Genomic DNA, 144179 nt, shown 5'->3' with positions numbered 1-144179 from the left:
AGGTGTCCTGCCGAGGCGGGACACTCACCATGTCCACTTCCTTCTTCAGCTCGTCCATATCCTTCTCCTTCTTCTTCCCTTTTCCTTTCTTCTTGCCGGCCTGCTCCGAGGTGGCGGCCAGCTCATACTGCTCTCGTCCTTCCTGGAGACACGGAAAAGAAAGATCAATCAGGTGGGGGTCATACCTGGTTCTGTCCAGGATGCGCATCACGGCATTGAGTACAAACAAGTGCAGCCACTACTGAGTGACCTGCAGCAGCAGAGATGGACTTCCGCCTCAGGTTTCAGCTGGGACTCTGGTGGGGCTTTGGAAACTCACAGGGTTTTACTAAATATTTGAAAAAATGTGATTATAGATATTGGTCTGAACAATCCTCAGCTGTTGTGAAATTTCCCCCGTCACGTCATCATTCTGTAATCTGTGGAGCTTTAAACTAAACCGTATCCCTTCAACGCTGAAAACTTCCGGCTGGTTTGCGACTATCTGAGCACTTGATGTCCACAATCAGCTGCAGCACAAAGCAACACTCTGCCTCTTGTCTGTCCCTGACTTCCCTGCTGTCTCCCTGTAGACGTCCTTCCTTATCACCCGCCGTCCCTGCAGCTGACAAAGCAACAAAGCCTCCAACACAGATCCTCCTTCCAAGCAGCTGTGAGGAAGAAAAAGAAACATTTTTAGTGAACTTTGCTTTGACGGCTTGAAACTGACCCCTGGCCTATTTAAAAGAACCTTTATTTCTCCAGCATGAGACGATTAGCTCGCTCTGTTTGTCTTAACACCTCCAGCCTATCTCTTACACGGCTGCAATAAGACCACTATGAGCTTAGAGTTGCTTTTAAGGCAGCAGCAGACGGTCGGCCGATACCTCACCTGCTTTAAGTACCACAACAATCTTTAGAGGTCTACACGCCTCGTGTTGTCGCATCTAAAACTGGAAAGCTGATGGAGTCGAGTTTTCTCCCGGTTTTAGCAACAAGGTGAGGAAATGATTGGGATATCAGCATCCAAATGGGAGGGGGCATCTCTAGAAATAAAGGCAATCATTTCAAATGAATGGTGAATAATAGTGGCTTCCATTAGAAGTGGACAAACGGCATCATTGAGGCAGTTTGTGGTCATGATCTGGTTTAAGTGGCTTATGGCTCAGAGTCACGTTGTACCCCTTGGTTGAACCCAACACTTCCCTCACTCCTGAGATCTTTATTATACAATCATCTAAGCAGCTGGTGGAAATGGATGCATGGTTAGCATTTGCGCTGGTCAGGTCCTACAGTTTTTTTTATAAAAAACAATAAAATAATCACCCAAAAATCAACAGATTCCTGCCTTTTTTTTAATACTAATGTATAATAGAATTTACTGCAAAATGTTCACAAAAATGCTCAAAACTATTTTGTTTAAGCTATGCTAACTCCCACCTGCAGGGGGCAGTGTTTCCTATTTCTACTACCCAACTGACTCAGCCCGAATTGAACTCAGCTACATCTATGACTGTTACAGCGAGGAACTAAAATCGGGTTTTTTAACTTCTTTGAAGAATAAAAATGTTTGTGTTCAATTACACTACAATCAGAATCTGGGATTTTGATTGCAAAAAAAACAAAACAAAAAAAAGTCGCAAAAACAATTGTGAAATCCTGGAGGGCAAGTCCACTGGAGTAGAAACCACAAGATTCGCTATAGATCTGGACTGGACTGAACTGTGATCGTTGATGTGGATTTACAAAAATATAAGACTGCAATATTATAACAGCTTGGGTCATAAATAATCTGCATTTTTATCTCTACTGTCCTTCTACAATACAAATAGCCCACCCGTCTCACTGAGCTTCCTAAATTCCATCACTAAGGTCACCATCTATTATAGATTATATTAATTGCATAAGGCTGAAAAAGATCATTTTCAAAGCAAAATCCAGACAGATTTCCAGACTTTTCAGCATTTTTACAATTCATCTTGTATCGTCTGAAAAGCAGTCCTGTGTTTTCATCCGTTGGTTCCACCATGCTGTAACAGGGTTCAGCTTCTACAGGTCTCGTACAGGACCAGTGTTTCCACCCGGACCAACTTAAATCAGCTCCGTTATGGAACAGAGTATTCTATTGCAGATTCAGTTTAGTTCGTAAAAATGACTAAATCCAGCAGATTTAGGGCTTTGTTTGGGATTTCAGACTAAATTCAGGAAGCAAACATCCGATTAATCTACGTTTAGTTTACAGACCAAAGGGAAGTGAAGTCGTTCTCATGTTAGTTTGAGTTTGAGAGTGAAACATCAGATACTGAGGAGGAAATGTTAAATCAACTAAGAAAATATAAGAAATTAGAAAAAAAAAATATCCCCATTTTATACTTTTTTTCATACTTCTGTTGACTTGGAGATGATAAAAGCAAATATACTTTTAATGACTGCATTGGGACCCTACATATTACAATACTGTCTCATGTATTGCCAACACCAAGAATTCTGATCCAAAAACACAATTCGTTACAAAATCCTGACCTCCGAGTTCTTGTCTAATCATCACCTTTTACCTTTGACTTCTGCAGTCGCATCAAACGTCTACGATGAATACCTGACAACAAGACAAGAGGCGGACTGCTAACCTCAGAGTTTGATGCTATAAAGATGGAGTGAAAACGCTCTAGAACTTTCTCTGTGAACCCGTCTCTATTGGTGTCGGGGTCTGGGTCCGAGCAGAGCCAGTGTAGCCAGAGGCTGATGGGAGCCAGAAGCAGCAGATGCTAACATTGATCAAGAGTTAAGGCTCATCAATAAATCAGCGGCTAACGGGGAGCTGAGGTGTGAGGCTAGTAGCGTGGGGACAGGGCTAGCGGAACGCCAGTGGACTGCTAATGAGGCAGCTGGGCTCCTGCAACCATGTTCTTCTCTAATACTTATTTGGGCGACAAAATGACCAAATATGGACATCCTGTCCTCGGCCCAGTCATGGAAAATGCTAACTAATATTGTTTTTCTAGGGCTTCAGATGACAGAGTTTCCCAGAGCGCCGTGTGTGATCCAAGCTCACTCACATATACACATACAAACACCCCGGCAGGCCAAGCTGGGAAAACACTGTGGCTTGGGACCGCTGTGTGCCCCTGGGGCCCATCAGTTGGGGCCAATCATCCACATGTTGACTGGACCAAACCTGACTCTTCACATTCAGATGATTCTACATCTGTTGCAGTGCTCTCTGGTTCACACCCTGCTGTCCACTTTAGGACCTTCTGTCCCTTAAAAGGTTTAATAATTCATATTTATGCCCAGATGGCTGATGGGAAAACTATGGACAAGCACAGTGATGGTGGACACACCAATAAGATGGATGGATATTTGATAAGGAATGGATGGACGGACAGATGGATATATAATCTTGTTAAAACTTGTATTATTTCTCAGTTATTTCTGAAATGCAATCAGTCCAGTCATGTTACTGATTAGCTCTGAAAACTTCAGTAAAATCTCTCAAACACATAAAGCAACAGTTTGGTTTTTCAAGCAGGCTGCAAAATCACAAAACCTTACCAAGTCATTTTACTCCAGTTTCTACTGCAAATATCTTAGTACACTTGAAATAAGATACAACTAACTTACAAATAACATTTCATCAGGATATAAGAGCTTGTTTTGAGTCAATTCTTTAATATTGACGTGTTTTTGAGTTACAAAATGTTCAAAGATGGCAGGAAATTTGAAAATATCACTTGATAATTATGTGTTATTCAAAGGTTGAAGATTAATACTTGAACACCAACTATAAAGTCTTAAAAAATGCAAACATTTAAAAAAAGACTTAAATAAACAAGAAATGCTTAGCTTATAATATACTAAGAGAACCCCTGTTGAGGAATTATTAACTTAAAGCCAGCTCCTATGTCTTGCTGAAATGTTATTTGTAAGCTAGTACAGTTGAAAAAAGGTCAAACAAAGATATTTGCACTAGAAAGTGGACCAAATATTCTTGGTAAGATTTTGTGTTTCTGCAGTGAAAAAGTCACCGTCCTCCAGCTTTCCCATAAGGAGGCAAGAGCTGGCTTTTGAACCAATCAGAGCCTCCGTCACTAAAACAGTTGTAAACAGTGAAAAGCGGCTGAGCTCCACATTCAACCAGCAGAAGCAGAAGCAGGCGTGCTTTCTGCTCAGCGGCCTCCATCATGGAAACATTGCATCATCACTCCTTAGATAAAGACCCACCAAACTACAGTCAGAATAAAACTCATATTTATGTTAACCAATCACCTTCCAGGAACCAAGACCACAGAAATCCCCTCAAATCCTGAGTGTAATGCAGACATGTACCATGTGAAGCAGTCCTAGTTACAGGGACAGTCCCTGTGAGTAAGATAAAAGGTGCATGTTGGTGTTGAAATGCATGAATACAAATTTAGACCAAAAGGTGCAAACAGCCAACAGCAGATTTTCCATAATCTTCACATCATAAACCATTTAAACATGGACCAATCACAGCTTAATTACACCGACTACACTACATAGGAAACACTTTTCCTCTAATTTCATAAACCTGCACAACCTGAAGTTGGTCTGTTACAATAAAGCACAGCAGCAGTCATGGTAGTAATGTGAAAAGATGAAAGTTGAATAATTTAGTAATGCACTATACACTGGAGACGTTTTTTTCCTCCACACACCAATTTATAACAGAACAATTTGTCTTATGTTTTTACAGGAATCTAATTTCTATTCTGAACTTCATTTTATTAGAAAAGAGAAAATTAAGCTAAAAATTCAGCTGTTGGAGCACAACAGAACAAGCTCTCTTCTGATTGGGTGGTTTTAGGAATGAAAACTGGGCCAAAGTTTGCATTTGGTTAATGTTGATCAAAAAAGGATTTTGAATTTAAAATGGATAAAAAAAAAAAAAAAATTAAATTACTACATTTTAAATAACTGGAACAAAGCCATATAAAAAAGGTCATCAGCAGTGATGTCAGTAACGCATTACTGACGTCGGACCACTTTTTTCAGTAACGAGTAATCTAACGCGTTGCCATTTCAAATACAGTAGTTAGACTACAGTAACTTATCGAAATCACTCTGCGTTACTGTTTTCTTCTGTAATTTAATTTTATTTCCTATACGCGTCTTGGGGAGTGGCCACCGTTTCCATGCGACAAACAAACGCCCTAAAATCCTGTTTATAGTTTTCCAGACAATACTGGAACACACAAAAACGCGCACAAATTATTTTATTTTTGTACTGTTTCAACCATCAAACAATCTTTCCTTCTTATAAGTGGAGATACATTGTTGACGTTACCATTTTAAAATAAGTTGCAATTAAGTTTTGGCAAAGATCAATGTAATTTTCACAGGTGGTGGAGGGTTGTTGTTAGCAGCTGCTGAAAGTAACTAAAAAAAGTTACTTTTAATGTAACTTAGTTTCTTTCCAAATCAAGTAATCAGTAGTCTAACTAACTTGCTTTTTCAAGGAGTAATCAGTAATCCAATTAAAGTTACTATTTAAAAGTAACTATGCCATCACTGGTCATCAGTAGAGTTTATTCTCTAAAACCTTCCAAAATGTACATACATTTTCTGCTTAAGCCCAGAATAATTTTGACACATATGTGTTGCCAAAACTTATGGAGCAACAGTTTCTTGCCTGTTTTTGTACAATCACCAGGTGGGAATAAAATTCAGACAAATGTACCCAATTCAATTTTTTTTGTCTGTTATTATAGTCCAATACAAATGTTTTCTTCATGCAGCGCTTCCATTGAAATAAGAGACAACATGGCCTCCTTAGGAGAGAGTCGAGGAAAAGTCAGGATGTTATGAGGACGTTGAGATGACAAGAAGATGAAAGGGAAAGAAAAAAGCATTTAAAAAGTGTTGTATCTTCTGGTGAAGCCTACTGTACACCCAACAATGGCTCTTTGTCTAGCTTCCACCGTCCTGCAGTTACAGCACAGGCACCGGGCTCAGAACCCAGTCCATGTGACCGTTGAGACCCCAGGCATGTGGGCCCGCTTCATCCAAACACCAACAAGCCATTTATTACTCGAGATCTGCCATTTCCAGCCACTCCGGTCTCATGATGCAGTTTGTGGAGATTACAGTCAGAAATCCTTCATAATAATGTTAACTTCTCCAATAACCGGGTCGTGTTGCAAAAAAAAAAAACTAAACGGCTTTGGACAGAAAGACAGGAACGATTCAGGTCTGGAAGATCAACCAGCTGAACGCCGAGAGTCAGAAGAAAGAATCTGCTTGGTGTTTTCAAAGCGCCTCACGTTTTCCAGGCAGGATTCCTGTTAGCGGGCCTTTCTGGTGCCAGGGTGTTCAGCCAGATACACAAGCTGCTCATTGAACTGTATCCCGCTCACTTCCAACACACACCAACTCTGGGACTTCACCCGGTTGCTACCAACAACAATTACCCCTCCTCTGTGGATACATGAATGGACAGAATTCTCCACCTCATCCTCTTCTTTCTTCCCAAGTCCACTCTCCCACATCTATCCCTCCATTATTCTCCCACTTCCTCCAACAAATCTTTCCTGTTCCAACTGTGAAAAAGGAGTGTGTTCATTTACACTGTTTAGAACTCTTTTCACGTCCTCTGCAACTTCCAATTTTCCCAGAGCGGAACTAAAGTGAATGAATGAATGAATGAATGAATGAATGAATGAATGAATGAATTGTTGGGAAACTAAACTCCTACAAATCGCCAAGAACCCAAACTCACTCTACCTTTATATGACTTGACTGTTCTACAAGTCTTTAAAAAGAAACTTTGTCACAATATTTGTCGAGTTTTCCATGTCAACTTGTCCTTTTCCATTCCAATTTTTAAATCTACTATTTCCAAGTTTTCCTCCAAGAGTTGAAAGCTTTGAATTTGACAACCAAATATCCAAAAACAGAAAGAGAAATGCAGACTAATCAAGTTCTTGACCTCAAAGTCTTAAACCGCCTCCTACATTTTCAGGACGTGTGGAGAGATCAATGGATGAATTTGGTCTTTGAAGAATGAACCATTGTCTCTTTGTATTGCTAAAAGTGTAGGTAGTGAAGGATTCATTCTGAGGGGGATTCCTGTTGAGGTTTTCTATAGAAATCCCAACGAGGCAAAGCAAAGAAGCAAAACAAGCTGTTTTCTAGAAAATCCAGAATGGGAAGACCATTAGGACTGCAAAAAAAGAATCTTCAAAACTTTGCTTGTGCTGAAAAACATGAGGTACTGAGAGTAAGCACTTTCCAAATAAACTTTAAAGTACGGATAGTCCTCCCGAACTGGGTTTCTTGTTGTGGGTTTCTAGGCAAAATCAGTCAGGTGAAAACATCCAGAAGAATAACCAGGGATGCACTAACAAATCAGCTCCTTAATTTCGGAAGATTATCAATTGTTCTATACTTAGGCATGAAATCAATCTTATCAACTAATCTCATCTACCCCCACAAAGGTCCTAACATAAGACATTCCGTCTTTTTGCTCTGCCATGAGAGAGGGCCGACTGACCTAGTCAACAGGTCACATCTGACCAAAAGGCCGGTCTGATTTTTTTTTTAATACATCGGTGATTGGCCGGAAAACTGCAATTGGTGCACCCCTAGGTATAACTGACTACTGGCCGTCTCGCCGATCCAAACTGAAAACACCGTACAAATTACCAAAAAAGGAGTTACAAAGTTAGATCGGTTGGAATATGAAGTTCTTAATGTAAACCAGCCACTTTGCTTTTAAGAACGAATGAACTTACAGAGACTCCTCCTGAGGCGGGAGTCCCGTTGAGATTTCCTTGACAACTCCAGTTAGAAAAAAAGAGGCAGACCAACTGGATGCCTACTCAATCTGGACCAAGATTTAGGAAGCTTTGATTGGAAGTACTGAAGAATGAATGGCTGAACGATGGTAGCTAGACTTGAAAGGGAAATTCAAGAGTCACCATTAGTGGGCAACCAATGTAATCTGGGAATATCATCAGCTCTGCCAAGAAGCTTGAAAGTTTTGATTGCTAGAATGTTTCCAGAAAGTCAGAGTGCTATCTACAAAACAAACAGATTGACGCAAGGAGGGACAGACTGGCAGTCACTGAAAGAGATTTCTGTTGAGGTTCCCTGGTCAAGTTCATCTTGGAAAAGGTCAAGAAGCAGATCTAGCAACAGCTAGGAATACAGTCAAAAACATCTGAACAGCTTTGATTTAGAGAAAGATGCATACACTTGTCGAAATACCCCATCTCCAAACCAATCTGGGAGATTTCTTGGTAAATTTATATGTGGAGAGGGTGCACAAGTGGATCTAAAGGTCAAATTTCCCAAAGAGGAGCCGAAAACATTGGCAGACTGAATTCACCTGGATGGATGACTGGATTTAACATAGTAATTCCTACACTCTAAATCTAAATGCAAGCACTCTGAATTTAAAAGTAAATTTCAAATACATTTTATATTTAAAAACCAAATTAAAGAAAGACAACATGTTAAAGGCATTTAAATTGGAAATATCTATAACAAACAGTTTTTTTCTACCTCTTCTAGTTGTCCTACTGGCATTACTGGAGTTAGACACTATAGCTGAGTAGGAGTTATGGTTAGCATCTCGTACTCTACGTCACTCTGCCATAACGGCTCAAGCATTTAGGAGCTGGATTTTATCACCTCTTGGATTCGTCATGGAACATTTTGAGCTTTTCATTCAGCAGAAGAGTAGAGGAAGAGGAAGCATGTAGTTCGGACATTCTGAAAGGAAATGTTCCACTGCTGAGCAACAGGCTTGTGGAAAAAAAAACAAGCTCAACAAAAGCAAAAACTTTCGACTCCGATTATGTGAGAAAAGGGGCAGAGATTAGGAAAAGGAGGAAGCGACGACTAGCGACGCAATAATCAGATGAATGAAAACGCAACAGTAAGGCAGCGGGAGCTACAGATGAAGGTGGGAGAAAAAGGAAAGAAGTACACTGTGTTCTGAAACAGACAAGGGGCAGTGTGCGACGAAATCCTGTTAATACACGATGACTGCCAAGCGGAAAGAATGTTAAATCCTTTAGAAAGGGGAAGGAAAACAGGTAGAGAGAGAACAAGAGGGGAAATGGACTGAAAACAAATAAATGTGAAGGTCTAGTCCGAAACCCCTTTGGCTGAGATTAGAGGTGGCCAGGGGGCTGACGGTCTGTCAGTTTACGCTGGGAAAAAAAACCCCAGAAAAATAAGCAGCTGAAGGGCTTTAATCTGGAACGTGTTGTTGTTCTAAAGTTCCCTTTCTCTGTTTATTTAGCAGATTGTTCTACTGTGGATTTATTTGTTCTCAGTCAACTCTGGAACTCAGAAACTACACACAAGGACATTTCTCATCAGCTTTCAAATGCACAAAAATACAACTTTATGAAGAAACCAAGGACATCTCTGCATAGTTTTCTAAATCCAGACTGAATCATGAAAAATACTACAGAGATCAGGGCCCTGTAAAAATAACACTATGTGGTTCAGAGTTCCCATATAGCCAAGATACCAGTTCCATTATCTTTAACTAGTCCGGAGCAGCTCAATCAACTTTCATAACAGGCTCCTAGAGCAAACATCTCAAAGTACAAGGCGCCATCAAAGAGCATCTCAATGAGCATAACTCTAGATTATAAAAGGAAATAAAATTAGAATCATGCCAAGCTTTTTGCTTTAGTTTATCAGGTTTTCCCACCTGATAGTCCACTAGACTTGGTTTTATTATGAACCAAAGTTGCAACATTTGTTCTATTTCCAGCTGCTGTGGTTCTCTTACACACCACACAAACCCTTTGAAAAAGCTTTTCTACCCCTTTCCTGTGGGGGCGCTGCACCAAGAACCACATGTAAACCTCAGAAGAAGTCACTGAGCGCTACTTCCTTTTTCTTAAAATGTAAACAAAAATAGAGTGGCATAACATTTTTGGGGTTGTAGGATTTGTCTTTTATCTTTATTAAAAGACCACGAGTCATTTCTCCCGCTTGTACTGGACTCTTGTGTTTGCTTTGGTTGTATTTACTCAGAATGCCCTGCGCTATAGTCCGCTTCCTGCTTTTGGAGCGGTCTCTGGTCCACTTGCCATTCACAAATGCATTCGAACAGCACCAGATTTCATCTAAACCGAACCAAGACCAAGGTTTGTAGGTGGACCAGAGTTCGCTTTTTTTGGTCTGCATTAGAGTACGATTAAAGATTCACACTTCCCCAAACAAATGAGACTTTCTAGGCAAGTGAGCTAAAGTTGGATTAGAACAGACTAAGCAAGGCTGATGGGAATGCAGGTTTGGAGTACGAGCATCAGTACTTTGTTTTGGTAGCTCAATCAGGTGACTGATTAGTACCAACGCATTTCCATCCTCCATAGCAGTCTTTTCCACTGAAGCCAAATCTAACCTTGTCTAAAGTGCGACTTTGAATTCCCAGGTTGGCTAAATTTAGCACATACTGTAGGAAAAACAACAAACTTCACAAAAAGAGTAGAACGGACTGAAAAATCCATGCGATTTAAGCTCATTTGAATTAAGTTGTGATGTATGAATTATTCAGTAAACCCCCTCCAAACCTCCCTTCCCTTACGACTGCTGAGCACTAGGTCTGCAGCTTGTGCCACCCTGCCCTCATTTTGTTTCAGATCTCATCAGCGATCCGCTTCACATCTTTCCAACTAAAAAACGCAGTTGATTAACCGAGACGTCCGGCTGGTTGGGTTTTAAAAAAAAGAAAATATTACGTTTAATCAGCATCTTGGGCGGGTTGAACTATCCGCCTTTTCCCCTTATACCCATCTGCAGTCAAGTTCCTCAACAGTGGCAATGCGGCAACTGGTGCCTTATGTCTCAACCCCCTCCACCCATCTGCTTCACACCTCCCTTTCTAGAGCCCCCTCCTAGCTCACTTGGTTTAGTGTTTTTATCGCCCAGTGTTGTGGGGAGGTTGAGGAAACTGCTAAAAAGGCAGCGAAGAGGGAAATCTCATATTTAAAACAAGGCAGAAGTCCGAAAAAACAAGGAGGTGGGGGTTGGGGCACATCGGGAGTCTCGTCATACATGTGCACCCAATAGCCCAGATCTCCTTAATTATAGCCAGACCAGTTCTGGCAACAAGACGACCACCTCGTTCACATTTGGCTGTATTTACCAGAGAAGAAAAGGAGGGGAAGCAGAGAAGAAGAAGAAGAAGAAGGGGTTGCTGTGGGGAAGAGGGTGGACGTTGGATGGGGGCAGGGCATGGCTTTGATCTCATTTGGGAGCAAGCAGCAGAAGCCAAAAAAACTCAGGACGAGAAAGCCTGAAGATGTAGCCCAGAACGAGGAATTCCGTCTTCACATCTCCCGCCAGACCGGCTGGATCCCGTCTCCCACCACCACCACCCGCTTCTCTGTCTCTTCATCCCCACTGGGGGGTAAATCTGAAATCCGCAGAATGGCAGGGTGTGGCGGCAAAGATCAGTTTCATCCTATGGGCGATTCAAGTTGATGGAAAACGGACAGGAGGCGGTTTTGATGTAGCAGGATGGTCACAGAACCCATCTAAAGGATGGAAATTACACCTAAAAACAAATTCAAGTTTAGGAGAAACACTAAACTGCTGGTGGGAAATCTCAGTAAAATAAAATTAAATAACGTTTTTATGACTGTTTTTTTCTCTCTATATGCTGTAAAGAATCAATACTATAGAAAAGCAGCCATATTCCGCCTCCTTACAAGGAGGGGACTCCAGACAAGCCTGACATAAAGCAGAACAGTCACACAAAAAAAGCTGCAACCGGAATACACAAACTAAATCACCTCAATGTTTCAGAGAAGCAAAACAAAAAAGAAAAAAAACTTCTTATGAGACTTCCTACATGTCAGGCATCATTTTCCAAGTTTGGCAGCCACTTGAAATAACATTTTTCGCCTGAAAGGAGAACTAAAAGTTCTGCCCTCCACGCTTTGACGCCCGTTATTTTCTCCATTCTAGCAGCTTTTATTTCCACTAAAGCGGGCAAACTTTGACAGCCAAAGGCGGCGGAGAACATCCCGTTATGTAACCCGACACCGAGCAGCAGTTTTCCGAAGGGACCCCATCTCTCTTCCTTTTCGGGAAAGCACGAAAACTTCTCAAACACCTCCAGCAGGCATCGCCTCAGACAGCCCCAAAATGTGCTCAGTTTGAGGGGCTTTCTGCTCAGCGAGGTTTAAAACAGCGGGCATTTTGACACGAAAGTGCGGCTTATCTCTCCGCACGTTGGTCTCCACCTCCTTTTCGACCAACATCGATTTGCAGACACTTGTTAGAATGTCGTCTAAACTTTTAAACAGCGAACGGAACAGGAAAAATATAAATATATTTATATATACTCACCCCTCTTCCCATGGTTGCAAAGATTAATTTTCCCCTCTTCAAGTAAAATTGGTCAAATTAAACTCTGCCTTAAAAAAATATATACAATAATAAAAAAAATCTATCAAAATAAAATTAACTCCTGGATGCGCTCGGTATTTATTTTTTTTATTAATATTTTTTTATTTTTTTATCTTCAGCACGTGTCACTCCTTCTGAGCGCACATCCGAGCTCGCGAACCGCCGCGGCAGAACCTCTTATAGCTGGTGTTCCTTCCTTTATGACGTCGACACCATTTGCCATGGTAACCCCCACGGAAAGAGGCGGGGCTTCCTCCATTTTTTTCATTTTTTCCCCCCCATTAAAACCATGCGCCACATACACATGGTACGCATAACATCATACCATGTGCTACTGCGAATTTCAGAAGAAAATACAGGTCCGGGGTTTTTCTTTCAATATTTGTCACACCTTGAGCGATATTCCAGTTATTTATTTTGTTCAAAGGGCTAATTCAAAGGTTGAATAAATACAAAATCTATAATAAAAAAAAAATTCAGTACAGAGAATTCAATATCAAAGAAGGCAAACTGACTTGGAATGTTATTTCAAGAGTTATTTCTATTTCATAGCTGAAATAGCATATTGTTCAGAGATCTGAATCCAAATATGTGCATGGAAAGTTGAGTGGAAGGAAAAACTGGGTTAGACAAAGCTGTTCAAAAGACGAGGGTAATCACAGACACGAGAAGAAGCAAATCCTGTCCAAGATTCAAGGGAAGGTCTGACCAAAAGGAGTAGAAGACTGTTCTACGGGTCCAAACTCTTCCTATGAGATTTTCTGTATTTGTGACAATTTATTTTTTACAGCGTTTTCAAGCAAAGAACAGAGAACAAAGTGATTTGAAGCCAAAGTGACTACATTAATTTGAAAAAAAGAGACCCTTTTACCATCTGATCACCTCAAATAACCCGTAGATTGCTTTTGGGTGTATGCATGTTTTGCTAATTAGTTGTAAAAAAAAAAAAAAACAACTAAAACCTTCAAACTGAAGTGTTTAGTTGATGTGTTTTAAAGTGACAATAAATCTTAAATTTAGACATGAGATGTAAATGGATGAGGAAAACAAAATTTGACTAGATTTTTCTTTAAATGTCACACTTTTTAATAATAAAAAAAAGGAAAGTATCATACTATCACATCCTCCGAACACCAACTTGTACTACAGTATTCATGACATCATTATATGGAAGACATTGTAGATAAATGACGAAAACTGCACCTTTAGTTACATTCTAAGACGGTCACAGAATGAGGTAGATGTCTAGGAACAAAATAACTGACAGATGTCTTGCTGGTGGCTTTGTTTTTATTATTTTACCCATAAAAAGTAAATGAAACCATTTTTATATATCCATATTTATACCAATGACTTTCATGACAAACATGTAAAGCAATGGCCTGCATTTCAATTTAATACGTAACTTTTGAAACATGCAAACGTTTTCAAAAAGTTTGATTTAGGTCTGTAGTTTTAAATAAGAAGGGTCAAGTAGTCAGCATGCACTACGGATGGAAACACTATTCATGTAATTTAATTTTTAAAAAAATAAATGGACCTAGCTTTGTGCATTGGTGCTCAGACATCTTGGAACAGGAAGTGGCCATCTCCAAACTGTTTACACAAAGATGGGAGCATGAACTTGCCCAAAAGTGTTGCACGAAAAACAGCGGCATTTCTTTAATAGTGAAGACATTCTAAATATTTTAAGCGTATCTAAGGAGGTTAAACATTCATTGTTGTTTTGCTTTGTTTTACGGAGCAGACAATGAGAGGGTTTTTTGCTAACCTTATTGGTCTGGTCATAAGATGTTGCAGAAACCCAAATTTCAAGTCTAATTCAAGTATTTTTTTGAATGCCAAAGCCTGTCTGAGTGTAGTTGCTGCATATACCCATCCTCTTAATGTGTGATCATCTCAAACTGTTTGCAGTAAATCTTGGCAATGTGGAGGAATGGGAAACAGAGAGAATTATGAATATGTAGCTGAAAGAGCTGTTATTATGGCGATAAGGACAGGAATCTCTGAGGAATTCTTCAGAGGCCATGCAGAAACAAAGCCACAAAGACATTTCTGAATGGCCAATGAATGCGACTGGTCTAAAGGTGGGTTACGGTTGCCGTTTCTCAAAGAGAACAACTGGTTGTCTTCTGCTGACAACAAAATGCGCTCAGGACTATATTTAAACTGGAATAGGTTTAAAAAAAACCTGCCAGGAAGACAGTACAGCCAACACACTGTCGCTATGCATCTACACCTCTCCCGGCCGAACAGCTGGGTGCGCAGACACCTCCTTCCCCCTGCTGCTTTGACAAGGTTGTCGTGTGCCGATAGCGGGCAACTAACTTCTGCAACCTCTCAGCCTCTAAATCCAGAGCGGGTAAGGCAGACTTAGCCTTGAAACGCAGAAGACGCACCACTCTGTGTTTCTTAGCCAGTAGGTAATATTGCTTTTTATAGGCTCCTAGTAGCTCTGGAGTCCCCTGAAAGTTTCCTTCTCTTTGTGTTCCTTTAACACAATGCAAATAGCTCTAGTCTACTCCCTGACCCGAGGACCATCTCTACAGTGGTTAAAGGATCCATGCTGAGGGGCCACATTGTTAATCAACTGGTTTGTTCTGTAGTACGGCACAGCAAGGCAGCAGCAATGCCCTTGTGGCTATTTGCATGTGTTCCAGGAGCTCTTAAACCCTTTGATTCCTCAGTACAAATGAGAGATTTAGGCTTTCATCCCCGGATCTGCTGTAAGCCTGAAACAAGACGCATTATTCTGTCACTTGTTGCGTTTTGCACGGCCAGCGGCGAACTTCTTGAACTCTATGGTTATTTTTTGAAATCGCCAAGGAAATCTTGCATCGTCATCCACTCCTGCCTGCTGCTTCTGACAAGTGACCTTCTTGTACAGGCCGAGCCCACTGCCACAGCGCTATTGTCTTCTGATGGGTAGACGGGCCACTCGGCATCAGCCTTTCTCGCATGTAATCAGGTAGCCTTGAAGAGCCTGACAAGATCAACCCAAGATAGACCAAACGAGCAAAGGAAGACTTCACTGCGTCTGTTTTCTGAGACGCCGACGCATGATTTCCTTGGTTCTGCGCAGAAAAAGCAAGAATAAAAACATAAAAACAGCAGGCGGGCCTGAAAGACAGATGGACACGCGGCAGAGATGCGACTGCATTGTGTGCACAGGCTCATCTGCATGCAGACGCAAGGAAACCTTTCTGTTTATGGGTAGTCAAGCATGTGCCGTAACTGTAGCTCACGTGTCGCCGGCGTTCTTCTATAAATGGCCCAGATTTTATTTAGATGCTCAAGAGAGGAGAGAGAGAGCGAACTCTCAAATAGGGTTGCGATGGCAACAAGCACGTTCGGTGGGGGGAGGGGAGGATTATGAGGAGCGGGGAGCGGTGGTGGTGGGGTGGAGGCATGATAATGTTGGCGTCTCTTTGCAATCGTTTCCCTTCAAAATGAGAGAAGATGAATCCAAGAGCCGCGTTTCGTGATTTCACTACGCATTGAGAAAATTAATTGAGGAAACTGGAGAAGCCAATAAATCTGCTGATCTTCCTGCTCCCACTTCTTCCCGTCCTCTTTATCACATCAACTTGCTTCCTTCACCATCCATCAACCTCATTCTCTCCCTTCCGTCTGTTTCCCTCCGCATCCCTCCATCCTTTTGTCTGCAGATTCCTCTTGCCCGTCTCGCAGCCGCTCGCTCGCCAGCGAGGGAGAGAAACCCGATTGGCTGCTGGGAGTCCTCCGTCTTCCGCAAATGGAGATCTGAACGGTTTCGAGGGATAATCATCGTAATGGCTCGAGTGTTTCCCCCTCGAGTATGTGTGAACAGTGAGGCCAGCCATCTGCTGGCAGGTTGGCACGACGATGGAGTACTATATGTGTAGGCGAAGAGGAGGAGAGGGGCATTCAGGATGAGCATGGTAAACACACAGGAGATAGCCAACAGCGGGCTCACTTCATTTTCACCCAGGGTCCTCTTTGCATTCGCGGTCAAATGAGCAATCCATTGCAAACACTATCGTGGCACACTGGCCCTTCAGATAATGGACACAAACAGGCACGCAGTCTCTGCCGACAGGCGGCGGAGGAGAAAGATAAATGGGCAGAAGAAAGTTCACTGTGAACACATTCATGAAAAGAATCTGTTCCAGACTCAAATATGCAAACTTTGAAACTTTTAAAAGACAAATGTGGACAGATGGATAAATGAATGGATTGATGGATGGAGCAAAAAAGACGAGTGTCTTCAGAGAGAATGTTAAGGACACGTTTTATTGGAACAACAAATAAATTAAGAGGCTCTTAATTTATCCATGCTTGGTTTTTCTCTTTGTGCTTGTTGGCTGTGGCATTTCAAACAAATATGTAACATGGCAGCAAATAAATGATGAAATATGAGTCTTCTTTTGCTTCTGGCCCGACTCAGTAGTATGTCTCCAGTTCCACCCAACCTACAAATAGAGTAAACACAATTAACTAAACGTTGTTTGGCCTTTACATCGTACAAGTTTTACAGTCAGAGGCTGACCAACAGGGCCGGTCTAAAATCCTGGATGTGGGATGTCAGTGAGTTAGAGAATAAAAAAAAACCTTACTAGGAAGAAAAATGTGTCCTAAATTAGAGGCAATGTAGTGAGAATTTTATGAGGAAGATATCCTTGAGGGACAGGAGACCCTGTGGCCTCTGTCACGATACAGCAAGTCAAATATTCATCATTATTTAGGAAGGACATGACTAGATGGGCTGACCCTATATAGGTACATAACGGAAAAGAGGAAGACATTTTTAGAGATTAGAATACAACCTAAGGTCACATTTTATCCTAATTTGTTCCTTAGGTTATAATGATTTGTGTGTATATGAGAGCAACAACTGTTCCATCATGTACAAAGATGCTTTAAAATAATATCAACTTCACATCGGTGTAACTTTTCCAGATCCAGTCATGCCGCAACGACAAATCTCAGGCCGATTCCTTTACAGTACGACTCGCACGCAAAATTACTGCATTCCAATTGAGAACAAGTGACTACTTAAAGGAACCCCAAGTTGTTAACCCAGTAACGCAAAGCTATTGGGACACAGGGCCAGAGGCGGTGTGAAGGGGCGGGATCAGGGGTGGACATAGTTGCATGGGTGGGGCTTGGGACCCGTTGACACCTGCTTGTATTTCTAGTTTCTTTTGACTTTTTGTGATAGATCCAAACAATAGAACCTATTAGATCCTATCCATGCTGAGGAAAAGCATGGACAGGAAGCTGGTCAGAGCTAAACGTCCTGCAGGACTAAACAGCCACAGCTGCAGCAGGAAGCTCCGTCGGCTGGACTTATTTTGATGTGCCGATGCGAGAGGCCAGCGGCGCTCAGCGATCAGAGCCGTGGGGCTCAGATGTAGCGCCTCCGTCAAACAAACAAAGGAAGCAGTAAAAGAAGCAGCTGAATCAGAACCAGGCCCCTGCATACAGTCCCTGCCGAGCCTTGTGGGTGGAAGAGGGCACCAACAATGGCCGGGTTGGAGGGTTCTACTCCCACAGGGGGGGCTGTCGCCATCTGCTGCAGTTTTACTTGTGTGTTTGCCATTATGGCTGCAATATTAGACACAACTAGAGCCAGGACTAGAAGGTAGCCAGTTTCTCCTCATGCTGAGTGTTTGTGAAGGTATGAAAACTAAAAGTCTTACCTCCTGGGCTGCGTCTGAGGATATATCTTCTAACTTCATCGTAGAGGAAGATGAGGAAGGAGTATGGGAAGGCACAGAACCACCAAGAAGGCCTGAGGTGTTAGACAGACGGCGAGAGAGAATTAAAACCAGAATGTGACAAAAACAAACAACACAGATCAGAGTTTGTTCCAGCAGAAAGATAAGAGGAAGGAAGAAAGATGCTAAATAATATGAAGGAGTCATGAGTTGCTGAGTCTGATGTGTTCTCCCTGCTTTCTGATTTTCCTCAAAGAATCTCATAGAACTAAAGCTCTTCATCCTGCCTCAGAAGTGGAAATTACTGGAGCCAAGACATAATAGCCACTATTCTTTATGGAACATATCAAAGAGAAAAAAAGCATAACTACTCTTAGTTAAAAGCCAGCCCCGGAAAACAAGCATCTGGAAGGGCTTTCAGAGTGGATTAGAGAATAAGAAAACCTCTGAAAGCAGAAATGAGCAGAAAAACAGCATTATTAGGGATTACACTTCATGACAAATTGCAATTAAGAAAAGGGAAATGGTTGAAGCCATAAAGACAGAAGAAGGCTTGATCGAAACAAAGTGTGGGTGTGTGTTTTTCTCACTTAAGAGGGTACATTCTGAGGGCCACATCCATGCCTGGACAGTATGACAGGAAAGCAGCCAGAGCTGTCTCCTCAAAGAGTCCGAAGATCAGGATGCGGTTCCTGTTGGGAGAAAAACGGCGTATCCAAAGGTTTTCTTCCATTTTTAAGTTTTAAAAGAATCAGTTTCTGGTCTTTGGTATGACCTGAGGACAGGGTGTCTCCTAGTGTATTATAGGCCTGGCGGCCCGCCATGCTTCACTAGCGCCACCGCCAGGCTAAGCCTTTCTTGTTTATGATTTTAGAAAAATAATAATATATATATATATTTTTTTTAAAGCCGGATTGCAAGCGTCTCTGTTGCTCTGAGCGTTTCACTGGCGGAGCGGATTTATTCCTAAAAGATATGTTTAGAGAAAATAGGTTTATAGTTTATGTATTTAAAGACGGACCAATCACACAGCGGTGTGATTGGTCCGTCTCATATCTGTGTTGCCGGTTGCTCGGAGCGTTAGCAGTTCACGAACCAGCGCTAACCTCATCATGCAGGTTCTTTCGCCCTCTCCTCGCAGTCACGCATCACGCTGATTTTATATTCTTATTTTTTTAGTATTATTTTTACATGATGCGTCAAACCATATGAAATGCTTTGTCGACTTAGCAAGTTTTCTGGGGGAAACCCTGTGAGGATAATTATGAAATGTCTGCAATATTCCATCGAAAGCTGGTACATACCTGATAATTAACTTTTAAATGCTACTTTTAAAATAAGAAATAAATTCAATCCAGTGGTGGGCACTGCTAACTTAGCTGCGCTAACCCTATGGCACTCTACCAGCATGGTATTTGGAGAAGCTAATGCTAAATCAGTAAACCAACACTGTAACTAGGGGAAGCTAATGCTAACGTGCTAAATTCAACCATATTGATGCGCACCCACTTCAAGGAGATTGAGAGGAAGCTCTCAAAACATTGTTTATCTGAAATTTTCCATGGATTTGTTTAATTAAAATCTCTGGTAGTTTGTCCATGTAATTGCTTAATCTTTTGTATACCTCATTTGTTTATTTGTGGTCTACTAGCCATTTGCAAAATACAGTAAATTAGGGCATTCGGGAAAAATTTACTTACGGTAAACTCAGCACACTTAACATTTTTAAATTTAGTAGAAGCTTTGCTATTAGCACATTAACTCATCAGTAGCAGTGTACCCATCAGTGCTGTAATCTCTGTTTTATACCAATACCAACACACCTTTATAACATCTACACAGTAAAGCAAACACCTAACATGTCATCTGTACAAGTTTTGTGTTCCCTTACAATGACTGCCAGTAAGTATTTATAGAGGTAAAACAACAAATGGCCAAGAATGAGACTTGGGGGATCCCTCAAGTAATACAGAAACAAAGCCTAAGCATGGTTTTAATAATGATTTAACAGCATCATTATTAAAATGAATTTCAGTGGCTTTAGTCTTAAGTAGATGCCAAATCTACGTACTTCATTCCTTGCTGCATAATAGAGTTCCTCCTGGTCTTACAGATGATCAAATCGGCCCACTGGACGATCACAATACTGGTGAAGAAAGCTGTGTGGCAGGTGAACTCAACGATCTTTCTTCTCTCGTATGTCTGGAGCACACAAATTAGGAACAAAATGAGTTGATGAATGTGAGCTCAGACCATGGCTGTTCAGACAGACATGATCAGGGAGACTGACCCACTGCTGTCCATAGCTGTCTTCCAGGTCATTTACAAATTTGTCATCCCAGAGGACTCTGATTCCAATCAGGTCCATGGGGAGGAAGCCATTTTCAGCCAAGATCACAAAGTATGTGAAGAACCCAGCTGTGGCCTGCATCATACCTAATGAGAAGAAAAATGGCTATTAAAATCACGCCTTGAGTAGATAAAGATTCACAAATATGTCAAGGTGATTCAGGTTATTACCGATTTGACCATAGGCCATGCTAATAAGCCTCTCGTTCACCAGTTTGTCTGTTTTGGGGTTCCGGGGCTGTCTCTTCATGATGTCGCTCTCAGCTGCTTCATAAGCCAGGGAGATGGCGGGAACCTGGAGGAGACAGAGAAACTTGTAGCTTCAAAAACAATCATCTTGATCTCATCAAACCTACAAAGTTCCTAAAGACTCACCATGTCTGTTCCCAGGTCGATGCAGAGGATGGTGACGGTGCCCAGAGGCAGAGGGATGTTGGCGATGATGAAGAGGAGGAAGGGTGAGATCTCAGGGATGTTACTGGTCAGAGTGTAGGCGATGGATTTCTTCAGGTTGTCAAAGATCAGACGGCCTGACCAACCAACATCCTGGTTAATATTCTCAGGCAGGCACAAGCAAAACGTAACTTTACATGTTTTCGCTCATCTTACCTTCTTCCACTCCGGTGACGATGGAGGCAAAGTTGTCGTCCAGCAGGATCATGTCGGCCGCCTGCTTGGACACGTCGGACCCGGCGATTCCCATGGCGACGCCGATGTCGGCTTTCTTCAGAGCTGGAGAGTCGTTGACGCCGTCACCCGTCACCGCCACAATGGCTCCCTGCAGAGGAAGCAGAGTCCCGTGGAAACACGGCCAAACATCCGCAATGATATCTCCGTCACCTCCGGCCCGCTGACACTCACCTGCCTCTGGCAACCCTCAACGATGATCAGCTTCTGCTGGGGTGACGTTCTGGCGAAGACGATTTCTGTGTGGTGCTTTAAGATCTCGTCGAGCTGGTCTGTCGTCAACTCTTTGAGCTCACCGCCGTGAACGACGCAAGCTTTGGCATCCCTGTTGGAGAAATCACAACCAGGTCTAGCTGATTTCTTGGATTTAAAACTCAAAGGTCAAAGATCTGTTGAACATTGGAAAAGTGCATTCACCCTTCACTGATGGTCTCTCAAGCTAAAGTTGCTGACAAAGTAGCAAAACAGCAAGCTCAGAGCCAAACTCAGATTTATTTGGCTTGGAGTGAATTAATTGTAAAAGCCTTTTTGGCTAAGCTCTTTGTGCGGCTTTGATAGCCAGCAGTGCTAAACTTGATGATTATTATTGCTGATTTTATTACTATTGCTACAAGTGGAGTATTGATTAATAAGAGGACTGACCTGGGGTTGACTTCTGAAATGGGAACGTTCAGGCGGGCGGCAATGTCCTCAACAGTCTCATTGCCTTCAGAGATGATACCAACGCCTTTAGCGATGGCCTTGGCTGTGATTGGATGGTCACCTGTCACCATGATTACCTGAAAGGAAGGAGATTGAAGGAAAAGTTGAAACTATAGCTCTTTTTCCAACCTAACTGAGTCAAAAAGGAGAACTTAAAGCACCTTGATTCCTGCACTCCTGCATTTGCCCACAGCGTCCGGCACCGCGGCACGTGGTGGGTCAATCATGGCCATGAGGCCGATGAAGCACAGGTTCTCAGTCGGGAAGTTCACTTCATCAGTGTCAAAAGCAAAGCCATCTGGGAACTGGTCGTCGGGCAGATGGAAGTGGCAGAAACCTGAAGGAAACAAAAACCGTCACATGAGCGCGCGGCTCTCTCCTCGTGTCGTTTCAACAGAATCGATCTTTACCGAGAACTCGCTCTCCTAGACCTCCCAGCTCCACGTAGGCGTTCTGAAAAGCGTCCCTCATCTCGTCATCCAGAGGCTGCTCCTTGCCCTGCAGCACGATGGTGGAGCAGCGGTCCAGAATCCTCTCTGGGGCTCCCTTCATCACCAGCAGGTGCTTGCTTTCTCCGGGAGTCGTGTTCTTGTGGATGGACAGCTGTTGGAGAAGAAAAAAGCTGAACCCAAGAGCCACCCGTGTTTTATGCAAAAGCCTATAAAATAAAATGTTCAGAAACAGGATGAGGACAATAAACAGATTGAACCACTAGGAGGTCAAAGTGAACTTCATAAACTTAAACTTTTACATATTCTCTTATGCAGTAATAAGAAGCAGTATATTTTATTTGGCTTATAGACCAACACAAAATAAGGAATGGTGGATAGGAAGGATGAAGGTGAAAGAGGTAGAACATTTAGACCTGATGGATGGTTTACCTGGTATTTGTTGGTTGAGTTGAATGGAATCTCAGCGACCTTGGGGTACTTCTCTCTCATGTCCTTAACAGAACCGCAGCACAGCTCAATACACTTGAGCAAGGCAGCTTCTGAGGCGTCACCAGCCACATCTCTCTGTGGGTTGAAGTACAAGAACAAGGCAAGAATGGTAAATTTGAAATACAGGGTGGGTCATAAGTGTTCATACATAGATGAATGTAAAATGTATATTCATTTTATATTTCAGACCCCTAAAAAGATGCGTTTGACAAAAGAGCAAAGAACTGAAATTATACTGATAGCTGGATCGGGAAGCAGTCGCCTGGTTGCACGAAACGTTAACAGAAAACACGGAACGAGCGTCACACACCACACTGTGGCGAAACTTATTTATTTGCACGTTTCAGAAAACTGGAAATGTTGCAGATCAACCACGAAGTGGTCCAAGGCGTGCAGCGATTACACAGAGTCCCACAAAAATAAAAACGGTTGTCCAATATAAAATGTGCATTTTTTTCTATGTATGGAAACTCATGGCCCACCCTATATATCACTGATAAAAGTAGAATATCCTCAGGCACACTGGTATTCCTGGACTTTAATAATATCAAGTGCTTCCAATGACAATCTGTTGTTAAGTCTGGCTGCTCTACCAGTTTGTTGGATCCTAGAAGCTCCTTGCCAAGTCATAACTCTGCCATGCTTTCCACATGGTCATACTATTTCTGGTAATGCAGAAAATGATAATTCAGCAAAAGCCACTCAGGTTAACAACCGAGACTCAAAGATGTCTACATGCTACACCAGCTCTTCACCTTGAGGATGGGAACGTTGCTCTGCTCGGCCAGGAAGACGGCTCGGTTGCAGAGTCCGGCGATCCTGGCCAGAGACGCCCAGGTGGCCGAGCTCCGGTCAAACGAGGTGCCACTCTGGTTCTCGGTGGTGTCGGCTTCGTGGATCTGGTTGTCGAACCACATGTGGGCCACGGTCATCCTGTTCTGGGTCAGGGTGCCGGTCTTGTCGGAGCAGATGGTGGAGGTGGAGCCCAGAGTCTCCACAGCTTCCAGGTTCTTCACCAGGCAGTTCTTCTTGGCCATACGCTTGGCAGTCAGAGTCAGACACACCTGGGAACAAAAAGCAACTCTTTACTGAGAGAATATTTTTGACGATTGGCAGATAAGAGGACGGAGAGACTTGTAGACTCACAGTGACGGTAGCTAGGAGACCTTCTGGAACGTTGGCCACAATGATACCAATGAGGAAGATGACGGCCTCCAGCCATCCATAGCCAAGGATGAGGGAGAGGATGAAGAAAGACACACCCAGGAAGACGGCCACGCCGGTGATGATGTGGATGAAGTGTTCGATCTCAATGGCAATGGGAGTTTTTCCTCCCTCCAGACTGGAAGCCAAGGTGGCAATGCGACCCATAACGGTTCGGTCTCCGGTGTTGATGACGATTCCTCTGGCAGTTCCTGAACATCAAGAAGGAACATTACAGTTTCAGAATGTTGTCCAGCTACTTTCCTCGAATGCCTCCAAACTTGACATCCCCCAAAATATCCCACCTACATCATAAATATGGTGTTACATTTCTAAGGGCATGAGTACCTTCAACACAGTTGGTGGAGAAGAAAGCAATGTTCCTGGTCTCCAGCGGGTTGTCGTTGGTGAAATCTGGGGATCGGGTCTGGGGTTCTGATTCACCAGTAAGTGAGGAGTTGTCCACCTGGAAAATAAAACAAGAATAAAGTTGCTTTTGCTATGCCATGTTATTGGGACAACTGAAAACTCCTGTGTTATAAAAGTAGCTCAGGTATTTCTGTATATATAGAGAGAGTTTATGAGCTTTTAATTGAAAATATAAGTCTCCTCACCTCCTTGGGGAATAAAAAAAGCATCACACAGAGTCCTAGTTCTTATAGCCACTGATCAAAATGGGAAATAGATATTCCACTGAAGTAGGGCAAATGCAGGTTGATCTTTGTGAATCAGGAAATGACAGCAAGAAAAAAGATACTTGCTCAAACTTGTCCATATCTACACTCCATGAAATTTTGAACCAGCTTTTTAGACTACTTTAAATAAAATATGGTTGACCCTACGACAAAACTGAAAAACTTTAATCAGACTGAAACCAAATAGAAAACCTGAGTTGAAACACTAGAGAGAAGCTGGTACGGTGGGAGCCCGTCCACAGAGACCTGGTCAATGATCCCACTCTGTATGCCTGAAACTTTTAATTAGTTCTAGAAGTTGAAGTGGTGTACATACACAAAGGTTGCCTATAATTGTTGTACCGGTAATCTACACGTAGATCGACGATACCGACCTTGCAGCCTTGAGCAGAGATGACCCTGAGATCAGCAGGGATCCTGTCTCCGCCCTTCACTTCCACCAAATCTCCGGCCACCACTTCCTCAGCATTGATGCTCTTCTTCTCCCCGTCACGGACAACCAGGGCTTGCTATGACATCGAAGAAAGGCTTGAAGTAAGACCCTGAGTAGCAACAAGCAGCCATATGGCAGGCCTGTGGGAGCAGGACGTCTCACCTGTGGGACCAGGTTCTTAAAGGACTCCATGATCTTGGAGCTCTTGGCTTCTTGGTAATAGGAGAAGCAACCAGTGATGATGACGACAGCAGACAGCACAATACCCAAATACAACTGTAGGAGGACAGACAGACAGGACTCTTCATTTAGTCTCTGGAGGAGCAGAAAATGACTGCCGAGGACAAGTAAGAGAAATCTTCTTACGTTATCGTTTGCCGGTTCATCTTCTGAAGCAGCCTGAATACCATAAGCGAGGAAGCAGAGGATCGCCCCAATCCACAGCAGCATGGAGAAACCACCAAACAGCTGGACGAGAGACCAAGACAACATTCAAACAACCATCTCTACCGCATGCAAACGCTAATCTAAAAATACATTTGCGTCCATTTAAATTGTGCCAAGCCTGTTGTTAGCTCTTACCTGCTTGCAGAACTTCACCCATTCGGGTGTGGTTGGGGGAGGTGTCAGGGCATTTGGACCATCTCGGGCTAGAATCTCTTTTGCTCTGGAGGCGGAAAGACCCTAAACAGACATAGCGTGAAATTAGCTTCTAAAGTCTCTCTGGCAGATTGATATAAAGTATTCTGTGAAAAAGATGGTGGATTTAGATTCAGGTTTGACGAAAGTCACATTCTGCCTTGTGAGGTTAAGAAGTCTAACCAGACATTTGTCTAAGCAGATACTGTCAACCCAGTCAATAAGGTCGGTGTTCCTGATGGATTGAGTCTTTGCTTTGAGGAAAACTCACACCGACCAAGTTTTAACAGATGATCAGGCATTTAGCCTCTGTGAAGTTGTATATTGCACAATGAAGACCATAAAAAGTCTTTTGAAAACAAAATGTAGGATTCCCCTTTTTCGTGCAATGCCACAATCCCACTGCACAACAGGCTTTGTCATTTGGGTTAATAGACACTTTGGTAAATCTTCTGCCCATGCACCACATTGCTACTCTGCAGGATAATTATATGAAAGTCTGCTTTCAAACGCGCAGACAAACACAAGCTCCACGCCGTGTTTGTCTGCGTGGAGCTTGTACTCTGGCCTTATCTACCTCTGTGAATCCTGATAAATCCTGCGCGTAGAGTGCTCACCCTTGATAGGTCCGTGCCGTATTTTCTGTGAAGTTCATCCAATGTCAGCTTGTGATCATCCTATGGAGGGAGAGGAAGAAAAAAAAAAAAACACAAAAAAGAGAAAATGAGATTGACAGACATTGCGTCAAACAGGCTGAAATCCCTGTCATTTTAAAAGCGCAGATATTATCTCCTCTGAGGATTAAAGAATGTGTTGACGTGGCCCCCAGGGAACACAAAGATGACAAAACCGAGTCGACCGTCTGATCCGGATTATGGATGCATGCGTGATTTTTAAGATTAGTCAAACATTTGAGTCAAAACTAGTGTGCAGAGGATTGGTGAACTTACAGTCAAACGTGAACTGCAAACAACCCAACAAAGCACTCAAATCAATTTGACTTATATCTAGCAACTCATCTTCCATTTTAAACCAACATGTGGGAAAAAAAAAGTTTCGTGTAGCTGTGGTTTCTCTAATTGAGAAGGCAAAAAGTGTTTCTGCAAATGAACAGCCAGAGAGGCTGACACATTCATGTGCCCACACTGAGTTTGTTTTTTTTCTTCTTTTGTTCAATAACGCCCACCACGGGTGGATGAAAAGAAATTCCTCTGGTGTAATTTGGATCAACTGCAATCATATCTGACTTCCATCGTTCGTCTCTGTTGTGCTGTGAAACAAAAACCGGGTTTTGTTGTCTTCATGAAACGCCCCGAGTTGAGATGCCCCCGCCGCTTTCTGTGGTGATAACAATGACATCATACATGTGTCAATGCCTTGCTGGAAGCTATGTGTTTTTAATACAATTTTTCACATAAATCAACATCCCACATAAGAAAATGTATTCATCTACTTTTTGCAAACGATTCATGCCTGTTTTTATTTCAAATCCCACAATGGAAATAAAATGGTCGTTCTTTACAAATGAGAGCACATTTCTTACAGTAGTTGTTTATCAAAATTATAAGTTGCCTTTTTAAAGAAAAAAAACAACTAATATCACACATGCAGCTCTAAGTTGTATATAAGTTGTATTTAGCTGGACTGGAGGCAACAAGCTCTGCACTAGCTGCTAATATGGCAATAATACACAAACTTCTGCAGAGAAAGTGAGCGGTGACCACTTTCTCTGTTGCACTCTCATTAACAATTAGCATTATGAAAGCAAGCGTGCCAAATGTGCCATGGATAACATGTCATCACATGCTCCAAAAGCAGAGCTGCTTTTTGTTCCCTTCTCAACGGGCCGGCTGAGGACATCTCTCGCCTCGCCTTTTTTCATGTTTCGGCCTCGTTTTGATGTTATTTGGTCGGCCGGGCCACAAGCTCTCAGATAAATCCTGCCTTGGAAATTCCTGCTGCTATTTAAATAAATGAAGCCACTCTATTTTTAGCGATCGGCCGTTTCTGCTCAGACTATGCCACATGTAGTCAAATCAAAGGCTGCATAGTGTTGCTATGGGAATAGCCTCTATTGTCTTTACTGGACTTTGATACCTCTAGTTAATTGTACGCCTGGGCAATAATCATTAACATGTCAGCTGGATGTGCTTCTCCAGAGACCCGTCTGTGTTTTTACTGCTGCTCCGCAAGCCGCCGTCGTTTAACCGCGGATCAGAGCCGAAGCGCCGGAATCACGAATACGTGACGATAAATCATTCTAAAGCGTTTATTTGGACAGAAAGAGTTTCTGCATCTCCAGGGGAACGTTAAAGCTGGGGCATGGCGTTAATTGCAGCGAATGATATGCTAGATTGGAAAGATCAGAGGAGATTGGCGATAGCGTTGCTATGACATTAAGATGTCCTTCAGCTTGCGGCAGGACTTTGAGATCTAGTTAAGATGTTCAAAGGACGATAACAATTAATATGTCACCAAGATGAGAGTTTTATTACCTTATAATTCAGAAAGATGCCTGCAGAAAGACACTGGGCAAGTATTAGTGTTGGACACTTCGTAAAATTGACTGAAATGACGACGCCTTCCCTTTAGATTTGATTTAAAATTAAAAAATGTCTAGTGTTCAAACGTAGTAGTCAAACGATCGAACCCAAAATGGCTTTTAAAATCTGAACACATTGAATACGTTAAGAGTCAAATAAAAACTTATTTTTGTGGACAACTTTTGACGTTTGAGTACATTTAGAAATGACAAACAATCTACTTCAATTAGTCGACTATTGATATCTAATACGTTTTGGTTTGATTAGTTGATTGAGAGCAAATTCTCATTCTCAACAATCTGTTCAGAAAGCATTAAAATATCATAAACCAGAATATCATCCAGTAGGAAACAGAAAAATATCATGGAACGGGAAAAAAATCATACTAACTAAACGTACTATAATACACGTAATATATCGAGGTATATTGACCATGAACTATGGTTTTCACTGAGATGATATTGATATGTGTGTACTGAGCTTCAGTGATTTTTGCAAATTGTTCCAAACACTGGGTGAAGCTAAATGAGACGCACTTCCCTGATGATGTACAAACTCTTGATCGTTGTGGTGATGAATTTATTAAATTCTGAGTATTGTTGGAAATCTTGAAGGTGTGTTGATAATTAAGCAAAAGAAGTGACACATATTGAGACAGAGCGAGGCCTCAGGTGACCGTAACCGTTTCTCCTTGTGGTCTGACCTTGTGAAGGACACGACAGTCGGGTCTTTTTGGGCGAAATGCCTCTAATTCGCAAAATAATTTCCCTCTGCCCTTTAAAGCGCCGTCGCTACACTTTCAAAACGTATCACGATTTTGTGAAACGAATCACTCTCTCCTAAACTTTGACTTCCTCTTTGACCTTGGTGAAAGGACTTGAGGGGGAGAAAAGCTGACACCAGCGGAAACTGGCCAGCCGTCCTCTGACCTATCCGCCCTTCTTGACCTTACTTTGTCCACGACTGGAAAGTAAGATCTTAAGCATGTGTTGGAGCCTGATTATAGCTGGAGACGCTTTAATAACATGTGGCTGCATGTGTAGGAGTGCAAGCAGCAATCTGTATGAAGCAGACAGACATCTCATGTGACTCTCCGTGAGGTTTGTGTCAGCCGTAACGGTTCATCCCTGCGACCGCTCGCTCCGACAGGCTCCGCCGGCGGAAAGGTCGGCGTGTACTCACCAGATCCACTTCTTTCTTCAGCTCGTCCATATCCTTCTTCTGCTTCCCCTTCTTGTGCTTCTTCTCACCGTGTTCTGACGTCGCGGCCGGCTTGTAGTCATCCTTCCCTTTCTGGATTGGAGAAAAGTGAGAGACACAAACAAGTCCCAGAATAAGACCGAGCACACTCCGGCTTGGTTTTTCACGAGGAAGCGCAGAAAGTATTCCTCTTTGCTGTGCAAACAAGCTTGTGCGTTAATCATTGACTTGCCACACACACACACACACACACACACACAAAAAAAGAAGCAGATTACAAAATGACCTCACAATCCAAAAGTTTTCTAACACACGCACCAGAGGAGAAGAGGAGGAAAAGTTGGAATACTCACTCCAAGCCCCATGATTGCAGAGTAGCTCTGAGAGCAGTCAATCCAATTCTCTTTTTCAAAACTTCCCCACTCCGCCTCTCTCCGTGTCCCACACCGCTACTCTCGGCCCTGCTGTCTTCCTCACTCCCAGAGCGGAGAAGATGGTCCGCTCGGCGTTAGCATACCTTTATATCTGCGGCTGGAGCCCTACCTGCCCTGTAGGGGGAGGAGTTTTGGGGGGGATGGGATGGCAAAACTCGACAGGTGAGTTGCAGAGAGAGGGCGGGGGAGTGGATCCAACTCAAACGTATGGGAGCAAAGAGGAGGGGTGAATATTTCTCAACTTCCCTGTTCTGTTCTCAATGCTTCCCTCTTTTTCCATGCTGCTCTTTTTCTGATTGAATCACACTTTTCATGAAGCTTCTTCACAGTTTTCCCCCCCACCCCCCACCCCACAGACAGGATACGCCACATTGACGGGGATTTGAAACCGGAGAAACTCAAAATGCAACAAAACCTGCTCTAACTCTGCTCCGCTTTGAGAAGTTCGCCTGGGTACAGAATGTACAGAATGTTCCGGTTGAGTGGAAAGTGGAGAGTGATGAGGAATGCAATGGTTCAAACTTTATTCTGGCATAAGAATCGAAATAAACGGTAGGAAGTTGATGCAGTGGATGTTAAATTAAGCATCTCTTAACCCCTGAAGCTTCTCAGCTGCAGTCCAGTTGGTGTGAACAGTGTCTTCCAGAATCCTAAGGCCAAATCAACAAAGCAAAAATACTCAAAAAAAAAAAGACTAAGAGGCTTTCTCCCAAAACACTGAAGATAGAAAAGAAACCTAGGTTCAGATAAACTGTTGCACACAGCAGAGATAACATGAGGAATGCAGAGGGAGTAATCCACAGAGCGGTTAGCTCTGCCTCTCTGAGGTCAGTGTGTCCTGTTGGGGAGAGGACACACACACACAGCCAAGAAAATCTCTCTCTGCTTGAGGATTTCTTTATTTTCATCATAAAAAGTGTATCATTTCAGCTGTCGGAGGCCTCGCCTTTTCGCTCCAAGCAATAAACCTCAAACGTTTAACGGAGCAGGTTTCGGTGCCCTTGAGCAGGTCAAAGGTCAGCCAGCTGCCAATCGGATTGGAGACGTTGCTTGCTTTGTGAACGCAACGCTTCAAATATGTATCCGATGCGCGCTCAAAAGTGAAGGCCGGATGTCGTCGCCCGTGCCCCAGCTGACACGGGCGACCTTGAAGGTACGCTCTCTTCCTGTTCGCTGGAACTGGCGAGGCCGGAGAGTTACCCTTGATGGCAGCGCGGCGGAGGACGCCGGAGTGTTTTGGAGTAAACTTCCGAACTGTTTGTACTCATTCAGCTATGCAGGGGGGGTAGGAGAGTAAGGAGGAGTCGGGGGAGGACGAGAAAATGCGGAGGGAGACGGAGTGGTTAAAGGAAATGTAGTGAAATGGACCGATGACGGGGAGGAACAACTGCAACAGAAGTGTGAAGGTAAAGACTGAGAGAGGACGTTAGCTTGATGTGCTTCTTATCCCTCTGACCAAAAGAATATTTCATATTTGGACACAAACATGTAAAACATTAAGTCTCACGATAGATTCTGAATTGGACGTAGGCGTGGACACTTCCTGGTTCGTTATAACCCATGTACAGTTGACTGCAATTTTTTCAACGGAATGCAACTCCAAATTATATGCACAAAAAAAAAAAAGTCACCTATTTGCAGATTATCTTTTGCAGAGGATATCTAAAATATCCCAAAGAAATGCAGCGCGGGAATCTCACATACCGAGGCACAATGCTACTTGACACGCTAAACATTTCCCTGGTGCAAACACTATTGCTGGCACCCTGTGCTTTGCAGCATAATGCTCAGAGTCCGCACAGCTCACCTAGCAGTTGTATAATTGTTAAAGAATTCCCGTTTACACTTTTGTTTGTCGGATTAATTCCAGAAAACGGTTGAAGTCTTTGGGAATTTGGCCTCCCACGCAGAGTCGGGAGCATTTTACGCAATCAATCAAACCAAAAGGGCAAATTATGATTGAGCCTAAGTGGCTCCCTCGGAGCTTTCACGCGGCTTACCAGGGTTTAAGTTCTATAATGAAGGTGGTATAGGTGCTTGTTTGACCCAAAACAGAGTTCTGCTGTATATAAACAACGTGGGAGCTGAGGACGTAAGACGTTGCCTTTGCAATGTCACAGCAGAAGCCGGAACAAGGAGTCACAGTAGTGTTGTTAGGGGAAACATTTACGCTAGCGACGTGGCGCTGACGTCACAAACGTGAACGATGGAACACCAGAACAGCAGCTGCGACAGAAACCTGTTCATCTCCAATGGACATTTGTCACATTTCACTGAAATGCTCCATGCCATTGTCTCCGAATGAGTCGATGCGTCCTTTCAAACCGCCGACGTCTGAAGTTTCCATCACATTTTAAACAAGTCCATAAAACGGGCACATTGTAAATGTTTCACCACCAGGTAGGCTGGACTTGTAGTCCTCTAACTGTCATGAACTTTGGACCCCAGAGTGACGCCTGAGGCATTTAAAACGTTTCATAATCAAACTGAAAGCTGCTGGAGACGAGTCGCAAAAGTCATCTTCTTTAAAGCCAATCTCTCAAAAACCGTAATGTAATTCCACGAGCAGCCTGATTCTGATAAGCTGTGTGGTAAACAAATGATAATAGAGAAGTTTATCTGTGTCGATTACTGCATTGGATGTTTGAAGATGCAAATATTATTAGCAGTTTGACAAATTATTAATTTGTCAAACTGCTTAGCCGTATTAATGGCTTATTAATGCTCAACATGGCACCTAATCGTCATGCTGGTCAACCGCTCGGTCACACACTGCTGCGGGAAGACATCCCATTCCTCAAACCAGCATGCGCCACAAATTTAATGATGACCAGCCGTTTTTCTCCAGTAAAGTGAGATGCCATCCCACACCATAATACTGCCACCACCAAAAGCTACCCGGCAGAGGTAGACAGGATTTCGCTAGCTTTTAATTAGCATGACCACATAGGGATTCACCTCACACATGTAGCACCATTTAAAAGGAAATAAACTTTATAACAGCACATCCTGTCATCCCGAGCAACTGAATTACTTTGCCAGATGGGCAGATGCCCAGGGTAGCATTAGAAAGAGGGCGAATAAGCAACAAAATAGAAAGTTCTCTATTGGTTTCCTGCATACAGAGTGGTGCCCGCTACTTACCCTTTAGAATAGGGAGACTATTTGGCGTGAATCTTTAGAACAGATGATTTTGGACAAACTATGAAAAAAGTCATAATCGTGATTTTTTTTTTTTCTCTGTATTGAATATTTTATGTGGGAGACATTGAACTTCTTGGAACTTCAATCAGTTTCACTGACATCAATAAAGCAAATAAGTAATTATGCATGAAAAATAGAGGCAAAGTGTCCTATGATAAACTGGCGTCCTGTCCAGGGTCTGAAATGTCCAGCTGGAGATGGGCACCAGCACCCTTCCTGACCCCAGTAGGGACAAGGGCGTACAGAAAATGGATGGATGGATGGAAATAGCGACAAAGAATCATCAATATAATGTAGGTGATCATTTAAATGACATCTATAAATGACCTGACATCTTTTAATGGATGTAAGAGAGATATTCCAATAATAACTTCACAGATCTTCACCTTACAAAAATCTACACCAACCCTTTCAATCTATAATCATTATTTACTTAACACTAAAAAATATATAGTGAAGCAGCTGTGATCACAACAAAAACACTGCATATGTTTTACTCTCCTAAGTCACAAAATGATTAATAAACAATGCATGTTAGCTTGACAATAACATGTCTTGCATCTAGATTGATCAAAAACGCCTGTTCCGTCACCTGACCTTTAATACAAACAAACAAAAGACCATGTACATACCAGTGATTGTGGAGATTTAGGCTGAACCTGACAGTGAAACTTGAGTTCACACTGTGACAATTTGCCTTGTAATGTTCTCCCTCCCCCTCCGGCTCGGGACGAGTCTGGGGGGGGGGGGAAAACAAAGAGCAACTGTTTGCTGATCAGCCGTCATGAGGTCTCAACTAAAACTGTGACAGGCTCACTATGAACAATCCTGAACAAAAATCCAGTCAGAGTATTTTTGCTTTGTTGATTTGGCCTTAGGATTCTGGAGGACACTGTTCACACCAACTGGACTGCAGCTGAGAAGCTTCAGGGGTTAAGAGATGCTTAATTTAACATCCACTGCATCAACTTCCTACCATTAATTTAGATTTTTATGCCAGAATAAATTTGAACCATTGCATTCCTCATCACTCTCCACTTTTCACTCCAATGGAACATTCTGTACCCAGGCAAACTCCTCAAAGCGGAGCACAGTTAGAGCAGGTTTTGTCGCCTTTTGAGTTTCCCCGGTTTCAAATCCCAGTAAATGTGGCGTATCCTGTCTGCTCCCGCTGTCCAGACGCGAGGACAGCAGCCGAAAAGGAGGGGGATCGGGAATACAAAACCTGTCCGAACTGAAGTGATGTGGGAGGTTTGGATTACACATCTTTGTGGCGTTTGTGCGGTGAGAGAAAAATGTCTTGCACGTCACAATTTCCCTGACAACAAACGGTGAGTAGCGCCGTCTGTTTGTGCTACTTGTGTCTGGTCACACCTCCAGCTCCCACACGCTGATCACACTAACGCTCCCTAATTACATCCTTCCACACATGCTGCTGAACGGGGGGATCCAGAAATGTCCTACAGCAAACTTCACAAGCCCGGCTGAAAAGGCGATTGTTGAATTCTTCAAAAAAAAAAAAAAAAAAAAAAGGAGGGAAATATTTCAGTAGTTACTTAGCTCATTTCAGCACTACTTGATCAGAAGCTGTTCTTTTACTGGAATAAAAGACCTAATCATTGGGAGGGAACATTTGTTGTACATCAAGTGAAAATTTGAAAAGTTTGTCTCTGCACTGCCTCATTTGGACATGACGGTATTTAAGAGTGTCGGATTATACCCAGAAAGATCAGATTCCCAGAACAGTTGGCAAGTTTAAATGTCTGGATTCCATGACATATTTTATTTATATAACATAAAATAAAGGCCAAACTCACGTCAGATTCATGAAAGGAAGGCTGAATGGACTGACAGACATGTCAGCGTGCTGCTATCACCTGCGTCAGGTTTTGTTGAAATTTAATGACGTTAAACCGTTTTCTTCCTGACTCGGACCTCTAAATACACCGATTCAGATTCTGGCTAATAGCATTTTTTTTTGGTCTGAAAAGTCTCTAAATGTAGCAACAAAGTCACTAAGTTGGTGGCTATTGTTTACCTCACAAATGCATTTAAATACGACTAAAAAAGGGCTCAAATGAACACATTTCTCATACTGATATCAAAAGCACATTTTTCTCGCATTCCACATCTTTGTTCTCTGTTTATCGTCTTAAAACCAGAAAACACTGATGAACAGAAATGAACTGCAGCAGCTGCACTGTTGAACCCAAAGTACTAATGAATCCCTCATCGCTCCACCAGGTTAGAGGATGCAGGACGGAGAAAAAGAAACAGAGAGAACCCTCCCTTCTATTTATAGGCGCAAACATTCGCCAGAAGCCCAGTTCTTACTAGGTCAGCATGAAATCAGTTTTTCACAGGGGGAAAAACTGCTTCATGTCAGGCAAATATTCCATAGCGAACCAGCCGAGGGATCAACGTGTAATCAAACCAGGCAACAAAAAGGGTGCTAAACCCTCCGACATGACAGAAATCCTCAACGGGTTTGGTGTCGACGCTTTCCGAACCCACGTTCCTGCTGGCTGGAGATGTTGGTGGCGAGTTAAATTGGATTTGGACTCTGGTTGGCTCCAACCCCGTGAGACGACGACACAGATCGAGTAATCTCTGCGGGATCTGCGTATCGCTCGCTCGGACCGCACGAACACGCGACGAGAGCCAACGCATCCCTCTAATCTGGCCCGGGATTAAGGCTGCAATTAGAGGAATGAGAAAGAGAGACGGAGGGAGGAAGAGATGGGTTCTCGCTCACCCAGTGGAAATGATTCCATTTGCCAATTTAAATACACGTCCATGCAGCGTTTTCTACTCCATTTTATTCATTCAGATTATGCTCATTCGGAAGCTGTTTGACAAAAGGTGGTCACATTGAGTTAAAGTGACTCTTCTTCCCAAATCCAACTCTGGATCTTAGAGGTGAAAATGTAGGATTTTCACCTAACCCCCTAGGTGAACCCCCTAACCTAACCCACTAACCCTAACCCATAGTATTTCTCGAGATTTAACAAAATGCTAGCATTTTGGCTTCAGAGCTGATCTCACGAGCTTCTGTTTAGTTTTTCGCAGTTTTACTCGCACAAAATATAAAACAATGAAGGAAAGACGGGAGGGAAGGGGGGGGGGGGGGGGGGGGGGGAGAGAAAGAGTCACTGCAGGCATTGCCAGCCAAGCCAGTCCAAACTCCAGGCAAAGGCAACAAAGAGCCACTGTCTCTGTTCACTCTTACTGAGGCAGCAGCAGCACACAGTGCAAAGTGTAAACCTCAATGTGAACTTCAAAGGAAAATTTACTGACATTAAAATGGCTTCCAACGGTACAAAGTTGCTTAAGGGTGTTCTGCCTTTTTAATTGTGAATTATTGACATATTTTATGTATTTTTCTCTAATAAAAAATCTATTTTTACTGCATTTTTGTGAAGAATAAACAGTAAATAAACATAAATAGTAGCCAAACGCCTTTTTCCTTTCACTGCCACTCAGCTAGAAGTCTGTGTATGCGTGTGCATACACACGCCTTCTGGGAGTCAGAAGGTCTGGAGGTCTCCAGGAGGTGACGTCTATCAACACCTATCAAACACGGCAATTCTGATAAGCTGAAGCTGGGACTTCACTTTGCATCACTCAGCACACAAATCGATATCCAGAGCCCAGGCTTCCAGCTTAAACAGCAGGCTTCTGTTCTGGTTCCGCATCGCAGCGAAACACGCCGCGCTCTGTTCACTGTGGCTTCAGCCACCAGAACAAAACTGCAAACCTAACTGAGGTTTCAAAGCCCGCGCGCCATTGAAAGAAAACCCACGCGTGAGGCGGAAGAAAACACCAACTTACAGATTTCACTGAGGCACGTTCGATTCAAGAGAAATATCTGGACTTTCAAACACTTTGGTGGAACAAAAAAGATCAGGAAGTGATAAGAAACCCCAACGTATCAATGAGTCATTTCCTCTGAGCAGTTTTTGCTCAGCAGGGCCCCCGCAGCTTTTCGTGTTAGTTAAGGGCTTTTCCGAGAAAGGATTTCAAAATAAAAGCTTTGCCTGCGGCTGCAAGTTAGGCGTTGTGTCCAGGCTTTGTTCGGTTCTCAGAAACAAGGGGGTCAGAAGGTCACTGCTGGGAAAAGAAAAAAAAAAGCTTCCAGTAGCTGGAAGTTGGAGTTATTAAAAAATGTGCTTGGAGGTAATGTTTTGATGTCTTCACGAGATAAAAGGGATGTAAAAACTCAACAGAGCAAAGTCATTTCACGAAACAATAACATAATAACGATGCATGTTCAGGAGAACATGCTGACAGTCTGGTTTGCGTTTTGCTTTTTGCATTTCTGCTGACGTGGTCCGGTCGTGTGGCGTGCTCCACAGCCACAAACTGAAACACGGAGGAGTTTGCGGAGGAGCACATGCACATGATGCATGATGGGGGACGTAGAAATCGCTGACCTCGGCGCTTCAGAACGGCTGTAAGATGCTATTCTATGGATGTTTGGTCATAAACCAAAAAACTGAAATGTTGACAAGTGAAGACGACTGCAGAGGTGAGGGACCGTTGCACTTTGTAAGCCAGATGATCATTTTATAGTTCGAAAGCATGCTTTTAGGATACTCATCAGATAGGATAGGAAAAAAGATGTCCGTCAGATTTCAGACCATTTTTTAAAAAACCCTCGTTTAACCCTCAGAGATTTTTTGACTTCTCTGATTTTAATTCATCTTTAAAGTACTTTAGTTTGCTTGTTTTTCATAAGTGGGAGATGGATGGGACTGAATCTAACAGCTAACAGGTGGGAAAGCGCAGGAGGCAGAAGTGGAGTCGACTTCTTACTTTTGTTTCTGCATCGACTGCCAGAGCATTTTCTCTTCAAATGTGCGTTAAAGATCTCCAACTCCCGTTTTTCACGTGACAGGACTAAATCGGATTTAACCCTGTCATTTAATCCAATTGCAGTAATTACTGAATTTACTGTAAACACCAATAAACTAACAATAAAGGAACACTGATCAGTGTTATTAGCAGAAACCTGTGATGTTATGTTCATAAAGTCTTCAGAATTGTATGGATTTGTTGAAAGAATGGTGTGTGTTTTGTTGCTGTCTATGAATATATTTAATTTAAAGTCTCCCCTGCAGCTCATTGTGTCCAGGCTGCACCTCCACTCCAAATCTTCTCCAGCCTCCTAACAGGTTTTCTTCCAGGATTTTCCTACTTCCTGTTGACTCCAACCAGCTTCCCTGTCTCTGCTGAAAAGCTGCAGACGCCCTCCAGCATGACGCGTTCAGGGTGACGTGCAGTTGTGGCTTCCCAATAGGCTCGTCTTTGGTCAGACGTGTCTCCCAGGAGAATTCCGTTCAAGTAGAGCGTTTTCCTTTGAAAACGTTTGGCAAAACCGTTTCACTGCAGAGTCCACTGCAGTCTGTGGTGACGGAGTGTGAAAAGTTTAAAGAGGACGGTGATTCTGGAACACCGGCTTGCTTCTTGGAACAATATCAAACACCAAAGGGAGAACCGCGGAGGCTGAGAACGCACAACTGTGAAACTCTTCTTTGAAAATGTATTTAAAACAGGAAAAGAAGAAAAAAAAAACACTCTTATTTGAACGTGGTGTTATGGAATGTTGCATGGTCGGCGTGAAATTAGCCATATTTAAAAATCCATAGAACAACACTGCAAATAGTTTTGTGGTGCCCTAAGAATAGCATTAAAATTTTCCCTTTAAAAGCCACTTTGTGAAACTTTGACTGGCTGTGTGCTCATCAGGATGCGTTAGCATGTTGCTGTCTCACCTTGGCGTTCGCCTGAGCTTCTCTACGCCAAGTTGACAAGCTGAGAGGAGTCGGGAGCAGAGGGAGAAAGTCAAATAAGGGGCATGAGGAAGTCCTGGAGGGAGGAGTTGGACAAACCGCGGAGGAGGAGACTCCTCACATGACGGTGGTGGCAAGTCTGTTTGTCCTTGGAAAGGACACCGGCGTCTCGACAAACACTTTCTTTGTCTCCATCTGCCTCTCTCCCTCCTTCACCCTCAACTTTCTACCTCTCCATGCTCACTTTTTCACCCTAGCAAAGCGTCACACACTCGCAAGCCACTATCCTACTCTGGAGTCCTTTGCACGTTTCTCCAAGAGTTCATTCACACACATGCTCCCACGCCTACAGCCACCGCCTCCTCCCCCTCGTCGCCACAGTTCTGCTCCAGCGCACACACAGACGGCCCCAGAATTCCTCCGTCGACTCCTCCCCCCGGCTCCCGTCAGGTCTCTCCTCTGGGGCCGTTACAACCTTCCCTCATGGAAAACTACCAGTGCACACAGCGCCGGCAAACACAACAAGGTTTGTGTTAACAGTGGAAGGCATGAGAACAGAGAACGAGAGAGGGTCTCTGATTATTTAAATTGATCTGCATTCGAAATCCAATTATTTTCTTTGTTAGTGGAATCCCTTGAGTCTCTATAAACAGTGATTAACATGATCAGTGAGCTGCGGTTAGCGTCCTGCCCTGCCTCAGGCCTAACCCGTGTTCGCACAGAGGTAAACATTACCACGGTTCCTCCTTGTCTGTGATCGGATCCGGCCTTTAGATGAAGGGTTTCAGTTCTTCCTAGAGTTACACCCCCCCTGTAGTCCAACTGCTCTCACTTTCTATGTTTGTGCTCGCTGAAACAAACCTCCTACTGACCCGAGCTCAATCATCCAGAAACGGACTCAAAGCCTTCCTGTTCTCCGTTGCTGACAGCACCTGTGTGCATAACTTTTCGTGCCGTTTGCTAAATCCACCATGTGTCCAGTGTTGGTTCGCCAGCCTTTTCCACACATGTGAACATGAGTGACATCCCATAGAGTGAAATGTTATGTAACCTAGCCACAGAAACGTTATTTATTGTTTGCTTTTTGAATATTTCACCCTCACATATTCATGAAGTTCTACCAACTGCACAGTGGGGCAGTTGGTAGAACTGTTGCCTTGCAGCAAGAAGGTCCTGGGTTCAATTCCCGGCACGGGGTCTTTCTGCGTGGAGTTTGCAAGTTCTCCCTGTGCATGCGTAGGTTCTCTCCGGGTACTCCGGCTTCCAGTCCAAAAACATGACTGTCTCCTTAGATTTGAGTGTGTGTGTGCACGGTTGTTATGTCTCTGTGTTTCCCTGTGACAGTCTGGTAACCTGTCCAGGGTGTGCCCTGTCAGAATGCACCACCAGTGGCCCATCTGTCTTAGCTGAAAGCTCCCACCTACAAACAGGAACTATTCAGATTCTGTTTGTTTTCCATTAACAAGGATTCAGCTCTTTGCTCATGGGGGCACGCACGTGTTTCGACGACGGAGCAATTCCACATCGTCACTCAACTGTACAACCTCACCGTCAGCAAATTAGGCCAGAAACGTGGTGGAAACGTCCCTGACTCAATGTAGTCCAGATCTCCTTCAGGTCAAAGAGACTGGCCGATTCTTTAATGATGTGCTACCAGCTATGCTTAGGTTTTCTTTTGCATCTGCTCTGGATGGATCTAGTGGTGGACTGTTTAAAACAGGAAGGTGAACTCCAGATGTGTAGACATGTGGTACTTTGAGCTCAACAATGCAGCTTAGTATGAGGATTACGCCGGAGGACGGCGTTTTCTGTGCATCATACATTCATGGTCCCAGCAAACTGTTTCAGCGTTGAGTTACGTAATCTCACATTTACAATGAGAAAGCTACACATCTGTCTCTGTCAGCTTAAAAGCACATTATTATATGATGAAGAAAAAACTCCAGCATGTTAGGGAACGTACAAGAGAACTGTTGCGTCTCTGTTTCAGGGCTCCATTTCTACTCCGGTGTTCTGATCAGGCATTGGTTCCTGCCGTTTGTTTCCACATGAAGAACTCTCGTTCTAGAAGAGGTTTGGTTCGCCGTACCTCCTAAATTTGGTGTTCAGTCGAGAACCGACACCTGTTTTTCCATCCATCTTTGCAACCAAGTGGAACACGGAAGAAGAGCATAATAGTCAGGCGGCAGACGCCCTGTGCTCCTGCGCCGCCCGTGTCCGCTGCCATGCTTGTTGATTGTTTGCCTTCAGTTTGACCAACCCATGGTGACGTCATGGTTTGCGCTGAAGAACCATCTAGTGCAGGACCGGAACCAGATTTGCCACTTGGGAACCTCGTTCTTCTGGTGGAAACACGCGACTTGTTCACTGGTTCAGTAACCAGAACGAGCTCCAGAGAACATTGATGGAAAAACCCAAAGAGAGAAAACCACCTTTGTTCCTGAAAAGGTTTGCAGCAGCTGAAATGCACCTTTTGCCTCAGACGAGCTCACAAAACCTTTGGCATTGATAGCAAGACGAGCAAACAAACCTTTTCCCAATAAAGCTAGATTCATCAGAATCTCTATCTCAATTGTAAAATGTTTATTTTACAAGGCGAATGTTACACAAACTGGACGACTTCGTTCACCTCCTCTGTCGCCATCGCCGAACTGCAACCACAGGCAGACTTCAAGCCTAAAACAGTGCAGAAACTCAAAACTCAATTTCATCGTTCGCAACTCCTCCTCCTCCTGTCTGCTGGATTGGCCAGGATGAAATGTATACTGAGAAATCGAGTTCAATGAGAGAAATCCCAGCTCAAGAACAGAAGGAAGAGAAGAATCTATTAGAATTGTGTATGCCATTTCCATTATGAATAACCCATTTAGAAATGGTAGATTCACCCATTTCAAAGAAAAACTGTCCAGTTCATCAAACTGCTTTGAATCGGCAAGAAACACTTCAGTGTCCCTTAATAAAAGGACACTAAAGCGTAAAGTAGTCCTTGAAGTATTCCCCATTTCAGACTTTTGTTGTGATGCACCAATGTACTTTATTTAGAGGAATATTAACAACTGATCTGATTTATTGGATCAGAAATCTCATTGGTTGCAATAATAAAACAGAAGAAATGTTTCACTAACAGCCAAGCATTTCTCCACAAATGTTGTTTTTTTTTCTCTTCCCCTGCAACACGGAACAGGTTTTCTAATATTTCTAATCACCGCTGTCCTAATTCTCTTCTTTTTTGCCACACAGGCACTAAAATATTTATAATAACCATTTATTCCGACACCTACAGGCTGAGCTCAGCTATAACAGCTTCTTGTAGAGCCACAAATGGCGGGAGATGTGATGGTGTCACATTCCACGCCGTCTGATGGAAGAGTTAAAGATGATGAGGATTTAAGCCGAAGGAGGCCCTCGGGCCCTTTTTAACAACCAAACTGTAGATGAATTTCTTGAGTGCACTGAAACAAACACACACCCCTACACGCCCACACACACACACACACAGGAATGGAATAGAAATAGGTTTGCTCTGGGATCCTCTCAGGGCCAAAATGGGGCTGGCTGCAGAGCAAAAATGATTCCAGATCCCCTCTGAGCTTCTGCCCAGGAAAAGAAGCTGAATTTAGATTTGGATTCTACTTACTGCTTTGCTGGGTCACGGTGCTGGACACACGTGTACACGCACACACAAAAGCCCGCACACACAAACTGAGAGAGACTGAGCGGCATGGATTTCTCTCTCTCTCTCTCTGTGGGGCCTGAGGGAGCGATCTTAGCCTCTTAATGATGACGGAGGCAAAGTGATGGATTTACCGTGGTGGGCCGGCCTTGATGGACACGCTCACCGCATGCAAACGCGCTCGGCAGAAACGGCCTGTTCAAATCAATACGTGTCTGTCTGACGCACCGACTACCTGCTCCTCTGCGTTTTGATACTTTTGTGATTCTGGAAAGAGAAGAAGTCCGTTGAAGAAGTGGGTCGGCTCCTTTGGCAGACCTCTTCATATTGCGGAGAACGGCGAACATGTCTGCAAAAGGCAAAAAGTTCATCCAACATGTGATGGCGTGTGTGTGTATGTGTGTGCGTGTGGGTGTGTGTGCGTGCGTGTGTGTGTGTGTTGGGGGAGGATTATGGCATCCTGACAATGATGAGATTGGAGACGCGGAGCTTCGAAATGAAAACGTGTTTTCAGAGTCGGTTCCTCCAAGTGGAACTTCCAGTTCATCAGTTTCCTGTTGCTTCAGTCCGTCTACACCTCCCACCTGCTGTCACTTTACAAAGTGACGTGTATTTATGAATCAAAGGAAATGGGACATGGTTTGAAAGATTTTTTTTTTTTTCTCTTCACATGTAGAAATCTGAAAAGTGTGGCCCATTTTCATCTGCAGCCTCTTTAATTCTGATACCCCAGTAGATCTGGCTTATTTTTTAAAACAACGACGATCTATGGACTGTCCCGTTAACGGATTCTCACTCCTGAGCTGTGAATGGCTGCAGCTCCTCCAGAGTTACCGTAAATCTCTTGGCTGCAAACGTTTTCTGTCGCTTTAAACATGCCGAGTCAGGGCGTGACAGCTATGTCCTCTACGTGGCTGCCACGGGTTCGAGTCTCGACCCATTGACCTTTGCCGCACGGCCTCCCCTTCGCTCACAACTCACTTCCTGTCGAGTTTCTGCCAAATGAAGGCCACTTAAAAAACAAGTCATGCCCAGTCAATGGGGAGTTGGTGCCCCCTGCTTGCTGCTGGTGCCGCTGGCTTTCAGATTCTCACGTTTTCTTCGGGAGTCTTGGGGTTAGAAGACGACAGGCCCCAGTAAAATTCAACAAATAGTTTTCAATGCGGCCTCCTAGGGGCAATAATGCGCTGGTTTATGCTCTGTGTCTCAAGAAAAGAAGAGGAAAGGAAAAAGGGATTGATCACCAGAACATTAAAGCAGTTTCTGAATCGCTCCATGCTCAGTGGTAATGTCTAAAATCCGTATTCTTCCTTCTCTTTGCTCTTCAGGGTACAGCCAATCAGTGACAAGAAAAATGAATGAACGGCGCTCTTTGCAAATGTCAGCCAATCGCGTGCCAGGTAGTTTTGCCTCTAGATATTTCGGCTTCTGAAGCTGCATTTGCTACCCAATGCTTTAAATATGCTTTATGGAAAAACCTACAAACAGGTAGATTTTCTGTGAATAATTTGGAGGTCAGCAGTTCAGCAGAAAATCTATGAATACTGAACCATGAATGGGCTGGGGGTTCAAAGTAGGTGTTGGTCCATCATCAAAATCCCAATAAAATGCATTACAGTTTGTGTAAACTTGGGGAACTGTGAATTTGTCTGAATGTTTTTCTTATTACTACTGGGAAAACAGCAACTGTTAATATAACCAACAAGACTGCAGCCAATTAATTTGTAATCGGTGATTATTTGTAAGTACAGAAGCCTGCGTGGATCAGAACCCTCCATGTAAGTCAGTGTCAGATTGTTCAGTTAAGAGAAACTGTTTCAACGTGAATCTCAGAACAGAACATTTAAGGGACGACGCTAAAAACAAATCATTACGGACCACTCTGGACAAATTGTCCTCGCTCTTTGGACACAGTGTGGGTTGAGTAAGATGTTTTCCCCCGTATTATTACCTCACTAAACTCAAAAAGTTAAAGAAAAAGATTTACTTTGTTACAGAAATTTGTAATAATTTTCAGGAGTTTTTTTGTTTTTTCTGCTAAAGGAGCTTTGTTAAATTCTTCTACTGCTGCTGGAGCTTCAAACTGTTTTAATCAATAGAAACGTTTTGTTTTTTTTATGAACTAGAAAATACATAATTGAATGATTAAACACATCACTTCATATACTATATGTTAAAATCAACTAGAATTACGTCAATACTTAATAATGGAAAGGAAGATAAATTTGTCCTTTTTCGACACTTTTCTTTCCCTTTTGCTCTACATTTATTTATTATCCATGGCTCCTAATATTTACCAGACCTTTTCAGCTAAGCTTGAAAATATTTCAGATTTTCTCCAAAAAGATTGGTGATTATCTTACACCAAATATTCTTCAGGAAGGATTAATACGCAAAGTGGAAACTGTCTTAGGTAAATTTTCCACAAATATTTTTTTAATTATGAATCTGCAAATAGGTGGGGGTCCACTTCATTCCTTCTTGTCCCCATTTTCTTTCATTTTTCTAATTTTTTTTGTGTCGTTCTTTTTTTCCGTCTTCATCTACACATCGAGGAAAAAAAAGGGGAAAGTTGTCATTTTTAAGTCTTCTAGCAAATTATTTTGCTTCGGTATTTATTTTCACCTTTCACCTCGACTATTTATTAAGTTTTTTTTTGTCTAATCTACATTTTCACCGTCTTTTCATTTCTTCTCTCACTTCCTTTACACATAAAGGAGAAAGTTGTCTTTACTGTCTGTTCAACAAAATGTTGAAATTATTTCTTTTACTTTTCCCACTTCCGCCCCTTTTCCCCTTTTCTTGCCATCTTCCTTTCCGTCTTTCACACATAGAATACAAAATGATCCCTTTAATTTATTTCTATTAATTTATCTACTGTGACAAAAATAATTTTCAGTTCGTCTCGCAAAAGACCAAAAGTTGTCTTCACAAAAAGAAAGAAAGAAAAAAACTGTTTTGTAAAAGAAAGAGAAAAAAAAGCAGTTTAATCATTCTGAAGATCTCTGGCTTTAAGCATCTGGAGTTTTAGTGTGAGATCTACATATTTTTAGTGGATTATAGGAATCTAAACTATCTATAATATCCTGTACATGACTAGAGAACTTTTGGTGCTCGTCTTCTCAGCCTTGAATAGAAGTAAAACGTGAATCTGGTGGATTACAGCCGGCTGCTGATTCACTAAAGCCTCTATTTCACTCAATCTGATCAAAGCGGGATTTACAGGACGACACTGTGAAAGCTCTGGGTTCTGGTTTCACTGCTGAAAGCAAAGCGACCGCTGTCGATAGTGAGTAATTCTGTCACATCTCATTAGTTCCTACTCAAAAGTGTCAGCTCCATGATGAAAAATGAGCATCTTGTGACATTCCCGCCTCCCGCCTGTCTTGCCTCTCACTCCTCTTGTGAATGAAGCCTCGTCGTAAACAGCCGCAGCGAGCTGCTGGCGTTTCTCCGCGGAGCTAGATTTAACGCCAGCTCTGGGGTCCAGAGGGAATCTGGTTTGTGGTCACTTACGCCCCCCCGACTAACCGTACAGAGCGTGGAAATGTTTCATCTTTCGCCTCATTCGCTCAGCCAGGTACATGTGCCCTGGATTCCCTGTTAGATAACAATTTATTGCCTCTGCCGACTTGCAGACATTTAGTTATCCGCGTGCGCAGTGAATCATGGAGCAGCCTCAGATTTAATGCGGTGCGCTCGTGAGAAGGTGCTATGCAACCATCTTGTAAGCTGGCAGAGGTCGTCTCCATCACTGAACCGTCTAATGTTACAGCATGGAGAATATCTTCTGTCAGGGAGGTGGGCTAGGTATAGATTTACTCTGATTTCAATAAAGAAAAAGAAAAAAAAATCTTTAAAAAAGTCATGACAAATACTGTAGTTTTATCAACTGAACTGAATGCATTCATTCATAAACATTTTATGTGATGAAAGTAAACACTTGCGTAATCAGACATTTTGCAGTAAACATTTAATGGAAACAGTCAAACCAGATGAAAGAGGAATTTCAAAGATTCTTGAGAAGAGGGACCGAACAGGTCCTATGAATAAAGCACAAAATTTGAATAAAATATGCACAAAATAATGTTTCAAATATCTGACTAAACTAACCTTGGCCATGTGAGCACAAGAATGTATGTTTTCTTGGTGTTTGCTGAATATTTTTTATTTTAAACTTTGTAGTATGGACGGAGTCTTTAAACTCCCTTGTCCTGGAGCAGAACGCAATACATTATAATGGTTTAAAACAAATAAAGGAATACTAAGATAATATATTATGACAATTAAGTACAACTATTCAAATAAATAATTCTAAAAGTATCAATAAATTGCATTAAAAATCTTTTTTATATATTTTCCAACTCAATTGAAATTTGTCCCAAGTTTTTGTCAACACCGCCAGACATAAAAAAAAGGAATGTAAAACAATCAGGCATTATTGGGGGGCATCAGAATTTCTGAGGACCCCATGATCTCTTCCTTCGCTAACAGGGCTAGCAGCTCTGGTTAGCTTATGTTATTCTTTAGTTTTTTCTTCTGTTTTATTCCTAAGTTGTTCGTCACAACCATGATGTGTCAACACCACAACTGACAACTTACAAAACTTTGATGAAGTTTTGTGAAATAAATGCTTAAATTTGGTAAAGATACCGTAAAGATTTCATGGACCTGATGAGCTACAATATGGCCTCCTTCAGAATAACATCATATAAATTGAGGTAGTTTGGCATTTTGTCAACTCCGTCAGAGTTTTTAACTGACAAGTGAGATTTGTCAACACTATCACTGAAAGAGTCACACAGTGTGTCAGTTAATTAATTTTAATGTATTTTACATAAATGTCATTACTTCACATGTATCAAGTATTTCGTTTTAGTTTGTCGCCACCTTCAGTTCTGTGTCAACTCTGTCAGATGGACTTTATGTTGTTTTTTTAAATAATATTTCTTTTGTTTCTTGAGAAGGATTTGTCTGTAAAACTGAGTCAAAATATCACTAATAGGGTCACTAAAAAAATTCTATTTATTTTTGTCAGATGGTGATGACAAAGTTCTGGGTCCCATTAAAAATGCTACTTTCAAAAAAAAATGCTGCAACGGGGAGCCTGCACCTTAGCATCTTTACATTTCCAAAACATTATTTGTCATATTCGTATACATAAGCTTGAGGAATCATTTTTAAAAAAAGATTTGGGAAAATTTAAACCCATTTTGTCCCACTTCTCAAGAATCACTGATGTGTGTTTTTCCTCAACATTAGCAAAATACTGAAAGGTTTGGAGCACATTTGCAGCGGAAATGCAGCTGATGACAGCATTAAAAAGAATTGGAGTCGCCACATCTCCTATCTGCAGGACGGGTTTTTGTCAGGCTGAGTCGTCATAAACCTGAAAACATTCAAACTCTGGCTACGTCTGCTGTTTCCTTCCCAGCGGAGACCTGCTGGAATCACAAAGTCCTGACGTAACAGGAGCAGGTCGTCTGGTTCTCAGCTCTGTTACCGTTCAGTGCCGCTGCTAACTGCTAACCGCCTGCCTGACCTTTGCGGAACGCACATGGATGAGCAGAAAGCGCGGCGTGAACCCAGCACAGGAAAAGCAGGTGTTGCTGTCTGTCCACGTTACATCGCACTTCGTGGTTAATGTAGGCTTAAGATATTTAATGGAGCTTAGCAAAAGTTCAAGCGGGAATTAGTATGTTGTTCAGCCGCACAAAGGCTTTAATTCTTTCCTGACATTCACTTCTCTAATCTCTGCATCCAGTTTTCAGTCCTCTAGGAAAGAACATGTTGGAGCAGTTACTGGACAGCACGCCTCAACACACACTTAAAAACAACGCGTGATGCTACAGCCGACAACAAGTGAAAAGAAAGAAATCAGCTTTCCCCGCCCCCACTAATGAAAACTGGTACAGTACATTTCTGCTAATGTACAGAATTTTACAAACACAAGGTGTATCATGCAGAGCTGAGTCCTGGCATGTTGCAGGAGGAAACACGCATGTTGTTGCCTGCTGCTGGTGGAGCAACCGATCGACATTTGGAGCTTTTTTTTTTCTTTTTCCCACCGAACCAGTTGCTAATTCAGAGTAAAAGAATGTGTTTACACGTCAGACGCTGAAGTGAAAGAGGAGAACCTGTCTTGTTGGATGTCTCCAGTTTTTTTTGTTGTTGTTGTTGTTGCTGCCGAAGGGCCAAACTTTCAGTTGGATTGCATCAGTGCCCTTCCTCCAAGTGTGCATGCGTTTTTCCCAAAAGCACTGCTAAGAGGAGTAATGATGGCATCTGCCCTGTCGGTGTGTGCGCCCAGCCGGAGGGGAGTCAGAGTTTCACACCCTCATTATCTCCAAACTGGAGCTGCAACTTACTGGAAAGTGGGCCAGAGTTGCTTTTTATGAACAACAACAAGAGGAGGGAAGGGAAGGAGAAGCATGACAAAAACACCAAGCGGAATGTTTTGCATTCTTTTCTCCAATTAGATTCTATAATAAGACAATGTTCTATTACTTTAATTACAGATGAAATAGAGAGGATTATTGGATATTTTTTGTCCAGTCAAAACAAAACGTTATATCGGTGCTGGTTCTTAGAGACTGGGCTTCAAACTTTCCTTTCTGAGAAAGCTTATATTTAGACTGGCTTATGTTATCCTCTGTACTTACAGGACAAAATTACTACCTTTCCTCTATTACTACATTCTCCTACTACTCTCCAATTATTCACTGTTACTTCAGCTTTTTACTTTATGTTCTCTGTTTTTTTTACTCTTCATAAAAACAATACCTGGAGTGTCCCGAGTAAGTCCAGCTAAACCCCAGCAGTAAACTACGTTGTGTGATTCGTTCCTGCTCAAAATTGTTTGTATTTTCCTCAAGTACACAAGTCAGCTAGCATGCTATTGTGAGCCAGCTAAGTTAGTATGATTAGCTCAAGAAATGAAAGCAGGCCACATCAGAATCTCATTAACCAATTAAACAGGCGGGTTTCTTTTAAGTTTAGGTGGTTTAAAATGTACTTCCTGGTTCCTTTTTGTTTCTAGAAAAAGATGACAGTTAAAGTATGCAGTGCTCTATTTGTGTAGCCATATTTAACATGTGCAGACCAACCAGTTCCCCGATGAAGAGTTATTAAAGGTAGTTCCAAAAAAATACAAAAAATAAAACCTTTAATCTTCTAGAAGGTGTGGTTAAACTTTCTTGAAGATTTGAATTAGTAATGAGTGAGTTTTTTGTTGTTTTGATGGGAAACGCTTGTAAAATAATTCCTACAACTGGATTTTTCCCACACTTGTTACAACCACACAATTTGATTGGAGCTTTATGTGCTTACACCAAAACAAAGTGGTGCAACATTGTGAAACGGGTGGGACGGGGGGGAATTTTCACACATGACAATTATGTGTGAAGTTTGTAACTGCAACATAAGAAAAATGTGAAAAAGCTCGAGGTGGAAGAATGTATGTGAATATTTCACACTGCCGTTCAGCAGAAAGAACCAGAGACGAAGGTTAAAGTGAAGCAGCAACAACTTCTCTGAACTTCCTCTGCCTTCGAAGCAGAAGGTGTCTGACAAGGGTTCATGTGGAGGACACGCGTGTGCACGCACTCACCAAACGGAAGCCATGGTTACTGTATCCCTGGCATCAGGAAGCAGGCTTTAAATAACCCTCCTGTATATCTGTGTGTCTGTCTATCAGCGGGGAGGTGAGCATCGACTTCCATGAATGTGAAATCTATCTGCCTGGAAGAGAAAAAAAAAAAAAAAGATGTGACTATCTGTCAATTACACACTTAACCCTTTTTTCACACACTCCTTAGATAACAAGACGCCAATTAGAAGGCCTGGGTTAATTAGGACTAAATTACGACACTCACACGGTGCAGCTGTATGTGAATTTAAAAGCAGGTGACTGACAGGATGAGGTCTAATAGTGGGGATCCAAGCGTACATTTATCACAACACAAATTCAATACGTATGCTTCAATTTCTATAACTATTACCTACATAAATGATGGACGATGAAGGGGCTGAACGGGAGCAGGAAACATCTCAGTGTGCAGCAGATGGGTCGCCAGCGGCGGCTGAATGACGTGACGGTTTCTACGGATCGCCTCACATCTGCCCCCTACGTCCCACATCGTGTGATCGCATGTCATTTGCCCCTGAAGCCCTTTTCATCAATGATGGGACTTCACTTTACAACAGATAGCACTGTGCTGCTTCACTTTCCCAATGAACGTGTCTTACTCATAAACACAGACTTATTTACAGGAACATGAAATGTGTTGCCATATATTGCCATAAGAAATAGTGGAAAGCTATAAAAAATATCGGTGCACAAAAATTGCGCAGGGCTCCCGCTGATGCAACCCTGAGGCCCACGTTTGAGAAATAAATTCCTGTGAAGTATGTTCGGATTTCGGTTGACAAATTTTTATAAATGACACCAAACAGGAGTCAATAGCAGAACAAGCTGTTTTGGCAGAGAGGATATTTTTTTTCCATGGGTGCAAACCAAAAATGGATTGTCCTAACAAATATGGCATTGATGAAACAAGAAAATAGTAGTACTGCTAAAGGAGAGGTAGGAATGACAAAACCAGAAGAGATAATTGCAGGTGAGTGGATGCAGCTGGGGAAGGGAGTAGGTAGAGGCAAACGGGGGGAATGACTAACAGCTGGGACGGGGAGCAGAATGGAGGCTGAGGTGAAAAACAATAATATAGAGAATGAAAGACACAAATTAGAGGTGCGCCAATCGATCGGCCAATTTCCGTGAAAAGTGTATGATCGGTGATCGCCGATCACTATCTCTTGTATCTCACTTCGCAGCCTGCCTGTGCAGCTAATCTACTCTTTCCTTCACATTGTGCTGCAACAAATCCTGTCGTGTGGAACTATAATGCTCAGAGTGAATGGGGACGTTTGGGTATTGCGGCGGATAATTACCTCAAGGGTAATTATCGCCCCGAGGTAATTATTCGTTGTGCTATATTCAACACAACGAATATAACATGACATTTATAAAACAAGCACTTGACAGAGTTTGGCTACATCGAGGCTCACTGCAGGAAAAAGAAGACGTCCGCAGCGGACAGGTAGCAGGTAAAGCAGCGCACAACTACCAACGCTCACCTGGAAGAGCATCACGATCAGAGAGCTAAACAAAAAACCCGAAAAATAATTTAAGTCTTCGAGCTGGCGGTGTAAGATCCTGGATTCTGCTCTTGCTGTTGGAACGCCACTACGCGTAACGTCTCACAGACTTAGTGCCGTTCAACCTCCACCCGGCAGTGAACTCTCGCACCAAACGTCTGCTTAAAACTGGAGCATGAAACTTAAAAATGCAAATATTTTGCATGTTTTATGTCTAAATTAGGTGAATTTATTGCCAAATAATTTTTCCATTTTGCCAGCACACATAGTGTCATTTATACCAAAAGCGAAAAATTAACAGCCAATCCAGGCTATCGGCAGCGATTGGCCCAGATTGGCCTCGTGGATGATCGGAATCAGAATTGGCAACCAAAAACCTGATCAGAGCATCCCTAACACAAATCCAAGAGACAAACAGTGAGAATATACAGATAAGAAAACAAACAGTAAAGAAATAGTCAAAAACAAAAATTAACTGAAGCCAAAACTCCAAACACCAAAGGATCATAACATTCTGCCGTTTTCTAGCCCAAAATGGACCCGAATTGGCAGATCATGATCAACTGAGACGAATACGTCACTGAGATCTAAAACGCTGAAACAGGCGTTTTAGATCCATCACTGTTAAGGTGAATATCGTTCAAAACTCTTAGTGATATAAAGTCAGTGCTGTGCTGTGGTCTAAAGCCTGGCAGCGAAGCAGTGCAGAGAATATTTTCATTATAAAGAGAATGTCGTTCATACCTTTAAGATGATCTTCACCAAAATATTAGATCAGCTCTGGGACTGTAAATACTTATAATGAATTCTTCTAGATTGGATGTGATGCCACAATCTGTTGTTTTTATCGTGATGTGAAGCATTAGTGTTATGCAGGTAGGCAACAAAGTTTGATCATTTGACCAGAGAGCCTTCATGTTTGCTGCGTACTTTACATGACATCAGCTTTATCCCACCACTCTAAGCAGACATAAAACTAATCCTATTTTAATATGCTTAAAAAGGTGTAAGAAGCCACAACACATCCTAAAAGCAGCAAGTCTGTCCATCTTCTCATCGGGGTTGCGTTTCTTCACATCTGCTTCTGATGATGAAAACTGCTGCAATATTAACCGACTCCACTTCTCACTCGCATTTTTAAGCCAAACGCAATATGAAGCAGACTTAAAGGCCAAACCCAGGATCAGGACTGTTATCAGCGTGAAGCAACAAACTATACAAATACAGGCCTGGATTTATACTCAAGACACGCATGAAATGTGGAGAGGTTCAGAGTACATGCCATCAACAAGAGCCAAATCTAGGAAAGCTAGCTTTAATGAAACGTTAGCTTAAAAAGTTGAGCCTACAAAAAAGTTTGATGACTACACATAGTATTGTAGTGGTGTGCAAGTACTCTATTCATTTCACAACACAAGACGATACACAAAGACATCTTGTGGCAAAATCTCTGAAACTGATGTTAGCTTTAGCATTACTAGCTGCTAACTGGTTAACTAGTTCCTGCTGGGGTTCCCCCCCGCTTAAAAAGCTTCCATTTTCTACAGAATACCCAAAATGTTGAGAAACAATTTCAAAGTGGGAGCTTCTATATTTGCTTTTTCATTTTTATTTTTAGTATTTGAGAGTTGTTCTCCAGATGGGCAACATGTTTGTTAGCTGATACAGCGCTGTGATGTAGACGTTCTCCCTCTGCAGAGATCTTTTATGAAACAGTCAAGGACTGTAAGGCAGCTAATTTGGGAATAGCAATCTGGTCCTGGAACAGCATTTGATATTACCTACTGTGGGCCCAGCCTTTTTTGTCTTTTTATTTCTATTACTGTACAAGAAAATGGCTATAGCTGTCCAGAATGTTAGCAGAATCAAAAACGAGCAAGTTTTACAGTATGACTTTTTCTACTAATGAAACTTTTGACCAGATTAGGAAACAAACGTCACAATTATGCTAACAGAGTAAAGAGTGCATAAACACAGCATAGAGATCCTGTATAAACAAAGCATGTTTTTTGACTTCCTTAGAGGATGCTTTACTGTTATTAGTCAACTGCTGAAAGGTCACATACAACGGAAATGTTGCAAAAGAAAAAAAAAAAAAATCTAAGTAATTCTGTCAACAACAAAAAAAAGACAAAATAATCTCCCTTTTTTCCCTATAAAGCAGTTATTTGAACATCACACAATCCAATTTAATCTTGGGGTGAGAGGGGGGAGTTGAATCTGAGCTAAGAATCACTTTTAAGAAAAAAACAACAACAACAACAAAAACACACAGTCCAGTGTACCCCACACACATCCAAACAGATGTTGTTTGTATTGAAAAAAAAGAAAGCCCTCCTCCTGTCTTTCCCAGAACCCATTGTTGATTCTCCCAGTGTGCTTGCAGGTTACATGTAGAAGGGGGGGAACTAAAATGTCAGAGATCGCTCCACAAAATGTATTTTGCTCTTTGGTCTCCTATCTCTGTAGTTTTTCATGTCCCCCGGGCCCTCTTCTCTTTGATTCCTGCCGTACGATCCCAGTTCTCTTTAATAGCGGGGCCCGGCAGTCCCTGAGTGTACGTGTAGCAGAACACGCCATTTCTGGTCTCGGGGGGGCTTTGTTCTAGGACCACAACGTTTTCACAGCTCATCAGGTCAGCAGGGGTGCTGTGAAGGATCTTAGTTCAGAAATGAAGCTCTGATTATCACCAGTTGTGAAAAGCTACATTAATGTTCTCAGCACAGATTTATTTTTGGCTTCTACATATTTATCCATAAATGGATTTCTCAAAATTGGCTGTGTAACATTTTAAGTTTACACAACAGAAAGATTTAAGTGTCTAGGCTGTGTAACGTTTTACTGGTACATGATGCCAGATCGTCCGCCCCCCCTTCAGTGATATCAAGGGTCAGAGTTATAAAGCTGAGAGGTCAAACACTCAAGTTTATTTTGTCTCTGGTACAGTGAATCAGCCATGGTGGATCTTTAGCGCCATCTAATGGAGGATATAGGAAAAGGGAAAAAGTCCAAACTCTTGTTGAGGTTTTTTTTGTTTTTTTTAAAAAATTTCAACCTTGCCAGATGGGCCAAAATGTCAACAGTGTCACAAGTTAAATTTTTTATTTGAGGAAAAATTGCAAAAGCTATTTCATTTTTACCTGCTCAACAATAAACTAGACATGCAATGTTTTAATTAAAAAAAAATAGATTTGATAAATGTAGATTTAATAAAAGACAATATTTTAATAAAAGACAATAAATAAAAGACAACATTTTAACTTTTTAGGTTGGTCATTTTTTTCCCAGATATTTTTGTGTTCTTTCAGTAACAAAAGCAGGACATGCCTCACTCTTGCTTCAGTCTGTAAAAGTAAAAGTCAGTCATGGTCAGTGGATGATTGTGATTCTATTTACTACTAAGTTAAATTAAAAGGGGAAAAAATGGCAAATGAAAGATGAACATTTACATTTTCCAATTCATAGAGATTTGAATTTGCCCGTGTTTCTTTTTTGAACGGCAAACCAACATGCCACAAAAATGTGACTTTTCTCAGTAAGCTAAATTTGTCTATTTCTTAAAGCGATATCCTACTGTAAAACTAAACGATGGGGTGCATTGTTTTGGGTCAGTTTTCTATTTTCTCGGTTTATTATTTTTTTTATGGGATATGAACCACGCTTGCTTTGAAAATTCTATCTATTTTGTAAGATTAATGGAACGGCGTACTCAAATATGCTTCTGAATATGTTTTTAGATGGATGAGCTTTTCTTAACTATGGAAATAAAATAAACCAATAATGTGCTGTTGTACGGAGCATTTTACATGCTAAGATTGTAACGTGTCTGTATCTGAAACTTGCACTTTAAAAATAAAACAAAAAAACCTGAAATTCTTTCAGAATCAACTACTTGTGCTGACGGGCCTAACTCCTGCACAAAACCATTAAACCGAACATTGAGTTCGGTTTAAACATTGAACGTTACATCATACAGTAAACTCTTTTAAAAAGGCAGAAAACTGGAATCCCTCAAAAGTTGGAAGTCACAAAATCCCAGTCTTCCACTCAACACAATCCACCACAACTCTGCAACACCTAGACACTTCATTTTCTTTAGTTTTAGCTACCAATGACAACACGTGATTAATAGCCATGACTTACGTGTCTCATTTTTAGCTGTTGTATGAATGGAATCCGGTTGACTGACAAGTCAGTCATGAATGCTACAGTCTATCAATCCCCTTCAGTTCTTCAAACTGAAACCTAACCCCAGGACAAAGCGCGATCTGTCGATGACGCGGTCATCACTCAGAGCAGCTGCCAGGACGACTGCAAACATGGGAATGACAGAGAAACCATAAATGGAGCTAGTATTGTATTGTAGTTCATCAAATGGCTGATCTAAACACCACAGATAAAACAGAACATAAAAAAAAACAAAACACTGAAAGTTTTTTTTTAAGACGACTAGATTAAGTGGATGTTTCCAGACGGAGTCGAAGTTATGTGACCTGTACTGAAGGTCGAAGATCTCAATGGACAGTTTGCTGTGCGTATCAGCAGCTTCGCTGTCTGAAACACTCGTGAAGCGATAGCCTAAAGAGCTATGGTTTGAGAATGCAGGCAGGAACTAATCAACACCAGGAACACAAACGGTAACTGGTTAAGTACCGTTTATCATGTGCGCATGATAAAGTATACATGCTCTCACCTGTGTTGCTGTTCCTCGCTGGATCCTTGCATAAACTTTTTGTTCTGCCCCATTGTGTTTCCAGTGTTCCTGGTTGTCCTGTTAGTCATCTGTGCTTTTGGTTAACCCATCATGTGACTATCAAGGTTCTTTTCCTTTTTAATCTGCCACTCGTCTTACAAAACACATGACCTGCTTCAGTTCAAGAATGATACAAAGTTGGCCTTTCCCCTGGACAAACAAGACAAAACAAATGTACCGGAAGAATTGAGGGAACTGAATTTGCATCTCTAGATCAATGTGATTTACATAAGGCTCCTTTGTTCATTTCTTTAAATGTCACCAGTTTAGTTTATTTTGGGGGGAAAACAACCAAATTCACAATAAATGTACTTTGCATTAAAAGAAAAAAGACAACAATTCTAATTTTAAATGCTTTCAATTTGACAGATGTTACAAGTTTAGAATTAAAACAAGCATTCATGCAGAGTCCTAAACATAGCAGTATTTAACATAATTTCTTCTTCATTGATTTCGAATTACTGCGTTTCTATAATTATTGTCACAAGGCGGGGTGTCCTTTCTCTTCCGATGTTTAGCTAAGGATATCTTCTGAACTGAGTGATCCAAAGCAGGGCTCTATCTTTAGTGGGCTGTTGTCTCTGAACGGAGAGCCTAACTTTATCTGACTCTGCGTCATGAAAGCTGTTTATTTTTAGGAAGGGGGCTTGCAAGTGGCAGCAGCTGCAAAAGCATTTAATGACCCTCTCCATTCTGGCCCTCCCTCTGTCACATTAGCTGTTGGACAATGATTGAATCAGAGCTGAGGCGTGCACGACAGAGACAAAAAAAGAGGCTTATTTTCCTTTATGCCACCTCCAACCTTACGCCAACGAAGACAGAAGCGAGCAGGAAATGACAACTGTGACTTTGACCCAACAAATGTGAGTGGAAGGTTTAGTTTCGTCTCTTATGCAGAAGCTAAAGTGACGTGAAGGTGTGCTGAGTGAGGACCGACGGCAAGCAAAAGCTTTCAACAGGAGGCAAACAGCAGAAAGCAGCTACTGGAGACAGGTACGTTTTGGATGTTCTTTCTCGGTTCAAAAAGAAACAGTTGAACTCTGGTCTGCCAATAAAAAGGTAACAAATATCATATCGCTGGCTGTAATCTTTGCAAGCGTTTCAGTCACACAAAAAAACCCCCACTGAAGCACTGCCCACCGGTGCTTTAGTGCAGGAGTGTCCAAAAGGCATCCTTGGGGCAATTTACAGCAATCTGAGCAATTTTGGGCAGCTTTGGATTACTATTCAAGAATGAACTAAATATCGTTTGCCTTACAGACACAAACAAAAACTCAAGACAGCATAAAGCGTCCAAATAAAGAGTAAAGATATGTATAAGGTCTCAGAAACCTTGGTCCATTTCAAATAAAATGATCTTACTGGACTAATATAACTTTGGACTGAACAGTTTTGAAATCCAACCTTTAATTTGAGCACATTTCTCCAATTAAGTTCTACATTGGGAAATAGTGATCTTTTGTACACTGCTATTTAAAAATTCACAACCTTCAACAATGCTTCACACAGACATGGGAATGTTCAAGCAGTCTGCCTTTATAGTCAAGAACCTTTTCAGGTCTGTGTAATGACCTAAGAAGCTCATTCTGGATGAGAAGCTCTTCTTATCCCAATGGATCAAAGTTTGTGGTTCCAGTTGAAATCCAGGCAAAGCAAACTGTTTGGCTAGTCAGGCCAGGGCTGAGTAACTGATTGTCATATAGATTATGTCATATTTAACACCTCTCAGCTACTGGAGAAAGGTAAGAACATCCAAAACTATCCGTCAAAACATCCCTGCACGTGGTGGAATTTGACACGTATCATCCAGAAAATGAACGTAATGTTTTCTGGTCTTTCCTATTTTGAAGAGGGCTTGAGTTTATTCCCCAGGGAAACATTATTACATAAAAAGCTCCTCCGATTAATTTAGAAAAGCAACTCAATCGTTTTAAAAATTCATGACATTAATTTGACGCATTTTTACCTTAAATCAAGCTATTACTTGTTTGTGTGAAAATGTTTGAAAACACTAAATAAATATACTCGCATTAAATGTTGGATATTTTTTCAGTGTGATGCTATTTCAATAAAACTAAAATTGCAAAAAGATGCATTGATATTTTCATTAGAAAGGAATGATACTGTTGAGTTATAACCTTGCAGTCAACACAGAAACCACCCAACAACTTAGAAAACAGAGACATGAACAACCCAACCCATCCAGCTGCTTTTAGTGATCGGTACCAATGAGTCAGCTGTGTTCTTGTTAGTCACTGCAGATGTGATCCCCACAGTTTTTAAAAAAAAAAAAGTTCTACCATGACACATGGTCTCATGCTTCTTATTTTGGAGTACTTTATAAATACACCGTCAATGAGCTACAGCACCAACTGCGGGAGAACCAAGGGCCGACTGCGTTTACACAAAGTCTAATCCACTAAAAAGTGATGCAACTCAAAATACTTAAGACAACTAGCTTCATTAGCTGCACTCAGCCTTTTGTAAACCGCTATGGGTATCTTTTATTCTTTGTGAAGCACATTTCTAAAAGGCTTTCCCTAGATTGGCGACGAAACTTTAATTATGCTCCATTCACAAAAGCAGATTTTCTACTAAAATGTGTGTTTTGTTTACCCAACAGCTTCTCACAGAAGATAAGGATATAATTTTTGGACAAAAACAAAGAAATTTGGACAAGACCTCTTTCATAACAGTTGACATTATCATGGATATTCTTGGAGGTGCACCTCGTGTTTTGGGCTATCCTCGCCCTATTGTGGCACAGTTTGGGGCAGATGCAACCCTAAGGTGCCAAATTGGTGGAGACCCTCATCCGGATGTCATCTGGGAACGTAAAAACATTAAAATTCTGTCTGAGGGGCGGTACAAGATCTCAGAGGAGGGAAAAGCATACTTGTTGACCATTACCGGAGTTACCCAACAAGATGCCGGTCAGTACATATGCAAGGCTAGAAACAGCGTAGGAGAAACCTACGCAGCAGCCTCTCTCAAAGTGGAAGGAGAGCTTCTCGACAATAATGGAGAATCGATACAATCAAACAGTAATGGCATAAAGGAAAATGGGGACTTTGGGGAAACCCTAAATGGCTACAACATGGTGCAGAAAGAGAAGGAAATGAATGGAGACTCCAAGTGGAGGAATCAAGCAAATGATCAACGGAAAGAGATTGATTTAACATCAAACGACAAACCAAGATTCCTGATCAAGCCTTTGTCCCTGCGTGTGGATCGTGGAGAGGATGCCGCCTTCTCATGTAAAATCTGGGGCACACCTTTGCCGGAGGTGACTTGGGAGAAAGATGGGAAGAAGCTCAATGATATCTTTGAGAACTCTCACTTCAGTGTGAGCATTCAAGACGGGGGCTGGTTTCAGCTCAAGATCTACAGAACGCGCATGCCGGACAAAGGCGTCTACACCTGCAAGGCCGTGAACTCCTATGGCGAGGCCTTGGCGGGAGCTGTCCTTCTTGTCGAGCCCATTCCAGAGCGAGAAGAGAGTAAAACGTCATCAATCAGTCATGTCGGCAGCCAGAGGTCACCCAAACAAAGAGGCGGGAGGTTCAGTTTGTCAAAGCTCGCCGAGGAGCCGCCCATCAACCCGTCCAAAGTCAAAAAGTTTGTAGTGACAGAGGGGAAGCATGCCAAGTTTCGGTGCTTTGTAACAGGCAAGCCCAAACCAGAGATCATCTGGAAGAAAGACGGCGTTCCTTTGGAACCCGACAGACGACACTTGGTATTTGAGGATCGGGAAGGCTACTACACGCTGAAGGTTCTCTACTGTAAAATGCAGGATACAGGGCTATATGTATGCGCCGCATCGAACACTCTGGGAAACACCCTGAGTGCTGTTCACCTGACTGTGAAAGGTAAGTAAAATATTTTTGGATTTATTCCAGGAAAGGAGGACAGTGTTGCATATTGTTACAACTTTGAGGAATTAAAAAAGAAATACACTGATTTAATTTGAAGTGGGTACCGTTTCCCTCATCTCAATGGATTTCAGACGTTATCTTATTTGAACCTAGGAAACGATCCATGATCCGAGAAAGTATACACAACCTAAAACAAGAATCACTGGAAAGATGGCAAAGCCATGCTCCATGCCCATTGGTCAAAAGAGAAAACGTAGCATACACCATGGACACAGTGATATTTTTAAAACATAAAACAATTAGATACATGAAAAAACACCTAGCATTACATCTGTAGGTAGGGAATTTAGCAGACAGATACTTACTAAGAGCACATTTAAGGAAACATGACCAATTCCTCAAACACTTAAAGCAGGGGAATCCAAAGTTTGGTTTGGTCATTTTGTATGGTCCCCAATTGGAGTTCAAGAATAGTCCAAATTTGAAACTTCACCAAATTAAATTTGTATTATTTTTTCAGAAAGAGGTCTTTAGAGAGAATAAAATGAATTAAACTAAATCGCACTGTAATGAAATCAAAACTAAAAACTATTAACTGGAGCAGTCAGGAATTGATCCGATATTACCAGTTTTAAATTAAAGTGGTTTATCTATATAATAAAAATTTGAACAAGGAATGCACCGATTCCAGTTTTCTGGTCAATAACCGATGTTTAATAAGCCCGACCTGCTGACTCCAATTTTTTTGTGTGAAAATATAAATGTAGTGACAAAGTGCCTAAGTTGAAACTATAGACAAGTTGCTTGTTACTGCTTGCATCTGGAAACTTTTCCCATGAATATAGGCATGGTGTATAAAGCCACAGGAAAGTCATTACATTGGTAAAAATTCTGATTTGCATTATTTAGATGTTTTTTTCCATTTTTATCCAGACTAGAAATATTATCAGTTTGCAACTTTTCCAAACTGTATGTGAAGCCATAATGTAAATTCTAAAATCAGAACAAACTACCTGCAACCTCCTTTGTGCCTCAGGGCCTGCAGTGCGGTTTAGACGGCCATTAAAAGACGTGGAGGTAAAGGAGAGGGATGTCGCTGTGCTGGAGTGTGAGGTGCCTGATGAGATGATCCCAGCTGCCTGGTACCTGGAGGACCAGAGATTGATGCCTAGCAGTAAGTATGGGATGGAACAGAAAGGGACCAGGCGAAGACTCACCATCCATAATGTTGGAATGGATGACGATGGGGTTTATCTTTGTGAGATGCCAGATGGAGCAAAGAGCATTGCCGAGCTAGCAGTAAAAGGTAGGACGCATGTAATGTTCATCATCTTATTCCCAATCTGTTTTTGGAATGAAATGAGCAAAGAAAGGACAATAAAACATTTTTGAACGTACAGGCACAATTGTTTGTAAACTACCTCGGAAACTGGAGGTGCTGGAAGGCGAGAACGCAGCGTTCTGCGTCGAGGTCGAGAATGATGAAATGGAGGTCCACTGGTTCAAAGATGGTCTGATGCTACACGAGACACACCAGACCATCCTCAAGGCTTTCGGCAAGACCCACATCCTGGTTTTTGTCAACGTGGCCTGTCATGACTCGGGGGTTGTGACGTTTGTTGCAGGAAGATCTAAAAGCTCATCACGACTCAAAGTCAAAGGTACGGTCTACACATGCAAAATTAGCTAGACCTGCTGTTGGAATGAACTTATGAAGAACTGAAGGAAAAATCAAGTAAATGTGGATCTTGACCTTAATTTGCATATTTATTTCATGAAGAAATATTCTGCCATTTGTGGTGAGGCACTAACTTAATCAGATTTACAGATATATGATTAACCATAACCTTGCATGTTATGGTTTACGTAAGGAAATTTTGTGCATGTGCACAAAGCTGGAGGGCAAGAAGACTATTCTTTTACATGTTATCCACAGCCGCGCTGTCGCCATAGCACAATTTCGTTAACTCAGTGAAACTTGGAAATATGGGTATTAATTTAGTGTTGTGCTCCACAGCAAAGGGAAAAACCAAAGTACAACTCAAAACCACTTCTATCTGTATAGCTACCTTTACTTATAAATTAAGTCCATGTCCCACTCATTCTGCACAAATATATCTGTTCATCCAAAGCCAAGTCTATCCCTTACCAGCTGCACTTCTGAGCAACTGAATGGGAAATTGCAAAAAATCAGCGATTTTGAAGAAAAACTAATCAAAATTATTTAAGCTAAATTAAAAATAAATACTTTATAGTACAAACCACAGGGTAGCCATATAAATTATTTTATCAGTGTATATTACTTTTCCATGATGACCGGTAAGGCTCTGCCTCAAGTGAGCGCACGTCACTGGTAAGTATCCAAAATAAAACGATGGATGCCGTTCCTGCTATACAGAACTTATTACTCTAGACAATTTACTGTTTTTCCTCTGTACTACAGCAACCAGACACAGCCCGCCAATCTGTCCTGCTGACGTCAAAATGGACATAGACCGACCCAACAGTGCTCTCTTCTCCTGGGTGCCTGCGCCCAACAGCCAGACTACCACCCGCTCCATGTTTGTCCTTGAGAGAGCGGAGATTGGTTCTCAGGAGTGGCAGAAATGCTTCACCTCAGAGACCGTCACTTCCGCTGAAGTTTCCGGTGACAGCGTTCCTTGTGAAGGCGACTACCGTTTTCGGGTGTGTTGCGTCAATAAGTACGGACGCAGTGGCCATGTGGAGTTCCCCAAAGTAGTCCATCTTGGTGAGCAGCATACCTAAAAGTATAACACATTTCAGTAAAAAAGAAAAAAAAAAGATTAATGCATAGCATTGCTGATATATTGTTACACTATTAGTTCCAGGGCCCAAGATTCATAAACATCTCCAAGGCTGTGAGGTGATGGAAGGCGAGGACGCTCAATTCTCCATCGAACTGTCCGCACCGATGGTTGGAACCTGGTTTCTGAACAGCTCCCAGCTGCAGCATGGTGGAAGATATTCAGTGCAGCTGAACCAAGCAAAGCACTCTTTGGTGATCCATGAAGCCGGAACGGCTGATGACACAGCAGAAATCACATTCATCGCCAATGGAGTGAGGGATTCAGCTGTGCTCAAGGTTAAACGTAGGTGTAAAAGGCTGTAATATTCATTCATCATGTTGGTTCCCAATTCACGTGTTCATTTCCCTGCAGCTGCTGTATTCAAGTTCGTCCCTCTGTCAGACCTGGAAAGCAGTAAGAGAGTGGAAACCGGTGACGCCATTGTGCTCTACTGTGAGGTCACCCATCCTTTCGCTAAGGTAACCTGGTTTAAAAATGGTGAGAAACTCCAAGTGAGCGATGGGCTAAACATCCAATCAGACGGGAAGATGAGAAGGATTGTGATACAGTCTGCTGAAGCATCCGACTCTGGAGTTTACACATGTCAAACATCAGGGGATGTCATCAAATTCAACGTGGACGTTGAAGGTTGTCTACTTTCTAGCAAATGTTTTTCAGGAAGTAAGTTGCCTTTTGTTGCACCAGTTGTAACAATCCATCCATTAATCTCATGTTGCTCAGGGCCTCCAGTAGAGTTCAGTCCAGCCTCTCAGGAAGAACTTCATAAGAACGGCATGGAATTAGATCCTGTGGTTCTGCTTTGCCACGTCTCCAGAGAAGACGCCGAAGCTGCTTGGTAGGACAATGAAAATGTAAACTCTTGCAATAAAATAGTCCCAGCTAGTGGTCTGTGTTGTGCATCATCAAGAAAATGTTGTTAAAATATTATCCAAACATACTGAGGAAAATATTTATGTACCCCCAAGAGTTTGGTTCATCTGTGGGTACAATTTCCAAGTGCCTGATAGTATCACATTCATCTGTTCAAACAATCACATAGAACGATAACCACCATGTACAGCTATCATATCATTCAAGAAGAAGGGAAGTTCTCTGTACAGTGAGATGTACAGTACGTGTTTTTTTGGGAACAACAGAATGAAGAAAAAAAACCTCATGAGATTCTGCCTGAAGCTGCCGATAAGAGTTCCATATGCTGAACGTCCGCTCTGCAAGGAAGCTGCCATTTCATCTGAACCGCCACAAAATGGCAGACTTTAGTTTGCAAATGCACTCAGGAAGTAATATTGTTATATCTGAAGACATGTTCTGTAGGTTGAGAAAATCAAAATCCCGTGTCTATTGGAACTATTGATGACAAAGGTTTTCCCAACTGTGACATATGGTGATGGTAGCATCATGTAGGGATATTTTACTGCAGGAGGGGCTGGTGCTTTTTTAAAAAAAAAAAATAGATGTCATCACGATAAAATTATTATGCTGAAATACTGAAGCAACATTTCAAACCAGGAAGCTAAAAACTTGGGTGAGAAAAAATATTATATATATATATATATGTATATAAGGGTATAATTTAGGGTACTGAGAACCTAACTGTTAAATATTAATTTACTGTTTGCATGTTTTTCATTTGTCCTTTTGACTGAATATCTGTTGTATCGTGCCTGTTTGCATGTTTTATGTCTAAATTAGGTGAATTTATTGCCAGATCATCCTCCAATTTTGCCAGATAACATAGTACCATTTATACCAAAGGCAAAAAATTAACAGCCAATCCAGGTGATCGGCCCTTAGAGGTGATCGGAATCAGCAGCAAAAAATCTGATCGGAGCATCCCTAGAGTAAGAGAGATAGCATATAAAATAATTTTGGAATCCAAAAACATTTCTAATTTAAACAATAGAGAAAAGATTCATTTGATTTTACTTCCAAAATCAAATGTTCCAAAAATAAGTTGTGTGTCTAGTAAAATCTGGCTTCATATGTCTTTCCCAGGTATAAAGATGGTTGTGAGATTCGGGCTAGTGACAACATTACCCTGCAGGTGGAGGGCACCATGAGGAGGCTAATCATCCGATCTGCAGAGGCTTCAGATGCTGGACTTTACACTTGCAAGTCTGGGAACAACAGCTTAGAATTTACAGTCAATGTCAGAGGTATGGCAACTTCTGTTGGTTTCCTTTGTATGAGATTAATTAGTTCACACCGATGAGAAAACTGAATTTCTGCGTTCGTCTATTTCAAAAACCCAGAACCCCCAGTGACAATTGTTGAACCTAAAGATGACATTGTGATGACATGTTACATATCAGAGGAGATCAACTTGCAGTGTGAGTTATCTCGGTCCAACGGGAAGGTCTGTTGGTTTAAGGATGGTCAGGAGGTGCAGGAAAGCGACAATATCCAGCTAAGATCAGAGGGACCTTACAGGAGGCTGACCATTCTCTGTGGCTCAGGAGCGGATAGTGGAGAGTATGTCTGTGAAACAGATGGAGACTCTATCTTCTTCCAGATAACTGTTACAGGTAAAACCGTGATTAATATATATTAAAGAGATTACAATAAAAAGGTCTGAGAAGTATATTTTAAATATCTCTTTCCCGTTTTAGAGCCTCCTGTAAGAATCATCTCTCATTGTGAACCCGAGGTGGAACTCACCCATGTTGCACCAGAGAGACTGGAACTCTGCTGTGAAGTGTCCCAGGCGGACGCTCCAGTTCGATGGTACAAAGATAGTTTAGAGGTAGAAGAGAGCCCCAACTTGATACTGGAAGTAGATGGGGCCCAACGACGGCTAGTTATACCTTTAACAACTGTCAGTGACACAGGAGAGTATATATGTGACACTGAAAATGACTCAGTTGCCTTTCTTGTTAATATCACAGGTAAGTATAAAGATACTTACTCCAAAGCAAGTACTACCTTGGAGGTAATCGTTTTTAACCTATTTTTACTATGTCACATTTATTTAGAGCCACCAGTGATGCTAAGTCGACCCAAAAACTTGCCAGACAAACTGGAAAGTTTTGCTGGTAAACCAATCGTTCTAGAGACTGAGGTGTCGCGTCTAACAGCAGATGTCAAGTGGCTACTCAATGGCAAAGAAATAGAGCAAAGTAGTAATATCGCAATCACAGAAGATGGGATCTTTCGTCGCTTGACCATCAACTCTCCCACTCCAAACGATTCTGGGAAATACACTTGTGACGCTACAGATGATAAAATTGATTTCCAGGTGAAAGTTTCAGGTGAGAAGCAAAAACTGACTGATATTTTATGACCCATGAAACTATTTTAGACCACTGTGTCTGTATTTCCACAGAGCCGCCTGTGAAGATCTTGAGAAAGTGCGAGATCAAGACAGATCTAAAGTTTCTAGTTTCAGATGACATTGTTCTTGAGTGCGAGATCTCTCAAGCTAATGGAAACGGCAAATGGTACAAGGATGGCTGTCAAGTTCAGGGTGATGAAAGGTTCTGTGAAGAGGAGGAAGGTGCATTCCGGTCGTTGGTAATCCTTAATGCAGAACTCAAAGATTCAGGGGAATATTTCCTAGATGTTGGGGATGACAGTATCAGTTTCTACGTTAAAGTAGAAGGTAAAATTCAAATAGCCGTTACCTATTTTTCCCTATTATTTGATAGCAAAAATCCACAATATAAAAACTCTTTTGCCCTTAGAGCCTCCTGTAAGCATTGTAGGAAACTCATGCGACCCTGATTACCAGGAATTGATGGAAGGTGATGACCTGATATTGGCCTGTGAGTTGTCCCGTGCTAATGCCCCAGTGCAGTGGTACTGTAATGACAGGCTTCTCACCAGCGATTCCCGTACCATCATTGAATGCTATGGAAGTCTGAGAAAACTTATTATTTCAAACATCCAGCCCTCGGATTCTGGAAAGTATGTGTGTGATGCGGTGAACGACAAGATGGTCAACATAATCCGTGTTCAAGGTAAAAACTGCAGATCATAGCTTATTAGGGTCTATGGGAATAGCAAAAATCTTTAAAAGTAACTGACTTTGTGTCGTCTTTCCCAAAAAAGAACCTCCGGTTACTTTTGTCAACAAGGAAGATGATGTGGTTGTGACAGGTTACGAAGCTGAGAGCGTGACTTTAATGAGCTATGTGTCCAAAGAAAGTGCAGTTGCACGCTGGCTTAAAGACTGGACACCAGTTGAAGGTGAACGGTTTCGAGAACTCATGGACGGCCATAAACGGAGTCTTACCATCCAACCTTTAAGGCGGTCTGATGCTGGTGAATACACCTGTGATGTCAACACTGACCAGATGCACTTCAGTCTACTAGTGAAAGGTAACAATCAACACTTTAAAAAAAAATATGAAGAGAACTTCAAGTGAACCAAAAATCCAAAACATATAAACTGTTTTTCATCATAGAAATGAGGATAAAATTTGTGCGACCACTCTATGACACCGTGGCTCATGCTGACGGCATGGTGACACTGCACTGTGAGGTGTGCAAACCAAAAGCAGATGTCCAATGGCTTAAGAATGGGATAGAAGTAGTTGGAAGCAGGAGATTCTCCATTCGAGCAGATGGTGTCGAGAGAAGCTTGACCATCCATCGTTTAACTCACGAGGACGCAGGGCAGTATGCCTGTGAATCCAGAGATGATCGGACCGCCGCAATGCTAAGAGTGGAGAGTAAGTATTCAATTTGTGTTTCTGACTTTTCCATGCGAGTTAGCAGCTTCATTCACTGCCTACTCTCTCTTCAGTGCCTCGAGTTGTTGAGTTTCTTACCGAACTTCACAACACAACTGTGCTAGAAGGAGAAGATGCCACCTTTAAATGTGTTGTTTCTCCTGAGGATGTTTCCTTGCTTTGGCTTATGGACAACGAACCAATGACTATAGGGGATCGCTTCCAAGCGAGTCGAAATGGATTGTGCCACACCTTGGTGATTAAAAAGTGCCAGATGATAGACTGTTCCAGGATCACAGCAGAAGCTGAAGGAAAAATGAGCAAGGCTAGTCTCAAAGTTCAGGGTAAGACTAAAGGAAACCCATGTAAAATGTTAAAAAAGGCTGAATGTGAGTTTCAGTTTTGTTTCTCCTCACAATGTTTTAGAAGCTCAAGTCATGTTCACCAAGAAAATGGAACCTGTGACAGCAGAGGAGTTTGAAGAGGCTACCCTAGAGACAGAAATCAGCCTGGAGACTGGTGAGGTTCAGTGGATGAGGCAAGGGGTGGTCATCCAGTCTGGTCCTCGTCATACCCTGGCCCAAAATGGCTGTAAAAGAAGCCTAACTATCCACAAGCTGAACCTGTCGGACCGAGGAACATACCGCTGTGAGACCCTGCATGATCGGACACAGGTCAAACTCAATGTAGAACGTAAGTAATTATTTTTGAGGTGTGGAAACCTAATTACCATTTGTCTTACCAACCTACTTAGCCTTTGGCTAAAATGTCTCCATAAATAAAAGACCCAGGTAGATTCTTAAGCACAAATTATACCTAAAGTGCAACCATAACTGTTAGACATCCAGCTGTTACTTATAGTTATCTATACCTGACTTAAACTAGTAATTCAATAAGAAGGAGCTAACCTTGGAAAAGTGGAAACAAAAGCCACAAAAGAAAAGTTTGTTGTAGGATTTTCCTCTCAAATAAAACGATTACAGTAACAGGATTTATTTATATTGATATTCACCGCACTTCTCTGGAAATGATGTCTCTTCACACATATTGTAGGTGTCTTTTTACAGCGTGTCACAGAGCAAAACGATACTAAGAATAGCTCAGCCAGACTTCCAAGTGTGAAAACACAGATGGAATATTATATCAGTGTGCACGGAGCAACACCATCAAAATAAACTCCTGCTGGAAGAGGCATTTTTGTAATCCCAACCATGTCTAAATTTAGACCCCTATTGTTCACTGTGACACACTAAGTGCATTTAAGATACAACACGTGTTTGCTATGCCAAAACGTTAGTTCAAATTCTCAATTTCAACGCTAAGTTATTATATTTCCTTGACATGATTCCACAAAACATTGTCCTTTCACTGCATCTCTGTATCGCTAATCCAGCCCGAAAGATCTCCATCTGTAAAGGCCTAACGGATCAAGAAACATTTGAACGAGAGACTGCCTCCTTTGAGGTGGAGCTCTCCCATATAGACGTGGAAGGGATTTGGCAGAAAGATGGCATCCGCGTAAAGCCAAACAACCAGTTTAGGGTGAGCATCAACGGGCTAGTCCATAGCCTTACCCTGACAAACTTAACTCTGGAGGACACAGGCACCATCGTCTTCTCGGCTGAAGGAGCGCGATCGACTGCAAGGCTCACAATTAAAGGTGAATACAAGCTAAAGAGGTCTGGGTTATTATTTTTAGTAGGTCACAACTGCAAAATAATTATTTGGAATTTCTACGGTTTGGTGCCGACAGGCTAATCAGATTATATTGATTGACAGAGACCCCTGTGGCCATCCTGAAACCACTGGTTGATGTTCGCGTGGAAGAAGAATTTCCGGTCACTCTTGAGTGTGAATTTTCCAGACAAAATGTCGAAGTCAGATGGTTTAAGGTAAAGAAAAGAAAATCATCAACAACTTGAATCGTTTATGTATGTAAATAATTTTTGTCTTTCCTCTGCAATTTAGAACGGAAATGAGCTGAAGCCAGGGAAGGACCATCGAATCTATTCCATGGGCCGAAAGCGGTTCTGCCAGATCCTTCAATGCTCCGTTGCTGACTCTGGTTCCTATACATGTGACACAGGCGAAATAAGCACCTTCTGCTCTTTGGAAGTTTACGGTATATTTAACTCCAACACTAGAAGCACTTCAACCTTATTCCTGAACATATTCTTCAATCATTTATAATCAAATGTCTCCATCTAGTGGTCATTCTTTTCAATTTCATCACTGCCCTCAGAGCACAAGTTGGAGATAGTACAGGATCTTGAGGACCTTTACATCCAGGAAGACCAGAATGCTGTGTTCATGTGCGAGCTCTCTCTGGAGGATGTGGCTGGGGAGTGGTACAAGAATGGCCACAAGATCAGACCCAGTAGCACCACAAAGATCCGCACAGAAGGTCAGAAATCAAACTACAATTTGACTTTTTCCGTTTTTCACCAGCTGAAATTAAAACGTGTCACCTTGCAGGGCCCAAACACTTCCTGCTGATATGCAACGTTAAAGCTGAGGATGCTGGAGATGTCCAATTTGTAGCAAGGGATGTCAAGTCAACAGCCTACCTTGAGGTAGAAGGTGAGTTTTTTCAATCAACGTCCTACTTCCTTCATGCCACCAACTTTATATTTTACCCATTAGAAATCTAAAAAAATTGCAATTTTCAGAGCTCCCAGTTTCCATTGTAAAACCACTGCGAGACAGAACAGCCCTGGAGACCCACCGAGTGATCCTTGAATGCACCGTTTCCTCCCCTCGCTGCAGTGCAACCTGGTACAAAGGCAAACAGGAACTACATCCTTCAGACAGGATGGAGATTATAACAGAAGACTGTTCCCATAAACTAGTAATCCACCAGGTTGCTGTGGAGGACGAGGGAACTTACAGTATTGAGGTTGGAGAACACACATCCAAAGCAAAACTGATGGTTGAAGGTAAGCTGGATGAAAAGCAAAATACATTTTTGGCAGGTTTTCTTCGCTAAAATTTCATCTGAATAATTTCTTTTTTTTTTCTGTAACATGCTTCACGCTTCTTCAGCCAAGGCTCTTGTGATGGTGACAGAACTTGAGAATGTCCAGGTGACAGAGCCGGAGTCAGCTTCTTTCCAGTGTGAAGTCTCCGTTGACATCAACAAACCTCCAGTTTGGACGTTAAATGGAGTGACCCTTCGATCGTGCCCTGCCGTCCGTCTGGAAGACCACGGGACAGTCCACAGACTCACTCTGAGGGACACAAGCGTGGACATGAGTGGGACGGTCAAGTTCACATTGGGCAAAGCCAAAAGCAGTGCCACGTTTACTGTGGTTGGAAAGTAGAAGGACTACAAAGTATCTCTTGAAAGCAAAACGCCAACAGGAATCAAACTAACCCTGCATAACTGGATGGCCCTCACTTACTCCATCTGTTTTTATCAAATGGTGAGAGGTTAAAGTGTCAAACTCCAGTCCTCAAGGGCCGGTGCCCTGCAACTTTTACATGTGCCTCTGCTGCACCACCTGAATAGAATAATTAAGTCATTAGCAAGGCTCCGGAGAACTGATCTACAGAAGGAGATAAGTTCCTTGTGTACTTATCCAGCCTAATTTCATTTCGCTGGAAAGAAATTAAGCCATTTCATTCCAGCGTTTTGTACCTGTGGCACATCTAAAATCTGCAGGCCCTCAAGGACTGGAGTTTGACGCCTGTGGAATAGACAGTTATGTTAGTAATTATATCATTTTTAGAATATGATATTTACATTTCAGTATTTTTAGTTGATTTTACAATAAATTATTACATTTCAATAAAAAAAAACAAGCTGAATAAAAGGTGCAACTCAATAAGTATCATTTTCTACCAGTGCCACTTTCGAACAGCACCAAAGTTCGAATGTAAATTCACAGTTGCTGTAAACCTACCGGTAATGTTGAAGCAGTTATTCTGTCTTTTTATGTCTATATTGTAAAAACTTTGACTGCCTGCTTTTCAAAAGGAACTGTTCAGACTACCGCTTACCAAAACATTAAGAGAACTGTCTTCTTTGGGAACTGTTTGGAACTCGAGTCTTTGCTTCCAACATGACGGCATACCAGTGCAAAAAAGCAATACCATAAGACATGGGTGATCAAATTCTGTAAGGAACGACTTTTGTGGTCGTACCACAACACATCTCAGAACACATTTGTGATGAATTTGAGCAAAACATCCAAGCCTGGCCATCCCATATCAGTGCCTGACCTCACCATTGTGCTTTTGGATAAATGGCCCAACACTCCCATTAATGCGTTCCCATAAAGCTTGTGAAGCCCTTCCAGAAGAGTTGGAGCTTTTATAGCCACACAGGGTAACCTGGGGCCATGTTAGTGGATTTGTACAAAAGATAGCATTAACATCCATTTCCATGCAAGAGCAACTGATCTAATAGTTTTGGATGATAACTAGTATGAATATGTAACTGTCCCACTGTGACTTGCTTGGTCTCTATTCAGTGCTTGATAATAGAAAGCTAATCATACTCTTATCATGTTCTGCATTAATTAGGATTTAATATCTGAATGTACAGTATTTCTAGTATTTTTGGAGGACTAACATGGAGTCCAAATGAAGCCTAATTTTTAATTTGGATTTTCAGATAACGGCTCAAGAAATAAGCATATATTTGAAAGAGCATTAAAAAATTGTTGCTTGTAGGGATACTGCTAAGAACACAGCTGAGAATTTAAACTTCCGGCCTTCGTGGGTTTTTTTTTTGGCATTTAACTCATTGAGCTGCTAAAACCAGACGTTTTAGGCGCTGAAATATTTAACAAAAAACACTTACTGGTTTCCAAGATCCTAGCCCTTGTACTACACTTTGCTTCCTGCAGAGGTTCTGGTTTTTTGTGCTCGTCTCTGCAAATGAAAAATGTGGTTTTTTGAGGTTTGAAATTTTACCCAATCGCTGACGTGACCCATGCACACGCGCCAATTCGGCGCCAAGAAGCTTACCAGCTGTAAACAAACATCATATCTGCAAAGAGAGCGACTGATAATGTCCATTCAGTATTTGGAAGCCGTGGCCAACACGGACTTGGAACAGCTTCGTTCACTTCCGCCGCTGCCATTGCTAAAAAATAACATTCTAATACGGCGCAGAAAATCAACGTCATCATTGCCGGCCACCTCCTCCTTCGAGTGGCCCTGTCGAAAAATCGACCGGAAACAATCCTAGTTGAGGGAAGAAAGCCCAGACTGCTGGAAGCCAGAGTTGAAATTTTTTTTTTTTGAGCAGAATTGCACCGAAAGTTAATGGTCAACCTTCCAAGATCCGTATCTGAAACAACACATCCCAATTTATATAACATATTCACTATATTACATTAGAAAACTATTTTTAGTAGTGGTTTGGCTTTCTGACCACTGCTTCTGTAACTCATATGTGAGTGTGTGTGTGTGTTATGTTACATAGCGTAGACATAGAAAAGTAGGGAATTCAGTTTCAAGATTGTCCAAAACGAAAAGAACTGCCATTTCTAAAACTACACCGATGAAACATTTGGCTCATTTTCCACAAAATTGCCTTTATTGGACATTTTAGCCATCATATTGTTTTTTGTTTGTATTGTGCCGAACGGTGCCACCCACAACTGTAGTTTTCACTCGTGTTTGGACAATGCAGACAATAAATCCCAACCTCTGGTTGATTTTCAGTATATATTTGTATTTAGAGATCGAAAGAGAAATTTCAAAATTTCAAAAATTTCAGGCTGGAAAGCTGTTTGTCAGAATTCCATTTTAAGAAACGCGTTTCTGTGATCCTCTGATCCTCTTGAACAGAAAATGCTTTACAAAGTAGGACTTGGACCATCTTGCAATGAGCATTTATGGAAGATAAAGAGAGAGAGAGAGAGAAAGATGGCAATATTACATACAGGCATACATTATTTGGCATGAGAAAACAAAAGTCAAAAATTAGGTTACATTTATTAAATCATGAGTACAGTAAAATGAATATTCCATATATATTAATGAAATTTGTTTGCTTTATTACTGTGCAAAACAACATATACATATCTATTAATGTGTAAGAAGTACAGTATCAGCAAATGGGCCCCATGGTGACGCAATACTCATAAAAGTAATCAGATGACTAAACGACTTCATGTTCCTATAAATACTTTGCCAATGAATTGAAAATGGCGTCATTTCTGAATCTAACACACGTGACAATGGCTTACACGGAAAACACATTTTAAAACAGTTACCCTGTTATGTGCCTAAAACAGTAAGGTACTATATTTTCAGTTATCTGTGGGCGGTTCTGATCCATATTCTACCAATATATGAGGTATCCAACCAAGTCTTGCATAGAAAAAAAAAGAGCTGATTGGAAAACACACTATAAATATTATATCAGATGACCACTCCTTGGTGAAATAAGAAGTAAAAATAGGTAAGTATTCAAAAACAAGCTAACTTGATTGAAAAGTTGTTTCTTTTTTTTGTGGGTTTTTTTTTCACATATAAAAATAATTCAATAGCTCTTAATCTCCCTGCCCCGTCCAAAGCCTGCTACCCCAGGCTCATGGTCTAACCCAACGTTTTCATTCATCAGTGTCAATACAGGCCATTGTCGTCGCAAACGTGGAACAGTGGATTGTTGGGAGACCGTGTTGCTCTTCGCCTCAACAGACCAGGAAACTGATCTCCAAGAAGCTGAGATTGGAAAAAAAAAAAAAAAAAAAGATGCACATTCCAGCCTTAAATCAGCTCTGCCTTGTCAGCAATTGTGTACACAGTGATTTCCTACACTTCCCACAATGCCTTTGTTGTTATTTTCTGTGATTACGTTTCAAATTCAAAGAATGTTAGAACATGGCTGCGCTACATTACAGAGTTAATATTACATCCATTTATGTCCAGGAGATGAAGAACTGCAGCCAAGTAACAGAACCAATAGTGTTGAACAGCTTCAAGGTGGATTTATCCCTTAAATCTGGACTGAATCAAACCATTTATTGCAACAGATGGCTTTACGCTCCCCAAACAAGCATCTTCTGACGACGTCGCAAACTTGCCTCCAGGCTACAAGTACCGCTTAGGCAAGTAAATATCTCAAGCCTACTGTTTCACTACAACAGAACTTTAAATATAGTCTGTTAAACCCAAGTTAAAAAGACGAAGAAGGAAAAAAAAAAGTTCACGATTTGTGCGTGGCTTTAAAGCAAGGAACAAATCCGACACAGTTGTGATGCACCATTAACAGTGACTGGTTTCCAGGGGTTGGGGTTTGGAAGACAGTTCTGGTCCTCTGAACTCAGCTGGTCATGGCGTTTCTTGACCCGACAACCAATGAGAGCTGCTCTTTCTCTGGTTCAATCAGAACAAATCTAGCCTGTTTAAAAGCATGAAGCGGTGGGGAATTACACGGTAAAGATATCAAATTTGGACTTTTATGCAATTTTCTAAACATTTGTGCACAAAAATCATCAGTTTGCACTATAGACCACACATCAAACAGTAAAGTGCCGTCCAATCACTTATGTTTGAATATTTTAAACTCTTACAGCTCTGACTGTAGCTAATTTGAATGAGATTATTTTATAACACTGCCTTGATGACTCCAAAGCAGCGCTACAAACGAGGGTCAAATGAACACTGGTCCAACGTGCTTAGAAGACGTGGACGAACTGCGTTGCTCGGATGGAACACGTGTGCTTTCATGTAAACCTTTCAAAAAAACTCCTTTCAAATCAGTTTAAAGGAGCGTCCCAGGGAGAAATCGGCGTCCAGTACCCAGGTGGAATCCGGAGGATTCGTGGCCTACACTGTGGAAATGTCATCAAACATTCATTCATCCTGTCTGTGTTTGACCAGAAGATGGCAGCGCCGGTCAGGAAGCTGGTTGTGTACTGGGAGGGTGAAGGCTCTGTCGGCTGTGAAGCAGCGTTGTGTTCTGGCGGGCAGTGATAGGTGGAGCTCCGGCCTCGCTGGTGTGTTCGGCTTTTCTTTTTTTTTTTTCTCTCTCTCTTTCTGTTTTGTTTCTACGGCGTTGAGGTGAAGGACCTTCAGCGCCGTTAGCTCGGAGTCCCTTGTTGCTTGAGGACTGTGTAGACGTTGTCCACTTTGCTCAGCCTCTCGAAGAACGGGATGAGGTCGAGCAGCTCGGTGTCGGACATGTCGTCGAACCAAGACGCAACGGGAACCTTTATAGAGAGAAGATGGAGAATATGTAACGTCGCTCAATGCAATGACTAATAACCAGCTGTCACAGGAAAACAGGATGAAATGTCCAGAAACAGCAAGGGCTGTGTGTGCACTCACTGCGTTGTCGGGATGGAAGATGTAGGAGGCGGGGGAGTTGTCCACAATAATGACTTTGTTGAGATCACGACCCAGACGACTCAGGTCCTTCACATAATTACCTCGGTGGAAAACGCACGACTCCCTAAAGAGGCGGCAGCGGAACGCGCCCCACTTGTCCAGGAGGTCAGAGACGGGGTCTGCGTACTGTCGGAAAGACGCGGTCAGATTTACGGGACCTGTTTAAGGACGCTTGGTTTGCGTTAGCATGAACCTGTGCCAGAGCAGCAGGCAATGATCTCAGAAAAGTGTCGTCGATAAAACTAAATATATAGCCGAGTAAGTTCTCCCACAATCAAATGTGTAGTTTAACACAACGTCAAAGTGGAAGTTGTTAATTGTCCAAAAAGGGAATTTTTACAACGCTAAGGCAGAAAGACATGAGCAAAGGTCGATGTTCGGCTATTCCCTCTCTCTTACTGCAAAGTGGAAAACATTTACAGCAGACGCTAATCTCTCCAGGAGAAAGGAATCATTTTCCAAGAGGTTTGCATAAACGAATGATTTTTCAAAACTGTAATGAAGAATGAGATGAAAATCCAAAGCAGAAATCGTAACAGATGAGCGTCACATCCCCTACTCCAACATCTCTAACCGTACAAGCAGACAGATTTAAAAAGGTGTGGCAAAAGCAAACGAGGAGAATTAGCAGTGTCATGCACGACATGTTAGTCTGGAATAGCTGGTAGCATGTCATGACGGACATATACTGACAGTCTTCAGTCAGAGGCCTCTTATTATGTATTGTAAGACTGACTGCTACAGGAGGTCCTTTTTCCCTGCATTTTTTTGTACATTACCTTATTATAGTCACAAGTTAACTCAAAATTCTGTGGAAAGAAAACTCAAAACATTGCAAACCACTTTGTATTTCTTCACAGATTAGAAATCCATCACTCTACACCATGTTGCATCACCTCTGCCTGCAAACGTTTAGAAATATTTCCTGTTCCTGCTTGACAACATTATTTCAAATGCTCAACCGCCTAACAGTGCCTCCTTTGACATGTTTTTATTTACTGCAAGAACTGTCAACGGTCAGGCTTTTCCACAACGGATTACCTTCTAATTTACTGAACAGAAATGACCAGATTATCCTCCACGCTGTGGCTGTTACCTTTGCTAAACTGGCAGTGAACAGGACACACTCGAAGAGCTCTCCCATCCTCTTCAGGAACTCGTCGACATGCGGCCGCTTCAGGACGTACACCTGGAAACACAGGAATCCTCAAATCGGCCTCATTTTTGCTCTGAAAGGCAACGCGTGTCTGCAGACTCCAGCCGACAGAGTCACATATGTCTGAATGCAAAACGCGGCTGAGGGCAGCATCAGACTTGCATCTGCAGCCGAATATCAAGGTAATGTGCATAGATGGCAGTCAGGCGGCGTATGCGAGCCGGTGAGGTTCTCCTGAAGGCGGCGGCGTTGGCGTCTGAGGCCGGCGTTCCTGAACCAAGTCATCCGGAACAGGCTGTGCTTGTCTGAACAAACCTATCCTGGATTACTTGAATCAGGCCCAGAGGCATGAGGCACGTCGTCCCGCTCCGTCAGCCACTTGAACTCAGGCGCCACCTGCAGACTCAGCCAATCAGAGACATGGGGAGACGACGGAGCGGCGTTACCTGGTGTACGGTTCCATCTATTTCCACGGGAATGATGAAATCTGCATTGTTCACAGGCTGGTCGAAAGAGACAGACAGGGAGACGTTAGTAATTAAAACATCCAGCGTCTCTGTAAAGACTACAGCGTTGCCTTTTGGAGAATGAAAAAAGACTTTGTATAAGTATTTGCACGGAACGCTGTCGATCTGGTTTTTAGGAACCAGCCGGTCAGTCGATGGGAATTCACCGACAATCAGGAACAGACTGAGTTAAACAGAGAGAAACTGAGCTGCTCTCTGGTTTCTTTAAGACATTTTCCTTACATATTAAAAAAAAACAAACATCCTTGACTTCAGTAAACTCGGTGGGTGAGCTGCCCTGGTCCTGGAGCTGCAGTGGAAGTCCCCATCATCACACTCCCACCACTGTGTTCCTACATGTTCTCCATGTCTACTTTTCCAGACTCACGTTTCCATTTTGTAGGCCATTTTGTGATATGACCAAAAAAGCAAATGGCAAACTTCACTGTGGTTATACAAACACTCTAAAATAGAAGACTGAATATGTCAAGAGATGGGCAGGAAGGAAGGAAGGAACAAAAAAAAAAGGGATAAACAAAGGAAGGAAGAAAAGAAGGAACAAATGAACAAAAATGAATGAATGAAAATCATAGAAAAAAGGACATGGGGAAGGAAAGAAGGACACATGGAAGGAGACAAATAAGGAAGAAAGAAAGGGGAAGAGACAGAAGTTTACAAAAGCAAATATTTTTCAATATTCCTATTCCAGTTATCCAGACATTAAAAACAGCACTTGAATCAAATTCCAGACTTTTCCAGACTAAGCAAGAGCGCTGCAGTTGACACGGTCCATTTCTGCTGACATGTTAGATTTAGTTTTCTCCCATAGTGGAATAGAGGTCTCACGTCCAACTTGTTTATTCAACTGAAGGCTTCCACCTGTCTGTTTCTAACCCTGCTGTCTGACCTTTGAACCTGGTCTGAGCTCAGCACCATCAGACCTTGGAGTGGATTTGCTGGGAGGTCTACTTCCGGGAAGACTGGCAAAGGTTAAATGCTTTCCACTGACTTGGGGTATTTTGGCATTACTACCATTCCCACATTGATGGACGGCAACAATTTCTTCCCCGGAGTCCTTGTTATTGTCGCGTTTTGGTTGTACCCATAATCCCCCTGCGACTCACCTTAAAAGAGCTGTGAACTAACGTCTCGTCCAGGTCTATCACCACACAGATCTTCCCGGCGTCTTTTGACTTGGCTGGAGGCAGCAGTGGCTTGACCTGGACAGAAACACACACATTGACCGCAAACCCGACACCATCCTCTCTGATTCAACCGAAGGAGGAAGTCAGCACACCTTGGAGACCGTCCCATTCTCCTCCACTAAGAGAGGGGCATTGTTGTTGACGGGCGGGGGTTCAGGCTGGTCCCGGCAGAGGCAGCAGAACAGGCCGGAGAACAGGCCTCTGCTTCGCGGCTTCTTAGATGACAGGGAGGGAGAAGAGCCTGCAGAAAAGACAGAAATTCACGCAGTCAGCGTTAACCTCCCGGACTGTACGAAGATGACCACATTGAAAAGGAATGAGGCGCAACTGCTTACTTTTAACCACTTTCTGCTTTAAAAAAAAAAAGTTTGACTCTTCCCTGATAATTTGTGGTGAACGTCATAAGTGAGGTATTGTCAGGCGAGCTGCGGATACTCGGGTATGACGAGGAAACCCAGAGACACGCCCACTATGAAGCCGACTGGAGGCTAAAATAAAACTTCCCCTCTGGTAACCTTTGTCCAACTGGAAGCAGAAACAAAGAAAAGCTGCCTTTTGTAGGCCTCAGGTCATGTTGACGCTCATCATGACTTCTTTGTTTGAGGCAACTTATTTTTGGCTGACAGTGATGCTAGTTGTTCCATTGTTAAATTGCTAGTTTTTTTTTAAATTTTAATAATTGTCTTCACAGACTTGGTAGTTGTGACAGAAATAAACACCTGCCTTGAGTTTCCACTGATTGATTCAGCTCTTACGCCAAGACCATGACTTAGACTTATGTAAAATCAAAATCTTTAGTCTTAAATATCAGCAATAAATTATTCATTAAGTGAAACTACATGCTTGATCTTTAATGGTGAATTTTGTCCACTGTTTCAACTATATGTCATAATTTCAAAAAATATATTCATTGGATTATTAACACAAACCCAGTTGTAAAACCTTGGTCTTCAGCCTACGTTTGTTTATCAGTTGATCTGACAAACCATTGGCCAAATGATCAGTGCCCATCTGACTAGCTTGTTAACTTCCTCCACTCGGAAGATTTCTTAGTTTTGTCCAAATTCAGGCACTGTACCATTCCCTAAATTTGGAAGGGGAGGGTACAGTCCTTTCTCTCAGACCCTGCGCACCAAGTCTCCTGCTTCATCCACCACTGGTACAACAACTCAAATCTTCTGTTTGGCCTGCAATAAGTCTTAGGATAAGGTGGACTATGACCGGTCCTTCACATCTGGGGAACAAGGGGAACACATTGGAAGGAGACTTTGAATTTAGACAGCCTTCGTCACACATCTGTTCAAAAGGATGTAGCCCCTGAATGGCTATTACGTTCCCAACAAGCTCCCAGTGAAGACATCTTGCTACAGTCAAGACAACCAATATCAATAATGTTTGGAACTCTATAATATAAAACACAGAAACCAGGTTCACCAGACACTTATGACCACCTCAGACCTACAGCCAATAGAAGACATATGGGATCTACGGAAGTCCCAGGAATCTGGACAATCTGGAGATGTTATACACGCCAATGTAGTTTCTTCTTCGTATCGCGTTAAAAGTGTGTGGGGTTAAAGTCTGACCTCCATCCCTCCCAAAGGAACATTTGAAGAGAATCAAGACTTCCAGTAGAAAGTTTGGAAGTCTTTAATTGAACTTATAGCTAATTTAAGCTGAAGTATTGTTGGTCTCAAGTCACAATCGCTTATCTTAGTTACAAAGTTTATTCCTCCTCCTGTCATCCCTGTAATTAAACACTTCTCCAGATTCTCTTCTTCCTCACACCAGACTTTGCTTCCATCTCTGTTCTCTCGTTCCATCCGGACGTGACCGCGTTACTAACACACAAACCTCTGTTGTGCTGCTCTCACGCCTCTTTCTTTCCCTCCTCCTCCCCCCTCCATTTGTGGATTCAAACCAACGGTGTGACCCCTCCACCGGCCTCCGCCGCGTGCAGGCCAAAACAGGAAGAGGAAACAGACGGGTATCACTGGGAGGAAGCCTCCTTGCCGGCGGGTTTTAAGAGGAGCGACGCTACTACTGTCCTATGATTTCAGAGTTTGTTTTTCTTGTCATGAACAGTTTCTTCCACGTTTCTGCAAATTCAGCTTCCTCTTTACCCCCAAACAGCAATTAAAGCTGTAATTTGCAACAGATAAAGCATCTAATGCTATAGGAAACACACAGAGGAAGACTTATGTTTTCTTATTTCACTCCTTCATATCCTCAGGATTTCAGCTTCACTCCCATGGCCTTATTTGCTCTCAGGAGTCTTAATTCACTTCAGTGTTCCAGCCGCCCCCCGCGCCATCACATGCCTTTCTGCAAGAAAAATGTCCAACTGGGTGCTGACTGCAAAACACAGAGCATGAATGAACTTACAAAGAAAAAAAAACGGGGCTCTGTGAAGATGACAAAGAGAGAGCGAAGCGGAACGTACTGGAGGCTTTTAACGAATAAGAAAGAGATGTGTCCCCCCTGACTGATGGGTAAACCTGAAGCAAAGGTTTTAGGTCAAGAAATTCAAGCGTCAGTGATATTGTTCTGCGTCTTCAAAAAAAACTGATTTCACCTGTGTGGGAAAAAAAAGTCTAGATAGAAAGAAAACAATTAAACTCAAATGCTAAGCTTAATTCTTTTAAAGTGAAACACAAACAGGAAGTCCATAGTCCATTGATTCTGAATAAATCAGCACTTTCTGTTTTCTCTTCCTGCTCGGCTTATCAGCTTGTTGCAAGTTGAGATGGCTGCGGACGGAAATAAACTCAACGCATATTTCCAGTGCAGCAGAGAGACACTCGCCGCCAGCTCTTCTGGCGGAACCAGAGGGACGCCCTTTAGAAAGACGGCTGCAGGAATGTGACGCAGCCAGATGAGACAGAATTCAGTTTTCGCCTCTTCACATCGTTTTGATCCGAGCCAGAGGAGCTCTGGTTCCGATTGGCTGACATTGTAAACACTGACGTCTAAAATCATACCTCGACTTACGAGTGAATGTTTTTATTATTGCTATTATTATTTTGAGCAAATAGTAATATTTAACACTGCTGGAACAGCAACTAATAATAATAATGATGACAGAGATATGAATAAATAAAATAATTATAGCTATCATTATTTCTACTGTTATTATTAAATGCTACAATAATGATAATGAACACTCTAATTACAACTAAAAGTTATTACTATAGACATTAACTAGAGAACAATAAACATAATTATTACTATACTTATTCATATTTTGTATTATTAATTGACATAATAATAGTAATAATAATAATAAGTACTAATAACTATTAGTATTATTAATTACTACAGCACCAACAACACTCAGTAAATATAATTACATCTATCAATTATTACTATCATGCAAGAACAACAAAATTACAATTATAATAATGCTGTTTTGTGTTGTTAATAATAACCATTTTGACATCCATATCACTCCCATGCTTGTACACACTTCCTATTGACTGTAAAACCATAAACTAGCAGCAAGGCCAGCACTGTTGCATAATCTGCTCACATGACATTCAACACTAACGCAGTCAGAAAAGTGCAGGATGGCTTTTTTTTTCTCCCTCCAGAAGAACATCTTAACAAATATACATAAGAGCATAAAGTTGTGGCGTAATGCAAGGTGTTGCATAATAGAGTTAAGTATCAAATTTAAGTCCAATACGCCACCCAGAAGCCCCTGTGTTTCGCCTTCAGCTCTTTTAATGAGCTCCAACCACTTCAAGAGGCCATGGAACACCAAAAGCCTTTATTTGCATCTATATTGCTCTAATTCTCCTAGTAAAAGTCTCCTAATTGTTATTTTTTTTTAAAAAAATTGTAGCATTTTACAATCTTAAAAGAATAAAATACAACTCATGTGGTTTTCGACAGAGATCAAAGAATCAAGTAAAAAAAAAATTACAAATTTGCTCTGGTTACAGAACAATAACTGGAGCTGCTGTTTGGAGCCAAGCTGAGACGGAGACAAGGAGACAAGGAGACAAGGAGACAAGGAGACATGGAGACATGGAGGCTGGAAGGATCCCAACAGCCAACCGGAGGATGCTTCGTAACAACATAGCACCGATATGAACATCTATATCTATATCTGAATATTGCTCTTAAGGTTTACCGGTATTATGAACATTTTGCTACACTTCCTGACATCGCCTACATGACTTCAGATAAAACCCAACACGCTGCATCACTGTCACATGACCAAACAAACACCGCATACAAACAAGGTGGAAAAATGTTTTATTAGCTACTTATCAGACCAAAACCGACGTGTTCAACAATGACAAACATCGATATGTTAGTGTCGATATATCCCGCATCCCTACTTAATAAATTACCTTTTTAAAAAAAAAATAATAATAATTAATAATAATAAATACAACCTAAATGCAGAGACCTGGACTTTGACTGGGCCGTTGCAACACTTTTTTTTTTCTCTCATCCAGCTTGCGCTCACAGATAATCTTCATATCTGATTCAAGGATACTTCAACACATCCGATAAACTAGCTGTGCTGCAGAATGCGCATCGCCTCCGTCACCGAGCCTCCCAGCTAAAAACAAATCTTTCCATCACAGCCGTTTTCATTTCCATTTACTCCGCGTTTCATTTCATTTCGGAGAATTTCACGTTCGGACTTTAACGTGAACTCGCAGAACCGTCCGTTCGACGAAGGTGCCCAGACAAAAGCCGATCAGCTGCTGCCTCCTCCAGCTAAACTCAGTAATTACATAGCAGCTCATTTTTATGCTTTTTTTAAATATTTTTTATAAAACTCATTGCCCTGTAAGAGCAGGCACATGGACTTTATTGTGGGGTAACTAACTAACAGTAGTGCATTAAACACAAACTCTGTTTTATGAAGTCAGTTATTGTGTTCTGGTGATTAAAATGCTCGGCTGGATTAAATAGTTCCCTCAGCCCGGCATAACTGAAGCCTGTCATCATTTCCCTGTAATAACCCACATCTCCCCCTCATGATGATTTTTTTTGAATATTTCTGCCTCTTCATGCTCAACTTCAGACATCAGATGCTTCAGCTGAGTTCATCTACTCTCCCAAAGTCAGCTGCTAAAAACGTCACTGAACATGCCTTTTAAAAATCAGCTTTGATCTCACAGAAAGTTTTATTTAAAAAAAAAAAAAAAAACCTAAAATAAAATAGACAACTATAAATTTATGGCAAATGTTTCTACAGTTGTGGAGAAAATGAGGATGATAAAAGGGAACAAACGAAGAAAAGTTTTTAATCTAGATATATAATATAATCTAGGTATATATAGTAATATAATAACTGCAGGTTTTAGCAATTTTTCTGCTCTTAATCAAATATTTGCTCTTTAATTCAACACAATGGCACTAAAAGCAACAGTTTTATTTTAGAAAACCCATTCTCCACAAATATCAACAAGGCAGAGAAGAAAATGTATCTCTCTGTGTTTTTATTTATTTTAAAACTAAAAGCACAAATCAAAGAGTGGCTCTTTGAAAAATGATGACACATTTCCTGTATAGCTATTTACCAAAAAGTTTTATTTTATTTCTCCAAACATGGTTTATGTCACTCGTCTGGGTAAAAAAATGTCTCTTTCAGATTTCAGGCTCAAATATCAACATGAAGCTTCATCCAGTGGCTGTAAGCCATAGAGCCAACATTCCCAACATGCACCAGGGCAAAGTTACATAACAGACTCAGCTGCTCCACATGTAGAAGAAACACACACACACGCACACACACACACACGCAAACACGCGCGCACACCCCCGCTAAGCATCTGCTCATGTTTCACCTGATCCTTTATTGCCAAAAGATGCTCTTCTTCTGTGGTGGAGGTCTGATCTGCTGCTGCAATGCCAGCAGATCTGGGACTGCCGCTGACTCCAGGATTATCCAGTAACCTGCACAGTTTCTTGTCCCAGATGGGAGTTAATGTTCAACTGGGACAACTGGAGCCATACAGTATGCCGTTTTGTTCTGTTGGGAGTTTATCTCATTGCTACTCATCCAGGCATGTTGAGTCTATGTGTCCCTGTTTGCCTGAAGATCCAAATTGGTACAATTTGAAAATGGAAACTCCCATTTTTTTTTCAGCCACTAAATACATAAAACCAGAGCAATTTCATTCAAATTTACAAATAAAAACAAAGTTCTCGTGTATAGACTGTACTCTCCACACACTTTCTGTTGCAATCCACACCATTGTGCCCTCCAACGCCGACACCAGGGCCCAAAACAAACGATGAGCTTGTGCGGTTATTCTTGATGAATGAGAAGTTTTATTCTGAAAATCAGAAGCGTCCGTGTCCCGTCTGACAAGTAGGATGATTTGTTCGGCGTGATCAATGAAGCGTGTGGCGTGGCTCAGTAGGAAATTTCTGCTTTATGGCTAGCAACATCAACATTTATAGTCAGTAACATCTGTGTTCCCAACCAGATTTCCTTACAGCATATTAAGAGTGAAATATAGAAACTTACTTTTAATCATCAGCTGTCAAAGTGGGAACAAAACATACCTCCAGCACGCAGAAACCGATACATGTTTGGTAAGCTCTTATAGACTTAACGTAAAGTCGCGTCCAAACATCCAGACCTACAGGTACAAAATGACAAGAGGGCTGTTTCATAAAAGTAGAATTACAAAATCCAGGATAAGAGATAAAGCCAGGCTTGACATGCCACCATCAGCTCATCCTGACTTCTATCAGTTTCACAAATACCAAACCAGATTCAGGAGGTGCAGCTACGTCGAGCCAAGCTAAAGTAATACAGATTTCTTCGACAGACCAATGAGATCGATCACAGATTCACTGATGCTACGCGCTATATAAACTGCGCACATCATAAGTCACCCCAAACAAACAGCATATTTCTATTGAGGATTATGAGGAATTGAAGAACTTTCTATACAAGAAAAGAACCCTGCTTAAACAGCAAACGATAGCAGATCAATTGAATACATAATTAGCCAAAAATGTACATTTCCAAACCATTTTTTTTACTAAAAATCGTCCTAATCATTTGTCATTTTCTCAAATAAACAACTTTAGCTTAATATGAACATTCATATTTATACGGAACAAACAAAAATTAAACGCAAGAACATTTTTGCAGTATCTAGGAAGTGTGTGAATAAAATATCTACTACAATGTGCAAATGACTACTAATAACTTACAACGTCCCTGCCTATATCGCCTTTAATTACTTTTACCTATAGTTAACTTCCCGATTGAGTTGTGATGCTTTTGTTTTGAAGGGACAATCTACTGTTAAACTGTTAGCGCAAAGGCAGCTTAACGGATAATTAGATCAAAATCATCTAATTATTAGCCCCCTTGATAGAGGCAAAAGCATATTTATGATTTCAATAAGTACAAGTATCAAAAGTATGCTAAAACTAATATGGATTTGTTTGATTACAATACATTTGTTTCTTTTCAGCCATTTCTCCAATCCTCCTAACACTGCAATGGTCTACTAAAGGCCTTTCTGTCAAACTAGAACAGTGGTCTTCAGAAACACAATCGAACAATAACATAATCCACATGGATCATTTTAAAATTGATAATGGTATTTTCTACCATCATAATGTTAAACTACTTGACTGGATACCAAAATTCATTTATAGTATTTTAATGCAGCGTGATTAAAAATGTAGAAGCAGACAGACTAGAAAACAGAATTTGGTAACTTAACTCATTGGTTTCTGATCGGTGTGATCGATGACTGAACAGATCAGGCTCCAGGCTTAACTAAACCTGGCTGTTGGCGCGGTCTGGAGCAGGCTAAATCGCCATGGTAACCTATGCATTACTGCTTTTGTAGACAGAGGTTTCACTCGGCCAGGATATCTGGAAAATCCCGGCTTAATCCGCCGCCCTGGTTTTTGAAAAAGTCATCAGCAAAGTCAAAAATTGCAAAAAATGACAAAACGCCCTGATGAACATTCACTGCTCAATATCAAAAAAATATCAAATCATGCAGGTTTGTTAAAGTCCATCAAATGAAATGGGATGTTCTACCAGACATTGTGACCAAGAGGTCTATTGAGATTGCCTTGCTGAACACACTGATACTCCACTGACAGATCATATTTAGTACGCTGCACCATTCTACTTATGAACAAAAGTTTCCATGTCCAAGTATGGCTAAAAAAAATTAATTATTGTGCGAAAAAGTACAATATTCACTCATTTCACAAAGTAAAAGTCATATTTATTACACATAGAGTGAAATATTTCAAGCCTTTATTTATTCCAACATTGATTAAGGCTTACAGATAATAAAAATGTTCAAATCAAAGGCCTCTTATTATTTTCTTAATATGCGATATCAAGAAAATATTTGCAAATTGGTCATCACTCCTCTGACTTTGCGTCATTATGGTTGGCCTTATGTTGGAAGCTCCAACAGCTTCACACTTCTTCAAGGTTTAGGAGTGTATATGATTTATGGTGATTGTTTAGGGAATATTTGTGAGGTCAGACACTAGTGTTGGACAAGAAACTACCCAACTCTACCTCGGCAAAGGTCTAAAAATCAACCACGGTTGCCTTCTGCTCTCCTGTGAGAGAGGTTTGACTGACAGACCGGCCCACCGGGTCATGTCTGCACAGTCAACAACTCAGTGACTTTCTCACTACATTTAACAACATTTCAGACAAAAGAATTGGTATCAGCCAAAATCGAAATTGGCAAGTAAGGCTTTTAAAAGACGGTAACCGGCCTAATTGACGATATGGGACTGATTGGAACACTTGAATTCAATACTTTGGATGGTTAATCCAATATTGATGGATTAGCCAAAATATTGGATAATCCAATATACCAATAATGGACAATAATGGATAACAGTGTACATAACAGTGTATGCACATGTTGTCCAGTCTAGTTCATACCCAGAAAAAGTCTGCTCATTATAGACAGTGCAGCAGGCTGGTCAGTTGGGGGAATATAAAAAAATAAAGAAAGGCTAGAAGTTAGCCGACATGCTAGCACCTGCATCATTTTATGACAGCATGCATATAGCGGCTCATCTGACAATACAATAAATATAATTAAGCAGAAAAGAATATCTATTATTTAAATATGTGGTTTATCTTATGTCTCCTGTCATGCTAATGACATTCACCTACAATTTGGTCATGAGAGTAAGGATACCATAAAGTTGACACTTAGTAACTACAGTCAGTCCTCACTTACTGATCATACACGATCTAAAGCTAGATTTGTTTTTCTAACAAATCACACCGAGCTTTTCCACAATGACACCCCCTATTCCAACAAACGTTTGTCAGATATTACACAACACATACTTATGAATCTGATATTTTAAGAGCTGTAAATAGTGCATTGTCTATGCTGATGTAGGCGATTTCTAGAGTGTTGGCCGAAGAGCCAAAACTCTAGAAATACAAAAGCTAAACTGAATCAAAGACCTACAGTAGATCCCCTTTAACCTGATTGATTAGACTAAAACAAAACTATTTGTTTCATGTTTTTTTTTTATATATATGTAAATACTTGAATTTTGTAACCCCTTCCACCACAAAAATATCCACAAGAGAAAACTGTATTTTCCACTCTTCTTCGTCTCAAGTCTGCATAGCTCACACATCGAAACTGATATTTATGGTTACTAATGGAAACCACACCAATCATTAACATAAGACCTTAAGATTATACATAAATAATAACTGCCCATCAAAAAAAAAAAAAAAAAAAAGCTGAATAATTTTTAATTACTTTTAAACATCTTCAATTTTAGCAGAAATGAAAAGAAAAATCTGGAATATTTTGTAGTTTCGCGACTGCAAAAATAAAATAAATTAGGGTATTTGCATGTTTAAGCAACAATATTAGGGCAATATTCTATAAAACTTTCACAAGTTTTTTTTTTTTATTAAACTGAATTTAATGGTGTTTCAGAATTGATCTGCAGTCTGAAGTAAGCATCTTTAATAGTGTGTAATTAACATTATATTTATTTAAAGTAATATGGTGTAATAATTACTTTTATTTGACTATTTTCCTTATTATTCATAATATTTTCAGCACTCTTACTTATTTTAATTGCATTTCTTTTGTAAAGAGAGTATTATACCGATGCAAAAAAAAAAAAAAATTTGACAGGTTGGGTTGATGTGTATGATCAAGCTGTGGGGACGTCACTTCCTTTATTATTTTTTTTTTATATATATATATATATCAGAGGCCAAAAGGCCGCAACGATCATCCCTGTCCGCACAACCACCAAACTTTCGCAGTCCGACTGCGCCAAGTTGTTTTCTGATTCCTTTTCAACGGGAAATGAGAGAAGTAGAGCCGCCTGTAATGAGCCGTAAGCAGATTACTGCAGTTTTTTTGGATGTTGAACTCTGACCACGCAACTGCAATAGAAAAAAAAAAAAAAAAAAAAAAACTTTTCCTGACATGACAGCAGGGGACAAAAATGAAGACACTCACCCCTCTCTGACGCGGCTTTACTTCCCTCGTCATCCCGGCTCACTTGGGTGATTATTGAGGACGGGTTGTCCATCACGTCCGAGTCCCGGACCTCACGCTTTAAACTTCGGGGCTGTTTCGCCGACTCCGGTGCCGCCGCTTGAACTGAACATGTACGAAAACAAAACTGAAAGGCGCCGGAAAAGTGGCGAAGCGGTCGCCTAAAGCGCGTCCATTAGCGCCGCCGGAGGGTCCGCTCGCTAAGCCGCTGACGTAGAAAGTTAGAAAGTTACCAAACATTTGTTTTCAAAGAGTTGGTAACTTTGATTCAATATGGTGCTCAACTCCGTTCGCAATTTCAAGATACAAACATGGAGGTTTCAAGGCGCCCCCTCGTTCACTTAAAGTGGCGCAGGAAGAGGGAGCCGCCGTCACCGACACTCCGCCTCGACGCGTCGACACATTTAGCCTCGGTCCCTTAAACCGAACGGGACAAAGTTGCTCCAAAAGTTACACCGTGTTCTTTTTAAGTTCAAAATACTCCACGCACCTTCATGATATGCCTGTGGTTTACCGTGTAAACTTGTTAAAAGTGCGCAGAATGCGCTCGGGACAGAAGGTTACGGTCAGAATGTGACGTAAAAAGTCGAAACTAAATGATAAGTATTCAAAGGCAGCTAATTTGTTCACTGTTCAGTTGTTACGAATAGTGTTTTTTTTTTTTTTTTGGATGTTTGGGTCGCTGTTTCATATTGGTTCTAAAAACAACCTCGAGAGCAAAACGTTTTAAAACTTTTTTTTTTTTTTTGTCCTTTGAAGTGGCAGCAGCTAAGAAACGCCCAGTTCGGGTCTCCTTGAAACTGCCTGCAGTAAGGGAGCGTCGCAAAAACGTTTCTTTGCCACCAACAAAAACAGTTTCCGTCATTTTTATAAATTCAAAAGAAATGTTTGCAAAACAATATAGATTTTTTTTTTATGTTTGAGCAAAATAACAATTTCTTCGTACCCTTTACGATTAAGAATTTTGTGGGGGAAAAAAACTTAACTGCGAAATAATAAAAAAAAAATATATATATATATACATACAGTACATGCACTAGCCACAATATCAGGTACACAGATATATAAAATAACAGTCCTCGGAGATTTTTAATCCATATTCTTCCATAATACTACTACACGGTTCCTCCAGAATTATTGGGTGCACATCTACAATGGGAATCATTGTCGACATAACGCCACAAAATTGCTCTTAAGTGCAACTCTTTAATGCAACTTGCAAGTGACATGATATAGCTGTTTACAAATGTTCGCACTTGTTCTTATTACTTAATTACCCTATGCATGCTTTTTTTTACATTTACTGAAGATTATTTTTTCAAAAAGACAAAAAAAAAAGAAAAAATACAAATGCTGTACAAAATCCAATCGACTGACCTTATGCATTTTTCTAAAAATAATAATCCAGTCCTGAGGGGCAAGGAGGAATAAAAACTTGTTTTTGGACAGGCACAAGAAGACACCCATGGCTGAGTTCATCGTGTATTCTCAAGTAGTCCAATTTGCCTCATTATCAATATCAACGGCATTCCAATTTCACCAGTACCTTTACACAATCCATTTACAAATCCATTTCATTACCATTAAATCCATTGCAGATTGCCATTATTGGTTGATGTTTAGTCGTTTGTTTGTTTTTTAAATATATTTTTTTGGCTGTATAGTGGCCTTTATTTGAAAGTGCTGACAGGAAAGTAGGTAGAGAGAGAGGGGGGAGACATGTGGCAAAGGTCATCAAGCCAGGAATCGAACCTGTGACGGCCGCATTGAGGACTAAGGCCTCCTTATGTGGGTTGTTCTTCACCCGTGGGCCACCATTGCACCTCTGAGGTTCAGTCTTCTGAATGAATTATGGACAGAGATGGTCATAAAAACCACTTAGGATTTTCTGAAAACTAGGATTAAGATTCATGGTGTTGGAGTCACGTATGCACACCTCCTTACAGCACCCAATGACAACAAAATGTAGAAAAATACCAAATGTGAGAATGAGTTGTATTCTTTGTTATTATGGTAAATGGACTGAATTTGTGTGGTGTGTTAGTAGCATAGCTAACCCTATGCTTCTGCATGTGAAAATGACTGCCGGATAACTATAAGGTCAGAGGAAAATAACCTTTAGATCATATTCCCTTGCCATTCAGGGCTTCCGTAGACCCCAAACCCATTTAGCAAAACACATAATGTTCTCAAATGTATGAATATTTTATTACATACCATCTCATAAAAACATTTTCATATTTTTCCACATATAAACACCACGATTGGGTACATTTACAAATCTTGAACCATCCAAAGTCATACAAAAGGACTGAGAGAGCAACATGAGGCATTCTAATGTCACAAGGACTCCATGTATATTGGCCTAAATGTGTGTATGGATGTAATTTTTTATTTATGTAATATCCAGACACTGCAACCAGCTGATGAAGACACACATTAAATATGAAAATCTTTGACGTTTATCCGAGGCACTGACTGGACGACCGAGATTTAAGCGACCAGATCAACTGACTTGTAATACTGACAAACTACGGCAACTTAACGTCACGTTACACTTTATAGAAAAGCTACTGTTCACAGCCGGATCACGATTTAGAGTTGATCACAGAGCAAGAAGCCGTACGACAGATCCCCCATAAACAGTTTCCCTTTAGACTCGACGTCAATCACAAGCGTCTTCCTTATTTCATTCTTTTTTTTTTTCTATTCCGCCTTATAGTTATATCGAAAAGTGACTCAAAGATGTGCACACACATGCAAATAAATTAACATTAAAAAAAAGTAAACATCTTTTAAAGAAGGGAAAAGCAATATTTTTGATGTCTTAAAATGAGACAAAATGCAGAATAAAGTTAGCAGCTTTAATAGTGGTACATTAGCATGACGATTACCGCCAAACTGCGTGACAAAAATGTGTTTTCAAGATAAAACTACTAAAGAAAGCATCTTGGTATCAACAGTGGTGGGCACCGCTAACTGAAAAGTTTGCTGCGCTAAACCTAAAGCCCTAATTAGTTCCGCTGATGCTGATGCACAACACCAACATTGTATTTAGTGGAAGCTAATGCTAAAGTACCAACTTAAGTTTTGGTTTAGCATTAGCAAGAGGCTACAACCCTCAAGAACCAGTTTAATTTTGACATAATTTCCATTTGTCTATAATTCAGTTACATTTTTTATCTTGTTCTGGGCTGCATATTATTTTGTTCCTGTATGTTTCCCGTTTGCTTTAAAGCTATTTGGTAAAAAAGAAAGTCAGGAGGGGAAACAGAACCGGTAGCAGATGTCAAACGTTTTTCAACTGAAAGTTTACACAACAACCGAATAAATTAGAGCTTTAGAATTGATTTGGAAATATTAAATTAGGGAAAGCTAAGTGCACTTTTCTGGGTTAGTAAATTGCTGAATGAAAAATTAGCTCCTCTGCTAGCACATTAGTGGAAGTGTGCCCACCACTGGATATCAAATGTAGGGCAAATTAAACTGCAATGTCAGAATTAACAAAACGACAAAGAGGCTAAAACCAAAAGTCTTCCTGTCCTTTTAATACAGTTTATAAGGAGTTTATGAGTTGAATGTATTCTCTGTGGTCTGCAGGTAGCACATGGACTCCCGTGTGGGTCCAACTGTCTGCCCGCGGTGCTTGGTATCAGCAGTGGTTCTGTTGGGGCGACTCCTGCCCAGTGTTCACTTGGGGCTGGGTAGGTGTGGCGCGGTGCCAGATGCTGGGCTGCGTGGCGAGCCCTGGTAGGTGCGCAGCAGCACCTTGTGCTTGGTGGCGCTCTCCGTGCGACAGCTCTGCTGCTCCACCAGGAACTCCTTGAGTCGGCTGGAGGTGAAGGTGAGCGTCTGCCTCCGGAGCTTCATCAGGTATGAGTCCTGCAGCCAGGCCTGGGTGAAGCAGTCCCGCGTGGTTGGACGAGCCCTGAAAGCACACAAATGCAATTTAGGATCTTTATGCCCATAAATCCTACTGTTTCTTTATCACATTGTGTTGGCTAAATGAGCAGTCACCATGGATAACTGCTCAACATCTTCTTGAGAAAAACTGAGGCACTTTGGGAAACATTTGGGTAGAGTTTGCTAGGGTCAAACTTGGCCATCAGGATTTTAGATTCAACTTGCCGAGGGTCCTTATCTTCAAAGGGCAGTCGACCACTAAGCCTGAGAGAAAATAACAAATAATATTAAAAGCTACAGTACAGAACATCATATCAAATTCAACCATTAACACTTTATACCATAAGTGAGGTTGTGTGAAGTACGTATGAGAAGTCAGTGTTAGAGGTAAACCTACAGAGGCAAACCAAGACTCTTCGCCATGTTTTAAAAATACTCAAAGTTTTTTTTACATCATGCAGCTTTTTGGTATTTGACTGTCAATTAATAAGTGCTTCTTTTATCAGCCAGAAAACAAATTCCACTTATTCAACCTAAATTACATGGGTGGATGAAAGAAATGAAATGAAATAACATGAGACTTATGCAGTGCTTTTCAGGACCCTCAAAAATGCTTTACAATGAAATGAGTCAATAACATTCACACACTGATAGTGGAAAGCCACTGGATAGCAGCTACAGCTGTACTGGGACAGTCTAAAAATGGATGAAATGGACACACAGACAGATGGATGAAAAGGTTGGATGGATAGATGGTCAGTCAAACTGATGGGCTGATGGATGATTTGAAAATCCCGAATTAAAAAATGTTCCACCTGTCCAGTAGATCATCTCCACAAACTGTTATTCCAATTCTCCCATATCAGGAATCCAGCCTGACCTTCCAAACGCAAATGATGACTTTAAGGATGCGATGAAACTTACATGATGTAGGCGACGACTCCAACGGTCCAAATGTCGGCAGGAGGACCGACGACTTCCCCTTTGACCATCTCGGGAGCTTAACAGGAGGAAGATGTTTGAGAATCAAACTGCGCTTTTGTTTTGAAGTGTGGAAGATGAGTTGTGACGTGGATCCTCACCCATGTATTCCAGGGTTCCTGCTCCTGTGCCCTGGGGTTCCAGGTTGAGGGGGTTGAAACTCTGAGCACTGCCAAAGTCTACAATCTTAACCACGTTAAGGCTGGTCACCAGGATGTTCTCAGGCTTTAGGTCTAGATGGAGGACTCTGCGGCTGTGGAGGTACTCCACCGCCTGGAGGATTTGAACCAGGTAGCCAACTACATCATCCTCCGAAAACCGAAACCTTAAAAAAAAGGAGCATTTCAACAGCTGCCTGAGCCCATAAACCTCAGCTTGATATTCTCCTTCCTACCTGTCAGTGAGGCTGAACAGCAGCTCTTTGCCAGTGCAGTACTCAGCCACCAACACCAGGTACCGTGGTGTGATGTAGGCCTCGTGGAGAGCCATGACCTTCTCATTATGAAGCGACTTTAGGATCTCGTACTCCTTCAGCACTTTCTGCTTGCTCTCCTGGCTATAGGGAATGATTTTGGCCATGTAGATCTTTCCGGTGGCGTTCTCCCTGCACTCACGGATCACCCCAAACCGACCTCTGGACACAGGAGACACAGCAGCTTCAGCTACAGGAGCTACAAATCTAATCTGATCAAAAGGTGGACCTCCTAAGATACCACTGGACATACTCTTTGACATACGCAAAGTTGTAACTCTTTGAGTCGTGTTGTAACTCAAAAACACAAATGTGTTGTAATTTCTATTTGACAAAAATAAAGTATTTTGAATTCTAAATAAAAAATAAGATTAAACATGGATTTTTGGAGGGTGTTTCATGGAGTATTCAAATTTTCCCCCTGACTACAGTTGGATGCAGTTGGATTCTCTCTAACCTGGCCTTCTCATCCAGGAAGGTGTATGGTTTCTGTGGAACTCCTTGTCTCAGAGCAGTAGAGGGCGTGTTGCGTTCAGATGGGGTGCTTCTGGTCGGGGTGTTGGCACCCTCTGCAATGGGGCTCAAGCTGGAGGCCTGGAGGACCGGTGGGGAAAAAGACACCGGGGCGGGAGCCACGTGTGCCGTGGCGGCAGTGGTGGGGACGTAGCTGGGTACGGATGCAACCAAAGGTTTGGTAGGGGTAGAGGGCAGGCTTACAAGAGGAGGCGGGGTTTGGGTCATAGGGGTCACCACGTTTATCGGACTCTGGGGCTTGAACAAGATGAAGGACGGAGAGGCTTTGACTGTGCTAGAGGAAGGCAGAGCGCTGCTTTGCTTTTCCTCTGGGGTTATGCTAGCAGGCGGTGATGGAGGACCTGTGGGAGGGTCAGAGGTCAGGGCAGACGGAGGAGGAGGAGAGGTTGAGATGGTGGAGATGACTTTGACATCTGGGTTAGGTTTCAGTGCTGGTTCAGGTGGAGTTGGGACTATTTTTACTACAGCGACTGCAGGTGAAGCTCCTCCGTCTGCACAACAGATACAAGACAGTCATCACTGGGAGACATTGGCCTCATATTATGGAAACTACATCTGCATTTAATATCTCAGTCTGTATCAGGAAGCTGTGATAAAACATGAGAGAAGATGGAGGATAACTTCATCATACTGTTTCTTCTTTGGTTGTTTATTATAACCTTTTGTCATGGTTATTACTCTAATTTGTCATTTCCACTTTCTGTATCATTCCTGTATCGATCCACATTAATAATAATATTATTGATTGTCTATATTAAGGTGTATACCCACCTGCTGAGTCCAGGCTGACCGGAGCAGAGCAGTTGCTGTGAGGACCTTGTCCTGCCTTGCTGACGCAGGAGACTCTGAACCTAATGGCCCCCCCTAGTGGCAGGTCAGTGACATTGTAGTAACAATCTGCTATCCCAGTGGCCACAGTTACCCAGTTAGAATCAGCTACAGGAAAACACAAGAGATTTATTTTTTAAAAACTTACAGTAATAAAGCAAGCTGCATGAGTTCAACAAAAGATTAATGAAGATCAAGCTTAGAGAACATCTTGTAGTTAACATTATGGCCACTAGGTGGGAGAGTTGGCATGCTTATCAAGTAAATAATTAGCTTAGCATCTGTCACAGTGTATTATTTCCTCTTAAGATGAAATGAAAGCAGCTTGACTTATATAAACAACCAATTTAGTAACATTTTAAACACAAATATGACTGTGAGGCCAAGACACTTTTAATAAACCTGTTTAAATACTTCTTCTTCTGCTCCAAATCCAGGGTTCATAAACATTCCAGACGTTTTAACACTCATTTCCAGACTTCTCATGTCTTTACATTTATGCACATTTTACAATATTAAATACTAAAGTTGGCATGAATTTATAGAAGCTACTTTTAGAATCATCAGGGCTTAAACATGGAAAACGTAAGGAAGATAGGATGGAAGGAAGACAGGTCACAAAAAGGAAGAAAAGAAGGATGGAAGGAAAGAATAAATTAAGGAAGAAAGGACACAAAAATAGAAAGGATGATACTAAGAAGTGAAAACGAGAACACAAACAGTGACAAAATGAAAGAAAACAACAGAATGAAGGAAAGACAAGAGGGAGAAAATAAAACAAAGAAGGAAAGAATGCAATGACTGACAGAAGGAAGGTAGGAAGGAAGGTGGGAAGGAAGGTGGGAAGGAAGAAAAGAAAGAATGAAAGAGGGAGGGGGGAAAGAAGGAAGGAGTAAAGGAAGGAAGAAAAGAAACAAAAATGAAATGCATCAAGAAACGTAGAAGAAAGGGAGGAGGAAACAAGGAAGAAGGAAGACAGGGAATAAGAAAAGAGAAAAATTGAATGAGACACAAAGACAAGGATGGAAGGAAACAAAACAAGAAGAAAGGAAGAATACAAGTCAAATGACATAAGGTTGGAGTGATACATAGAAGGGAGGACAAAAGACACAACTTAAATGGAAGGATGTAAGAACATGAGTAATGAAATAAGCAGAGAAGAAAGTACACAAGGATGATGGTAGGAGGTCAAAAAGAAGAAAAGAACATGAAGATAAAGAGACATTAGGAAGGAAACATGCCACTTGAAATATTTTAAAAATTAGAGGCTGAAACATTCCAGACTCTTCCATTCTGCCTAGCAACCATGAAGTATCTGTTTCTGTAACCAGCGCACTCCGGCGCTGATGCAGAGTGAAGACAGAAAGCTCTGCTAAACCATTATCCACTTGGAAGCCGACTCATTGGATCTCATTAAGACACTCTTTATGGATCGGCGAGCTCATTTCCCAACAGAATCCTTCATATTCAGAGCCTGTCAAAAACCACCAGCTCTGGGCCTGAAGTGATTCACTGTTGCTCCCTCTTTATGTTACTGACAGTGGCACACAAATAAAACAGGCATTTCATCCCAGACGCGGCGAGGATGTGTTCCGACTCGCTCACCTTCACTTCTCCGTTCCAGAGAGTAGCTGCAGGGAGATTTTGTGTCCGACGGCTTCCACAGCACCAGAGCCGTGTTGTTGTAAGTCTGAGCCACTTCAGGGGTTCCGGGTCGCTTTGGAACAGCTTGAGTGAAGAATGGGAGAAGTGATGGAGGGGGAAGAAACCCGACAAATCAGGCAAGTATTTATCAAAAAGGGCAATGAGCATTTCTTCATTTTTAGCAGCTTTTATGCTAGAGTGTTAAAAACATCCAATATTGGGGTGCTGTGGTGGAGCGGGGCCAGAGCACTTACGGCGGTGATCACAGGTTTGATTCTCGGCCTGGCAACATTTGCCGCATGTCTTCCCCCTCTATCACTACCCTTTTTTCCTGTTGAACTACTTTCAAATAAAGGCCACTAGAGCCAACAAAGCCTACAAACAAAGTCAAACAAGTAAAGTCCAATAGTGCCTTTTTCTGCAATTTCTAAATGAAACCTATTTTCTTTCTCCTGGCACACACTTAGTGAAAGCAGTCAACATTTAAGACAAGCGGTTTTACACCAATTACACTGATGAGTCATCAAAGGACAGACTATTCAGAGATAAGCCTTATAAATATAAGTCTACAGTTCAAAAGTACCGCAGTAATTACTATATTTCAGGAGCTAACGAGTTCTTTAACCTCGGCTGATGCCAATTTTATTTGTAGAGCACCATTTATGCATAATGTTCTTAACAGGAACATAAAAAAGATGAAGGATATTTAAGAATCACTATAAGGCAATCAATACTTGTGAGTCAAATATATATTTCAGAGTTGTTGGGAGGCAATAAAGAATGTAGCTAATCAGAGAGCTGCTTGTTTGGACTTTTCAGAACTAGGTGGAGGCAGCAACTAGTTTCTTCAGCTCTGGAACAGAGAATCTAAAGAAGAATCAGAATGCCATGCACATTAGAGTACCAATGCTGGTCAGAACAGGAACAGAAGTTAAACCACCTAGTGTAATATATGTTATCGAAATCATTAAGATGATTTCTTGCTTATCTGCCATGTTTTTCCACATAGTTGTAAAATTTCAGAGGTGTGCATGGACGCCATGAGGAGAGGTGTGGTTGCTGAAATGATGGAATTTTATCCTCCGCCACTGAGTAAATCAAGCTTTACTTGTTGTTGTCCTCTTCTTCTGCGGACATATTAATTATCTTATTTGCTTTACCCAGCACCAGTTAGAAAAAATCTGTGGAAAAAAACTTTATATAGCAGCCCAATTCCCCAATGAAATCATCCTTAAGTGGTTTTGTAGGATCAAAAAAGAAAAAAAGAAGTTATGATTACCATTAACTTATGGTAATCAGGCCAATAATAAATGAATAACAACAGTGTATTTTGATCAGACTGATTATTTTCCAGTCTTCAAACGTCACCATTATGTTTTAGTCTAATTTCCATGGTTTATTGTGTTGATATGAGTCACAGAAGATAATTTCAATCATCATCAATACAACAGCCAAAAAAGATTTGTTCTAATTAGGTGCTAAATATTGTAAAAGTAAAACTCCATTAGGTTAATCTTCCGTACAGCTAATCTGCTGCCGTTAATATTCTTGTCAGCTGTTAGCTTTCATACCAATCTCGGCGCAATTAAAATTCAATAATGCAAAATGTGTCATTAGGAAAATGACTGCATGTCTTTGAAATGTAAATGAGAGGGTTGCTCCTCTGTGAGGAAAGCTCAGCATGTTGTAATTTGCAAACCTGTGCATGCATTTTAGCATTTCCCAATCCCCAATCTAGTAGCGTATCCACACAATGTATTTCACTAGCTTTGGGGAAACAGAAACCACTTACAAGCTATAGAAAGCGTGCAGGAGGTGGTGACAGTAGCGATTGGGTTGGTAGCGACGCATTCGTACACCCCAGCGTCTCTGTGGCTGCACTTCTGAATGGTCAGAAGCTGCCTGCCGTCTGGGTGGTTCAGCAGCTTGATCCGGTTGTCCGTCACCTCTAACAGTTTCCGATCTGGAACGTGGGAAAACGGGAAAGAAATCAGTCTCACTGTTTGAATGGATTCCAGTTGTACAGATCGGTCTCTTCTGGAGTTAAGGTTACCCTTCATCCAGGTAATCTGTGGGGGTGGACTGCCAGCTGGAAGGCAACTCAGAGTCACAGCTTCCCACTCTAATAGGACATGGTCCTTCAGTTTGATGTGGAACACCGGAGCAAAATCAGAAGCAGAGCGGATGAACTGCTGGCTTTTTGTCAGACCTTCCTCTTTGGGTGCAGTTGAGGGTAAGTCAGATTGGGAGGGAGTTTTGTCTCTCCTGGTTCTGGATAAGCCCCACCGGTCCCACCGCGACCGTCTGTCACCCTCCGAGGCTTTATCGGAATGGATGCTGGAGTTGGACTCAATGGATTCCTTCGATGCAGCAGCACCGGTTTGTTTTGCCAGCTGATTTTCAGGGATACCCATTCCTTTGAGTCCACGACCTTCAGAGTGGGAATGACGGTGCCGAGCAAACAGAGGTGTGTTCCTACCCTCTCCGTCTACTTTCCTTTCTTCTGACTGACTGCGGATTTTTGAGGATATTCCCGCCACTTTGTTCTCAAACTTGTGACGTATTGTAAGAACAGGGGATTCTGAGACCTTGTTGAGATCCCTTTGCTCAAGGTCTTTCTGACTTCCTCCAGCCTCTTTAGCCTTTCTCTCTTCTGATTGGCTCCTAAATTTTGCAGAGATTCCCGCCACTTTGGACTCAAACTTTCGTCTCATGGCAGAAACCGAGGACTCCTCAGCTTTCCCAGATTGTTGCTCTTCAGACCGCTTCCTTGCTCCAGAAGCATCCAGATCCTTTGTGTCCAGAGACTTACTGCGACCAACAGCCCATGAAACCCTCTTACTTACAGCAGTTTCTTGTACATTTGGTTGCTTTTCCTCCTTTTTCTCAGTAGATGTCGACCTCTTTCCTTTCAATGAAAACCTCCCGATCAGACCAAGGCCTGTTTCCTGATCTACCTCTCTTAAGTCTTGGGCAGATTTAGATTTCTCTGGAATTCCCTTGGATGCTATTTCAAGTGGCGCCCCTCTCGGCCCTGGCCTGTAAATGTCCTCACCCCCTTCAACAGTCTTTCGGCTCAACACCGGGGATTTCTCCTCAGACTTGTTTCTGGTCAGTTTGCGGAGGCCACGGGTTAAGGATGACTCACGCTTCTTAAACTTGGCCTCAAAGACTTCCACTGAATCAATGTTTTTGATGTCTGTTCTGAGAACGGGTTGGCGAGGGATGATGGTAAGATCGGGGTTTGAAGACGAGGAAGGAGAACCAGCAGGTCTGTCTTCTGTTGCTACTTTGGCAAATACAGCTGGATGCTCAGGTAAGGAAGATATATCTGAGTCATTTGGCTTGTGTGCAGCAGCAAAGGATTTTGATTGGCCCTTGGTTGATTTTTCAGATAGTGTGGAAACTCTAACCTTTTCATTCATGCTGTTTTCTTTCTCTTTCTCTTCTATAACAATTTTAGGAGTAATAATAGATGTTTCAGAATCAGCTTTGGTCCTTTTCTCTGTTGCTTCATCTATATCTGAACCTTTCACATTGCAATTGTTTTGCTCTTGGTCCATTTTTTCTGTTGCTGGGAGAGCAAAGGAAGCTTTTTCTTTGGGTGAGTTTGCTTCAGACTCCAGTGTTGCTTGTTCAGTCAGCGCAGACATTGAAATTGCCTCCTGCAGTTTCTTCCCTTCTGTCTGAGCAGTGGAAGCAGATGGAATCTCTAAGGGGGCTCCAAACCTACGGTGTAGGGACATGGGCTCTGAATCCCCCTGTGAGAAGGAAACACTTTTACAAAAAACTTTGGTCTTTGGTGTGTCTTCTCCTGAGCTTTCAGAAGATGCTGCTTTGGTAAGTGTTGAGGGTCCTGCTCTGGATCTTCTCAAACTTCTCTCAAGAGACCCCGTCTGCCTTTCCTCATCTATGCCAAGGGTTTCAAACAGCGGCCCCCGTAGGCCACTCAATTTTTTATCAACACTTCCTCCCCTGAGCAGCCGTTGCCTCATTAGCTCTAATTTTAAGGTATAATCCTCCTGATTTAACTTTGTAGCCCCTGGGCTTGGGCTGCGATTGGGCAGTTCCATAGAAACAGCCTTTTTTAGGCTCTTCGTACCTGCCTCTGAGTCTTCATTTGCATTTCCTTCCTCTGGATCTACATGGAGAAGCAGAGCTGAATCAGCAGAGCTGCCTCTCCTCATGGTAGCCCTCCTGGCTCTTGTCTGTGCTTCATTAGACTCTATGCCTGATCCTTTCTTCAGGTCTTCTCGTTTAGCCTTTTCTGTTCTCTCCTCATTTTGAGTTTCCACTTCATCTGTAATATTTTTATTCCCCTTTGCCGCAGAACCATCTACATCCATATTTTCCTTCGTCCTTGTACTATTAACGTAGACAGTCGGCCATCTGACATCCTCGTCCCCTGGGATCTCATTAAGCGAGACCCTGGATCCAGAGAAAACCATGGACAGGGGCATCGGAATAAACGGAAGCTCGTCCACATCTGCGTCTGAATCGGACGAGGAAGAAGGAGGTGGGGAGCCTTCCTTCAAATGTCGAGCAACAGCGATTGAAACATGGCTGGAGGAGTCGTTGAGGAGCTCTGGGATGGACCTTAATGCCATTTTGGATTTATAGCTGATAAGGGAACGCTGGAAATAACCAACACAAAACATCTGGAATCATTACATCTGGTGTGGAAACAACAAGAAATCTATGTTTGGTCTTTGCTGTAGCAATGCTTCGTGGAAATAAATCTCATATACTACCAGACAGTTTATATCCCTTCAAATTTGTAAGAACAATGCATTTGTGGATGAAACAAACAACTTAGTGGAGACACTGAAGTATTCATGGCTTTATTGTGATTATTCTAGTAACTTCAATGAAGAGAAATGTTTCTTTTTAATGTCGATTCCACCTTGGAATTTCCCTATGTCCACATTATTGATTTACAAATGTAACAAGCGGACATTCGTCTTACCTGCCAGCGCCTTCTAGCAATAACCTGCTTTAGCATAGCTGTGCTGATGCTCTTATTTGTAGGTGACTGCAAGGCAAACAGGGGGATTGTAACTGAGTTTCAGGAAAGATATAAATAAATCTTAGAAAAGGAATTATTTTTAAAAATAATGGCTCACCTTGAACCATGGATGACGAAGGCACTCTATGGCATTTGGTCTCCTGAGGGAGGAATGATAAAGACAAAGATGATTTACACTGTGGTGCAATAAAAAATGGGCGTGGTTTTAGGTTTCACAAAAGATCTGATAAGTGTGGCATGCACATCTGCAGACCACCAGAGTCAACAGACTGTATCTTTTGGGACATACCTCTACAAACTGAGTCCCCAGCCATTGCAAAATGGATACAACACATTAAGATGTTGGTGAACAAGTATGTCCACAAATTCTCAAATTGATTCTGGCTTGGACTTTGACTTGGCCATTGCACTAGTTCAATCCAATCTATATAGCACCAACAGTTGGACTCTTTTTACTTGCTGACTTTTGAAGGCTATTGTTGGTACTGGATTTCATTTAGGAGTATTCAAATAAAGGAGGATGAATATAAATGAACACCACACTTTTAATATAAAATTATTAAAACCATGTATTATTTTACATGCAAATCAGAGGTATATATATGGAGGACCCTTGATATTTGTGGGGGTTATCAGCAACAGCCCCCACGAATAGCTAAAGTTTCACAAACAGTTCAAACCCCCGCCTCTAAACACGCTTCTAACTGCCTATTTTAATAGTTCAAACACTAAATATACCTTAAAATATTGTGGAAACAATCTCAGCACTACCACAGAATAAAAGCTAATATCTTCTCTGATTTGCTCTTGGAGGTACAGCCAGTCAGTGCAGAAGAAAATGACTGGCACTCCTGGATTGGTTGTTTTGCAAACACCAGTCAATAGCATGTCAGATAACATTATCTTTTGAATATATTAGATATGGTCTACAAAGAAATCTAGGCAAAATTTCCACGAATGACTTGGAGTTACCTTCCACCAAAAAATCTGCGATTAATATACTGTGAATTAACAGGGGTCCATTGTACCGGTATTATACAGTCTATTATACAAGGTATGCCTTTAAGGCATAGTAAAGGTTCAAATTCTATGATGGCTCTGATTACAGCTACAAGATGCTCACAGCCTGTCCACCACCAGAAGCTTGATGACGAATCCTTTGGCCTCTTTGCAGAGCTCTGAAAACATGCCCTCCTCGAACGCCACGTTGTAGTTCCTGATGTTCAGCGCGGTGGCTCTGTCATTCTCACCGGCAAACGGAGACACCCCAGTCAGACTAGAATCAGAAGACGTTTGGGATCTTTTATTCTGAATTTGTCATATTTCAGGACTAAACTGGAAGCTCCAGAACATACCAGAGATAAGTGATGACTCCGACAGGCCTGTGGAGAACAGGAAGCAGATTACAACATGCGAATCATGCTAACAGAGTGAGGAGTGATTTATCTAGATTCGGAGACAGCTGGCTTACCATATGTCTGTGGCCATGGAAACTGGAGTTTGGTTAATGATCTCTGGAGCAACGTACTCCGGTGTGCCGTATTTGCAGTAATAGTCCTCTGAAGTGTCCAATTTGATGGCATTCCCAAAGTCACATATGCGGATGAGGTCACTACCTGGACTGGCCATTAAAATATTTTCAGGCTAAAGAGGATTTAAATGCAGACATAGTATGATTAGATAGTGCTAACTAACTTATATATCTATACATTGTTTGTTGCTGTGGTTTCTTGGTTTTGTTTTCTCTCTTTCTACAGGTGTACAGGCAGACTTCTAAGGTGTTGACTTGTCTTCTCTCTACTCCCTCTACGCTTTTCTTATTCTTTCCTTTTAAGCCTTTCCCCACATTTATACATTTATTTTCTCCTTTTTTTCCCATTTCAACCCCTCCCCCCCAAGGAATATCTAATAAAGTTTTACATGCGTATCAATGATGAAAGCTGTAATGCTGCACTTCTGAAAGTAAATCTGTTGGACCTCACCTTGACCCTCAGACAATAGTACAACACTTCTGATGTACCTCTAACTCAATAAATAGCCTTTGGGATGCAATGATACCTTCACATCAAGGTGAGCTATATTTTTTTGGTGAAGATATCCAAGCCCCTCCAAAATCTGTTGGACACAGCTGCGAATCTGCAGGTTGGAAGATAAAAACGGATCATCTGTAAAGTCGTGTTACATAATATCCCTGCAGTGCATCAAGCAGAGGAGCACCAACCAGCTTCTCCATGACGGTCGATTTCCTGGCCATCCTGTCCAACATTTCTTCGTGACATCTTCAAACAACAGTTGAGGGAAAACCTGAGCCGAGAGTCGAGTTTGCGAGAGCTGAATTACAAATGAGCAACACTCCCACACATGCTATCTATTGCTAATTCCGCCCAGCAGCCATGAGTCAGAGAAGAGAAGCTGGGCTGCTTCATTCATGCCTCCAGGGAACTGCAGAGCGCATCAGAATCAATGGTTTCCAACCTTTACAGAATTATTTAAGCACTCTTTTATTTTGGAGGGAATCAAAAAAGATTCTGAAGCATCACTGTAGGTAAAATGGAAGATATCAATATGTTTTCTCCAAACGCAGCTCAACAGTAAGAGCTGCAAAGTCGTAATTAAAGGATACAATTCTGTGATGAGCACCACTATGTTCTTCTTCTCAAAAGCGTCATGACAGTAAAGGATGTGGTTGTTGTCCAGCTCAGAAAGCAGATCCATCTCCCTGAGGGCCAAAGCTTTCCTCTTTCCTCGGGCGGAGATGAATTTAGCCGCAAAATCCGCCTTTTCCGACTTCAGCGTCGCTCTCTTCACATAAGAGAAGGCCCCCCTGTTACAGAGGTGATACAATTAGAGACGGACGATGGAGGATGGAGTCGCTCAGAGCTGGCACCACTCTTACCCTCTTCTTTACAAGAAAAAAGCAATAACTTGGAAATTCATGGCTTGAAAACTATAGGAGCTTTTTAACTACTAATTGCTGTATAAGTTAGCAAGCTAAGATGCTACAGCCGCTGTGTAAAGCAGCAGAGTTCAGGCTAGCCCATAAAAACTGATAATAGATTCAGTTGGTATTTGTTCCATATTTTGCCTCAGTTTCCCACCACTGTTTACACTTCTTAAACTTCTCTCAAGACGACATATTGGTTGAACCGATACTAACTTGACATTTTCTTACTATTTGTGACTGAAGTAGAATTTAACGTTCAGTTTTTCTTGTTAAAAAAACTACTTTTTTTTTTACCTGTAAACACTGTCAACCTCCACATGTTCCTTTGCTTTCTCTAAGTTTGTCCTTTCAAATGTTTCAAAGTAAAAAAAAATCATTAAATATAACTGACAATGTTATTTTTACTAATAAGAAATAAATACATAATTTTAACAGCAGCTAAATGTTGTTTAAAAAGACAATTAAATAACGTATTAATTTTATAGCAATAGACTGCTACAAAATATAACTTCTCACCTGGAGGAGGAACCGCTTGCGGAGAACCGACCAATCAAAGGCTTTCGTAAGCAGAACAGCTGATTACATCACATCCTGAAAGCAATGAGGTCAATCCTAGTTGTTCCTACGTGATTTCTTGATTTTGGCAGCAATTAGGATTTAGAAAATACATGGAGGCAAAGAGAGAAGGCTTGCTGGATACGTGATGGTTGGTTGTAATTCTGGCCATATGGGCAGTTGCCCAGGGTGGCATTAGAAAGGGGGAATCAACAAATGCATCTTTTTTGCCAGTTGCATCTTGAAGATGATTTTTATTGATTTTTTTCCCAGCTGTCCTTAGGGAGTTGGAGCTTAATGCTGAGAACTCGGAAGGCATTTTATGAACTTTGTTCTGGATTGTAACGCATTTCACCTTGCTATGATATTTCAACTGTTTTTGTCAACAGAATTTGCTCATTCTAGCAATAGTTTTCCTCTTTTTCTATATACATTTAATTATTTGCTTCCTTTCAAGGAACATAAAGAATATCATGTTTTGTTTTGCATTTTATTTGTTGTAAGAAATTGTCTGAATTTGTTGCCATTGCTCCTTTTTTTGCTAGTTGAAAATCAGCTTTGGCCTGTTTCCCGTTTTCAAAGGCTTCACCAATCTCAGCAAACGGCCGTCTCCACCGAGACGAACCAAAACAAATCATCTGCCAGCTAATGCATTCACTCCACACAGGATGGTGAGTCATCTCCCTTTCTGTCTGCTGTTGTTAAGCAGGTTCAAACCCATCCCCTCTCCGACCATCATATGCAGCCCCCGCCCCCTTCAGGCCGACCCTGAGCGCTCACACAACTATTAATGTCAGTGCCCTCGCCATGTCTGAGGAGAGCTGTGCGCCTCCACACACACACAAGCACCCCCATGCACGCACACACACCTCCCTATCTCCTTGTGAACATCATAATAATCCGTCAAACGCCTCATCTTCCTCAGAATGGTCCCCTCGTCCTCCACTGGCTCGGCTGCCGCTTTTCGTTCTGCATGAAGCACAGACACAGGCATTTAATACAGTGTGTGTGTGCGTGTGTCAGAGCAGTGACAGATGGTTTCATATTATAGCTGCAGAACACCTTGTGGTTTCTCCCATATGGAGCAGATTTACAGAGCAATTTCCAACAACAACTAGCTGACACGGGTAGAATCTGCTGCAGCACAAAGACAGGCTCTCATCTAAGCTGTAAATCTCACACATACGCCGCTTCTCTGCGCTTCTAAATCATGCCGTTTGTTTTTCAAGCATGTTTCAACGTGGGACTTTGCACCTGTGTGAACCGTGAGCTCGGCCTTGCAGGACACGGAGCCAGCCACGTTCTTGGCGGTGCAGGTGTACACGCCTGAGTGTTCCTGCTTGGCGCTCAAGATGACCAGGGAGTATTCCGGGTCGTCATACACAAACGTGAAGTGGCTGCTCTCAGAGAGAAGGAGATCATCCTGCAGCAGAGCAACAAGGAAGATGAACTGGAGTTGGTGATGCCAAAGTTTATTGAAAGGTTTGGAAAAATATTACCTTAAACCACAGAATATCCGGATCTGGTTTCCCCTCCACTACCACAGCCAGACGTAACGTTCCCCCAACCTGCACATCAACGTCCTCCATGATAGATTCAAATTTAGGAAGAACTACGGAAGAAAACAAAGAGGTAAACAGCTGCGGTGCAGGATGCTTTCTGACTTCTTGATTAAATGCTGGAGGTAGCTGACCCGCCATGGCCAGCTGCAGTGTGCAGAGGTCGCTGCCAAACTGGTTGCTAGCGGTGACCACCATCTGGCCAATGTCAGAGGTCCTGACCCGCTGGATCCTCAGGGTGTGTTGATCGTCGTCTGGCATGCTCATCTCATACATTCCCAGTCTGTTAATCAATGCAACTCCCCTCCTGAAGGAAGCAGAGATGCTTTCTTAGCGCCTCTACTTTCTTCAGAGACGCTAAGAGATGCGAGCAAGGCTATTAGCTTGTTAGCATAAACTTTTCCCTCAGCGCTTTTGCTCATTTTTAAAGCGTTTAATGCACCAAACTTCTCTTGAATTTGTTCCATATACATTTTACAGCACTAACTTACTTGACTGTTTTGTATCCAGAAAATAAAGTTCAACATCTGCGTTGATTCTAGTTGAGACTGTAATTAGAACGTGTAAGTTATATCAAAATTAACCGAATCAAAAGTTTAAAATTAATTCCAGGGCAGATATTCTTTGAACTGAATTTAGCTAAACAGATTGTTTGTGTTGCGATTTAGCATTTGCAGAGCTAGCTCTTACGATTAGGGCTTTAGGATTAACGCAGCTAACATTTGAGTTAGCGGTACCCGCCACTGGTAGAAGTGATCATTTAAAAGAAAATTGATATGACTAGTTCACAATGTCACAGAAGCAAAATGTCTTGTGACATGTTAAAGCTGGGGTATGTAACTTTTATTAAAAATAGACATATTTAACATAAAACTGACAACTACCTCTGATTCGCTAACAACTCCATCTAGCCATCCATTTTCTTTACACCCTTCTCCGTAGTGAGGTCGGGAGGGGTTCTCTAATAACTCAACTATATTAAATACGTAACTTTTGATGTGACGTCATTAAAATAAACACGTTTATGTTATTAACCAACCTTTTCCAGGTCACTACTGCATGTACGTGGTTCAGCGTGACAGTGATGTTAGCAGGTTGGTTCTCCACCACAAACACAATGTCGGGTTTGTCCAGAATAACTGGCGCCTTCCTCAAATATGGCCCTGGAGAAGGAGAGGCCTGAGCAACATGTTCTATTTCTCCTCAGAGCTGATTGGACAGCAGCAGGCGCAGATGTAGTACCTTTGTCCAGCAGCTGGACCAGATCAGTGGAGGGGGATGGTTTGCTCAGAGTCTTCCCGGTCGATGTCAGGACCCTGAAGGCGTAACGGACTCCCTTGGATAAGGAGGTGACAGTGTGATTTGTCTCCTTCAGGTTAGATGCCGCAACAGACCACTGGATGGATCCCAGAGGCTGCTGCTGGACCATGAACAGCAACGAGCTGGCATCTGCAAGTACACGTGCTGTTTATGTACGTCATCTGGGTGACAGCCAAAGACAATGAGGTGCTTAAGATCCAGATATAGACATCAAACACATGCGGGCTATAATTGGAAATCTGAACATAGCTTAAATTTAAACCTAAACCTGTGGTAGTAAAATATTAATAGGCGTTCCTTCTTTGGATAAAACGGTTCTCAGAACTATGCTGAGTAAAGAACTTACCCAGTGAAGGGTCGAGCCTCTTCGGTCGCTTCCAGCTGAGGGTTATGGTTTTCCCTGTGATGGCCTCAATAACCGGAGGACCATCCGGAGGGTCAGGAACAATATCTGATTGAATTAAACAAAACGTCAGAAAAAAATCCTGAAAACTTTTCAAGCAGAACTTCAGAAATCTCCCTACCCGTAACGTAGAGGTGAGCGTAGCAGGCCGACTTGCCCACTTTGTTGGATATAACTGCCTTATAGACGCCCCCGTGAGCGTGGCAGGCGCCCCGGATGACCAGACTGTGGACATCCCTGTCTGGAGAACACATGCAAATTTCTTCCTTACTTCCTTCATGGAGGCCTTTGATTGGTTTGTGATCTGGTTGCCTGCTTACGCTGAGTCATTTTGCGCTCCTCGCTGCTCTCAATGCGTTTGCCGTTGTGGTACCAGGCGATGGTTGGGTAGGGCAGGCCAGACACTTTGCATTTCAGCACGGCTTCCTTCCCTTCGACTACTTCCACATCCGCCAGAGGCTTGACAAAATCTGGCATGGTTCTTCTTTCCAACTCGTTTTCCAGAACCTCAGGCTCCTCAGGGATGGATGGCATCTTCTCTAACTTGGCCCTGGAGAAAGATTGTAAATCACATGAATTCAGTACTTTAGTCTAAAACAAAAAAGTCGACATAACAATTTAGCTATTCACGTAATAGCTACAATGTATATTTAGAGGATTTTATGTGAGGTACTTTCTGATTGTGAAGAGGAAGAGGAAACGATACATGAAACCACATTTCTCTGCAGTTCTTCTGGATTTTATCTCTGCCCGATTCCCAAATTGAGAAACTTTACATTTTGCCCATTCCTCTCCGCAAAATAGTTCAAACTCAGTTGGATCGGATGGAGAGCGGCTTGCAACTGATTCTCAGGAGATGACTTTGACTATGCCATGCTAACCAAAAGTGCTAGTTTTGCTAACCTTAAAGCACTAGTCATACACATTAGCTCAGCTAATGCTAAAGCCTTATAACAACATGCTATTTAGCATAAGCTAATGCTAAAGCTATAAAATCAAACATGTTGATATCCACCACATCCCAAAGCAATTCATATATGTACATTTTTGCATGTAATATTTCATTAATTGTGCTGGCTGTTCATATAAATGTATTCTTCAAAAAGTTTTAAAATAGCCAAGTAAATTAACGTTTTAGAATTTATCCGGAAAATATTTATGTAAGAATGTGAAATGCTATCAAAGTTAGCGAAAACGCTAATGTGCTAAACAAAAGAATTAGCTCCGTTATTAGTGGATTAGTGGAAGTGTATCCACTGCTGCTTCGATTGAAACCACCCAACTATTGCTCCTGCACCCCATCTATTACAATTGCAAAATTCCAAAAAATGCATTGGAAATTGTGGAGTTGAATGTGTGTGTACAGTAGCGTAAGGCATTATATGGGAAAAACTTCTCTTACATGTGGGAGGAGATGGCAGCCCGTGATTCCTGCACATACAGCTCTGCAGTGCATTCGGACTTTCCGTAAACGTTCTGAGCGACTGCGGTGTAGAAACCCTCCGTGTCGCTGCTAACGTGGGAGATGACAAGTGAGTGACGACCTCCTTCTTGAAGGATGCGAATGTTATCATTCTCTTCCACTCGTGTCTCTGACAGAAGTTAGCAGTGAAACAAAACATTTAAAAAGCATTTTCTTTGATGAGAAGTTGGTGGGGGTTTTTTTTTTCTTTCTTTTTTTTTTTTTGTTTAGTGTTCAGGATTTCGAAATTTCAACACACACAACCAATCCGAAGCTCCTTACCAAAATGCCTCCATGTGACTCGCGGGGCAGGTGATCCGCTCACCTTACAGTCAAAGCGTGCGGTGCGTCCTTCGATGACCTCCAGGATGTCCAGTTTGCGAGTGAACAGAGGTTCTCTGGATGGAGCAACTCTCAGGTTTGCGTTTGAGGTCAGCTCCTCTGGAGGCAAACGTTGTTTTGGTAAATGTGTTTGTTTTTTCTAAAGGTACTTCTTTAAGTTCCTCTCTCCTCATCAGCATTTGGGATTTACCTTTGGCAGTGCTCAGTTTGCAGGTGTATGTCCCACTGTCATCCTCGTGCACTGAATTCAGCATTAGGCGGCACCTAAAAATGCCCCGGGAGGAGGGCGGGGGTGTTGGACCAATTGCAAAATTCAAAAAGCAGAGACAAAAGCAGGGAGAACACCAACCTGGTCTTTTTTTCCCCCTGTTAGCATGGCTACAGGGTTAGCTGTGCTTTGAAAAGGCTACAAGATTGGCTTTGTTGACCCATGGACGTATTTAATCCTCCATAGTGATAACCTTATGAGGACTTTGTACGCAAATATATTCATCAGTTTAATGGCACCATCCTGGCTCCAGTCACATAACCATCATCGTCATCATTAGAAGCAGCGTTAGAAACAACAGCAGGACCTTATCTGTGTTAAGATTGGGTTGTTGTGATTTGCTCCCTAAGTAATCAAAAATAACTTTTCTTCTTAAGAAACGCCTCAGTTTTGCTTTATATCAATACACATTTTAAAAGCCTTTTCTTGACCTTGACCTAAAGAAAAAGTGGTTTCTAGTTCTCTGATGAGACTAATAACAGCTTATAGCTCTATTGACCCATGAATTCTTTCAATTTCCCATATTTATAACGTTATAAGGTTTTTTATTTCAAAATGTTTATTTTAGGGACAAATTAATGACCCAGTTCTCACTGCCGGTCCAACACTATCAGAGCTATTAAAACAACACGAGACTATAATGTGAGTTTTGATCATTTTACTTCCCCAAGTTCCATTTCAATCTATTTTAAGTGGAAGGCTATGCAGCAACATTTAAAACCATTTCCTGATCAGCACACTTTGAAAGTGTCTTAAATAAACTGAATAAGATTGAGCTTTAAAAGATATTAGACATAAATAAACAAGTTTAAGCTCATCAGAGCACAGAAACAGCAGAGTCTGTTCTATGCTACTTTATTTCTAGCGTTTAACAAACATACAAAAGTCTCCACCAAATCCAAACTCACCGCTTTCCATCAAAATGCATCTTGCAGTTGAGCAGCGCTGGCTGGATGAGCTTTCCATCAGACAGCCAGTCAACCTCCACATCTGGTGGCCCAGTGATGTGGCACTCAAAGATGGCCGAATCCCCAGCCTTGACTGCTACGTCTTCAGCGGCTCTGGTGATTCTGAGCTCTATCGGAGCTGCTGCTGCTGCTCGTTCAAAAACAAACAAACAAACAAAAAAAAAAGCAGGTGGCAGTGGGAAGAAAACATCCACATAACCTAATCCTGATCAAAAAGTGCTTTATTACTCACCTTTGACTTCTACTCTGCACTCCACCTGCTTGGTTCCACGCTCACTGTGGAGCTTACAAACATACAGTCCTGCGTCTGACCTGTGAGCGGCGCTGATTCTCATTTCACAAGTGCCGTCTGCCGTCTCTCGCACAGCAAAGCGGCCCCCCGCCTTCACCGCCGCTCTGTCCTTCAGCCTGGATCAACGTAAAGCAGTTCTCACAATCATTTATGTGGAGGTGTTTTGAGGAGTGTGCATGTGTGGCCTTGTTTGGACAGAAGAAATCAAGCAGAAGTCTCACCATGACACCGTGGGTTTGGGATGCCCTCGGATTTTTGCTGCTATAACAACCTCTTGACCCTCGATCACTGCCTGGTCACAAGGGGACACCTTTAAATGATCAAACCATGGTTAACTGAACGGCTGCTCAGAACCACTCCATCCCAGAATTGAAGCACATAAATATAAAAGAACGCAGTTGGCAACACTGGGGAGCAGCGAGGATAAGCAGGTATAGATAATGATGCATGGTTATATGCACCATCAGATGAACCACAAGTCATTTATCACTCTAACCCTACACACTACTTTGGTTGTATTTACCCAGAATGCCCTGCGCTATACTTCACTTCCTGCTTTTCGAGAGGTCTCCGCTCATGCATTCACACCTCCCCGAATGAATCAGACTTTTCATTCGATTGAATCAGACTTTCTAGGCAAACAAACTGGAGTTGCATTAAACAGGACTAAACAGGACTTTTTAATCCAGTAAACACTCCTAGTGTGAACACACCAATAGTTCTTTTCAGTAGAACTAAGTTGCAGAGCCAATTCCTGAAAAAAAAAAAAAAATCACACCCATCACACCCTTCCCCAAACTTGACATGTGACACAATGCAGCCAGGAGAGCTCTGTTCTTCTGATGACTACCAAACCCAGACACACCAAATCCATTGAGAAAGCCAGACAGAGACATGATTCATCCCTCCAGAAACACATCTCCATTACTCTAGAGTCCAGAGATGTCCTCAACACCTCTGCATCTGATACTTGGAGTTGATGATGTAAGTCTGGGTTGCAGCTCCTTGGCCATGGGAGCCCTTTTTCCCAACTCTCTATGCTCTACATCCAACAACCAACTAAAAAGATTTGAGTTGATTTAGTTTTATGCAAATTCTTACCTGAAATGAGGGAGGTTCCCCGAAGGAGATGCCTTTATTCAAGGACGGTGAGTCTCCAGCCTCCATCTTCTCCTCCTGAGGACTAAGATATTCTTCATCCGACTGCACTGGACTGCTGACCATTACAGTTGAAGATGATTTCCCACGCTGCACATGACCGATTTCTGATAAATAAACATAATTGTCATATAGAGACATGGAAAATATAATGAAAACATTTAAAGAATTACTTTGGCTCTAATTCTACAGCAGACGGTTATGTCATTTTAACTGCTGAGTCTGTCATTGTTGAGGTGTAGAGACTTAAAGATGCGAACATGAACATCACACATAGGAAATGAGCCAAGCTGAACAGAAAATGAATAAATCCCTCAATCCCTGACCCAGTCGTTCCCTTATTCCCACCGTTTCCGCAGGAGGAAAACGTGTTTTCAAGCGCCTTCTATTTGGGGTTTTGCTGCTGTCAGAAATGATTCCCTGGAGACATCAACACATTCCATTTCAGTTTCGGCCTCGGTTGGTGCATATTGAGGAAAGAAGGGGAAGAAAGGATCGTGACAGCTGCGAAATAAGACTAAAACAGGACAATCTGCTGGCTCAAGCTAGACGAGAAACAAACTCAAACCTAAACCTGAAAGGAGATGGTTCTAGATGTGAAATACCCTCTGAATGCTGCAGTTGGGCATTCTGTTGAATTGTTGATATGACAAAGGAAAGAATAAAACTACCTACCTAGACTCGGATGTCTGAGAGGCGTCTGTGCATCAGGGACTAAATCCCACAAGTATTTATGTAAACCTGCCATCTCTTATACAACTATAACAATCCCTTTGCACATTCATCATCTGTTCTGTCCTTTATTTCCCAGCTCTGTCACATCCAAGTTACCTAACCCACTGAAGTCAGGGCAGAGTGGATAAAAATAGGATAACACTTCAAAAACGTTTTAGATCTCCTGCGATTCAAGATTTTCAATTTAGGTCTGGATTTTGACGAGACAAAAAAAATTAATATGACATCAAGCTAAGGTGATGCGCAACCCCCTCCTCCCCCACAAATAGTCAGTCTGCTCCATCACCACCAAGGCCTAAAGTGTGAAACCTGAGGTGGCGAAAACCTTCCCTGATCTCAGCGGCGATCTCACAGAGGGACATGACGTAGACGGCAATCACCCGAGAGAACAAGAGGCACCGGCTAAAAATACCCCCGCAAGCCAGGCTCCACTGGCCTAATATGGCAGCCGAGGCCTGGAGCTGCTGGCTCAGACACACGCTTCCATTTGTTGACTCTTCACAACATGAACACATTGTCTACCAACGGCACATTTACAGCAGAAATCCTGTCTTGAAAGGAATTTGTTTTGTTTAATTGTGACTCTGAATGCCAAGGCTGCCTTATAGCGTCTGAACAGCTTTGGTGTGTTCTTAGATTCAGAGCAGGAGGCGAGGTCAGGCTTCTTTTTTTTTTTTTTAAAGGCAGGATGTTTAGAGGGGGAGGAGTGCCACTTTACCTATTCCACTATTTTGGCCATGTCCGTCCCAAGAGATGAACATTCGTCCTTTTTCATCAACATTAAGTTCCACCAATTAGTTTCTTTGCGCCGTTTAGGACATTGGTGATATTTTGGTTAAAAAATACTTCAAACACACCTTTCTATTGCTTAAGTTCTGTGACTTAATGAACCAAACCGCATTATTGACACTTTGACCTCCTCAGACCTACAGTAGCGCAGGATTACTTTAGAGACTGTACCAATAACTTCACACCTCATGCAAGCTCTGATTTGCTGACCTGGAGTGGTTGGACTTCTCGTTTTTCTTTGGGACATTCTGGCGCTCTTTAAAACCCAGTTACATCATTATTTGATGTTGGAACATGTTGGGGCCACCACTAACTCTAACCAGCAGTGACAAGGTTGGCATTTAAAACTACACACATCCCAGATTTAAGCTGAAGTGGGTGAGAAGGTTTTGGTTTGGCAGTAGAAATCTGGCCTCTGCAGTCATGGGCCTGGTGTTGAATAGGTGGCCAACATTACCATTTCTGTACTGAAATACTCAGGGGACAATACGAATTAGATTTTTTTTTATTTTAAACACTTCCATTCTGGATTTGTATAAACACTAAACTGTCTCATTAAGACCTACCTTCCTCTGCAGACATTGTCTGGCCTTGCTTGTTTGTGCGTACTCGACCTTCCCTTCGTCCGGTTCGGTGTTTGCCTTTGTTGTCATCTGTTGGACCTTCCTCCTCCATGGGCTCGTCCTCCACCAGGATGTTGGGGATGGTGACTTTCAAAGCCAGAGAGACCCGTCCCACCTCAGCCCTCCTCTTCTTCAATAAGGGGCTAACCGCAGGAGGGAGCGCCGGCGAAGGCCGGTTGGATTTGGGCGGATGTTGGGACGACGGTTCCCCCGACGGCACAGGGGATGATCTCTTCCCAGTTGAGTTTGAGTATCCATGATGTGATTTGTTTTCCATCTTGGTGTCTGTGGTTGAATGTGTTCCCGCATCTCTGGAGGAGGATGAAGACTTGAAGGAAGTGGGAAGAAGTGTGTGTTTGTCATCTGCTGGTGAGCTCCGAAGACTTTCACTGGGCGGATGGAAAAAGAAACGGTTGCATAACACTTACTACTGTGAAGAACAATACCCATGACTGCAGCTTGAGACATTTCATAAAGAAAACATCTTCAAACATCTCGCAAAAGTGTACCATTCTATTAACCTTTCACATTTGATCAAGTTACAAACACAGGACACAATTGCCACCTCGCCGAAAGGTCTAAAATGTGAGGAAATCAAACGATTACATGTGGTGGAAAACTAAAACCCTGAACACATTGCTGCCACTGTGAAACAAGGTAATGAAACAAGGTGCTGGCAGTAACATCCTGTGGGGATTCATGTCTTCCTGGTTGAAGCTTCTTCAGACCACAAATATGCAGTCAGAGCTACAATAGAACGGTTTAGTCAGGGAAGCCCAAAGTCGGTCCTGGAGGGCCGGCATCCTGCACGTTTTAGTTCTCTCCCTGGTGGTACTAACAACCTTTTCAGCATGTCAGTGTTCTTCTTAGGCCTTCTAACGAGCGAATCATTGAAGCCAGGTGCGTTAAACCAGGGAGAGAACTAAAACATGCAGGATGCCGGCCCTCCAGGACCGGCTTTGGGCTTCCCTGGTTTAGATCAAAGCATATGTAGGAAAGGCCTAGACAAAGCCCAGACCTAAACCCAATATGGAGTCTTTGTCTGTCGGTCATAGTAAATAACCTCAAAATAAACTTATGTTTGTCACAAAAGAGGGTTTGAAGACTTTTGGTAGGGACAGTGTAATTAGACAAACACATAATAATTAAAACATCAAATCTGCTCCAACCTGTTTAGACTTTTCCTGGCTGCTGTTGCCAGTGGTTGTCCTGGCAACTGGTGAACTGCTTCCGTTTCCATGGCAACCAAGCTTTTCCCAAAGCTTTCTCGGGATGAGCCTCCGGCCGCCTGTGCCACATTGTCCCAACGAGGATTCTCCCTCCGGTGGCCTAGAGGTCCGGCGGGGAACGGTGCAGGAACCTGGGGTGTCCCATCCCGTTCCCCCTCCAGAGCCTGCTCCCTGGCCTCCAGCTTCCGCACCACATGCTGAGGAATGGGCTCTATTTTCCCCGAGTGGATCCTTTCCTTCTGCGACAGCTGCTCAGTGGAGTACGCCTTCTTCAGGCTGGATTTCCCCACAAGTTTCTTGATCCTCTGGAGCTCCTCGGCAAACTTGTTCTGGTAGCTCTGAACCCTCTGGGAGTAGGTGGTCTTGTCCTCCAGCGAGGAGGCCCGCTGCTGGAATGCTGCTCTCTTTTGAGCTACTCCCTGCAGGACATTCCCCTCCTCCTTGCTGGGGCCTCCTGTCTTCTTCCTGTCATCCGAGTCCACGGACGCCGCCCCTTCTGGCAGATCCACACTCCTTCTTCGCTCCTCAAAGGCCCGCACCTTGTCAAAGATCTTGGGTCCGGCGCGAGCCAGCTTCGGAGTCATGATAACGCTGCCACTGCCAGAAGTCTTAGATGCTTCGGGGTCTTCAGTTTTGTCTTTGTCAAGGTTTTTGATTAACGCTGGCTGGGTAGAGGATGGGAGGACATGAGAGGAGAACCCCCGGGATGCCTCAGGAGTTTTGTTCCTGCAGGAGTGAGGATTTGGGGGGAGACGAAGTTGTGGAGTTAGAGATCAAGCAGTTTTTACGGATTTGTTGGAGCAGAGACGATGCTGGTAAATGTCTGTTTGAGTATTTCAAGTCCCATTGTGTCTTATGTCGAGGTCAAAACACGGCAATGTGAGATTTTAAAAGAAGTAAACGATAGACCAGACTTCCTAAGTGTTTACAGTAATCCAGAAAGAAAAAGCGAAAAGCATAAACTCATCCAAAAAGCAAGAAAAACGTCTGAAATCATGCCGAGAAAGAGCCTGAGTCGTTGACTCGTGAAAACATTCATGCTAATATCAGCAAACCATGCATGTCACTGCAAACCCAGAGAGAATCCAAAAGTGAGCTGCTGCTCTAGAAAACATGCAAAATCACAGTTTTTAAAAAGCTCTAACCTGTTAGAAATGAGTCAAGTAGCACAAATGTTGCACAACATTTCCTCCCTAAAGGCTTGGATTAATATGTACAGCATGAGCAGAGATATAAGCTTCAAATGAGATGAAATCAAACCACAAATTAGACAAGTCAAAGGAAAGTGTGATCAGAACGAAATGAAGAGAATGAAATGAATGGAACAAATGGATCGATGGAGGATAGAATACTGTGCAAAGTGTCAATTTGGGATTTGAGGCCAGTCCTTTAGTGGAATCTTGGAAACAGAGAGCCATGTGCTATAAGGGCATGGAAAATGTTCTCCCTCTGTAGAGGCTGAACATGCTCCCATAGTAGTCGCTTCCGACAGAGACACTTTCCTCTGACCCCTGCACGGGCCGGGCCAGGTTAGCATGAGAAGCCCGGATTAGAGGTTCCACGCCCAGGTGACGGACGGGGGCCACACCCTCGGCGGGGCCCCTGCCGAAGGCTTGCCTTGCTGGGTTTGAGGGGTCCAAATGCGGTCCCGGCGGGCGGGAACCCAAAGCCCGGAGCTCCCGCTCCACCACGGGGTCGTAGGTGCCGGGGAGCGTGGCCCTGCGATCCGAAGCGTCCGGGTTATAGTCCATCATCCGTCCTCCTTCACCTGCAGTCAGAGAGCGAGAAACTAGATGAAAACTGAGGTCTGGGTTTAATTCAGATCAATATTATTGTTCCCAACATCAGATTCAAAATACAGAAATAGAAAATCAGGCCAATGGAATCATTAAGGCGGTTAAATCCATCCATTCCGTGTTGATCCTCGTTATAAATTGAAGAATTCATCCAAGAGATGAAAACAAACATCAGAAATAATAAAACGATAGTGGTTGCTCTGATTAAATTTCATATTTAGCTGTTTTGTTATGTTAGATATTCAGGATCAGAGTTGAAAATCTTAGTGTTATTTTTGAGGCCGACGGTTTTCGAGAATTACATGTTTTGTAATGTCCAAAACAGAAATCATTTTAATAAACTGAGTTGTGCTGCTGCACTGCAAAACTAACACACTAATTAGGGCCGGCTGCAGGACCGTAAGAAGAAAGTCTGCAGATACAGTCAATCGATTTATTTAAAAAAAAAACAAATGAAACTGGAAGGCCTTATGTAAAGATGGCCTCCCTGTCACAAATCAAGAGAGGATTGGCAGCTTGGTGATGAGCAACGGAGACAGAAATGCAATAGCAGCAAAAATATCAAACTGAACTGATTCAGACTCAGCCTGACCATTAGAGAGCGAAAAATATCAGCTTCACACACAACCAGAGGTTGAAAACCTCCAAATATTGTTTTCATTTATCAAGATTGTTACAAAAAAAAGTTTAAGATGTTGCATTGTTCAATAAGTTCTTACATAGTTCTAAACGGACATGTGGGTGGATGGAGCTTTTGACCGCTAGGACAAGGAGTGAATGAAATATAATTTTTTCTTCATATCAGCAAAACTCTGTTTGGCTTTTCTGCATGGAAAAACCTGCTTAAAATCTGCTTCTGGTTTAGTTCTCCTGTCAGATGAATCACACATCTTGGTTTTGTGCTTATAAGACAAAATACAACACAGGAGGGGGAAAAAAATCCTCCACTAGATTTGATCTTTTTTTAGCTTTCTTGTTGCTTGTCTCTAACAAAAAAAGGGGCACACAGGGAAAGAGGAGAAATATATTTAAGTTTGCCAATACCTCCAATCTATTCAGACATCCAATTTCCTGGATGGAAATGGAGTTTGTAGAGTTTTCACAAATTACTTAATAGTCTTCCTGAGAGTGTTTTCATCTTTGCAAGAGATTTTGTGGTGATTTACGCAAATTTAGGAACACCAGCACAGTGATGGTTTCAAATATCTGTTATCTAATTGCATTTTGCCTCATCACCATACTTTCCTTACACATGCGTACACAGTGCTGCTTCCTGTTGGAAACTGGGGCAGTGTGCCACACCACAGCATCACATCACATCACGAGGGATTAGTACATATCGGATTTCACCCGACAGACGTCAGCGGCAACCTCCATTAAATCTATCAATCCACAGTCAAGCATGATTTGGTACAAGTGTGCTTTTGGCTGCTCTTCTGACAGGGCAATAAATCCTCAGGAATGTGACTATAAAAAATTTTTCCCAGAGACGTTGCATTTGCAAAGACTGCAGTCTGGAGCGGCGTTTTGCGAACAGTGGCGGTTCGAAGCCAAATATGTGTGCAGCGCCGAGAGGAAGCTGAAACGTTGGATGTCTGATTTGAAAAGTGTTGGAAATGAACAAAAGTATCAGAGTGAGCTAAAAGCAACTAAATACCCGATGGTCCTTTCCGTCCGGCTTTGTCTTGGTGCCTCCCGGGCCCTTCCTTGGTTTCCATCTGAGGTTCAGTCGTTTCATCTTCTGTCGTCTCAGAGTCTGAAATCGTGTGACGAGAGCAAGAAAATTACACACAGGTAATAACTTAAAAACAAAAAGTAAAAATGGCAGCACTTGCTCCTTCAAAAGAATACTGAATGTACATGAAATGGATTCAAACCAAGTCGTGTAACGAGTCCATAAATAGATGTAAACATGAAGTGACGAGACGCAGAGATTACGCTTGAGATACACATGTTTTGCCTTCACATTTTATATATGGCTGCATATAAATGTGAAAAAGACTGGAATTTTATTAAATGTAAAGAAAAAACAAAGTTGAGAAGTAAAGCTCGGCATGAAATTATTACGATCTTTAAATTGATGGTAGAATAAAAGTTCTATCATCAAATTTTAAATAAACTGTTTAATGAAGGGCTACATCAAAGCAGCTAAAGTCACTTTTCAGGGTAGTAATGTTTAAAAGCCAACAGGATGGTAAACATAGTTTGAAAAAAATATTCAGTTTTTAACTGTGCCAACATTTTGGCAACACTAATAAAACATTTGAAAAAGTTAAATGCAGGCTAGCTGCTGGAGTGGCTTAATTAACTAGCTAAAAACATCTGTTTAGAATTTCACTTTACAAAAAAACCCTAAATAAATAACTAGAGCTATTCAACTAAATACAGTCAAATATCTGTAAATGTTCAGCTAAATACAGTTAACTATAGCTGCAGATATTCAGTTTCTCAATAATATATGCTAATACCTTAGCATTGTGAGGATGTTCAATTCTGTTGGTACAGGAAATATCTGACTGCAGATTCATTGAAACAGAAATAGTAACGACAAATAAACATACTAAAATCAATTTCCTCGACTTCCATTGCTGTGTTTTATTTTATTTCATACAAAATAAAAAAAAGTAGTACAAAGCTATTGATAAAATATTACACTACATAATAGAGTGGAACCAAGGTGTGAGTTTGTGGATGGACGATAATGCAGAGGGGAAATGACAGCGTGGCTCACGTTGAGTTTTCTTTAAAGATAAAACTGAAAACTTACAAAAAAAAAAGTTCACAGGGAATATAGGGAGCCACAGCAGAACAAAAACAGGAACAAAAAGCAAGCAGAGTACTGACAGGGAAGTAAACGGGACAGAACAGGATTCGACAGGCGGAAGCAGCCAGGCCAGGAGTGTGGGCAGGAGAAAAGCTTAAATACTAGCTAACAGTTAGCAAGTGCGAGAGGAGAGAGAGAGAAAGTGGAACAGGGGGCGAGAGAGACAAGGAATAACTAGACACAAGAAATAAACATAATAAACCAGAATCATTAAGAAAAATTGAACTAAGGTTAAACAGAAACCAAACTGATCTAATCAAAGACAGAGACAAAGTAAAACACCAAAACAGCCCAGGATCTGAAAAGCTCGACTAGCCAATCAGCTTCTTAGACTCCTAATGTTATTTTACAACAAAAAGCAAATAGAAAATAGCTATTTAACATTTCAACAATATGTGTTAATGTCTTTGCAGCAGAGTTGCAAAGTTAATTAATTGCTTTAGTCCCATAACATTGGGGAACCATACTAGTAAAGCAAGGTAGGCAAAAGTTAATGCGCGGATTTCAACTATTTGTTTATGGTATGTTGCAGGAATGTGGGCTAAAGTTTCAAAAGTTCACAATTTTTTTGATAGCATAAAACGCTGCAATTACAGTAATGCAAGTTGCGATAATTAGCCCATCTGTCGGTGCGGTAAACAGCTTATTGAAGACAACTGACTTCTACTGAAGTAACAAAGGAGCAAATCAATAAGCAAAAATGAATTCCTCTGGCATCCAATGGGATTTTCCATAAAACAGAATGGCAGATTATTGATAAATATTCATGGCAACAATATATGCTCATACTTTATCAGCAGTGATAATAAAGCTCTTTAAGTTCATGATATAAAGAAAACATACCATAATAGTAGGAAACCATGGTAATAAAAAAAACATTGTCCACAAGTTACAGGTTAGTCTGTCAGTACAATAAACAATTACCATTGCAGAGAGGCAATAGGGCAAAAATGATTACAACTATTACTGGCAATATTTTAGCTACATTCCGGCATTGTTTAAATTTTCAAAAAAAAAACAAAAAAAAGGAATTAGAATAACTTTGAAAACGCTTGTTTTAAGACCATAAGTCTGCAAAATTAGTCTGTCTTTGCTCCAACCATCCCGTGCCTACAGTAAAGAAATAAAAATGTATGAATTCAGACTAGGCAGAAAGAGAGAAGGTCTATAGAGATGGATGGATGGATGGATGGATGGATGGATGGATGGATGGATGGATGGATGGATGGATGGATGGGGGTGCAGCAGCAGACACATAGAGGCAGTAAGGTTTACCATAGCTTTGCTTTCGGCAGGAGCGGAAAACTTCGCTTCCATAGTGGCAGCAAGAGAGGGCAGACGGGAGAGCACCGTTACTATGGAAACCAGCATCTCTCTCACCCACACGACCAATCCTCTTCGTACCCATTAGAGTCTAAAAATCACCAGCCAAACTGCTGGGTGGCTGACAGATATGTTTACTGGTTAGAGAGTCTGCGGGAGAGGAGGAGGACGACAACCACAAAATGGGTTGCACCTCATTGCGCCTCGCATCAAGTCAAAAATCCTGATTAGATCATTGCACGACCACAAGAAAAGAACAATCACCATTAGAGAGTGTGCGCCTTTTGCGGCTCTGGGTATGTAGATCCACCCGTCTGAATGTCATGAAGTTAAACACATTGCAGAGAGAGCGCTGAATATACAAGGAAAGCGTAAAGCTTGGATTGGATTCTAAATGAGGTTTGGAGTTAAAGTATCTGCTTTTGGTTTGAGCCATCAGTTGCACAAACATTCCCAAATATTATGGCACAAATGAGAAGGGATAGATGTTTTCCACATGAGGATTGTGCTTTTTGCAAAGAGGCAGCAGTGCGATACAAAAATACCACTTTGTGGGGGTGGATGTACAATAACAAAGCCCACTTGTGTGCAGTTAAACAGCAAAACATACAAGTAGACTTAGGCAATAACAAGTTCCATATACCAAATAATAAGTGCTGGAGTAAATATCAGTGGAAACACATGCTGGTGAAGGCTAAACCGAGAAGAACGAAAGGCTACAGCGGTTCTCCAATAGAACAAAAGACAAATTAACAAGGAAAAAAAGAAAAAGAAACTGTAAGTGCTGAGAATAAGCTCATACTGACAACACACCATGGGTGAATCTGCCAAATGTCCGAGTGGAATGCCCAGTTCTCTGAAACAACACACAAAACCAGAATGTATTATTCAGCAAATTACTTAGAACAAAATATGTTCCCATTTACAGTTGTGGAAAAAAAGAAGAAACAATGAAATATTCAGTTATTTCTATTTTTATATAGCCACATATCATTTTTGACATCTATCTGCGGAAAATTTCCCCCAATCCTCACCGTCAGCTATGAGATGTTTGTACTTACAGGTAAGCTAGCACTGTAGCTTACAAGAGTAAGCTAGCATTATAGTTTACAAGTAAGCTAGCACTATAAGCCCTAAATATGAAAATGAGTGATTTAACATGAACACCGTGTTTTATCTTTGTTCGTCACTCTTACTTTAAAGAAACAAAAGAAGTATTTCTTGTTGTTGTTCGGTTGTGTTGACAGATTTAACTAAAAAAACAGATGTCTGGTCCCATTAGCTGGCAACAGCTTGTTACAGAATCCGCCACATTTAAATTGCTTCGTGTGGTAGCATAGTTTTTTACATTTGATAGAAAAACAAAACTGTGACAAATAAATTGTAAAGCAGAGTTAAAGTAACGCAAGTGGCTAGCTGTTAGCCACAAATGTCACTGAAATTGACATCTGCTTTGTAGCTTTTCTAAGCATTTATTTAAAGGACGTTTAACAGTCTTTAAAGTCTCTGGTCTGCGTTTGGTCATTATGTGTTCACAATTTCAGAATTCTACTCTGAACACATTTAGACATTTGTGAAAACTTTATAGTATTTTTAGGTGAACAGAAGAGGGAATCATTTTCAGCACGGTTTTGGTTCCTAGGACTACCTGAATTAGCTAGCACTAATAAGCTTCAATAAACAGACACGGCACTCCTGGACTAGATTACTATTTTTTCAAAAACACAGATAGAGATATGTGAAAGAATATTTGAGATAATTAAATACTTGGATTCTGAGCTTACTCAAAATATTACTGGTAATGCACCAAGTTGAAAAAATAAATGTTACCAATGCCAAAATGTTACCAGTATCACTAGTAATCATATTTTTTTCCCAACACAGTGCTTTTTATTTGATACCATTTATTTGACTTAAGTTAAAACTCTAGGAACTGCAACAACAGGAAAGGACGAATCTGATCACAGAGGTACACCAGATTGTATTTATTTTCATGTATGTGGTCTTACTGGTACAATTCTTTTGTCATTTTTTTGTACACTTTGTCCAAGCTCTGTTGTATTAGCAGCTTCAAATTCTAACCATTTGCAATGACAATATTTGACAGGTGACTGTAAAAAGGTCAGATGAGCCCCTATGAAGCAGACGCAGATACAGCCTCCAGGCTGTATCTGTTTTTTTTTTTAAAGAGCAGCCATGCTGATAAAGCAGCTGAAAAGATTTCTTTCTGGCCAGGCTGTCAATCAGCTCCACAGAGAGCTCCTCGGAATGACTCACTGCTTTTCAGTGGACAGAAAGCAAAAGTAGCAGAAGTGAAATGACTCACTTCGCACTTATCTCCCCCCCCACTCCAATCCCAATGATTGCTGCTTTTTGAGTCATTTCAAGTAATTTGATTAACTGCTGTTTGACACATCCTCCTATAAGCGTCTGTCTTTGTCACGGTTCCTTTTTGTTATGTTCCCAAAGGGATCATATCAGCAAAACCCCAGCCTCGGATTTGGTAGCATTTGTATTTTGGATTGTAGGGGAACAAACCAGATTCTGTTAAGCGGCGTAAGAGCGAGACAGCACATTTAGTCGTCGATAAAGAAGCAAAGCGAGCTTCAGCAGCATCCAGAGCCACCGCTTTTGCTCACTTCATCCTTGTGCATCGCTGGCCTGGTTCCCATGTCTCCACGGAGCGTAGCCTACTGACACACTTTTTTCATCTGCCCCAAATTTGTGAAACCCTGAGCAAATGAATTAGTTATTATTGTAACAGAAATCTCTGAGGACCGCTTATGTTTTCATGCTGGGAAAATATAAGCAGGAAATTTGGAATTAAGACCATGGAGACAGACTGTCCTTTTGAAGGGGACGGCGTAGTGTTAACTACCTTCACCTTGAATTTCAGTTCCTAAACTGAGATTATTCTGATCACAATATTTTTCCGCTGTATCGACGCGTGTGCTTTTCTTTTTCCCTTCAGAACCGTCTACATGTACTCCCAGAACTTTTCCAAAAATCAATCTTTCAATTCATATTTACTTTCATCTGTTTTCGATTAAAAGCACACATATAAGGAAAAAGGGTGTGGCGTGTCTTTTAAGAAATGTGCAAAAAACATCTACAAAACACAACATTGATTGATATTGCTCCAAAAGAATGAAGCAAACTCACCTGAAATCTTTTCTTGGACCAGATCTTCTTCATCTTCAAGTAGCGCCTCGTTTCAAGCAAAATCAGATTACCTGTGGCTCCGGTTCAACAAAAACAACCTTCCCTCAGAAATGGTAAGGAAATAAAAAGCTGTAGGGTGTGGTATGAGGGTCGGCAACGACCGAGATCAAGATTTGAGGAAGGGGGTATGAAATAAAGGAGGATGCGGCTGTGTGTTTGTGCGTGGGCGTGTTTCTGCTCTGATCTGGAGGCGAGGCGGGGAGAACGGCGGTGAGAGCAGAGATGCTGGCGTCTTTGTGTCCGAGTGTTTATCTGTGAGGAGCGTCTCTCTGTGACGTAGGGGGCTGCTTTCTCCATCGACCCCCACTTTCTGCCTGCTCTCCCTCGCTCGAGAGCGCACTTAAAACAAGACGGGGGGGTGGGCGAGGGGAGGCGGAAAGCAGAGCCTAGTGTGTGCATGGGTCTTCTCCTTGATTGCACTGACGTAAGAGGGGAAATGTGAGGAGGAAGAACGGAGAGATACAGAACACTGGGATTCACCGGAGCGTGGGGATGTGTTTTTGTGGGGTGGCAGGACGGAACGATGGGGATGAAGAGCAGAAATGGGAAAAGGGGATTACCAGAGAATCAAGAGGGGTAAACAGATTCCTTCTAAAAATGAGCAATCGCAGATTCAAAAGAACCCGCTTCACCAATTCCCTCCGAAATCCTCGTCTCCTCCGGGTTTGTTGTCCAGCAAAAAGCAGAAGTCATTAAATAAGTATCTACTATGTTTCCTCTCTGTTAAGTTTTAACTAGCGATAAGATCATGGTCTGAGGCAGCTGGAGGAGCAAGCAATTATTACAAGCAGGTTCCATCCCAAACTCCTGGTGGGTTGTTATGAAAAGCAGAACAATCTAGAACAATCTAGGGTTCACCTCAAATCAATATGGAGGAAAACTAGTACTGTGAATCATCCTGGACTCACAATCTCCACACTGAGACAAGACGATGGCAGAATAATACCAAAGGAGTGTTATTCAGATGTATTTGTACAACTTGAAAAAAAATAGCAAAGTCCTAAATCCAACTGAGAATCTTTAGGAGGACTTAAAGATTTGTATTCAGTACCTCTAGATGTGCCACACAGTAAGACACCAAACGAAAAAACATGGTCCAGTTTCACAGTGAGGCGCAACTATGAACCACTTTGTGTTGAATATAAAACAAAGTGGCAATAAAATAAAAGAGGTTTGTGAAAAGCAGGCTGCAGGATGCTAATCAAAGTCTGCAGAGTGTCATGAAGTGCGGTGGTGTGAATGGTGAGGCAGACGCAGCAGACCCAGGGTGAGATGGTTATGGTGATTTAATGATGAGAACGAGGTGCAAACAAATCCAAAAACAGTCCAAAATCCTGGCAGCACAGCAGAGCGGAAGGCAGAGGCTCAGCACTGGTAGCAACAGGACGTACGAGGACAAACGACAACACGCGACTGCTTAGACAAAGACCCGACAGAAACACAGGTGACACAAATACACAGGAGGTAATCAGGGAACGAGACACACCTGGGAACTAATCAAGGGGAGGCAGGACAACACAGAGACTCAGAAACAGAGGAAACTCAAAATTAATACACAGAAAAACTCAAACCATGACACAGAGGAGGGGGTATTAGAGTATTATTAGGAGTATTAGAAGGAAAGGGTGTGCAAACGTTTTTCTCAGGTGGAAAACAAATTGTTGTCGATAGCTTGATGTTAATGAGGAAAACAAGCTGAATTTGTATTACTTAATCATGTTCTAAGTATACAAATTCTGATCCATTGCCCAGCAAGAAAAAAACCTGATGATTTGGCCTTTTTTATTACACGAGCTTTCTCTAAAACTTGGGCTTTTGTAAGAAGAGCAGCATATGTGTTCCAAATGGTCATCATCCCACCGTGCTCTCCGTCTGTCAGCTCAGATCGTACGACTCCCTCCGTTTATCGGCTCAGAACGTCCGCCATTCACTGCTGACTTCACTTTGCTGAACAAAGTTGTTTTCCACCGTGATCAAGTGATTTCTGTTTCTGTTTATGGTCTTGTAAACACAGGATCAATGTGAGATTTACTCCCACCGTGAATCAAGAGCCGTTCTGCCGACCTGCATGTTTGCGCCAGTCATTAACTCCGTCCTGTCTGTTTCTTTTCCCTGGAAACAGATTTTTTATTTAAAGGACTCACCGAATCCTCCCTGCAGATGGAGCAAACTGCAGTCTCCAAATGTTATTTTAACCAACCTCCTCCTGCTCACCTCCGTCCTCCTCCATCCATCACCAGCCAGAGCCACTCACTCCGGCAGAAAGTCAAGCAATCAATACCGATGCTTTATGCGTGATATGGGATACACCCCCAAGTAGCAGTTCCAACGCCCCTGAATCAATAAGCCCATCATAACACAGGCATCGGCCAATAAAAGACTAATGTGTCGGAAAAGGGCAGATTCTGAGCCACAACAAGCCAGTTTTCACCAGTTTCTGACAATATATCATGGAGTGGCAGCCATTAAGAGAAAATAATTTGATTTCTGTGGTGCATGTCATTTATTATTCCCTGAATCTGAGAGCAGCCCTAAGCCTGCTGTTTGGAGGCAGAACCGGCCGGGAGACGAACCGAGCCTGAAAGCGGTCCGGACAGGTGCGGTCAGCAGCGTGCTACGCTTTCATTTGCTTAAAACAACAAGGAGGGCATAGACTTCACGGAAAGCCATCGATTTAGTGACGGGGGGGTTGCTTTGTGAGGAGCGACTGTGATGGATGCTTTCCAGGCACGCAGCTTTATCAGCAGCAGGCCTGCCATAATCTCTGCAACACAAAACACATTCTGTTGCTGTTACATCACCGCCTCTGAGCAGAAATGTGATTGGTCTGATGGAAGCAGGTGTTGTAAATTCAAGATGGCTTTTGGCTTTGATGGTGTTTTCCTTTACTCACCAATCATACAGAGTGACATAAATCATGTTCTAACAACTTTTTAATATATAACAGAAAGAAAAAATGCAAAACTCTCCTTTTTAATTAATCTGTAAGTCACAACTGAGTAATGTGGTAAGACTTTATTTGAAGGGGTGTTACATTAAAAGTCAATTAAGAGTCAACTTTGCATTAAAAGCGTCATTATTTACCGAATGTCATAAACATTCATGAAGACTCCTTCATGACAGGCGTTATGCCAGGTTTATGACAGTGTCACGTCATAAATATGCACACCCCTTCAAATAAAGTGTTGCCAGAAATGTTTTTATGATTTGATTAATAACAGGTTTACAGTGCAGTCGAGGGGTGAGGGATCAGGTGAAGAGCTGAATACCTGGGACTCCCTCTAAATACTTTCATGACTGCGTTTTTTTTGGTTTTTTTTAGATTAAACACTAAATATATCTAAATATAAGAGATATATTTGGATATATATAGAGCTAACGCTCTCACAGCCAGCGTTAGCGGTCTATTTCAGGTCCGACGTAGTACAACCCCTCCAGCTAGTTTCTACCACAGAAACTAGCATCCATGGTCTTCCTTATTTCCAGCCAATCAACGCTAAGTAAAATAAACGGTGCTCCTGGATTGGTAGCCTGAGAAATAACGTGTCAAATCGCATTTTGCTGAAGTATTTCAGCTTTTTCTGCTTTCTTTTGAATATATTAGAAATGTTCTCAAAGCTTAAAGCTGGGCTCTACTGTATCTGCGTAATATATTAATAGCTTAATTAAATCTTGTTTAATAACTGGTTTATTAAAGGGGAGCTTTTATGTATTTTCTAGGCACAGAGCCCCATTTTATAACACAACAAAGTAACTATGTTACCTTCAGTTATGAAAATGCTGAATATATCAAATATGACTTACTGTAGGAGAAATTTGACTTTGCATCAACCATGTCTGATGCCTTAAAATTGGGTTTCTGTCTCTTTAAGAACCTCCCAACCACTCAGCAGTTGTGCCGTTCGACGGGGTGTCTGCTCATTGCTGCTGCTGGTTTGGAGGAGTTTGGGGTAAATAAGTAAATTATTGATGCAGCCTTTTTATATTCAAAATAGGTAAATTATCCAAAAAGTATATTTGTTGCCTTCAATCAAGCGGACCCTTTTAGTGTATCTTATCTTACTGAAAACCCAACGCTGTTCTTCAGCTCAACGTAAAGTGAAAGCTAGCTTTGAACCTCAGAATGACAGAGGCTGCTGTTGACAGCGACAGTGCAACCCGATGCTACCACCTAATCCCGATCCAATCCCCCAGGATTCCTGCGGACGGCTATGTACCGCCAGAACGCAACACAAACACACCGTCTGCTTCAGATCTTACCTCAGCTGCCTCGCCTCAACTGCGAATCTTATTAGGCATGTTGCAGCCCTTAATCCACTTAATGTGTGCAGAATGTGAAATCATCTATTGGTCATTTCTATGCCCGTGTGTCAGAATCGAAGGTGACTTTGTAAGCAAGGCTGGTAGCAAATAAAAAAGAGCGGTAATAATTTCTAGCATCCTAAGAGAGATTCCATAAAATAAATGGGGTTTTTTTGGCAAGAAAATTCAAATAACTTGAAACTTTTCGTTTCATGTAACTGTAATTGAAGGGAAATACTCACATTCAAGCAAATGGTGTTTCCTGAATAAAATTTGGACAACAGATCAAGACTGAATTTCCAAGTTGTTTCCATTGCTCCAAAAGCTCACAAGTAAATAGATTTTCTAATAGTATCCAGTAACCAAAACTCTGAGGTAATATCTGACTGCTATCCCACTCACCTCTCTGTTTCTTGCTTCTTGGCCCACTCAAGCCTTCACCAGCGCTCCTCAAAGACCTCCGTGCGTCTAGCAGCTCCTTCCGCAACATGACTCATCTTTTTCTCACACAGGGCAAAACCTTCTGCCTCCTCCTTGCCACAATGACCATTATGTCCATTGGTGACTTCCTTTAAAAATGACTTCAAGGCCGTTTTTCCTTTAAGCTGTCCTCCATAACTTCCTTTCTTGCCCTCACCTGAAGTCCCATCTCTCACAGCCAGCGTTAGCGGTCTATTTCAGGTCCGACGTAGTACAGCCCCTCCAGCTGAACTCTTCCTCTGCACACCCCCACCCACACACAGATTAGACCCACAAACCGTGTGCTGTCCTCGTTAGCTGAAAGCTGAGAGAAATTAAGAGTGCCACAGAAGCCTTAAAGCAGTTCTTGAACAAATCTGTGATAGCTGGTTGAATTAAAACTAGCATTCACAATAATTCTGTCTGAAAAATGAGTTAAATGTAAATGAGCACCATCTGTTTGATGATCCAAATGACTATTTAATCAAAACGAAACAATTATAGCGAAGTTTGGGCCACTTTTTCTTATTTTGTTTTCTAACTGCGAGTGCTTACAGAGTAAATGAGTAATCCTAAAATGAAATATTCTATTTTCTAAGATTTCTATATTAACCAAAAATAACTGCGATCATATTTGTGCTAGTAAAAGCGTTACTGTGGCAGCAAGGTTTTCATACAGTTAGATTGTTTTATTGGGTAATGTGAATTTTCTAGATTTTTAATATTAAAAAACCAACAAAAAAGATGTTTTAAAATGAAGACGTGTCTTGATACATTGAGAAACACATGAGTGATAATTCGGTATATAGTTTAGATATTCATAAAGCCTCAAGCCAACTGTGAAGCATAGAGCTGGAAGAGTCACGGTTTAATTACAAGTGGCACATTCTTCACATCTCGAATGATTGGACAGCGACCAATCAAGTGGACTAACAAAACGAGATTACCGTGTGATCTTGAGGATTCACGGTAGAATTTGCGATGGCACATCAATCTACCGTTTCGTACGAGAAAGTAAAAGCTGAAGGACGGTTCAACATGGCCGTGAACCGGGTGATACCACAAAAAAACTGGCTGAAAATGAAGAAATGAAAAGTCCTGATCCCAGCCAGCGTACAGTTCTTGATCTCGTTGAGATGCTGTGGATCGCACAGCCAATAAACCCCTCAAACATCTACAGCTGAACGTGAGGAGAGGGGGAAGTTCCTCAGGCCGTTATCAGAGACGGCTACTAGAATAAAAAGTTGACGCACAGAAACCTACCGGCTTGTACGCATCAGAAACGAGCCCTCTCTGCCGCCCTTCAAGAATTCACACATCGTATTTTGAAATGGACAGAAAATAGATTCAAGAGTCGAGTTCAAGTCCAACGGTGAGTGAAAAGGCAAAAGCACGGTGGGGATTCTAACACACAGCGCAAACCAACATCACATGTACCCATTCCCATTTCTCAGCTTTCTTCTGTCGATTCCAAAATGTTTCAATTACATTTACTTGCAATTCTCTAAAAATATGTACTGTATATATTTTTCATTTTTACTTTAAATATGTATCTCCCATAGTCACAAAAGCAAAGTTCATGTCTACTTTAGATTGCAAATCATTGACTGTGATTCCCAAAGGATTACTTCAGAAATTCCTGAGTGAAATTTCCACTGTTCCAAATCCTATGCACCAGTTTTAAAATAGTAAATGGTTACGATTTATTATCAATATATGTAATATATGTGAAAGGAAGACAGGCGGAATTAAAGAAGGAAGGAATGACCGAGTGCAAAAAGAAGAAAGACTCTTTGGGATTTGTCAGAAGACAGCAGGAAGGACTCAAGAAGGGAGCAGAGATGGAAAGACAAGAACTCAAAAAAGGAAGAAAGGACATAAGGGAAGACAGTTGGAATGAATTGAGGAAGAAACAACACAAGGACAGAAGCAAAAACAGTAAGTATACCTTAAGGAACAAGGAAAGACAAAAACAGTGGACTTGAGAAACAAAGAAGGACTCAAAGACAGAAGGAAGGACTCAAGGATGAAAGAGGTGGACACAAGCAAGATTGGAAGGAAGTATAGACAATATGAAGGAAGCACACAAGGGCAGAAGGAAAGACAACATAGGAAGGATTTTGTGAAGTAGGAATGACTTCAATCATTCAAGGGTAGAAGGGGGATACAAGAAAAAAAAAAAGAACAGTAGGAAGAAGTGGAAAAAAGAAGGACACAAGAGAAGTCAGTAGGAGAGAATCAAGGAAGAAAGGAGGACACAAGGATAAAAGGGAAGACAGTAAGAAGAACTCAAGGAAGTCACAAGAACAGAAGGAAGAGCAGGAATGGCTTGAGGATTGAAGGACACGAGGAAATAGGAAGGGAATTAAGTAATGAAGAAAGGACTTGAGGGTGAAAAATAAACATCAGGATAGAAAGAGAAAGGTAAAGAGCAATAGAGGAAAGTATAAATCTTATGTCTAAATCTGGAAGATAGCATCCAGACTTTTCCAGTCTGACAGAGGATCTCTCATTCATCCTCAGACTGACTCGGTGAGTGATGCTCGGCTCTTCAAACCCGACCCCAGCAGATGCACTAACAAACATCACGCTCTCTTTTTCGTCACGCTGATAGTGACGGAGTGTGACGGCGGCTATAATTATGTCCCTCCGTGCCACCGGAGAAGCGGGGGACGGCGGCGGCCACACATATCACCACAGCACGAGCGTCGGGAGCTGCCACGGCACATACCAGTCTATAAATAACCACGGGCAGAAGGAGAAGAGGGAGAAGTACGAGGCGGGCAGGGGTTGGAACGAAAAGAAAACAGCTAAAACCTCGGAAATTGATTTAGCTGTCCCTCAGCTGTTAAATTAAAAGGCAGAGTTTTGTCCAAAATGCTCAGAGCAGCAAGTGAAAACGGACAGACTTAATAAACTGCCTTTGAGAAAACAGAACTCAGATTAAAGTTATATTAAATTAGGATTTCATTTAACAGACCAACACAATGTAGCAAAACACACTTTCATTGGCAAAACGCTGCATTTTATCCACATAGACAAACATGGTGCTGGCAGGCTCATGCCGTGATGCTTTTCTTCAGCATAAGGAACCTGGTTTGAGTTAATGAGAAGAAGGATGTGGATCGTATACGGTATTTCTGAAAGAAAACTTCATAAAATGGCCTAGTCAAAGTCCAGGCATAAAGCTAATTGTCAGGCTAAAGATTGCAAATCTCTGATTGTCAGAATTATCAAAATGCTTTGAGCATTCTGACTCTTATTGAGGTCTCTACAATTAAATACATTGAAGTTGTTGTTTGACAAAATGCGGAAAAAAAACACAAAAAAGCGTCTAAATACTTGACTGCATTTAAAAATGGCAGGTAAAGACAGAATGTAAGGGGTGATTGTTAGTACCAAATCCAAATGGAGATGTTGAGTGGTAGACCGGTTGGACCGTATGTGTCATATTAGGCATATTATGGAATCCATTTGCTGTATATAGAAATCAAAAATATAGTTAGTGGCCAAAGAGTTACAGCTGTGCAGGTAAAGGGAAGGAACAGCAACAACCGGCTAATCTGAACCATTTACCAGAGATGTTTGCATATGTAGAAGCTTAAAATCCACTCTTGAATTACCTTTTATTTTACCCAGGTCTGCTTTTAAGAACTGGGATTACGTTAAAAAAAAAAAGATCTTTATGGAATATTTGTTACTTAAGAATAAAAAGTGTTTACCTTCACCCAGGTCCATAACAGCCAACACTGCACTACAGCTTGCCTCTCCCAGGTCATTGGACGCCACGCAGGTGTACAGGCCAGCATTGTTGGTGCGGCAGTCCCGGATCCACAGTCCTCCTGAGTCCTGAGCTTCTGAGGGGGAGATCAGCTCATCGTTGTGGTACCATGTCATCGAAGGTTTAGGATGTCCTGACACCGACACCCTGAGACGGATGTCACAGCCTGTTCCCACTGCAGCTTTACGGAGCTTGCGGATGAAAACTGGAGCTGACGTTTCTTGAGATTCACCTTCATGATTCTGGAGATTTTGTGCGCCTTTGGTTTTGGCCTTCTTGGAAGGGATGGTGGAACAGGGACTCGACTGTGAGCGGGCTGCCATTTTGCTTCCCCTTGGAACTTCCTTCCAAACTATCCCACCTCTCTGGTTATTGACAGAGGCGTCAAAATGAGCTGCATTCATTAAACATCTCCTCTGAAAACTTCGCTGCTTTAGGCATCTGCTTGTCTTTACAGGTGTTCAACGTGGACCAGCACACCGGATGCTGCAACGACCAAAATACACATACACAGACTTTACTGTGTAATAAAGCAACATTACTTATCAACTGAGACTGGTTACTCACGCAGTCTAAATTCGTGAGCTTCCTTCTGAGTCCTGACAATCAAAACTCCTTACAAGTGAACTAAGGAAGTTTGTGTTTGGTAGATTTTTTTTTTTTGTCTGATTCAACTTTCTTAGTATCCTAGAAATAAGACAAACCCAATTATATTTTACTTTCTTTTTTTTTTTTAACTTACAATTTTTTATTTTATTTTCCTGATTCCATTAGGAAATATTTATTTTAGCCATCACGCTAACGTAGAGATTTTAGGTCATTTTAGCATGCAAGATGATTTTAGCATAATTTTTTAGCAAGGTTTGAATAACTAGCCAACTTGCTACTGTTGGCCAATATAGAAACATACCACAAAATGCTATTAGCAATGTAAATGTAATATGTAAATACTTAGCAGCAAGTTGCTATGGTGAGCCAACATGATAAAGTTAGATTAGCTAAGGTGGATATTTTTGCTGGGTTTTGCATATAAGACGCTTTTAGCTTGTACATGCAGTATTTAAATACAAGCCAACTTACTAGTGTTAGCCAACATGCTAATGTAAAAAGGTTAGATAATGTTGACCTTTTAGTAAGTGTTACCTATTTTTTTAAATGTGTTATTCTGTAGCTAGAAATAATAGCAGCAAGCAGCTTGTGTTAGCCCTTCTGACACTGGCAGCATCTTTTTAAACTTCTGCTTCTCTTAACACAGAATTTCGGGGAACAGACTTCAAAGAGAATTCACGTGAATTGTTTACACTAGCTTTAGCATATATGATGCTTTTAGCCTCGTACATTGAGTTATTAAATGATAGCGCACTTGGCAACATGCTAAGGTGAGCAGGTTAGCTAATGTTGACATTTTAGCTAACCAGTTGTGTTTTAATCTGGTAATAATATACGGTTGGAAATAACAGCAGCAAGCAAGTTGTGTTATCCGATTTGACATTAGACATTTACACTAGTTTTAGCATAAAGGATGCTTTTTGCCTTGTAGCTAACTTGCTACTGTTAGCCAACTTGGTTTTACAACAGTAGTAAACTCACAAACTAAGGAGGGAATTATGAAATAGTCTACAATGGAATACAGACCTCTGTACAGTAAGCTCATCTCATTGAACTTTTTATTTAATCTTCATTCAGCATTTTCCAAACATCCTCCAGGCTTTCAACACAGGATTTGGAGCTAACTGCAAATAGACATAGGCTGACTGGTGTCCAAGCTCCTGACAGGTGGATTTTCAACCTTTTAACCTTTAGCATAAACTTGTTTGGTCAGAGGAAACTGGAAACCCATTTAGTCTTTGCTGTGATAGTTTACGACAAACATATCTCGATTGAAGTAAAGTTATTTTATTTGCAGCCTTAGATTAACCATCATATATTATGTTTGTGTCAAAATGAAGAACATAAGGAAAACAACTGAACTGAACAACTATCAGCAAATCATAGGGACATGTTCAAAAGATAATGCCATTTTAGTTCTTTGCTCTGCTCATTCTACTAATATGGTAATCAAAAAGTAATCTTACCTTAGTTTTGCTACAAAGGCTGTAAGAAATTCCTTTGGACATCCCCACAAAGTCCAAGTTAGGGTAACAAGAGCCAAATATTTCAACTCAAAGCATTTGTCCTTCAGCAAGCCCAGACTTTAGGCGTAAGTCCACCCTAGATCATGAAGCATTAGCAGCCACTGCCATGGTCCCCTTCAGAAGCTTTAACCCTGCCGAAGAACTCCCAGAAAGGGAGGGAGGTCATTTCCCTAAATGTCAGTCTGCCCAGGCCTTCTGTTTTATGTTGTTCCACCTTTAAGTGCTTCTTGAAAGCGACACGTTTAATCTTTTTAGGCTTCCAGGTAGTTAAATGAGCTCATGTTAACCATCTCCCTCCAGTGTTACCGTTTCACCCTCACCAAGCTCCGTCAGGTTGGGGGCGACAGCTGCACATATAGGTCACATTTCTTGGACTGCCTTTTATGACCTATTCTCACACTCATACACACACCCCCACGCACGCGCACACACACTTCCAAGCCTTTTAGATAATACTATCAGGCAATGTACAGTACATGCGGGGTCTGGAGACAGTCAATGTGATGTGGGACAGTTGGAGTTTGTATAAAAAGAAAACCTAAGAATAAAGACAGGACTTTGGGATTCATCCTGTAGAACAATGATATAACTTAACTTAGGATTGTTTTTTCCCTCCTTGCCAATAATATTGTCATTTCTTGTTTGATACATAAGTTGACAACCCTTAATAATTTATAATACAGCCATTATTAGCAACTAGTTAGTACTGCAACTTTTCCCCGTTTCATTGCATTCTAACCACAAACTTCAGTTAATGTCATTTGAAACATATTTCAAGCAGTATTATTTTTTTAGTATTTGAATTATTATTAGTTATCTTGTTGGATTTTTTTTTTTTGTCATCATCAGATATTAAAATTAAGAAAAATCACACTTACCGGTAAGTGTCTATAGACAAAAACATCACACTATAACACAGTAATTGTGTTATAGGTATTTTTTCCCCCACTTTATACAGTTCGGTCTTTCAAAGCAACATCAGCATTAAAAATACATACAAATATTAAATTTGTTTAGGTGAGCTGAACCCTTTAAAGGTTTCTTAACATATCCTCACTACTTTTGTGAATAACAGAAAAAAAACACTAAGAAAATTTACAAAAACATGTGTGTGACGTGCACACACACACACACGCAGCTTTAATTAGGACAGGGGTGTCAAACTCCAGTCCTCGAGGGCCGCTGTCCTGCAACTTTTAGATGTGCCTCTGCTGCACCACACCTGAATGGAATAATTAGGTCATTAGCAAGGCTGTGGAGAACTGATCTACACAAGGAGGAGGAAATTAAGTCATTTCATTCCAGTGTTGTGTACCTGTGGCACATCTAAAAACTGCAGGACACCGGCCCTTGAGGACTGGAGTTTGACACCCCTGAATTAGCATTACACATTTATTGCAGTAGTAAAGAACCTTTACAGAAAAGTAAAAAGTGAGAAATATTGCACGCCCTGAACAGGAACAAATAGCACCATCTGGTGGGTAAACAGAAGAACTAATTGTCAAAATTTAATTTCAACATAAAGCAATGTGTTAAGTATGTTTCAACAAGTGCGGGTTAAAAATGGCCTTTCCGATAGTTTTCGATATTTCATTTCTTGAAAAGAAATATCCCCTGATTAGTTATGCTATGCTCAAAATCACCTGATAATAATTGATAACAATAATAAAACCAGAATGACATGATGTGTGTTTGGACTTTATAGGGGTTAGTAGTTTTTAGAGTACTACATGTTTTTTAATTTGGCAAAACCCATGTAGTTTTGTTGGGACTTAACCATAAATTACTGTAATTTTAGCCATTAGCATACCCACCCAGAGGCACTCCTAGCCTATTTGGTGCCCTGGGCGAACCACCTATCTGGCGCTCCCCATCCCCCCCAGGCAAATACTCTTCCTTAACACTTATTCATTTGCAATTATTTATCACACTGAATAAAACACATAACATAACTTCACAAACTTCTGCAAGTGTGGAGGAAGCCAATCACTTCCGCAGTTTAACCTGCCGACATGCCTGCCAGACAGTACACTGGGCAAATGACCCATCTCTACCACAGACTCCTTTTAACGTAAAAAACTGTTCATAAATCACAGTATGGTTATTTTTCTAGCATTCACACAGTTCAACTACATTTTGAAGGAACATTTCTGAGTGTTTGGTTGAACACTAACCTGTAAAAACACAGAAAAGGTGCAGCAGCAGTGAACACAGCCTGTAGCGTTCGTCATCAAGTTGCGTCTGGATATGATGGGCGGAACACATCACCTGTTGCAGTCTGGCGCTATACTCGTCCACAAACAAAGGTTCCGCAGGGACGCTGCTCACAATTGTCAGACCTTCCCGCCGAGCATATAAAATAAGGTGTAAAATCTATCAGAAATAATAGAAAATTGCCGCAATTTTGTTACACAAAACGAAGTAGGCTGCGGTTGTCACCTATATCAGTAACCACTAACTTAGGGCCACATAACTTTTCCCTTCTCTGATGGGGGGCCGGGGTCAGTTTGTAACAGAAAAAGGTACTAATTAAGAAAAACAATTTAATATGCTTCTAAATTAAACCTTAGCTCTAAAAATGTGCCATTACTGTATAATAGGCCCCTGTGGTTTTTATTCATTATTGCTGATTTGTGTTTAAAATCACAATGTCTTGCTTGTGCCGATTTGATATTAATGTATTAAAAGAAAATACATGACATGAGCTAGTTCACAGATTTTTGGTGGCCATTCTTGCCCAAACTAAAGATTAACAACAGTTTTGTGTATATTTGTATAGAGGAAATGACTTTTGTAATTACTTGTTTTAGAAAAAAAAATCTAATACAAATCCATCATGGCTCAAAGTAAAGTGAGTTTAAAGGATTTGTAAAATCATTTTTATTTGACATTTTATCGACTTTGTTAGGAACTTTCTTGTGTCTGAATAGAAGTTGATTGGATCATGAAAATAACTGTTTGAGTTTTGTAAGATATTCGATGACATAACACTTAATAAACGTAAACATGCGGCAGGTAGTTTTTTGTTTTTTTTAACCTTTGTCAAACAGCAGAGGGCGCTGCTGCATTCATATTTACTCAATGGGTGTAATTCATATTCCTTTATTTAATCAGGTAAACCCCGTTGAGATCTAGATCTCATTTTCAAGAGGGACCTGAGCAAAAAATGTGCAATACATAGCAACCTGGTTACAAGATAAAAACAATTAATACATATGCACAAGTATAAAACAATAAAAACAATGACACTGTTTCATAGAATCTTGTTGCCTATCTTTAATTTTTTTTAATGTCTCTTCTCTACCGGAAAACAAGCCATTTAAAGGTGGGATGTTCTCACAATCTGTGGAAAATAAAAATGAATAAAAACCAGAAAATCCTGGGAGTTTGTCTTTGAATGTGAAGATTCGACATGAAGATGACAGAAAAAGAGCTACAGAAAATAAAACAATTGGAATCTGTATTGCTTTAAATGAACCCTTAGCTTTTTCTTTACCTTGAATATGTTTATCTGTATTTGTTTTTTCTTGAGGCAGAACAAATGAGGCATAACTCTGTCGTTATACAGTGTGTCTGCGAATAAAGTTAAAAAAAAAACAACATCCGCCCCCCTCTCCCTCCCCCTCACCCAACAGACTTCTTGTGGCTTTGACGTGAAGCTGTGATGTCACTCATCCTGTCTGTGACATCACAGCCGCCTGTCTTTGTATTCCCAGGTTCCACAGAGAAATTCATTTGCGGTCTTCAATCTCAAACAAAACTGAACAATGGCGCGACGAAATGTATTGCTGGAGTACGTGGAAAGTTTGGAGAAGAGCTGCTGGAAGATAACAAAAGACAACAAGAAGCTTCAGAAAACTGTTGAAGATCTGAGGCTGAAGATTGAGAGACTGAATGCCAGGAAAAAAGATACCTGGCAGGTAGAAAATGAAAGGCTGATCAACAAAAATGATTATTTTAAAAAACAATTCAGCACTTTGACTAGTGAATTGGACGAGGCTAAAGCGACAGTTGAACAACTGCAATCAGAAAACAAAGCCTTGTCAACTCATAATAGGAAGATACAATGGGGAACAATGGTCGATAAAAGAAACTTTAACAAATCAATGAAAGAGAAATCACAACAGTTGTACTGGATTGGCAAGGTGAACGAAGAGCTCAATCAAGAAATTGCTGGACTTAAATTGAAGATGGACAAACTTAAAGCCAGGGAAGAAAATTTAAAGGCTGACGAAGAAAAGATGGACAAAACAGAGACTCAGACCCCGGATGAAGAAACTAAAGAAGAGAAATCAAATATATTTCAGATAATTGGGAGAACTTTCATCAAAATGTACCAATCAGGGACTTTGAGGTATTGGGTGCCACCCTGGATATTTTAATTTCGAAATAAGATTAAATAGCGACCACAAAAGCAGGGCTAGACTCAGATGAAGCTTGAGAGCAGAGGCAGAAATCTGCGGCTTCCAGAGGGAGGAACGGACATCAGAAGACCGTGACCACCGCAGGCTCCTAGGAGTCTCACAGATCTTTTCCAGGACTGTGTCTCCGACCCGCCTGCTGGAAACTATCCGTCGGACAGTCGAACCTCGGATTCAGGAAGAGCAGTGTGGTTTTCGTCCTGGTCGTGGAACACTGGACCAGCTCTACACCCTGCAGGGTCCTGGAGGGTGCACGGGAGTTCGCCCAACTAGTCTACATGTGTTTTGTGGACTTGGAGAAGGCGTTCGACCGTGTCCCTCGGGGAGCCCTGTGGGGGGTTCTCCGGGAGTATGGGGTACCGGGCCCTTTGATACGGGCTGTCAGGTCCCTGTATGACCGGTGTCAGAGTCTGGTCCGCATTGCCGGCAGTAAGTCGGGCTCGTTTCCGGTGAGAGTTGGACTCCGCCAGGGCTGAGCTTTGTCACCAATTCTGTTCATCATTTTCATGGACAGAATTTCTAGGCGCAGCCAAGGTGTTGAGGGGATCCGATTTGGTGGCCTTAGGATCTCATCTCTGCTTTTTGCGGACGATGTGATCCTTTTGGCTTCATCAGGCCGTGATCTGCAGCTCTCGCTGGAGCGGTTCGCAGCCGAGTGTGAAGCGGCCGGGATGAGGATCAGTGCCTCCAAATCCGAGGCCATTTTTTTGAGCCGGAAAAGGGTAGAGTGCCTTCTCCAGGTCAGGGGGGGTGTCCTGCCCCAAGTGGAGGAGTTCAAGTATTTCGGGATCTTGTTCACGAATGGGGGAAGAAGGGAGCGGGAGATCGACAGGCGGATTGGCGCAGCGTCTGCTGTCAAGCGGGCGCTGTACCGGTCCGTCGTGGTGAAGAGAGAGCTGAGCCAAAAAGCGAAGCTCTCGATTTACCGGTCGATCTACGTTCCCACCCTCATCTATGGTCATGAGCTTTGGGTCGTGACCGAAAGAACGAGATCACGGATACAAGCGGCCGAAATGGGTTTTCTCCGTAGGGTGGCTGGGCTCTCCCTTAGAGACAGGGTGAGAAGCTCAGTCATCCGGGAGGGACTCAGAGTAGAGCCGCTGCTCCTTCACATCCAGAGGAGCCAGTTGAGGCTCGGGCATCTGGTCAGGATGCCTCCTGGACGCCTCCCTGGTGAGGTGCTCCCGGCACGTCCCACCGGGAGGAGGCCCCGGAGAAGACCCAGGACACGCTGGAGGGACTATGTCTCTCAGCTGGCCTGGGAACGCCTCGGGATTCCCCCGGAGGAGCTGGAAGAAGTGGCCGGGGAGAGGGAAGTCTGGGCCTCCCTTCTGAAGCTGCTACCCCCGCGACCCGACCCTGGATAAGCGGAAGAAGATGGATGGATGGATAAATTGCTCCTTCGAAGCCGGAGTCCGATACGCCTGCTGGAAACCAGCTGCTGACGGGACGTCCGTGAAGGGGGGACAAGTGAGTAGCGTTTAAATTAAAAAGTGAGCGAACGATTGAGGGTCTTTGGGGTGTAAAACCCCATGAATCCTAGGCACTGATAGGTAACAGAAGGACGGCGGAGTCCGCATCAACTGAAAACCCCGTAATACCAAGTGTGTGTGTGAGTGTGAGAATACTTGGAGGAATTTAAATACCACTAGGTATTTGTCCTCATACCGGCAGGAGTGCAAACGGTGAACCTCTGGTGGATGCATGTAGGCAAGAATTTCCCACCTGAAAAGGTTGAAGAGAGAATTACCACAACAGGGGATTGATCACCGTCCTGCTAAGAATTTATCCAGTCTTTTAGAGTCCACCCTATGTGTTTTTAAGACTGGAACGAAATTGACTAATTTGCTCAAAATGGGAAAAGGGAATAGCAAATTATCACCGAAAGATAAACTCCAGTGTAAGGACTGGAAGTTTATGGAAAGACAAAACCCTAACTCAGTAAAGAATTTAAATAAATTGATAGAAAAATATAACTTTCAGGGCCAATTAAACACTCAAAAGAACTGACTGAGTTATAGGATGAAGTATGACAGAAAACAAAAATCAAATCAAAAAAATATGAGTAGTGAAGGAATGGGTGAGTTAGAAAAGTGGATGGAGGAGCTAAAAAGAGAGAAGAAGTCAATCAGAAAAGTTGGGATAAAACAGGAGAGCAAGAAGAGTGAAGCAGATCAGGCAGCAGAGCAGGGAGGAGCTCAGGTAGGAGTTATAAGAAAAAAGCAACGTCAAATTTATTTATATAGCACTTTAAAAACAGGCATAAAACTGCACCAAAGTGCTGCACAAGA

At 41.8% G+C, this 144179-nt stretch overlaps 5 protein-coding genes across 11 annotated transcripts in view; 1 reads left to right on the top strand and 4 right to left on the bottom strand.

Annotated features, from left to right (window-relative positions):
* Positions 1 to 12567, bottom strand: part of LOC102218145 (sodium/potassium-transporting ATPase subunit alpha-1) — a 22331-nt gene extending 9764 nt beyond the window's left edge. The window contains exons 1-2 of the mRNA XM_023329245.1: positions 12319 to 12567; positions 29 to 142 (exon numbers count right to left, since the gene is read on the bottom strand). Of these exons, the coding sequence (XP_023185013.1) occupies positions 29 to 142; positions 12319 to 12330 (126 nt within the window). The 5' untranslated portion in view covers positions 12331 to 12567. The remainder of the gene's footprint in view (positions 1 to 28; positions 143 to 12318) is intronic.
* A 4064-nt stretch (positions 12568 to 16631) lies between these two features.
* On the bottom strand, positions 16632 to 30178 carry LOC102217063 (sodium/potassium-transporting ATPase subunit alpha-1). The gene is made up of 23 exons (XM_023329863.1): positions 29823 to 30178; positions 29452 to 29562; positions 26344 to 26403; positions 25670 to 25771; positions 25454 to 25555; positions 25250 to 25363; positions 25029 to 25163; positions 24308 to 24425; positions 23903 to 24171; positions 23512 to 23820; positions 22697 to 22831; positions 22226 to 22418; positions 21977 to 22152; positions 21756 to 21892; positions 21288 to 21438; positions 21036 to 21204; positions 20802 to 20956; positions 20598 to 20721; positions 20368 to 20513; positions 20149 to 20279; positions 18668 to 18769; positions 18060 to 18151; positions 16632 to 16829 (listed from the first exon to the last, which is right to left on the bottom strand). Exons 1-23 carry the CDS (start codon positions 29832 to 29834, stop codon positions 16801 to 16803), a joined length of 3072 nt encoding a protein of 1023 aa, XP_023185631.1. The 5' UTR covers positions 29835 to 30178; the 3' UTR covers positions 16632 to 16800.
* A 27012-nt stretch (positions 30179 to 57190) lies between these two features.
* obsl1 (obscurin like 1) lies at positions 57191 to 74561 on the top strand. The gene is made up of 25 exons (XM_014474491.2): positions 57191 to 57474; positions 59105 to 60350; positions 61393 to 61662; positions 61757 to 62017; positions 62800 to 63105; positions 63200 to 63466; positions 63536 to 63811; positions 63905 to 64019; positions 65180 to 65340; positions 65437 to 65709; positions 65794 to 66069; positions 66157 to 66432; positions 66507 to 66782; positions 66865 to 67140; positions 67232 to 67501; positions 67588 to 67854; positions 67929 to 68198; positions 68281 to 68547; positions 69248 to 69514; positions 69634 to 69746; positions 69823 to 69976; positions 70097 to 70258; positions 70330 to 70434; positions 70524 to 70790; positions 70897 to 74561. Exons 2-25 carry the CDS (start codon positions 59189 to 59191, stop codon positions 71172 to 71174), a joined length of 6615 nt encoding a protein of 2204 aa, XP_014329977.1. The 5' UTR covers positions 57191 to 57474; positions 59105 to 59188; the 3' UTR covers positions 71175 to 74561.
* Positions 73782 to 89937, bottom strand: LOC102238167 (carboxy-terminal domain RNA polymerase II polypeptide A small phosphatase 1-like). Its single transcript, XM_005813927.3, has 7 exons — positions 89552 to 89937; positions 79160 to 79308; positions 78987 to 79082; positions 77803 to 77859; positions 77297 to 77389; positions 76141 to 76326; positions 73782 to 76022 (listed from the first exon to the last, which is right to left on the bottom strand). The coding sequence occupies exons 1-7, from the start codon at positions 89622 to 89624 to the stop codon at positions 75894 to 75896; spliced, it is 783 nt and encodes a 260-aa protein (XP_005813984.3). The 5' UTR covers positions 89625 to 89937; the 3' UTR covers positions 73782 to 75893.
* A 2348-nt stretch (positions 89938 to 92285) lies between these two features.
* Positions 92286 to 137736, bottom strand: speg (SPEG complex locus). Of its 7 annotated transcripts, none has more exons than XM_023329989.1 (41): positions 126731 to 127159; positions 124382 to 124424; positions 123521 to 123550; positions 121079 to 121177; positions 119243 to 119393; positions 117566 to 118351; positions 116340 to 116785; positions 114193 to 114356; positions 113313 to 113401; positions 113032 to 113207; positions 112740 to 112926; positions 111754 to 111827; positions 111504 to 111662; positions 111162 to 111351; positions 110080 to 110309; positions 109881 to 110000; positions 109703 to 109807; positions 109279 to 109485; positions 109076 to 109199; positions 108171 to 108343; positions 107977 to 108089; positions 107732 to 107900; positions 107347 to 107446; positions 105602 to 105802; positions 105200 to 105257; positions 105037 to 105114; positions 104450 to 104622; positions 104334 to 104360; positions 104102 to 104254; positions 103076 to 103118; positions 102919 to 102984; positions 100006 to 102586; positions 99745 to 99915; positions 97914 to 98036; positions 96252 to 96416; positions 95404 to 95971; positions 94869 to 95108; positions 94576 to 94799; positions 94418 to 94493; positions 93608 to 93757; positions 92286 to 93518 (listed from the first exon to the last, which is right to left on the bottom strand). In XM_023329989.1, exons 1-41 carry the CDS (start codon positions 126761 to 126763, stop codon positions 93281 to 93283), a joined length of 9303 nt encoding a protein of 3100 aa, XP_023185757.1. In that variant the 5' UTR covers positions 126764 to 127159; the 3' UTR covers positions 92286 to 93280. The 7 variants fall into 7 exon arrangements, with proteins under 7 accessions (XP_023185757.1, XP_023185760.1, XP_023185754.1 ...); XM_023329992.1 differs by having other exon boundaries at positions 123521 to 123555; positions 126731 to 127158; XM_023329986.1 differs by lacking the exons at positions 123521 to 123550; positions 124382 to 124424; positions 126731 to 127159 and adding exons at positions 135274 to 135818; positions 137408 to 137736.
* Positions 137737 to 144179: the final 6443 nt, after the last annotated feature.

This window comes from Xiphophorus maculatus, chromosome 24 (genome assembly GCF_002775205.1).
Source record: "Xiphophorus maculatus strain JP 163 A chromosome 24, X_maculatus-5.0-male, whole genome shotgun sequence".
Lineage (NCBI taxonomy): Eukaryota > Metazoa > Chordata > Actinopteri > Cyprinodontiformes > Poeciliidae > Xiphophorus > Xiphophorus maculatus.
Note: the sequence above shows the minus strand (reverse complement) of the source record. Positions and strands in the feature narration are given on the sequence as shown.

Excerpts from the sequence above, each read along its gene's own strand:
- LOC102217063 (XM_023329863.1), bottom strand. Across the intron at positions 25,772-26,343 it reads ACGGCACGGACCTATCAAGG|GGTCTTTCCGCCTCCAGAGC; the intron begins GTGAGCACTCTA and ends ATGTCTGTTTAG. Across the intron at positions 22,419-22,696 it reads ACTCAACCAACAAATACCAG|CTGTCCATCCACAAGAACAC; the intron begins GTAAACCATCCA and ends CTTCTCCAACAG.
- obsl1 (XM_014474491.2), top strand. The coding sequence starts at position 59,189 with ATGGATATTCTTGGAGGTGCACCTCGTGTTTTGGGCTATCCTCGCCCT. Across the intron at positions 65,341-65,436 it reads ATTTACAGTCAATGTCAGAG|AACCCCCAGTGACAATTGTT; the intron begins GTATGGCAACTT and ends TCAAAAACCCAG. Across the intron at positions 69,747-69,822 it reads TCGAAGTCAGATGGTTTAAG|AACGGAAATGAGCTGAAGCC; the intron begins GTAAAGAAAAGA and ends TCTGCAATTTAG.
- LOC102238167 (XM_005813927.3), bottom strand. The coding sequence starts at position 89,624 with ATGGACAACCCGTCCTCAATAATCACCCAAGTGAGCCGGGATGACGAG. Across the intron at positions 79,309-89,551 it reads TAAAGCCGCGTCAGAGAGGG|GCTCTTCTCCCTCCCTGTCA; the intron begins GTGAGTGTCTTC and ends TCTTTTCTGCAG. Across the intron at positions 79,083-79,159 it reads AGAATGGGACGGTCTCCAAG|GTCAAGCCACTGCTGCCTCC; the intron begins GTGTGCTGACTT and ends GTTTCTGTCCAG.
- speg (XM_023329986.1), bottom strand. The coding sequence starts at position 135,736 with ATGAATGCAGCTCATTTTGACGCCTCTGTCAATAACCAGAGAGGTGGG. Across the intron at positions 111,828-112,739 it reads ATGCATTTTGATGGAAAGCG|GTGCCGCCTAATGCTGAATT; the intron begins GTGAGTTTGGAT and ends GGGCATTTTTAG. Across the intron at positions 94,800-94,868 it reads CTGTTCAGCCTCACTGACAG|GTTTCGGTTTTCGGAGGATG; the intron begins GTAGGAAGGAGA and ends CTTTTTTTTAAG.